Source organism: Oryctolagus cuniculus, chromosome 10, assembly GCF_964237555.1.
Source record: "Oryctolagus cuniculus chromosome 10, mOryCun1.1, whole genome shotgun sequence".
NCBI lineage: Eukaryota > Metazoa > Chordata > Mammalia > Lagomorpha > Leporidae > Oryctolagus > Oryctolagus cuniculus.
In genome coordinates, this window is record NC_091441.1 from 8,063,899 (window position 1) to 8,208,077 (window position 144,179).

The following is a 144,179-nucleotide window of genomic DNA, read 5'->3' on the forward strand; positions in this document are numbered from 1 at the left end:
TTGGGAAAGCAGTGGAAGATGGCCCAAGTACTTGGGCCTCTGCACCCACATGGGAGACCCAGAAGACTCTCCTGGCTCATGGATTCGGATTGACTCAGCTCCAGCCACTGCAGCCATCTGGGGAGTAAATCAGCAGATGGAAGACCTTTCTCTCTGTCTCTCCCTCCATCTGTCTGTGACTCTGCCTCTCAAATAAATAAATGTATCTTTAAAAATAAAAACAACAACAACAAAAACCAGCCTGTTACACAGGAAAAGCTCTGGAATTCCTGGGCTTCTGGGCAAAGGAAGAGGAGACAGGTTCTGCTGAGACTCTAGGGAGTACATTTCCACCCCTAACATGCTGGCTTCCCAATTACTCACCAATGCATTCTGCACAAAACAAGCGAGTTGAATGATAAATCCATACATGTTGAGCTCCTTGTTAAATTCAAAGGACTCTGCTGAGAGGTTAAACAGAAGCATGAGCCGTTCTTCCAAGACTGGAGAAATGAAAGGCAAAGCTGGGGTAATGAAAGAGCTAAGTTTTGCATTAAGTTTTGGCTCAAAGCCAGGGTCTACCACATATTGCCCTGATCACTTTCCTTAATCTGTTTTTTTTTTTTTTACTTATTTGAAAGATAGGGAAGGAGAGAGAGGCAGAGACACAGATATCTCTCATGACTGCTTTACTACAAATGCCTGCAACAGCCAGTGCTGGGCCAGGCTGAAGAGTTGGCAGGAACTCAATCTGGGTCTCCCACGTGGGTGCCAGGGACTCAACTGCCTGAGCCATTACCTGCTGCCTCCACTGTGCATGTCAGTAGGAATCTGGAATTGGAAGCAGAGTGAGGACTCCAACACAGGCACTCCAATATGGAAGCAGGCATCCCAAGCAGCATCTTCAGCGCCAGGCAAAACACCTGCCCCAACTATGCTTACATAATTCCTTAACTGAATTGTAACTGTCATTATTTATAACACATCCAGAAAACAAATGAGTGAAACTTAATGAACATTGTTGGCTCACTAAATATTAATACCGCTCTACACTCTTTCTCTCTACATATATATATATACATATCATGTATACATACATGTGTACAAATGACATCAGTTATACTCCACTGAAGTAGAATTATTAACTCTATTTTGCCCAGGGGTGTTAGCTGATTTAGTAAAGTCACTATGACTTGTAAACAGCAGAACCCAGCTTAAGCCCTGGCTCTACTTACCCCAATGCCTATTTTCCACTACAGAGCATGATGGGCTACAATTTGGAGCAACACTGACCAACATGGGAGCCACTAGCTTATGAGGCCATTTAAATTTAAATTCTAATTAATTAAATTAAAAGTTAGTTCCTCAGTTGCTGTTGCCACACTCGAAGGGCTTAGAAGCTTCACATATTGGATGGTGGAGAGACAGAACATTTCCCTCAGCATAGAAAGTCCTACTGGGCAGCACCAACCTGGACAAAAGAATCAACAGAGTAAACCATTTGTACAGACCAGGAAAATAGATCTGTGAAGCTAAAACAATGAAGGAATGCCAGTGAGCGACCATGCGACTGCCGTAAGTCTGACATAATCAGCATGAGCACCGTGGAACAGTGCACCTGCAGCGTCACCTTTGGGTCGATACAATACAGGAGGCAAGAAGCAAGACACCACCTAGGAGATGTCTTTACCTGGCTAATTAGCATGCTTCTACCAAGCTCTGCATAGAGTTCTTTCAGTTGTGAGTCTGTGCCCATTTCTTTAGTAAACTACTGCCAGTAAAGTAAAATTTCATGGAACAAAGTCAAACCAAGGCACTGGGAACAAACCAGTGGAGGGCTGCCAATACTGCCTCTTTTGTAAGTCCATTTAGGCTGTTAACTTCTGTTTCTCTTTTCCCTTCTCTTTTATATTTTAAGGGGGGAAGAAAGTGTTTGCTTTAATGCTTGTTTGTGATGTTTCTATTTAAAGACAATAGCAAAAATGACCAAGAATTTGAATTAGCCTCCTCTTCAAGACATCAATTTAATCAATTTTATTTTTAATGTTACTTGTATAATGGAACCTTCATTCAGCTTTTAGTCATTTATTTAATTAAGAAATATTTATTGGGGCTGGCACTGTGGCATTGTGGGCTAAGCCTCCACCCGCAACACCAGCATCACATACAGGCACCTACTCGTGTCCCTGCTACTCTTCTTCCCAACCAGCTCTCTGCTATGGCCTGGGAAAGCAGTATAAGATGGCCCAAGTGCTTGGACCCCTGCACCCATGTGGGAGACCCAGAAGAAGTTCCTGGCTCCTGGCTTGGGATCTTCCCAGCTCCAGCTGTTGTCGCCCTTTGGGGAATGAACCAGAGGATGGAAGACCTTTCACTCTGTCTCTCCCTCTCTCTGTTTGTAACTCTACCTCTCAAATAAATAAAATAACAGTGTAACAAAAACATTTTTAATCTGCCCAGTATAGTCATCTGCCTAGATCAGCTTCTTTCCTCTCCTGTCTTTGCCAGCTCTCTATCTGTGCTGCCTCAATGACATTTACTCTGTCTTCTATCCTTTTAGAATATGTACTTTTTAAAAGATTTATTTATTTATTTATTTGAAATGCAGAATTACAGAAAGAGGGAGAGAGAGAGAGACAGTGAGCTCTTCTATTTGCTGGTTTACTCCCCAGATGACCACAATAGCCAGGGCTGGGTCAAACAGAAGACAAGAGCCAAATGCTTCATCCAGGTATCCCATGTGGGTGGCAGGGAATCCAATCACTTGGGCCATCTTCCCTTGCTTTTCCCAGTCCACTAGCCAGGAGCTAGATCAGAAGTGAACAGCCAGGACTTGAACTAGCACCCACATGGGATGTCGGCATTGATGAAAACAGCTTTACCCGCTATGTCACAACCCCTGGAATATTTACATTTTACCAAAAATATTAAATTAATATTAAAATCAATATAGAAATTAATATTAATTAAATTAATATTTAATATTCTGACTGGAAAAACTCAGAAAATAATAACATATCCCAAGTACAACAAATTAGTTACTGCTGGAATATAAATTTCACACTTAATACTTTTTCCACTGCCTTATTACTCCTTTATCTTTTACTAAAAGCCCTATAAATATTACATTTATTCTCAGGGAAACTTTGGATATAAGTCATTACATTTTTCAAAGAGAAGAAAAGAGTACAATAGAGCTGACTGCTTCTCCCAGCTTACCCACTAAGTGGAGATCCTAGAAACGGGAGGGCCTGTCAGAAAAACCAGAGTGAGGTAGCAGTCAGAGGTGAGAGTAGGTTTTGTTCAGAAGGTGCTGCCATAGGGGAAAGAGACTTCAGTGTAGACCTGGGCTCAGTTCCAAATACAGCCTGGGATAACGCAGATTTATAGCCATGGAGCAGGATGGAAAATGTTTAAGAGGAAACATCAGGGTGGGAGATTCTGGCTAACCCGCCTTGACAGGACTCTTGCTGAAGGCTTGTGATCAGATCCCAAAGGCACGGATGGTGAGGAATTGGATCCAAAAGTCACACTGAGATCTTTAAAGCGCTGCTTTCTTGTCACTTAATTAATGAAATTAGAATGCAGCATGCAGAAGCTTGCCTGAAAAATCTAGGAAAACACTCACAATGATAATTATCTCCTTTTACTCAATTTGTTAACATTAATCCTTGAACAGTGACCCCCAAAAGCCAGTGTGGTGGAGCAGTGTTTCGTGGTTTGGGGTGGGATTTTACACATTTCCCACTGTCTTCTCTGTGGCCATGAGCACTGGCCATTTTTGACTGAGTTCCAATTTACCACACTGTTTCCAAATGTAATACAATGGAAAATTCCACTGGGGCGGGGGGCGGAATACAAGTCAACCCAAAACAAGAAAATAATATTTAAAGGATAGAATAGGGACAAGGTGAGTAATCTCATTTTTATGTAACACTTATCCCTACAGAATGAAAAAGCAAATTGTCATAGCATTGTCTGAACAACTTGGAAGAATAAAAGAGACCCATGTTAAGCAAAAGCTACCCCAGTGAGGACATTCAGAACAGGAGCTACTAATCCTAATAAGCATCTGTTCTTTTTAAGGGCTGCGTTATTTTGACTTCTGCAAGGCGAGATAGGAAAATAAAAAAGAGGCTAGCCACGCAAATATGAAATAAATAATGCAGCCCTCTTGTATTTCTTTTCTTCCTCGACCCCCACCATCACCTCAATTACAGCCATTACAAAAGAACATTTTGGTGAAGGAAGAAGATTCATTGTAAAGGAAAATCAGTATGTGGTTTGCATACAGTAGGTGCTAAGTTCATTTTCCTATGGGAGAGTTGCCTATTTCACATAGATGGCAAGGAGGCAGAAGACCCATCCAGTGTCTTTAAAAAAAATTTATTTATTTTTATTTGAAAGTCAGAGTTACACAGAGAGAGAAGGAGAGACAGAGAGAGAGAGAGAGAGAGAGAGAGAGAGAGAGGTCTTCCATCTGCTGGTTCACTCCCCAACTGGCTACAATGGCTGGAGCTGCACTGACCTGAAGCCAGGAGCCAGGAGCTTCTTCCACGTCTCCCACTCCAGTGCAAGGGCCCAAGGACTTGGGCCATCTTCTGCTGCTTTCCCAGGCCATAGCAGAGAGCTGGATCGGAAGTGGAGCAGCCAGGACACGAACCAATGCCCATATGAGATGCCAGCACTGCAGGCAGCAGCTTTACCCACCATGCCACAGTGCCAGCCCAAGTGTCTCTTTTTCTTTTTTAGTTTTTTTAATTAATTTATTTGATAGGTAGAGTTGCAGACAGTGAGAGAGAGAGAGACAGAGAGAAAGATCGTCCTTCTGATGGTTCACTCCCCAAGGTGCTGCGTCGATCCAAAGCCAGGAGCCAGGTGCTTCTTCCTGGTCTTCCACGTGGGTACAGAGACCCAAGCACTTGGGCCATCCTCCACTGCCCTCCCTGGCCACAGCAGAGAGCTGGCCTAGAAAAGGAGCAACCGGAACTAGAACCTGGCGCCCATATGGGATGCGAGTGCCGCAGGCAGAGGATTAACCAGTAAGCCATGGCGCCGGCCCCCCAAGTGTCTCTTAAAGAGTCTAATTTCACCCTCAATTTTTCTCTTGTTAATTATGAACTTAAATTCCTTCTGCTTCCTCTGAAAACTCTTGGTCATACATCAGTGGCTTCCAGTCAACACTTTGTCTCCTTAATTTCAAATTCACCAAACTTTAAACTGGTTTTTAAAACTTTTTTTTCCCATCAAATAAATGTTTTTTAACTCTTCCTCTGGCCAATTAGCATTTTTTGCTCCTAAATAGTTCTTACTAGAGTACCCTCTCTTACTTTGTGACCATCCTATTGTTATAAATTCCCAGTATTATTTTCTAGTGTGCTGTCCTTGCCACAAAGAACTCATAATGTGTTTTTAAAGTCATGCTATAGTCAATAACAATGCAAAACAGAACACATCATCAACGACTTTCTAAAGATATTGCTTACTGCATAGCTTAGCTAATCAAGGACGTTTCCTTTGGAAGAGGTGGCATTTCATTGGGTTCTTAATTAAAGAGAAGACTGGAGAAGAAAGACATTCTACACAAAATAATGGAGAAATGATAACTATGAAGGCCAGAAGCAGAAATGACATGTATGTGCTACGTTTTAGAAGACAATGAGCGGGGCCGGCACTGTGGCTCAACAGGTTAACGCCTTGGTCTGAAGCACCAGCATCCCATATGGGCACTGGTTCAGGTCCCAGCTGCTCCTCTTCCGATCCAGCTCTCTGCTACGGCCTGGGAAGGCAGTGGAGGATGGCCCAACTCCTTGGGCCCCTGCACCCGTGTGGGAGACCCAGAGGAAGCTCCTGGCTCCTGACTTTGGATCAGTGCAGCTCTGACCGTTGAGGACAATTGGGAAGTGAAACATCGGATGGAAGACCTCTCTCTCTGTCTGCATAACTCTGACTTTCAAATAAATAAATAAATCTTAAAAAAAAAAAAAGAAGAAGAAGAAGACAATGAGCAAGCCAATTTGACTATAAACAAAGGTTTTTCTAAACTTAATTACAGATTTACTATTTCTCTTTTTAGAATGTCCAGGACTAGAAATCACTTGCCTCCAGCAGTTTAAGTAGGCTCTCTTACAGGAATATGTAAGACCTAAAGAAAATGCTCATTGTTTCTAGTCAATATTTCTATATTTCAGAATCTTTACAAGCCAGGTAAGATGTACACCTCACCCACTACAATTCTGCCCCATCCTTTGATCCCAATGATTAGAGAAACCAGTCAAGATAGAGAAAGACCACTACTCTCTCTATTATAAGCAGTGTTGCAGAATAATTCACAAAAAGAACTACTATATAGAGTGTCCTATAGTATATACAAATATAGATGACATACTTAGATCTAGGTGAGGCACAAATTAATATCTCTACTTTACTAATGGAAAAAGCCGGAATTAAGTGAGTTTCCCTTGGCCACCCTGCTGTACATAACAGAGGCAAAGTCCTTAAACCTTCAAATAACTCAAGTGCTCTGGCACCAAGTTCATCACCAGTAAAACCTGATCAGCACATCAGTGAAGTTGCGATTATTCTTTTCTTCAGATTCTTAACCCTGCAGAGCTCAGATAACCCTCCAAATCTACTGCACAGCCCAAAAGGGAAGATACTTGCATGCCATCCTTGACTGCTATGCCTTCCATACTTCCACGGCACATTCACAACATTAGTAATAAGAGGCTAGACTGCCATCATTTCTCACCACTGCAGGGTAAGGTGAGTTTCCTGACTTAGCACGAAAGGTTGTTGCTGTTGTTTATAAACACCTGAAGATGTAATACCTCTACCCAGTCACCCGTTTGATTATAATGTTGTACACATACAGAAGGCTTTATTTTCTTCTGTATTTCCTCCATTAAGTGTTCAATATGCTAGACTAGTTTACAGACGTCCTGGATAGGGAACCACTCAAGTAGCTGCCATTTAGCAAAATGACCAGCCACAGGTTTCTGAAAGTTACCCAGCATACACTGTATCTCCTCTTCTATGAGTTCTCACTTGTGGTCCCCACAGCAAGGCCAACTCTGAGCAGAAAATTAGGTGTAGGACGCACACCTGAGTCAGCTCTGCAGCCACCCACTGGGCCACATCTACAGAGCAGTGCTGAACTCAACAGTGGGGGAAAGTCAAGTGTTTTCTTCCTTGACAAATTGAAATAATGAAGTTAAAAAAAATGGGCAAATGTCTGAAGAGATTTCTCAAAAGAAGCAATACAAAAAACTGACAAATAAATGAAAAAATGCCCAACATATGTAACTAACAGGAATATGCAAATCAAAACCACAATGAGGTATCATCTCACTCCAGTTATAATGGCTATTATCAAAAAGACCAAATGAAAAAAATAATAGCAAATAGAAGCATGGAATGGGGAGAAAGGGAAACCTTACACACTGTTAGCATGTAATTTGTACAACCATTATAGAGAACACTATGATGGCTCCTCATAAAATTAAAAATAAATCTACCATCTGACCCAGCTACCCCATTCTGGGTATGTTTCCAAAGGAAATAAAATCAGCATGTAAGAGATATCTGCACTCCTATATTTATCTCAACACTGTTTACAATTGCCAAGATAAAGAATCAACCTAGGTGTTCATCAACAGCTGAGTGGATAAAGAAAATGTGTTCTATATACTCAATAGAATATCATTGTTATTTAAAAAAATAATGAAATTCTGACATTTGCAGCTAAATGGGTGGAACTGGAGATCCTTATGTTCAGTGAAATAAGTCAAACTGAGAAAGACAAATACTTCCTCATAAATAAATGAAAGTTAAGGAATAGTTGGTCTGAATGCAGAATAGTGGTTACTAGAGGCTGGGGACAGAGGATGGGCAACAATGGAGAAGTAGCATGTTCTCATGCTATGCAGCACAGCAGGGCGACAATGGCTCACCATCATGTGTTTTACACTGAATAAAGACCTGGGGGAGGGGAGCTGGCAGGCTCCAAACACAAAGAAAAAGGGGATGGAGCGGTTGCTTGCCTGGTTTGATCAGCTTATGCTGTGTTTATCTGTTGAAATATTCCTCTGTAACACACAGAAATTTACAAGTCTTACATGCTAACCAAAAATTTAAGTAATAAAATTTAAAAATTATAACAATTTAAGAGTGAGAAAGAGAAGGAATGAGAACTCCTAATTAAAGTTGATAAGGTTTCTTTACTTTCTTAAAGAACAATAGCATAGCAGAGCCTGATTTTCAAATGGGATCATTAATTTTCCTTAATTTTAAACTAAATCTCAAGGTGTAGTTTATTCATATTCAGAAAAGGATAAATGGAGGATCAAAAAGCGATAATGTAGACCTCACCAATGCCCAGCCCCCGAAGACCCCATTGCATTGCAGTTTTTATGTTAGCAGACCTTTTCCTTTTAGTATTCATGAAAACTTAGCAAATCATCACATTGAATTGATTCCCGGGACATATATCCTTTGCTTCCTGCCTGAATCGTGAAGCTCAAGCATGGTTACCTGGCACAGGAATGCCCTCTCACTCCGTCTTGAGTAAAAGCAACTGTACTGAACAAGTAAATGAGCGACCCAATGAGATCTCCCCTCCTGAAGTCCACGCTTGCCTTGCCATTCATCTTCCTCCCTCTCCAGGGCTCTTATTCTCCTTCAAAGCAGGCTCTGGGGCTATGGAGAAAAAAATCCAGGTGTGATGAACAGAAACCAAGAGGATATTTAAGATGCTGAAAAATGGAAAGTTAATAGAATCTACTATTCAGTCTCAGCACATCACCTTTAAGGTCAACATCTTAGGAGTTCCATCAGATACCATGCCCTGTGTTTACGCCATGTTTATTCTTGTATCATTTATGAATCCATGAAGGCTTGCTCACGGAGAAAAACAACACATTACAATGCAAGATTGAACCACAGCTATTTATTTTCACTTTATAGAGCAGACAGCTAAGAGATATCTTGTTCAAAGGAAAGCAGAAGACAATCAAATGTCATGGGTTCAAGATAAGCCAGCTGGCACCATCAGCCATACCAGGCAGACTACCAATTCATAACTCAAATGTTGGAGCATTTATCATTAGAATGTGAAACTTCCTTGAGCAAACATTTCACAGTTGCCAGTAATAGGAGCCAAAATGCTATTATAATCCACCTCGGGGGTCACAAAAAAAATTATAAGCAAAGTTCTTAGACAAACTACCATTTGTCCACAAAGGGCTTTCCAACTGGGTAGGGAGCCTCTTGCAAATGCTTGTGATATGCTGTGGTTTAAGGTACAGTAGAAGATTTAGCCTATGCCATGGCTCTGAGGCCTGGAGTTTCTTTGACTGCAATCATCCTTTTAACTTTAGGTGTAATTCCGCACAATTCCTTCTCTAAATTGGGCATACCTATGTGACTTTATATGATTCATGTTGAACCATATTAAAAGATACTGACTGGCTGTCATTTTCCAAAGCAGGAATCAGGTAAATGTTTCTAGGAGACAGTGTGTAAACCAGCAGAACTGTTACTATGGAATCCTGTGAAACAAAAGTAAATCTGGAGAAACCATAACTCTCAGAGCAAGGACACCGTAAGTAGTAAATTTTTGTAAGATTAGAAAGGCTCTCATTCTTGGCCTACTTTTGAATTTTGTCCAGTCCTATAACAATCATAAAATTAAAATTGACACTGAACTGATTAACTGCAAGATTAAGAGAGAACTGTCTTATACAGTGAAAAGTCAAACCCCAGGTGGGAAATAAGTAGACCAAAAGAAAACAGCATGTTAGATAGTTTGGAAATAAAATTCAGGAAATTCAATATTCACTGTTAATTTTCACATTAATCCATTATATTGTTTTCTTTTTTGTCTCTATCCAACTGTGCTTTTTAATAGGACAATTATTTGCTATTGAGACATATTCCAATTCTTTCTTAAAAAAAACTTCTATAGGATTATCAAGTTTGTCCATTTGAGGAAATTTTCTCCTCACTTTTCATTGCCTCAAATGCCACCCTCATTGTGCTTCTGATGATGTAGAATTGTACCATTTGCCGTTATTAATAAAAAGCATCTTAACACATACAGATGTGGATTTTTTATAGCTTTAATTCAAGTATAGACAATGAGAACTAACTATACCTGACATGAATTAAAAATTGAAAATGGCCAAGGCCATAGGATAAGCCATTTTCAGAAATACAGACGTGGGATGAACAAGCCACATATTGAATGCTCAGGTCAGTTACAAAGGAAGTACAGCACAGTCCACATCCACTGAAAAAAAAAAAGTTTAATCGCTTCCAGTGAGGCCTTCAGCTGCTCATTAGCCATGAATTCTCTTGAGAGGGACATAAGAATCTGCTTCTTTTATTATTACTCGAAAGAAGCAAAAATACAGTTTTTCATATAATGTATACTGCAGCTATTGAAAAGATTCAAAAGATTTTTTGAGTTCTATTTTAAAGACTTTCTAATGTAAGCTACTTGTGCTTTTGGTAGTCAGCAGCACATTTTTGTGTGTATGGTTGGGCTTCTTCCATCTTCGGGCACAGTCACTGGGTGAAGACACTTGGTGACTTTTCTCTGTGTCCCAAATTTATTGCCACCATATCTGTTCCTCAATCTTTTTGGATGAGATTATTTACATGCATGTAAAGGGACTTTTTGGGTCAAATCATTTTTACTTCTTCAGCTGAGAAAAGTACCAAATCCCTAATGCAAATAGCACAATGATACTAGATTGGTGAGAACGTATCCACTTCATTATTCATTGCATTCTCTAGATGAATCATATGGTTTCTATTTTGAAAAGTGTCCTGGAAAAGTCAGGTTGAATCAAAAATGCCCCTTAGTGCTTACCTGGAGAAAAGCAGAGCACAACCTCACCAGCACGACGTCCTGGAAACTAAGGGGATGACCTCAGCAAAGCCAGTGGTGTCGATAATCTCCTGCACAATTTTCAGCACACCGAGCTGTTCACCACCTCCCCCTGCTGAAGAGCTTCCTCTGGCCTACTGTGAGTATGCTGAGAATCTGACTCTAAAACACAGCCCTTCCTCCACACTCGCACACCAACCTCTCCTGTTTCCAGTCCCCACCTGGGCACATCTCCCAGATCCCTTCTTCCATCTAACTCTTCCATCCCTAAGGGAAAAAAAAAATCCACCCTTGATTTAATCTCAGTTACCACCTCTGTGTGTTTGAAAATCAAATCTTTCTTGACAACTCATCCTTCACTCAATTCCGGGACTGTATCTTTAACATTATATAACATAGATTTTCTAGGAAAAAGAATGAGGCTGTCATTGTTAACTGAACTACACACTCAAAGGATTATTCTCCCATATGTGTTATTTCCTCATGGCCCTCCAGGAAAACACTCATCACTGGAAAATTAGTCAACATGGAATCAGTGAAATATTGGTTTCCCAGGTGATCAGAACGCATCTTCTTAGCTTTCACTGCATCTATTTCTTAATCAAAATCATTAGTTTCATAGGTAGCAAGGATATTTCAGTTCTTATGAATGTTTTCCACATGGGCCTTGAGCCTGGGCATTCTGTGTCTCTCTCTGACCTCAAAATCCAGAATTCAGTCTCAAAATATGGGCTTTCTAAGGAACAGTGAGCACAGAGGTTTCCTTAAAGGGAAAGCATTCTCATTCTGACATAGTTCAAAGACAGTTCTGCAGCAAATACAGGGTATTCCACCCCCTTCCTGAAAAGGACCAAATGGCCCTCTCCTTATCACTTGGCTTTCTATCCTCAGGAGCTAGAAGCTCATCAAATAACCTACACAAGAAAGGAAAACATAGTGTATTGATGTACTAACAGAGATTCTAGGTGGATCTAAATAGATGGTTTTTTCCTCACATAGTTCTTCTACCTCTCCAATCTTAAATTAGGAGAGTTTCTCAATAGGTAAAGATGTTATAAATATTTCCCTCTAATTTACATTGAATTCAAAGTAGCCAACATCTACTGAGTAGGTGCTAGGTACCCAAAAGTAAATATACCAGAAGCTCTGCAGGTGGAGACTCCAAAGGCGGATTCCAGTTTCAGCTCCACAATTGCGTAGCTATGCCACCCCAGTCAGTAAGTCCCCTCTGTATGCCTCTTGGTAATGGGGAGAACAGCATGCCATGAGCAGGTCTTTTCTGAAGATGAAATAACCATAGGATGCAAGCAATAATATAATCTACTTCTTGAGGTCCTTGAGAGAATTAAGCAAATGGCCACTCGTGTGGGGCAGAGGGTCAGCACAGGTCAGTCCTCACCATCATTGCTGCTTCTTGGCATCATAATTAGCAGAGGTTGCAACAAGATCCAGTTCCAAGAACACTGAGAAAGCTACCCTGAGATGCGCTGTGATGCTGAGAGACAAGACAGAGGAAACTGTCTCTAAAGGTTGGTGATGAAATGAGGCCCATGCACCAGGCAGGCGGGAAAGAGAGGACAGAGGGTATCCCAGGCTGCACTGGAGCAGGAAGAGCCCCCAGCACTGCTGGAGGACAAGGGAAGCAGAAGCCCAGGCAAGGACAGATGATGTACCCCATTACCAGTCACATCAGGGAGCAGGGGCCTTTTTTTTTCCTGGAGGTAACAGGATAGAAATGAACAACATGTTCAGGTCCATTTTCACCAATGTGGGGGTCCGGAGAGCTTACAGCTGCAGGTGGAGGTATCAGTTAGGAAGCTATGTGGTAGCCACAGCAGCCATGAAGACAGCCTGGGGTCGAGGTCACGGCTAAGAAAAGGAGGACGCAGGGTCCAGAGATGCCTGTAGAAGGGAGACGCTGCATTGCGGACCTGAGTTGGAAGGCCAAGTGTCAGTGCCCAATCTTCTCTCTCTGTGATGTGGGACAAGAACGCAAGCCATTCATAGTTCCTGTGCTGTTGGAAGGAGGGCCCATGCATATGCCATGAGACTGTTAAAATGCATAAAACACAGGATGTGCACTGCAATGGTTTTACTCTGCGAGGGTCTACGTAGATTACAACGTCTGTGTCTCCAAAGCAGGTGCTCCCCTGGGATGATGTGATTTTACCGTCTCAGGAACTAGGGCTCCACACTGTTGCTTTGCTAGAGGGCTTCTTGACTTTGACAGCCATTAATTATTTTTCTGAGGGGGACTCCTTTCTTGAAAGGACTGCCTCATATCTTATTTTTTTTTCCAAAAGACAAAGAGATGTATCTTCGGTCTGCAGGACTGCCCACTCTGGCTGCTGAGGTGCCCTCTGTCTCCAGAATCACTGGACAGCCTGCAGGTGCACTGCTCCTTTACAGGAACGTATAGAACCTCTAATCAAGCCAGCCAGCAGAGGAGGGGCAGCAGGTACAGAGCAGGCTCAGGATGCTGGATGAGATCTGGGAACTCTGCCCACTTCCTACATAGCTGACAGATTACTGTCACAGAGAATAAACGTGACACAGGAAGACACCTACCCCTCAGTGCTTGTAGCCAGGGCAATGGCTGCTCAAACAGTACAAAATGTGATCACCGGGGAAATGGTCCTTCATAGCTTGTTGCAGTAACATATCTTTTTTTTTTTTTTTTTTTTTTTTTTGACAGGCAGAGTAGACAGTGAGAGAGAGAGAGAGACAGAAAGGTCTTCCTTTGCCGTTGGTTCACCCTCCAATGGCCGCCGCAGCTGGCGCGCTACGGCCGGCCCACTGCGCTGATCCGAAGGCAGGAGCCAGGTGCTTCTCCTGGTCTCCCATGCGGGTGCAGGGCCCAAGACATGCCCAGCAACAAAGGGGAAGAGAGATGCTCATACTTTTTTTTTTTTTTTTTTGACAGGCAGAGTGGACAGTGAGAGAGAGAGACAGAGAGAAAAGGTCTTCCTTTGCCATTGGTTCACCCTCCAATGGCCCCCGCAACCGGCGCATCACACTGATCTGAAGCCAGGAGCCAGGTTGGGGTGCAGGGCCCAAGCACTTGGGCCATCCTCCACTGCACTCCTGGGCCACAGCAGAGAGCTGGACTTGAAGAGGAGCAACTGGCACAGTACCAGTGCCCCAACCTGGACTAGAACCTGGTGTGCCGGCGCCACAAGGCAGAGGATTAGCCTATTGAGCCACGGCGCCGGCCACATTTTATTTTAAATGTGTTTGCTTAACAATGTAATTCTCTGTTAGTTGCTTGTCTCTGATTAGAAATGCATCTCTCTGTCTCTGCTCAACCAGGCTGGAGCCAGGCATGCACAGTGTTTCCTCTGTCACCTGGCTTCTTGCTGGCTCTCATCAGTAGGAGGCAGCAGCCAGGAAACAGAAGGTGACAGATGGGTAAACTCTGTCTCTGTCTCTCTCTCCCTCTCTGCCCCTGGCAGGGCCTCTGGAAGTTGTTGTGTCGTCCTCACTGTCCAGAGGTCCCAGAACAGCCATCAAAGTCTCGGCACTGGTGCTAGTGCTGGCTAAAGGGCTCCTGTGCCACGCTTTCACCCACCTGCGTCAATGCCCGTCTGCAGTTCCAGCTGTGTCCAGGAAACAGCTAGCACAAGGTTCTGCATGTGTGGCAACCCCCTTGCAGCATCCAGCACATGTGAGCTGGACCCTGTCACTCCATCTCCTCCCTGTTCTCTGAGCTCCGTGGGCGTAGCAGCTTCCTCACGTTACCAAATTCAGGGATACCCTGCACCTCCTTTTGTTCCTTCAACTCTTCCAATGTTTTAAGCTGATCACCTTACTGAGCCTTGTTTTGTTGCACATCTAGGTTTTTATATTTTTTAAAGGGCCCCGACTTCTCTAGCACTCAGGACCAGCAGGGGTCCCAGGAAACACTCACTCTTAGCTGGGATTCTGGTATTGATCTGCCACCCTGTCTTAGCTTGGATGGAGGTATCTTATTAGTAGAGAAAATGGAGAACTAGCAAACTGCAACTCCAAGTGGTATTATAATAGCTTAATAACCCCTGGTAGCTTGAGATAAAAATTCTACCAAAGGCAAGACTTTGGGAAACCAACCGGCTACTTCATTTAACTATGACTTTTAATAATGATGATTTGAATGATCACAGGGGTGGGATAGTTACTTCTGAATGCAGTGGAGATACACAGAGGAAAAAATGATAAGCTCAGGGTTTAAAGTCAAGGTACAGTCAAGAAACCAAAGATCTGCTACATGAGGATAGCTCTAATAAAAAAGAAGAAGAAAGAAAGAAAAAAAAAAAAAAAACAAGCAAAAAACCTCACATCATACAGCCACAGTGAATACAGGGCTTAAAGTTACGCTGAGTCAAACAGCAATCTGCATTACCAGTTTGTAAAGTGTGCACAGTGGGACGCAGGACAGAAGGGCAGTCAGAAGGTGGCAACCAGCAGGGTCTTTACTAATGGTCAGTTGTCATGGAAGGAAGGAGGGAAACGAACACTCTATAAAAGCATTTCCTGATAAGTTTAACTGGATAATCTCAAGTCTGGAGAGCAAACACTGATGAGCTCCCAAAACAAAGAGCCACAGTATCACACTTTCTATCAGAACAAACCCATTTCTCAGATGCAGAATCCCTGTGAGGAGAGCAGGCTGGCTCCTCCTGACACTGGAACCCATCACACCACCCCTCATGTGTGTAATGGATCCTTCTTCCAGTCCTTCCTCAGGTGGTCTGGACCCTTCTGAGTGGCTCTCTGCTGGGGAGACAGAAACAGTGCACCAGACATTTACTCTGCCTGACACTAATCTCTCAGGAAAATCATCACAAACTACTGTTAGAAGGGGACTTGTAGGGTGTAAGTAAGAATAGAATTTCTGTACACAGATCCACATTGTGGGAATGTCTCTAGTTCCTGAAGGTGTAATTGGTTAAAGGAGGGTTTTCAGCAAGTTCATGGAAAATGCATGTTATGAAAAGACTATGCTTGGATTTCAAAGAGTTTTGCAGCAAAATAAACATATGTTTAGTACCATTTCTCTGTAAACTTGAAGTACCCTTGTCCATACTCAGCAACTGGCAGAACTCACAGGGGTTACCTAACCTAAGGGAAGAAGGGTCAGGTGGATGACCCTGGGATGCCACCACATTATCTGCTATCACACAGCAAAGCAAAAGTAATATTATACCACTGAGGAAACTTATGAATTTAATCATGCTGTTAAAATGCTATAAAAGACTTTAAAGATGCAGTGTGGGTAATATCGCAGCCCTAGTTAATTCACCTCTTAGGGCAGACACAGGTGGGTCATTTGTATAAAGGTCATTTGTACCTTCTTAGGAGGCTGATTTTTTTCCATTGGCGTAGCATGGAAGTTGGCTAAGGATAGACAGCTGTGTATACATCCCTGGTTCCAAAAAGGCAGCTTGCTTCAGTGACTACCTGCCGGCTTTCAACCCCACGTGCACTCACACAGAACTGTTTCTGATACTAGTATTAGAAGTCTGAAGACTAGTTCTCCCAGACTCCCCTGCCCACTGGCTTGCTCTGAATTTTGCCATGTGTGGGAATATGAGAAGACAGAATGGAGGGAGAAGCCACTGTTCCCTCCCATCCTCCCAAGCCCTCCTCTGCCATGTCCCTGAACCGCTGCCTCTCCCTGTGCTTCATGCAGGAGCAGGAGCCACAGTCACCACGTGCCACACAGCCATCTGCTATGATTCCAGCGTGGGTCCAGGACCCCTACTCACTACAAGTTTGCTTTCCTTTTCAGTTCCCAGCAGTGGATGGCCAGCCTTGATCCCCCACCCTGCACTGGCAATACAGCAGTAAGTGCTTCCGAATCCCAAGAGAACCACTTTTTCCCTTTGCCCCTTCAATGGACATCATCCATTTTTGGCTATATGACCTGCCCTGGTTTGATCTTTGGACCACCCAAGAGCTCTGGAAGTTCCCTATCTCAGTTCTCCCTACCTGAAGTACAAATGTGATGTCCTTTTTCTGACTGGACTCTGGCAGAAAAGCCCTCCACCTAAACAATGTCTTCATGCAAATTACATGCACATCCCTTCCCAACCCATCTCTGCTCCCACTGTACCTTCTGCTATCCACCCTAGTCTGAGCAATAACCTCTTACAGAGGCTTTCCCTCTAACAACACATTTGTTATGCATTTCAACTGGGAGTTATTACGTGAAAATATTCTGCTCAGAGGCAGGGGTTTGGTGCATCAGCTAAACTGCTGCCTGGAACACGTGTATCCCATACTAGAGTGCCTGGGTTGAAGTTCCAGCTACGCTTTCCATTCTAGGTTCCTGCTAATGCACACCTTTGGAGGCAGCAGTGATGGCTCAAGTAGTTGGGTCCCTTTCACCCCAATCTGAGATTCAGATTGGGTTCCCAGCCACCAGCTTAAGCCTGGTCCAGCCCTGGTTGTTACAGGCATTTGGAGAGTAAACCAGCAGATAGGCGATCCATATTTTTTTTCTCCCTCCCTTCCTCCCTCCTTCCCTTCCTCCTTTTTTTTTTTTTTTTTTTTTTTTTGGACAGGCAAAGTGGACAGTGAGAGAGAGAGACAGAGAGAAAGGTCTTCCTTTGCCGTTGGTTCACCTTCCAATGGCCGCCGCAGCCGGCGTGCTGCGGCCGGGGCACTGCGCTGATCCGAAGGCAGGAGCCAGGTACTTATCCTGGTCTCCCATGGGGTGCAGGGCCCAAGTACTTGGGCCATCCTTCACTGCACTCCCTGGCCACAGCAGAGAGCTGGTCTGGAAGAGGGACAACCGGGACAGAATCCGGTGCCCCTACCAGGACTAGAACCTGGTGTGCCAGCGCGCAAGGCGGAGGATTAGCCTAGTGAGCCACGGCACCGGCTCCTCTCTCTCACACTCTCTCTTACTCCCTCTCTCTCCCTCTCTCTCTTCCCCCTCTTCCTCTCTTCCCCTCTTTCTCCCCAAACCTCTTTTTCGGCCTCTCTCTCCTTTTTAAATAAAATAAATTTTCAAAAGAAAGAAAATGCTTTGGTCAGAGGAACGTGCCAGGCGTGGGCCACAGGGTCCCATGCCACAGGCCCTCCTCAACATGCATCAGCTTTCACTGTCGTGGAGCTGTCTCCTTCATCCTGGCTGTGACTAGCACCTGCCCAAGGACGGTGGCTGTCCATCTGCACAAGCTCACCACATTTTTCACGGCTCGGTTAACAGAACTAAGACAATGGGTGAAATAAAGCTTCTGTGTACAAAAGCAATGTGGCTGCATCAAAGGAAGGGAAAGCGCATGGGAAACAACTTCAGGGTCTTAGCTGTTAACAGAACCCAAGGTCAGGGCTAGGCTATGAAGAGAGCTCAGAGGCGGACAGCACTGAGATAGCTGCTCCCCCAAAGACACGGCGTGTCCGCTGTGAGCCTGACGTCCCACAACTTGAGCATGCAGCTTTCTGCTCTGTGCACCCTGCAAATAATCTGATACATGTATTGAATGTGTGTTAAGTTCCTGTGCTTTACAGCAAAGACAAGGTTGACATCCGCAGAAAGCACAAAAAGACAGGATCATTTTAGTGGTGTCTAAAAGACCTTATGAAACTCCCTTCTAAAGCACAACTGGTATTTCACTTTAAGAATCTAATAAATATTTTAGAATGGCATTTCATTTGTTTTACAATGACATTTGATATTAAAATGAAAGAGCTGGTAAGGAAATAAAAAAAAAAAAAGGTTCCCTCCACTACTCACTGGGTTCCTTAAATTTAGAGAACAACCTGATTTATAATGGTCATACGAATCCCTGTAAATCATAATCCACTGCAGTGAGACCTGAGCCAGTGGTACAGAAAGGAAGTTCACTGAAGCCTAAATAAACAAATCCCAGGTGGACTCTAAATAGTTTCAAATGTATTTACTTAGCACGTTCTATTGAACATATCTCAAACTATGTTACTCATTCTCCCTCACAGGATGCTATCAGTCCATATATGAATAAGAATAATGATGTGAAAATTATATTATTTTCCATGAAATTATATTTTAAGAATATTTATTTATTTGAAAAGCAGAGACAGAAAAACAGAGTTTTTATCTTCTGGTTCACTCCTCTAATGCTTACAGTGGCGGAGGGTTGGGCTAGCACCAGAGCTAGAATCTGGAAACAAAATCCTGGTCTCCCAAAGTGGGAGGCAGGGACCCAGTTGCTAAATCATAACTGGGGTCTCTTAGGGTCTGCACTGGTAGGAAGTTGGAGTCATTAGCTAAAGCCAGGAATCAAACCCAGGCACTCCAATTCGGATGTGGGCATCTTAATTGCCAGGCTAAATGCCTACTCATAAAATTATATTTTTAGGCTGGCGCCGCGGCTCAATAGGCTAATCCTCCGCCTAGCGGCGCCGGCACACCAGCTTCTAGTCCTGGTCGGGGTGCCGGATTCTGTCCTGGTTGCACCTCTTCCAGGCCAGCTCTCTGCTGTGGCCTGGGAGTGCAGTGGAGGATAGCCCAGGTGCTTGGGCCCTACACCCCATGGGAGACCAGGAGAAGCAGCTGGCTCCTGCCTTCGGATCAGCACAGTGCGCCGGCCGCGGCGGCCATTGGAGGGTGAACCAACGGCAAAGGAAGACCTTTCTCTCTGTCTCTCTCTCTCTCACTGTCCACTCTGCCTGTCAAAAAAAAATTATATTTTTGAAGAGACTTTTGTCCTAAGTCCTTAAATGTTCAGGATATTCAATCTACGGTCATTCTCAGGACAACACAATCCTCACAAAGCAGAAGCAGGTGGAAAGTGGACAGCATGAGGATTCCACAGAAAAAAACTACACCGAATCCTGAAGCCAGTGATCCTCAGTGCTGGCTGTGCATTTGAATAAGCTGGGTGGATGTCCTGTCCCCATCACTGAGGTCATTAGTGTTTAACAGGAGTAAAATCGGAGTATAGAATAGACAGTGTGAGTGCAGAGCTAAGGAATGCAAGTAGAAACTAGTCATTTTACTCTTTCCTGCTCACCCACCAAATCCTCAGGGCTAGTGAACTACACTCTTATGGCTAACTGGCTCTGTTTCTCCATTGGGAACCCTCCACTCTGCTCTCAAAGCTCAGTGGAGCTGACATAAACAGGAGTTTGGCCACAAATGAAAATAATACATTTGAGGAACACAATCATTACCCCCCCCCAAAAAAAAACTGATAATAAGATTCCCACAGGCAACTGCATTCCAAGAGATAAATTGATAACTTTAAATTAGTACAATATGTAAATTAAGGATAAAAATTGCAAAGAAACAAGAAGAAATATTATTCATGAAAAATATAATAGCTACAATAAACAACACAATGGATGGATAACTTTAGTCACTGCCTGGTACCTATCTTGGCTGGTGTGATGTTTTTAGATGTGACACAGGCTTAAAATATATTTGGGTGATGGAACTTATGCTCTTTCTCTTCTGCTAACAACATGAAAAGGATATGTTCTGGGGAGGACCCTGATCCCAAGAGGTAAATAAGGGCACACAGAGCAGAGTCACCAGCTGATGCATAAACTCACACTGCTTAGGCCACTGAAAGTCAATAAATTATGATATAAGTAGCAAAATGGATACATATGAGGAATGAGTTAATAAACTGAAAACTCAAATTGAGGAAATATTCCCAGAAAGAAGAAGTAAAGCGTAAATAAATAAATAGCAAATACAAAAGAACCAAAAAGTCATGACCAATTAGAATAAAAGTGCTAATATCTAGATAATAGGCATCCAACTTTCATCCAAGAAAGAGACAAAAGTATACATGGAAGTGAGAAAACACTTAGGAAATAATGAGGATACAATCATTTGTTAGGAAAAAAGGGAAACCTCAGACTGAAAGGCACAATTTTTTTTTAAAGTACATACAATGCTAAAGAGGGAAGATGTCTTTTAAAGTTGCAACTATACACATCATAAAACAGTAACAAAACCTAAACCCTACAGAAAAAAAAATCCTCACATACAAAAGAAAAATAATGAGGTTCATTTCAGATTTTTCTATGGCAATACTAGATATAATAGATACCAGGAAAGCATTTGATATTAATAATCACTCATTCATGATTTTGAAAACTCTGAATTCATTGAATATATAAACTGTATTCATTAACCTGACAAAAATTATCTGTAAAAAGAATCTAGCCTAAGATTAAATATGTTAAAAGCATTTATTTTAAAATCAGGCACACGTCAAAGAAGCCCACTGTGTCCAATTCTCTTCAACTTTTTATTGGTGGCCGTGTCCACAGCAAAGAGAAAAGAATAAAAAGAGATAAGAGAATGGAAAGGAAAAAATAAAACTGCTATTATTTGTTGATGAAATGATCTTTACAGATAAAACTCAAATTAATCAGAAGAGAAATTATTAAAAAGAATTTTATTATAAGAAGCAATGTAAGAATTGAGCAGCGTGGTTTGGTAGAAGCTAAATGTGCATACATAGTTGTATTTCCTTATACCAGCAAAAACAACTGAGAGAATGTACTTATAGAAAATATTCCGGCCGGCGCTGCGGCTCAATAGGCTAATCCTCCACCTAGTGGCGCCGGCACACCGGGTTCTAGTCCTGGTTGCCCCTCTTCCAGGCCAGCTCTCTGCTGTGGCCCGAGAAGGCAGTGGAGGATGGCCCAAGTGCTTGGGCCCTGCACCCCATGGGAGACCAGGAGCAGCACCTGGCTCCTGCCTTCGGATCAGCACGGTGCGCCGCCCACAGCGCGCCAGCCACAGCGGCCATTGGAGGGTGAACCAACGGCAAAAGGAAGACCTTTCTCTCTGTCTCTCTCTCTCTCACTGTCCACTTTGCCTGTCAAAAAAAAAATATTCCACATATAAAAGTATGAGATAATGCATGAATGAATCTAACAAAGAGTACACAAGTAGCCTAAAAAACAAGAAACACAGCTTTATGAATGAAAAAACAATGTAGGCCTTAAACATATAACCGTGCCTCAGTAAAACTACATCATAAAGATGTAATTTCCCATAAATTAGGCATATTCAAAGTAATTCTAACCAAAATTCTAGATCTATATACATATAAGATGTATATGCATGTGGAACAGTAATGGATCAATATAAGAAAGGAAATTTTTGAAAAACAAATGCAGGGAAGTGGTATGTGTCCTACCAATTATCAGGATTTCTTTTGAAACTATAATAAAGTATGATGCTACTGCAGGGATGTACAAATTTCAATGAAATAGAAAAAAATCTTATAAATAGTCCCATAGGAGCAGAGGATTTGGGCATATGGAAAAAGTGACATGTCTGAGTGCCCAACAAATAGAGCTGGCATAAAATATTATTCAAAGAGGGAGTATTAAATGAAATCTGTACCTCAAAGCATATTAAAAAACATACACTATTTTAGAATTTTATGTAGGAAAAGGTTTCTTTCATGAGACACAAATTATTGATGAATAGAGAAAATATTCATAAATTTGACCTATTATTACTGGAAATCTAATTGAATCAAGATTTTGACTTCTGTAAAGGTAAAAAGATGGTAAAATGGAATACTTATATTCACAAAATGAGAAACTGATTATTACACATGAATCATTCATATCATAACTCTTAAAAATAAGTCAGAAGATTCCAAACAATTCAAAAGAAAAAAATAACAAACTCAAGACCTGAGATGACATTACACAGAGGAGGAGACACCTATGGCCACTAATACTATTTCTTCACCATATGAAATCCAGAAAAAAAAAAAACAATATCACAATAAAACACTGTACATCTGGGGAAAAGTCACAGAAAAACTGACAGTATCAAATATTTGAGGAAATATAAACTCAGAGGATTTCTTATATGTTACTAATGGCAACACATTGGTAGCCACATTATTAAAACTGAACATTCACATAATCAATGATCCAGCAATCCCACTCCTATCTTTATTCTTGAAATGTTTACAATGTAGACAACAGACACATTGGTCATTGCAAGATGGTTCCCAACAGCAAAACTCAAAACTATCCAAATGCTCATCAACTGGGAATAAACTGAGGGGTATGTAAAAATGATTAACCCAAAACAAAATGAAAAAATATACACATTAATGTCATAGTTAATGTAAATTAAAACTTAGCAGTACACTATCAAGTAAAAAAAAAAACTTAAGATTATATACAACACAGAAACACTTGTTATTAAGCTAAAAATCACCAAAACAGGTAAACATAACTTTTAGGAAACATCTAGTTGCAATAACAATGTTAAAAAGAAAACTAACATGGACAGGATTCAGGATGATGGTTTCCTTGGGCAGACAAAGCCATGAAGGAAGGATGCTAGATCATATTGTCACGTGTAAGATCTACAGTTCAGAGGGACAAAATGCAATCTGTTCTTTATATTTTTATGAATATCAAAGTATATGAACTGAAAAAATCACACATGGGCCATTGCTGGCAGGGTGTTGTAAACCATGGGTTAAGATGAATTCATTTCTTTGTTCCTTATGTTAAATTATACCAATTATTTAAAAATTATTGCTCAAGGCAGTCAGAAAGCATGAAGGAAAACAGAAGAGTGAGGTTGATATGGACTGCAGATTTAAAATGGATTTCCTAGAGGAAATGGAATTCAGTGACCATCAGGAGGAAAGACAGCAATTTCAGAATGAGTATGAGGTTTGGGAGAGACACTGGGAGCAGATGGTAATGAAAGTAAAGATGTTACATTAGTGGATCTAAGAACATGGACAGATTTACAGGACAACCTGAAATCTAAGCAGTTTAAGTCTATTTCATGGAAGTCTCTGTAGGACGTTGGGGAAGGGAATATTCATGACAAAAACACCATTTGGGTGTTTAGCATGGGAGCAAGATGGGTGGAAGAAATGACATGTACTCTGACAAGAAGGGCTGGAAATTTAAAAACCACAGTTCTCATCTAGGTAGGAGATAATACAGACCACACTTGGCTATAATAAAAGAAAAGAAAAAAAATAAAAGATAAAAGACAACATTGGAATACATTTTTAAGGATGATTTTCTGGGCTTGCTATTAAATGTAAGGTATAAACACCATGATCATAGAAGAAAAGCCATGGCATTAACAATAGTAAGCAAATTAAGGACAGGAATCCCAGTGTGGGGAATAAGTGAAGATATCTGTTCACTTGTAGAGAAATTGTTTTTGAAGAAACTAGAATACTTTATTCCAAATACAGAGAACTATCAGGTTGGATAAGTTTTGTATCTTAATAGTTGCCACTTAAATTGGATTTCCACATACAGAATCATGAAGCAAGACCCCTACCTTTCACCTTACACAAAAATTCACTCAACATGGATTAAAGACTTAAATCTATGACCCAACACCATCAAATTATTAGAGAGCATTGGAAAAACCCTGCAAGATATAGGCAAAGGCAAAGACTTCTTGGAAAAGACCCCAGAAGCCCAGGCAGTCAAAGACAAAATTAACATTTGGGATTGTATCAAATTGAGAAATTTCTGTACTGCAAAAGATACAGTCAGGAAAGTGAAGAGACAACCGACAGAATGGGAAAAAATATTTGCAAACTATGCAACAGATAAAGGGTTGATCACCAGAATCTACAAAGAAATCAAGAAACTCCACAACATCAAAACAAACAACCCACTTAAGGGATGGGCCAAGGACCTCAATAGACATTTTTCAAAAGAGGAAATCCAAATGGCCAACCGACACATGAAAAAATGTTCAAGATCACTAGCAATCAGGGAAATGCAAATCAAAACCACAATGAGGTTTCACCTCATCCCAGTTAGAATGGCTCACATTCAGAAATCTACCAACAATAGATGCTGGTGAGGATGTGCGGAAAAAGGGACACTACCCCACTGTTGGTGGGAATGCAAATTGGTTAAGCCACTACGGAAGTCAGTCTGGAGATTCCTCAGAAACCTGAATATAACCCTACCATACAACCCAGCCATCCCACTCCTTGGAATTTACCCAAAGGAATTTAAATTGCACATTAATGTTTATTGCAGCTCAATTCACAACAGCTAAGACCTGGAACCAACCCAAATGCCCATCAACAGTAGACTGGATAAAGAAATTATGGGACATGTACTCTATAGAATACTATACAGCAGTCAAAAACAATGAAATCCAGTCATTTGCAACAAGATGGAGGAATCTAGAAAATATTATGCTGAATGAATTAAGCCAGTCCCAAAGGGACAAATATCATATGTTCTCCCTGATCGGTGACAACTAACTGAGCACCAAAGAGGAAACCTGTTGAAGTGAAATGGACACTATGAGAAACAGTGACTTGATCAGCTCTTTTCCTGACTATTGATGTACAATGTAATACTTTATCCATTTTAGTATTTTTTTGTCCTAGTACTATTGATTGAACTCTGTAATTAACACACAATTATTCTTAGGTGTTTAAATTTTAACTGAAAAGTGATCCCTGTTAAATATAAGCGTGGGAATAAGAGAGGGAAGAGTTGTACAATTTGGGACATGCTCAATCGGACTTGCCCCAAATGGTGGAGTTAGAAACATGCCAGGGGATTCCAATTCAATCCCATCAAGGTGGCATGTACCAGTGCCATCTCACTAGTCCAAATGATCAATTTCAGTTCACAATTGATCACACTGATAGGTCTAAGAGTCAAAGGGATCACACAAACAAGACTAGTGTCTGCTAATACTAGCTGATAGAATCAAAAAGTGAGAGAACGATCCAACATGGGAAGCAGGATACACAGCAGACTCATGGAATGACAGATGTCCTAAACAGCACTCTGGCCTCAGAATCACCCCTTAAGGCATTCAGATATGGCTGAAGAGCCCATGAGAGTATTTTAGGCATGGAAAGCCAAGACACTCTGGGAAAAAAAAAAAAAAAAGAAGACCTAAATGAAAGATCTCTGCATGTGAGATCCCAGTGGAGAGAACGGGGCCATCAAAGACGGAGGTACCTTTCTCTGAAGGGAGGAGAGAACTTCCACTTTGACTATGACCCTGTCTGAATAAGATCAAAGTCAGCGAACCCAAAAGGCTTCCATAGCCTTGGCAACTCATGACAAGAGCCTAGGGAGATTACTGACGCCATAAATAAGAGTGTCACATTGTTTAGTCAACAACAGGAGTCACTGTGTACTTACTCCTCATGTGGGATCTGTCCTGAATGTGTTGTCCAATGTGAAGTAACGCTATAACTAGTACTGAAACAGTATTTTACACTTTGTGTTTCTGTGTGTGTGCGAACTGATGAAATCTTTACTTAATATATACTGAATTGATCTTCTGTATATAAAGATAATTGAAAATGAATCTTGATGTGAATGGAATGGGAGAGGGAGCGGGAGATGGGAGGCGTGCGAGTGGGAGGTAAGATATGGTGAGGGGGGCCATTGTAATCCATAAGCTGTACTTTGGAAATTTATATTTACTAAATAAAAGTTAAAAAAATAGTTGCCACTTGTCTCTGATGGTGCCTGAAACCAATCAAATAAATCTACTGCAATATAGCAAGGATAGCCCACATTAATTCAGTCCACTATGTGGTCAAATGTAGGGCACTTTTAACTCAAGCTCACACTTGACTGGTACTTTTTGGATCAGTTAAAAACACCAAATCAGGTGAATCAGGTAGATGTATACACACACACCAAAATGTACACTACATAATACAAAATTGGATCTTGTTTATACAGCAACTGCTAATAATGCTCTATTCACATTAGACATTTTCCAACAATGTCCTTCTCCTAGAAAGTTTTTTTTAAATTCTCATGTGACTAAAAATAAGTCTCCAAAAGTTTTGAATAAATATCCAAACACCCTATACTTTTTATGTTGTTCTCATTTCAATGGTTAGGAATTCTTCAGTGATATCTTTAAAATGTTCCTATCTCTCCACCTGGTAATATAGTTATAATAAACACCATTTCCTTTTTACCTAAACAGATTGAAATTTTCTCAAGGATATTAATAGAAAAATGCTGAAATATATACAGTAATGTTTCATAGTATGCTGAAAACACGTTTGTAAAAATTAAATAAACACAAAACTGTGATCCAACACACCCTCTGATTCTCACTTCAAGATGATTCTGAAATTATATCTATAGAATAACCTTTAAATTGTCAGATGGATCCATGAACTCATTTGAAAAACATGGCTGCTCTTTGTGTTTGAGGAAATATTCCAGTAGGATTCTGCAAGTCCTTAATTAACACTCAGGTGACTTCAGATAAATGTCAATCAAAGCTCTTTCCTTTTCCATCAAATATTGTCACATAGGCCTAAGCAAGAAAAGGGAGGTCGAGATTTTCTGTGACCTTCTCGGCAGCTGGGCTAGCTTTCATCAGATAGCTCATTAGTGCAAACTGGCTGATTGACAAGGTTGCCCCAAACTGAGAAGCAGAAGCCAAACAGATCATTTGCATATTATATTAATGGCATCCAGAGTACCATTTGGTATTCCTAGGGGAATAGAAGAACAAACTGTAATTTGCACAATCATTAATTGTTTAAAGGAAACTGCAGAGTCATACATACAACACTTAGGGTGGTTAAGGAATTCCAATTTAATGTACAAGAGGAGGAAAGCCACATAACTGCGGAATAGGAGGTCTGCTGTTGAATGACTTTGCTTAACTCTTCACAGTGCCAAGTATCTTCTCCTGGAGAAATGATGCTGTTTTTGAAAATACACTGTTCAGCCTCTTGTCTTAATGGGGGTAGACATTGACAGCAGGGGCGGATGCATGCCAATAGTGCTGACAAATATTGATGCATCCTACACCTCAGTGCATCAATGTGAGTATAAGAAAAAGCGTTCAAATACAATCTGCCAGATTCCTTGCCCCCAACTTCCTGTTACTCCTATAATGGAGTCTACTTTAACATTGGCCTTCAGCCTTGTTCCTTTGTAGATTCCAGGACTATATTTCCCTAGAGTGGAAATACATGGGTCACCATGAGGTCTTGTCACTTTATTAATCAGTGGTATTATTAATCCTGCTTCTACTTCCCCCAAAATCCATGAACTAGGTTTTATCAGTCTCCTAAGGCCAATGTAACAAAAATAACACAAACTGGGGGGCTTAAAACAATAGAAATTTATGCTCTTAGAGCTCTGAGGCTGGAAGTCTGAAATCAGAGGTATTGGCAGGACCATGTTCCCTCTGATGGCTCTGGGGAAGAATCATTGCCTGACTTTTCTTAGCTTCTGGGGTGGACAACGGCACTTGGCATTCCTTGCCTTGTAGCTGCATCACGCCAACCTCTGCCTGTGTCTCCACATGACTGCCTTCCCTCCGTTTCTCTGTGTCTTCACATGGGCCCTTCTATAAGGACTGTGGCATCACCTTAACTTGTTATATCTGCCAAAACCCTATCTCCAAGTCAGATCACATTCTGAGATCTGAGAGGATATGAATGTTGAGGCCTCACCGTCCACCCAGCACACAGTTCTCTGCATTTCGGCTGAACAACCCAGATCTTCTCAGTCACCAGCTCTACCAATGGATTCCCTACTTCATTTCTTTGCATTTTATTTTTGAGTCTGGTTTCCTTAGACAAATTTGGCTTTGCTTTTTTACATAGTTCAGAAACTGCGAGTAGTATCTGAACCTCAATACCTGGGACCCAGGCACAGGTCCTGATGAGTATCTCTGATTAGATCACCCTTGTGATATCCAAAAGAGGAATCTCCAGGCACACTGTCTCATTGCCTTAAGACCCTTGGGGACAGTTGGCACTCATTGGCATCAGCCAGCCCACCAGACTGCTTTATGTTGCTTTCTGCTGAGCTCAGCTCTGCCATGAATGGAAAGCTGCCTAGTAAAGGCAAATTCCTAGAAGACCTTAACATTTTCCTCTCTACCTATTCTTCCATATGAAGTTTCTTTTAATACTTATTTAATTATGAAAATTTCAAACTGAAAGATATAGAGCCATAATAAGCAAGCCCCAAATCTCAAAGACTTTCTTTTTTTTTTTTTTTTTTTTTTTTTTGACAGGCAGAGTTAGACAGTGAGAGAGAGAGAGAAAGGGAGAAAGATCTTCCTTTTTTCCATTGGTTCACCCCCCAAGTGGCCACTACGGCCAGCGCGTTGCAGCCACTACACTGCGCCAGTCCGAAGCCAGGTGCTTCCTCCTGGTCTCCCATGAGGGTGCAGGGCCCAACGACCTGGGCCATCCTCCACTGCACTCCCGGGCCACAGCAGAGAGCTGGACTGGAAGAGGAGCAACCAGGACAGAATCCAGCACCCCAACCGGGACTAGAACCTGGGGTTCCGGCGCCACAGGCGGAGGATTAGCCTAGTGAGCCGCAGCACCAGCTCAAAGACTTTATTTCTAACAAAAATTCCATGTCACTTCTCTGGGTAGCTGTGTGTCCTGCACAGCATTGCCTTTACCCTGGGGCTCAGGTAGAGAACACAGCCACTATCAGGAGCATCGCTGGCCCTGGACAGTCAGTCACTGGAGTTAAATGGTCACCTTGCTCATAGCCATCACACCAAACTCATCCACAGTCCCAATCAATGAGCACCAGAACTGCAATTCTACTTGGTGTCTAGATGCTGGAAGGTCTTGGAATATTTAATGATGTGAATGATAACCACACGCTGAATGAGACGAGGAAGACCAGAATTAAGAATATTAATGAACCAGTGAGAAAAAGCTGGACCACTCAAGTAATGAGATCATCAGAAAAATAGACACCAAATCCAAGGTGTTGGAAGGACTGGCTTCATTTCTGGAGGCCCTAGGGAAAGAAAGCACTGCCACACTCACACAAGCTGTAGGCAGATTCAGCAACACGCAGCTGTAGGACTGTGAGGCAGGGGGTGCTCTCTGTCTACAGCATGCCCATATTTCTTCTCATGCCTTCCATCTGGTCCCCTTTGCAAAGGCATGGCCAGTCCTCCTCAAGCTCCAAATCTGTGTGTCTTCTCTGACTATCCTATCTCTCTGACCCCAGTAAGAGAAAATGTTCAACTTCTGAGGGCTCATGTGATCTATCATTGGATCCAAGTGGATCCAATTATATCCATAGGACAATCTCCCTATTTTAAGATTTGTAACATCAACCACAACTGCAAAGTGCCTATTTCTAAAAAGTGACATATCCACAGTTTCTATGACATGGATATCTTCATCTTTAGGGGCCACATTGCCTACCACACTCATCCATAGTCCATCTTCACTGCTTTCTAATTCCTGATCTTAATTTTCTTATTTCTTCCTTCATCTTTCGAGATTTTAAGTGTTGTCTATTTCTGAAAACAATCTGTATACTTAAAAACTCAAATCAGTGGTGGGGAACATCCAGCCCACAGTTTGTTTAAGGCTCACAAAATCATTTGGCCTGGCCCTGCCATGTCAACCACAGGCAGGTATCAAAATTCAATAAATCTACAGCAGGCTGATTTTTAAGTTGATAATTTTATACAGTCCTTGGCAGATAAAAGGTTTCTCACCCCTGCTAAATGATGCTGCCCCGCAATTTTTACATTGTAGTATACAAAGAAAGATAAAACATTTATTTGATACACAGAGGTGGACTAAAAATGTGCAGTGCTATCTAAAAGGAGCTGACTGAAAAACATGAATTGTATTTTAATATTATACAGGTATGATGCAAAAAAAGAAGTTCTAGAAAAGATGTTAAATATTCACTATGTATGAAATTTTGAAATTTTTCTCAGATATTTAAATGAGAATTTTAAGATTACTTTTCACTTATATTTACTTCACTTTAATATCAGATTTGACACTTGAAATATCTGTGAGTGAGCCCTGAATAATATCTTCTAATAATGACCTCTTCAGATTTTCAGTAATCAACTTTGACAAGAAACTTTGTTCACACAAGTGGATGGTAAAAAAAAATCCAAGCTATAATTCTAAAATTTCAAAAACATACAATAGTTAAAATTACTTTTAAAGAACATAACAGCAGTTTCACTTCTTTCACTAACAAATGTCATATGAAAATTTCCTGAAATATGAAAGGATTTTAAATCTAATTTAATATCAGTGTTCATGTCAAGTATTTCAGAATGAGAAAGCTCTCATTTTCAAGAGCCATGTGCACTACAGAGCAGTTACTCTGTGGCTCACTTAGAAACCAGCAATGAGGGTACTTTTGTCTCAAGGAGGAAAAGATTCTAATACATTAAAAGAGATCCAGTCAGTTTAAGTTAATAACTGATCATAAAGATAGGATTAAGTGTCAAAGTGATCACTATAAATAAGCCCAAGTGTCTGCTAATAATAATAGATAGAATTAAAAAAGGAGAGAACGGTCCACACAGCAGACTCATAGAATGACACATGCCCTAAACAGCACTCTGGCCTCAGAATCAGCCCTTAAGGTATTCGGATCTGACTAAAAAGCCCATGAGAGTATTTCAGGCATGAAAAGCCAAGACACTCTGGCAAAAAAGATGACCTAAATAAAAAATCTCTGTGAGTGAGATCCCAGTGGAAAGAACGGGCCATCAAAGAGGGAGGTACCTTTCTCTGAAGGGAGAAGAGAACTTCCACTTTGACTATGACCTTGTCTAAATAAGATTGGAGATGGTGAACTCAAGAGGCTTCCATAGCCTTGGCAGCTTATGACAAATGCCTCGAGTGATTACTGATGTCATAAATAAGAGTGTCAATTGTTAAATCAACAACGGGAGTCACTGTGCACTTATTCCCCATGTAGGATCTCTGTCCTTAATGTGTTGTACTATATTAATTAACGGTAAAACTACTACTCAAACAGTACTCTAAACTTTGTGTGTCTGTGTGGGTGCAGTCTGTTGAAATCTTTGCTTAGTATATACTAAATTAATCTTCTGTATATAAAGATAATTAAAAATGAATCTTAATGAAGAATGAGATGGGAGAGGATAGAAGGTGGGATGGTTTGTGGGTGGGATGGTGATTGTGGGGAAAGAACCATTATAATACAGAAGTTGTACTTATAAAATTTGTATTTATTGAATAAAACTTTCTATTAAAAAAAAGAGATCCAGAAACTGAAGCCATCAGAATTCCCCTCCCATTCCATCCCATTCCTGCTTACCTCATCTGACAATGTAACTGCCTGCACCTTAGGCTGTGTGCCCACCACCATGGTCCACTCTCTGGAGCAGCTTCAAGGTCACCATGTCAACAACAGACAGCAGAGTGTTCCAGTCGGGTCCATGTGGTTGGGTTCTTCCAGCATGTATGCAGCCTAACAATGCTGCAGGGCTCTCTACCTGCAGAGACTGAAGTGCTCCGTCAGACCCTAAGTGAGCCAACTTTCTCTTGTACCAGATGCTGTGCTGCCTTTATGGGATGCTCAGTGTTCTTCACTGAGTGTACCTGGTTAGTAATCATTCTGAAATTGTCTGGACCAGTCCCTACCTGCTCAGTTTGAATCATAGTTACTCTGCAAATAAACTACAGGCTGAATGCTACTTCCTCTGCTGGCATTTTCCTTTAGAAAGAATCTCTCTTCCCTAGTTTTCTTTGAAAGATTTTTCTCTTTAATATTCTGCATGGATTAGTTTTTCATATATTCTGTTCTGGGCTGTGAATATAATTTGTTATCTTTATTGGAGCATATTTGCCTAGAGTGAAACACACAGATCCTGGGGATACTTTGATCCACTACTGTGTGGTCATTCATATCAGGGTAGTGTTGTTGTGCTACAATCTGTTCTAAACAGAACCATACAACTCAGTAAACTTTTATGACTGGTTTTTCACAAAAATAATTTTGGGTAGATTGATCCATATTTCATGTTTATTAGTAGCCCCTTGTTTTTTGTTACTGAATGAGTATCATCATCCATAAACAAATATGTCATAATTTGCTTGCTCATGTATATGAAATTTGTGTCCCATTCATGTTTTGGTTATTATGAACACAGCTATCATGAAGATCCCTAGTCAATTATTTGTGAACTTATGTTTTGATTTCCCTTATATAAAGCCTACATGTAGAATTTCGGGTTTTTTAGAGCAAAGTTTAATTTTATAAGAAATTCTCAAATAATATTTCAAAAACAAGTGTACCATTTTACACTATCAACTGCAGAACATGAGAATTACAATTATTTCACAGTCTTGCCAAAATTTTGTCTTATCAGTCTTTTTTAAAAAAAATCTTATTTAACCATTTTCAGGCACGGAGGAAGTGGGGAAAAGAGGGAGAGAGAGAGAAGCACGTGCATGTCAGCTTTCATCCAATGATTAAATTCCCAAATGATTGCAACTGCCCAGACTAGGGCCAGGAGCTGAAGCAAGAGCCTGGAATACAACCCAGGTTTCCCACGCAAGAGTCAGGCCAGAGTTTTGTTTTTTTTTTTTTTTAAAGTGGAAAGAATATAGTCTCAGGTAAGAGTTAGGCAGAAAACAGCATAGGAAACTCTACCCAAATTGGAGCAATACAGTGGACCTATGTGGAGGGTGAGGGTGCACACAACTTTAGAACCCAGCAGCTGAGAGCCTCCACACTGGCATTGGAGAGTGAGGTGAGACCAGATTGCAGCAGCCCAAGCCACAATGAAAAAGCTGCAGGAAAAGCCTAGTGGGAATACAGCTTGGAGCTCTGTGGGGCATAGTGTACCTGCCAAACTGGAGGAGAAAAAGCAGGGCTGTGAAAACACTGAGGCTTTGTGAGAGGACTCAGGGTGTGGCTGGGACTTTGGGCAGTAACTGTGGGAGGCTCCACACAATCAGGACTGCTTGGTTACGGGGTGAGGGACATTGCTGGGAAATCTGAGCTTACACTGAGAACTGGACAGATCCTTCCCGTTGTCCTTGAGGCAGAGCGGACAAATAATATACTCAGTGGGGCTAATACCCAGGCACTGGTCTCCTTCTAAGAGAGTAGCTCAGCTGAGAAAACAGACAAGAAGAAATATCACCTCTAATTCAAAATAAAAAAAGGAGATTTACCACACCACACCTGGGTGTGCAGCCTCAGCCATGCCCTTTACATTGGAGCACTGAACAGAGCTCCCCGGCCACCCCACACATATCTCTAGGTATTCGCCTGAAAGCAGACACTCCACTAATTCACTCAGACATGATCCAAAGATAAAAGCCACCACAGCATGGTAAGAAGAAGGAAGAAGAAAGAAGAAAGAAGGAAGAAGAAGAAAGAAGGAGGAGGAGAAGGAGGAGGAGGAGGATAAGGAGGAGGAGGAGGAGAAGGAGAAGGAGAAGAAGAAGACGAAACAACCAACAATGAGTATCTCCACATATGATGAATAACACCTATTCAAAAAACAAGAATAAGGTAGAAAACATGACACCTTTAAAAGAACACAATACGTCAATACTAGATTGTGAAGATGATGAGATTGAAGAAATCCCAGAAATGGAATTCAAAAACTTGGTCATAGGATTACTTAGAATTAATCAGAAGCAAATGCATGAACTAATAAAATCCACACATGACATGAAAGAAAATTTCACCCAAGAAATTGAGATCTTAAAGAGAAATCAAAACGATATCTTAGAAATGAAGAACTCAATAGAACAAATAAAAAATACAGGGGAAAGCCTTAACAACAGAATCAGTGAAGCAGAAGAAGATTTGACTTAGAAGACAAAGCACAGGAAAATATACAGGCAGAACAAACACAAGAAGAAGAAATTAGAAAACTAAAAACATTGTTGGTAATCTACAGGATACTATCAAATGACCCAACATGTGGGTTCTAGAAGTTCCTGAAGGTGTGGAAAGAGAGAAAGGATTAGAAGGTCTTTTTAGTGAAACACTATTTGGAGAAAGAAAAGGATATTCAACTACAGGAAGCACATAGAACTCCTAATAAACATGACCAAAAAGGATCTTCACCATGACGCATTGTAATCAAACTCTCCACAGTAAAACATAAAGAAAAGATTTTAAAATGTGCATGTGAAAAACACTAGATCAATTACAGAGAATCTCCAATTAGACTCACAGCAAATTTCTCATAAGAAACCCTACAGGCTAGGAGAAAATGGTGAGATATAGTCCAAGTCATAAGAGAAAAACACTGTCAATACAGAATAGTATATCCAGTAAAGCTCTCATATAAGAACAAAGGTGAAATAAAGACCTTCCATGACAAACAGACACTAAAAGAATTTGTCACCACCCATCCAACCCTGGAGAAGATGCTTAAGGATGTGCTGCACACATAAACACAGAAACATGGTCATCATTACAGAAGAAGGCAAAGGAAGAAAATCTCCAAAAGGACAAAGGAATTCCAAGTAAAAAATAGGAATATTTTTGGAAAATTGTAAGGGCAAAATCATTATTTATCAATAGTTACCTTGAATATAAATGGCTTCAACTCTCCAGTCAAAAGACACAGACTGGATGAATGGATTAAAAAACAAAACCCATCTATTTGCTGCCTCCTAAAAACAAATCTCACCAACAAAGATGCATGCAGACTGAAAATGAAAGTATGGAAAAAGATATTCCATGCTACCAGAAACCAAAAAAGAGCCGTTGTAGCCATCCTATTATCAGACAAAATAGACTTTAACACAAAAACTATTAAAAGACAAAGAAGGAAATTATGTAATGATTAGGGATAAATTAAACAGGAAGATATAACTATTATAAAAGTATATGCAACTAATTACAGGGCACTTGATTATTTAAAAGAAATGTTAAAGGATCTAAAAGGCAGACATAGACTCAAATACAATAGTATTAGTAGATTTCAATACCCCACTTTCAGCAATGGACAGATCAACCGACAGAAAATCAGCAAGGAGACAGCAGAATTAATCGACACTATAGACAAAATGAACCTAAGAGATGTCTACAGAACTTTTCATCCTACAGTTGCAGAATACACAGTCATCTCACCAGTGCATGGAACCTTCTGTAGGATTGACCACTTGCTAGGACATAAAACAAGTCTCAACAAATTCAAAAAAAATTGAAATTATACCATGTATCTTCTCAGACCAAAAAACAATGAAGCTGGAAATCAGCCACTCAGGAATCTTAAGAATATATTCAAACACATGGAGACTGAACAACATGCTCCTGAATGAACAATGGGTCACAGAAGAAATCAAAAAAGATATCATATTTTTTAAAAAAAATTAAGATAACCTGATAACATATCAAAACTTATAGGATACAGCAAAAGCAGTGTTAAGAGGAAAGATTATAACAATTGGTGCATTCATCAAGAAATTGGAAATGTACCAATAAATGAGCTATCAATGCATCTGAAGGATTTAGAAAAACAGTAGCAAACCAAACCCAAAACTGGTCAGAGAAAATAAGTTATTAAAAATAGAGAAGAACAACAAAATTGAAACAAAAAAAAACAATACAAAAGATCAGCAAAACAAAGATCTGGATTTTTGAGCAAAATAAATTGACACACCATTGGCCCAATTAACAAAAAAAAAAGGAGAGAGAAGACCCAAGTCAATAAAATTAGAGATGAACAAGGAAATTTAACAGCAGACACCACAGAAATAAAAAGAATCATCAGAACTTAATACAAGGAGCTGTATGCCATCAAACTGGGAAACCTAGAAGAAATGGATAGATTCCTGGACACTTACATACAACCTATCTAAATTGAACCATGAAGACATAGAAAACCTAGACAGACCCATTACCAAGATGGAAAATGAATCAGTGATAAACACCTTCCCAACAAAGAAAAGCTCAGGACTGGATGGCTTACTGCTGAATTCTACCGACATTTAAAGAAGAACTAACTCCACTTCTTCTCAAGTTACTCAAAACAATGGAAAGGGAGGGGATACTCCCAAACTCCTTCTATGAAGCCAGCACCACCTTAATTCCTAAACTTGGAAAAAATACAACAGAGAATGAGAACTACAGACCAATTACCCTGATGAACATAGATGCAAAAATCCTCAACAAAATTCTGGCCAATAGAATGCAACAATACATCAGAAAGATCAGCCACCCAAATCAAGTGGGATTTATCCCTGGTATGCAAGGATGATTCAACATTCACAAATAAATCAATGTGGTACATCACATTAACAACCTGAAGAACAAAAACCATATGATGATCTCAATAGATGCAGAAAAAGCATTTGATAAAATGCAGCACCGTTTCATGATAAAAAACTCTAAGCAAATTGGGTATAGAAGGAACATTCCTCAACACAGTCAAGCCAATTTATGACAAACCCATGGCCAGTGCCCTATTAAATGGAGAAAAGTTGGAAGCATTCCCACTGATATCCAGAACCAGAAAAGAATGCCCACTCTCACCATTGCTATTCAATGTAGTCGTGGAAGTTTTAGCAACAGCCATTAGACAAGAAAAAGAAATCAAAGGGATTCAAATTAGGAATGAGGAAGTAAAACTATCCCTATTTGCAGATGACATGATTGTAAATATAGGGCATCCAAAGGACTACACCAAGTGTCGCTCCCCCATTCGCGGAGGAACGACACTAAACCCTGAGCTGTTCTTTTGTCTGCTCAGCCCTTCCTGGGTTTGCTGCTGGTCCCTCACTCGCGGAGGAACGACGCTGTCCCGGGTTAGCTGCTGGCCCCTCCACCTCCGTGGAGGGGCAGCACCCCCCCACCGCTTTCCCCGCTTCCGCGGAGGAACGGCACACCGCCAGCCGGCTCTCTCGGGGGCTGCTCAGATGTTATCCGGATGTTCCTTCAGATGTTCCTGCTGCATGTTGTCTCTTTCCTCCTTTATAGTCCTCTTCCATCAATCCCAACTCTGCTACCCACACGCCGAGCACGCTGCTCTCCTCCAATCAGGAGCAGGATCAGCTCCTGCAGCTTATCAAACTGATGAGGCAGCTGCATAGAGGTTGTTTGGTCTCTCTCTCTCAGCGCCATATTGTGGGAGAGCAGATGCATAGAATAAGTCTTAATTCCAGTAACTTAGTCTAGTCTCAGTTACTCCCCATAACCAAGAGACTAGAGGAACTCATAGAAGAGTTTGGTAAAGTAGCAGGGTATAAAATCAATACACAAAAAGTAAAAAGCCTTTGTATACAGAAGTCATGGCTGAGAAAGAACTACTAAGAACTACTAATAGCTACAAAAAATCAAATACTTGGAATAAATTTTACCAAGGATGTCAAAGATATCTATGATGAGAATTACAAAACATTAAAGAAAGAATTAAAAGATACAAAATATAGAAAAAGTTCATGGATTAGAAGAATCAATATTATCAAAATGTCCATACTTCCAAAAGCAATTTATGGAATCAATGCAATACCAACTAAGATACCAAAAGACATTCTTCTCAGAACTGGGAAAAATGATGCTGAAATTCATTTGGAGGCACAGGAGACCCTGAATAGCTAAAGCTATCTTATACAATAAAAACAAACCCAGAGCTTCCACAATAACAGAATTCAAGACACACTACAAGGTATTTATAAGCAAAACAGCCTGCTGCTGGTACAAAAACAGATGTATAGAGCAATGAAACAGTATAGAAATGCCAGAAATCAATCCAAGAATCTACAACCAACTTATATTTGACAAAGGAACTAAAACCAATCCCTTGAGCAAGGACAGTCTCTTCAATAAATGGTGCTGGGAAAACTGGATTTCCACACACAAAAGTATGAAGCAGGACCCCTACCTTAAACCTTACACAAGAATCCATTCAAAAAGGATTAAAGAATGAAATCTATGACCTGATACTATCAAATTATTAGGGAACATTGGGGAGACTCTGCAAGACATTTGGCATAGGCAAAGAGTTCTTGGAAAAGACACCAGAGGCACAGGCAGTCAAAGCCAAAATCAGTAAATGGGATTGCATCAAACTGAGAAGCTCTGTACTGCAAAAGAAACACCAGGAATGTGAAAAGGCAACTGACAGAATGAGAGAAATTATTTGCAAACTATTCAACTGATAAAAGATTAATTAACAGAATATATAGAGATCAAGAAACTCCACAACAACAAAACAAACATCCCAGTTAAAAATGGGCAAGTGACTTAAACAGACATTTTTCAAAAGAGGAAATCCAAATGGCCAACAGAAACAAGAAAAAATGTTCAGGATCATTAGCCATCAGGGAAATGCAAATCAAAACCACAATGAGGTTTCACCTCATCCCAGTTAGCATGGATCTCATACAGAAATCAACACACAACAAATCCTAGTGATGATGTGGGGAAAGATGTACCCTGATATACTTTTGGTGGGAATGTAAACTGGTAAGACCACTATGGAAGTCAGTTTGGAGATACCTCAGAAATCTGAATATAGACCTACCATATGACCCAGCCATCCCACTCCTGGGAATTTACCCAAGGGAAATGAAATCAGCAAGTAAAAAAGTTATCTACAATCCCATTTTTATTGGAGCTCAATTCACAATGGCTAAGACAGGGAATCAACCTAAATGCTCATCAACTAAAGACTGGGTAAAGAAATTATGGGATGTGTACTCTAGGGAATACTACACAATGGTAAAAATCAAAAAAGAATGAAATCCAGTCATTTGGAACAAAATAGATAATCCCAAAAGGACAAGTATCACATGCCTTCCCTGATCTGTGATAATAGAGCACTTAACAAGGAAATCTATAGACATGAAATCGACACTTTGAGAAGCAATGACTTGAATAGCCCTGGTCTTGACTGTCAAGGAACACTTTTTTTGTTTTTTGTTTTTTCGTAATGGAGAATGGGACTGGGAATGGGAGAGGGGGAAGAAGTGGTGGTGTGGGAGTGGGGATGGTAGGGTGAGTATGGTGGAAAGAATCATTACATTCCTAAAGTAGTACTTACGAAATTTGTACTTATTAAATAAATGGTTTCTTTGGGAATACATAAACAAACAAATCAACTCCAAGGGGGCACAAAAAGAGGCCAATTCCTTGAGCCATCGTTGCTGCCTCCGGGGTCTGTGTTAGCAGGAAGCTGGAGTCAGGCACCAGAGCCAGGAGTCCAACCCAGGTACTGTGTTGTGAAACAAAAGCCACTGAACTAGCACCCCAACCACTAGGCCATATGCCTACCCCAGGCTTTTTAATTTTAGCCATTTCTGGTTGGACAGTAAAACTCTCTCATGGCTTATATTCACATTTCAATGATGATGAGTGATGCTGATAATCTTTTAAATGTGTTCATTGGCTGTTTGCATAGCTGCTTTTGTAAACTGAGTTTTTTGATGATTTTTAATTAGTTCCTATTTTTTTTGTCTACAAAGGTTCTTTGTACATTCTCGACATGATTTCTTGATCAGATATATACCTTACAAATATTTTCTCCTAATTTTTAGCAGGTATATCCATTTTCTTAATCCTGACTTTTAAAGCTAAAAATTTTAAATTTTGATGAAATGCAAATTACCAGTTCTTTTTCTCCATGGTTCTCTATTATTTCTTTTTTCATACAAGTGTTTCTATTTTATTGCATTCCAAAGATTTAACATTCTATATATTCCCCCCTTAGAACACTTGACTTTTACATTTTAAACTTGGTATAAAATCAGTCTGAAATAATTTTATATAAGAGGAATCTTTTAAATACAATTTTCTAGCTATTTCAGCTCTAGTTATACAAAATATTCTTATTACCAGATCTCTTATGAACTTTTTTGGTGACTTTGTCATAATAATTGGTCATCAGTAGGAGTCAGTTTCTAGATGCTCTATTTTGTTGCTCTATTCTGTTGATGTAGCTGTCCATCCTCAAAGTCTTCACATTGTCTTTATTATTAAAATTTGATAGAATTAAGTACTATAATTAAATACCTTAATTTTTCCAACCCTTTTCTTTTTCAAGATCAATTTGTCCCTTCTAGATCTTTTTAACTTTCACATATACTCTTAAAATTAGCTTGCCAATTTCTGCCCCCAAACAAAAAGTCTGAGATGAGATTGAAACCTAGGTATTCCATTATGGAACGTGGGGGTCTCAAGCAGCATCCTACCACTTCTTCCTTTCTGAGCAAAATGCCTTTCATTTCTTAAGTTTCTGCATCTCACTGGCTAAGCTCTCCAGTATAATACTGAATAAAAGAAATAAAAGTAGACATCCTTGCTTTGTAGCCAATTTAGCTGAAAGTGATCAATATGAATATGCATATGAGCTCTTATGTTAGCTGTAGTTTGTAATAGCCACCTTTTATCCTATAAAATAAACTTGCTATTAGTCTCACTTAATGACTATTTTATATCATGAAATAGTGTTAGATTGTGCCAAATGCTTTTTAATTTATTGAAAAATCACATGATTTTTTATCCTTCATCCTATTAATGAGGTATGGGCTGGTACTTCACTCTCAATGACTTTTCTGGAATTCAGGATTTATTTTAGAAGATTTTATTGTTTTTTTGGTCTTTAGCATGGCTATTTTTTGTCATTATGTAGTATTTATATGCCATGCAATAGGAAAGAATTATCATCTAGCTCCAGTATGCTAACAAAGTTTCATTTGTCTTTAGAAGAACACGTTTTGGGGGTTGGTGCAGTGGTGCACTAGGTTAATCCTCCGCCTACAGCACTGGCATCCCACATGGGCACCAGGTTCTAGTCCCGGTTGCTTCTTTTTTCAGTCTAGCTCTCTGCTGTGGCCTGGGAGGGCAGTGGAGGATGGCCCAAGTGCTTGGGCCCCTGCACCTGCATGGGAGACCAGGAAGAAGCACCTGGCTCCCGGCTTTGGATCAGTGCAGTACCAGCCGTTGCAGCCATTTGGGGGGTGAACCAACGGAAGGAAGACTTTTCTCTCTGTCTGTCTCTCCCACTGACTGTAACTCTACCTGTCAAAAAAATAAATAAAAATCTTAAAAAAAAAAAAGAAGTGGCCGGTGCCGCGGCTCACTAGGCTAATCCTCCGCCTAGCGGCGCCGGCACACCGGGTTCTAGTCCCGGTCGGGGAGCCGGATTCTGTCCCGGTTGCCCCTCTTCCAGGCCAGCCCTCTGCTGTGGCCAGGGAGTGCAGTGGAGGATGGCCCAGGTGCTTGGGCCCTGCACCCCATGGGAGATCAGGAGAAGCACCTGGCTCCTGGCTCCTGCCATCGGATCAGCGCGGTGCGCCGGCCGCAGCGCGCCAGCCACGGCGGCCATTGGAGGGTGAACCAAAGGCAAAGGAAGACCTTTCTCTCTGTCTCTCTCTCTCACTGTCCACTCTGCCTGTCAAAAAAAAAAAAAAAAAAAAAAAAAGAAGTACACATTTTAGATAGCAAACATTTCCTGGGTACAAGAAACCTCTTTGTGAATTGTGTTGATTGTTTTAAACAGTTTGTTTGATAATAAAGCATATCCATTAAAAAAGGATTCACATGTGCCACAATTTTAGTTCAGAGAAACTAAAAGCTCAGTAAGGAGTGAAACTTTCTAGGCTTACTGAGTTTAATGTGTGTTAACTACATTAGGATTTCAATAGTCAAGAAGAAGACAAACAATCTCTAATTTGTCCTTTCTCCAGAGGTCAAAACCATTTAAACACCACATCCCACTAATGTGGAGGCTATTTTTCCATTTCAGGTTAATTAAATTCCATTATTCCTGGAGTCAGTCAAACAGTAACATTTACTAAGGACAAAGTGCAAAAGGAAGCTGGGGTCCTTGACGGCTGTAACTCACGTCCCTCAGGACCTTACATCCCAAGTAAGAAGATAGGGTTGATGCACAAAAAATACAAATGACATGAACTAGCACCAAAAGAACAGGCGAATCTGATTCCAAATAATAAGAAGCTCAGAATATACTCTTCTCTCAGGACAGAGGATAGAGTATTTGGAAAGTGTACCTGCTTTATATCGAAAATAAGCAAAGAAGGAAGTTAAACACTTAATAAGATGCCATATAATTTTAATACTGTGATTATGAAAGAATCAAAAAAATTCATGATTAAATGTTTGGAAAGTGGGACAAAGCAGGAGACTGGCAGAAGGAATGTATGAGATCTTCAAAACGCACATTATTAAAGACTTGCCCCAAAACTAACTTATCTTTTAAGTGTATTTTCCCACAAACACTTAAGAGCCTTGTATGCCTCCAAGGTTAAGCATCGGGCTCCTGTGATTCTGGTCACTAAGTCTACCATTCCTTCTTTCCTCTATCTTTTACCTCTCCTCCGGGTTTCCACATGAGAAAAATTTTAGGAGTCTCTTTCATTGATTTCCTGCAAACTCACTGCTTAGTGGAAAAAGCAGTGTAACAATATCACAATAAAATAAACAGAACTTATAACTTTCAGGTTGGGCCCTATTTTCCTCAGGCTTGTAGAACTATTGGATATTAACAAATTCACTTACTCCTAGAGTTAACCAGGCTTTGCAGGACATACGGAAATAAAGTCAATGCAAAAGTATCCCAAGTCTTCTCGATTCTCTCACTATTCTGTCTTCCTAGACTCAGAGTTAAACTATTTTAGAGCACAGGTAGAAACAAAATGTTTGAGATAAAAAGGTTTATTTCAGTCTGTGGATGGCAAGAATTATAGACATTAAAGTTTGTGTCAGGGCCAGCGCTGTGGCACAGCAGGTTAAAGCCCCAGTATGCAGTGCCAGCATCCCATATGGGTGCCGGTTCAAGTCCCAGCTGCTCCATTTCCAATCTAGCTGTCTTCTATGGCCTAGGAAAGCAGCAGAAGATGGCCCAAGTCCTTGGGCCCCTGCACCCATGTGGGAGACCCGGAAGTAGCTCCTATTTCCCGGCTTCGGATCGGCCAGCTCCAACCATTGTGGCCATCTGGGAAGTGAACCAGTGGATGGAAGATCGATCTATCTATCTTTCTTTCTCTCTCTCTCTCTCTCTCTCTCTCTCTCTCTTTCTCCCTGCCTCTGCCTCTGCCTCTGTCTCTGTGTAACTCTGCCTTTCAAATAAATAAATAAATCTTTAAATCCAATGAATACTTTTTAGGAATAGGAAAAAATCTATCTTCCGATTAATATGGAATCTAAAAGGATCTTGAATAGTCAGACAGATTGATAAGAAAAAATAGGCCCATGTTTAATTTTATAACTTACTATAAAACTACAGTAATCAAGAGTGTGTCATAAAGGCAGACATATAATACAATGAAATCAAATAAAGAGCACAGAACTAAATTACCATACATATAGTCAAATAATTGCTGACAAGGGTGCCAAGGCCATTCTATGAAGAGAAGAGAGTCTTTAACACAAGGTGTTGGGAAAACCATATATCCACATGCAAAAGAGTCAGAGTTCAACTCATAATAGCACATATAAAACCTAAACAAAAGAGTAAAAATTATAGAACTCAGAAAGAAAAAAGGGTAACAACTTCAGGATACTACATTTGGCAACAATTTCTTAGACATGACACCAAAAGCACCAAAAACAAAAGAAAAAATAAACTAAACTTCATCAACATCAAAAACTCTGTGTGGCAAAATGTAGTACCAACAGAGTAATACGGCAACCCAGGAATAAGAAAAAATATCTGAAACTCATATATAAGAGATTAATACCTAGAATTTATGAAGAATTTCTATAAATCAACACTAATAATAGCAAAAAAAAAAAAAACAGGCAAAGAATGTGAACAGACATTTCTTCAATGATAAAGAAATAGCCATGGGGCTGGCATTGTGGCATACTGGGTAAAACCGCCATCTGCACCCATTCATGTCCTGGCTGTTCCACTTCTGATCCAGTTCCCTGCTAATGGCCTCAGAAAAGCAGCGGAAGATGGCCCCAAGTACCAGGGCCCTGCCACCCACGTGGGAGAACTGAAAGTGGTTCCTGCTCCTGGCTTCAGCCTGGTGCAGCCCCAACTGTTGTAGCCATCCAGAGTAAACCAGTGGCTGGAAGCTCGCTCGCTCTCTCTCTCTCTCTCTCTCTCTCTCTAACTCTGACTTTCATATAAATAAATAAATCTTTAACAAAATAAAGACAATTTATGCATTTGAAGAGATGCTCAACATCACTAATCATTAGAGAAATTCAAATCAAAATCACAAAAGAACAAGCCTTAGTGAGGCTGTGGATAAACTGGACCATTTATGCATTGTTGGTGGAAACGTAAAATGGCACAACCTCCATGGAAAACACGATGGAAATTCCTCAAAAAATTAACACAGAATTACCACATGCTCCAGAAATTCTACTTCTGGGTAAATACTCAAAGGAACTGAAAGCAATGACTCAAAAAGACATCTGCACACTCCTGTTCATACCAGTATTATATGTGTTAGCCACAGAAGGCAGTAACTTACATATTCATTGATGAGTGATTAATAAATAAAATGTGATTATATATATTATTCAGACTTAAAATGGAAAGTAATTATAACATGCTACAACACGGATGACCCTAGAAAACATTAGGTGAAATAAGCCAGACCCAAAAGGACAAATATGATTCCTCTTAAGATGAGTAGAATAGAAATGCCAAATGTGCTGTGGCATAGTAGGTTAAGCTGCCACCTGCAAGTGCCTGGGTTCAAGCTTCAGGTACTCCACTTCTGATCCAGCTCCCTGCTAATGCACCTGGCAAAGCAGTGGAGGATGACCCAAAGCTTGAGCCCCTGTACCTTTGTGGTAAACCCAGAGGAAGCTTCCGGCTCCTAGCTTCAGCCTGGCCCAGTCCTGCTGTTGTAGCCATTTGGGAAGTGAACCAGCAGATGGAAGATCTCTCTCTGCGTCTCTTCCTCTTGCTCCGTAACTCTTTCAAATGAGCAAATACAAATCTTTAAAAAAAGAAAAAAAAAAAAAAACAAAGATAAGTAGAATAATACCAGGAACACAGGATAGCAGAAAATGGGAAGTTATTGCTTAAGGGGTACAACATTTCTGTCTGGGAAGATAAAAAGTACTGGAGCTGGATACTCCCAAAGGTTGCCCAGGTCTCAGTGCTTGTCTCTCCCTCTCCCTCTACCCCCACCCCTCCCCATACCTCTCCAACAGAATATAGTTTATGCCACTGAACCATGCATTTAAAAATTATTAAAATGGGGCTAGTGTTGTTGCACGATAGGTTACCCTATCATGTGCCGTGCTGGCATCTGATTTCACAGCATTGTCCCAGTCCCAGCTCTTCCACTTCTGATCCAGCTCCTTGCTAATGCACTTGGAAAGGCCATGGAAGATGGCCCAGCGACATGGGTCCCTGCCACCCACGTAGGAGACCCAGATGGATTTCTGGGCTTATAGCCTGTTAGGGATTGAACCAGTACGTGGAAGATCTCTCTGTCTCTCCTTCTCTGTCACTCTGCCTTTCAAATAAATGACTCGTAAAAATTAAAATGATAAGTTATGCCTATGTTAGTATAGTGGTAATATATTTAAATCTTAAAAATATTTTAATGAGATATACTAACTTATTGAAGGTAAAATAAAAAATATTATTATTTAAGAGATTTGTGAAATTTGGGAATTCAAACATTCAGACATCATCAATTGAGATTTTTAGACTGAAGCTGGACAGGACAGATACCTCGCATTTCAAACCAACACTCACATTTGTAGTTCCCCGTACCTCATTAAACCCTTTCTTTGGAGACAGAATTTTTCCTTATCGATCTCTAAACCGCTTTCCATTAATTTTGTTCCCCATATGGTTGACCATCATTTTCGAGATTAAAACGATACAAATGAGAAGAACATTTTTGAAAAGTTATAATCAAGTTAGTTTCGTCTCCTCTGTCCCAAGTTAATAGCGTTATTGTCGATATTGCAATATAAATAAGCATTTCAAAAAGAGCTGACAAAACTACTCATCATTTTGTCACTGAATCTACAGGAAAGGCAGATTCTGGCCTATTGCAGCCAAAAACACTTGCTAAGCAGAAAATCTTACACGACTTCGTGACAAAAGAAGTGAGTGCATAAAAAGTTAGGAGAGTTTCTCAGTTGTAGGATCGTCAGTTGCAGATGTATTTTTGAAGTGTCAGTAATAATAAAAACTTAGATTTGTCAAGTAGTTACTAGTTTTCAAAGGACAGTCCAACTTATAAAATATCAAAATTTCTATTAAGCTAGCATTTCTGAAAAATGTTGAAATTCCAATTTTTATGCCCAAATCTTTTAAAAGAATATGCCAAAATTCTATTTGCCAAACTGTTGTTAAGTTCACTGGCTGGATGTTCATACACTGTTTGTACTTCTTTTGTTGTTTCTCCTTTGGTAATTCTAAATTTTTTAGCAAAAATTGGTGATGCTAATTTTTTCGGCAATATAACCAAGTAACATAACTCAGATACCATTTGGATATAAATTATTGAAAAAACAATAGCATAATCTTTTGGTATTTATTAGAAGTGCTTTTTATAAATTCATAAAATTAAAGGTAAATTAATATAATTGAACAACATGGCTGTACAGAAAGTGAAATTAAAATACTGCAGAATCTTATAGTCAACTTCAGCATTAACTCCATTAAAACTCTTTTAGCAGGAAAGCTAACGTAATAGCTTTATGGTTTGTGTTCTTCAATTCTTACTGAACATGCTCCAGTAAATACACTGAAGAACTAAAAAAAATCACCAAAAGATCAGAAGCCAAGAGCTGAAGATGGAAAACAAAACAAAACAGTTTCACTGATGTGTGTTAAGTTAGGATGAAGAATATCTCTAAACCTGCTCATTGAATCACTTTTATAAGCCATGAGTCACACTGCAGCATATTTTTATTAATAATGTAGAAACTTTAGAAGGGCAAATGTTTCAGACAGAGCAATACGCTAACTTGAAAGCACAAGTTCTCCTTTATAAACAAAAACGTTTCTTTCACACTGCTCTGGAAACACGCGGTTTGGTTCATGATTGCTGAAAGACATCATTAGCTCCTCAGCCCTCTATCCCTTTTGCTCACCAGTCCAGCTCTTCCTACAAAGGACTTCCACAGCCCTGCTCACCTTTGAAGCTCACAGCCTCCTTTGAATTCGAAGCCCTAACAAGGAGGCCATTAGTGTGCTTGTCAAGCCAGGTTGGAATACGAGCCTAGAGAAAAGACTAGAGAGTACCTCTGAATTGCAATTTTTCACTTATTGTGAAATTAAGCATCCTAAACGTTTACAAATCTTACAGAGTTAAATGCAAGTCAAGTAACTTTTTATTTGCTTGAAAATACCAGACTTCACTCATAAATGAGTTTAGTGCATATGCATTGTTCTATAATATTCTCTTTGTCTGTCTGCCTCATATTTGAATATGTTAATATATTGCCAGTTCCTATAGGAAAGGTGAAGCATTTATAGCTACTTGACAAGGGAAAACAGGTTTAATGTAATAAAATGTGCACCCGAGGAGAAAAAGAATCAATTTTCTTCTCTTTCAAATATTAACTCTTTGCCCTAATGGATCTGACCCCGTCATATTAAATGGAATGATCTTATAAGAATAATAGAAAAATATCTTTCTAGGTATTTTAGCATAACTTTCTGCTTTTATGAGTTATTTGTTTCTTCATATGAATTAACAAAGCTTACCTGTTGCTGCCTAAAAAGTTATCCTTGTAATTGACTGGCTTAAACCAGCCCATTCATTGTGCTATGACCCACCTATGGGTGAGGAATTGGTGCAGGGATCACTTTTGATGACTGAGGTCATTAGGAGGCACTCAGCTGACAGAGACGCTAGTTGTGAGGATCCAAGACACCATCACTCACATGTAGGGACCCTGCAGGGAGACAGTAAGACAAACCAATCCACATGTGACTGTCAACTAAAGAGTCTACATGTGGTCTCCAGCAGTGTTAGAATACTTGTGCCTCTTATCTGATGCTTACAGGTTCCAGTAAAGACTATTCCAAGAAACAGTAGACGGAGCTGTCGTTTCCTTGATAAGTGGGTGTGATACCTGGCATACCATAACTTCTCCCTCACTGCATTGGTTAAAGAAATCCCAGAGCCTAGCTCAGATCAAGGAAAATGGACATGGACCTCACATGTCAGAAAAGTAGCTCCCTTTAACCTTCCCTGTCAACTAACTTCCCTCAGTGCCTCCTGCAGGCTCATGAAGATACAGATTGAAGTACTTTACCTTTAGGTCTCCTCTCTAACTTATTTAACCTTCACTGTATCACTTGGCTATGACTTTGAAAGAATTCTCTCTGGGGCGGTGCTGTGGCTTAGTAGGTTAACCTCTGCCTGTGATGTTAGCATGCCATATGAGTGCTGCTGGAGTCCTGGCTGCTCCACTTCTAATCCAGCTCTCTGCTGATGGCCTGGGAAAACAGTGGAAGCTGGCCCAAGTGCCTGGGCCCCTGCACCCACATGGGAGATGCAGAAGAAGCTCCTGGCTCCTGGCTTTGAATCAGCGCACTTCCGGCCATTGTGGCCATTTGAGAAGTGAACCAGCAGATGAAAGATCTTTGTCTCTCCTTTTTTTCTGTCTTTAACGCCATCTCTCAAATAAATGAATTAAAAAAATTGACTCAGTCTTCAGTGAATTTCTTCTAATTAAAGAAGCAGCAAAAGAATTTAAAAAATGGATTTTTGGTATGCATTTGCAAATTTACATAATGTGTATTTTTATAATAAAATGGAGATACTTGTTACATACCTTGATACTCTGATGATAATCTATTCCCAACATCAACACAGAAATCCTTTTATTGATAAAATAATAAATATATTTTCAAAATCAGTGAAGAATGTGGTGGTATTATTCCAGACCCTGGAGCTGAAATCTCGGGCCTACATAATCAAGTACTCTGCTCCAAGTCACCATTCTGGTGGACATCAAAGCTGGGATGGTTGCTCCCTGGTGACTGAGTACAACCATGGAATCTCTGCAGCTGAATTACATCAATATTTCAATGTAAATTTCTACAGTGATACTCTGGGCCATTTATTCTCATTCTCTCTGAAACTTTGATATTCAATATTCAGTTCTTATGATCATATATGCGCAGAGCCTCTTAAAAGTCTCAAAGATTTATATTTGAAAGCTCCCACCTGAGTCCTAAGGACATCATAGTTTGTATTCATGTCAAACACAACCTGGATAATTACAAAGCAGTTGGCCTGTTTTTACTTAGTATCATACTAATGTTTAATAACTGCACTTTGGACAACCCATCAACATCTAATCAGCAAAAAACATCTTAGTAAGTGCAAACCTAAGGCCTATTTGATGGGCCTGTGGTCAGCTATTTAAGAAGAGGGAAAGGGCCACTGTCGTGGGATAATGGCTAAAGCCATCATCTTGGATGCCAGCATCCCATGTGGTTGCTGGATCATGAGCGGGCTGCTCCACTTTTGATCCAGCTCCCTGTTAATGTGCCCAGGGAAAGCAGAAGATGGTCCCAAGTACTTTGGCCCCTGCAACTCATGTGGGAGACCCAGAGAAGGTTTTGGCCTGGCCCAACCCCTGGCCATTATGGCCATCTGGGGAATGAACCAGCAGATGGAAGATTCTTTCTCTCTCTCTCTCTCCCTCTTTCTCTCTCTCTTTCTCCCTTCCCACCCCCATTCAATCCTCTTTCTCTGTAACTCTGACTTTCAAATAAGTAAATCTTAAAAGAAAAAGAGAAAGAATTATTAACCCATTCTTGGGTCATTGGTCTTAACACATCAGTTAGACACAATGATCTAATGTTTTAAATCCACAAATGAATTTTATCACTTAGTGAGAATCCCATATAAATTAAATATCAAAAAAGATCCTCATGAAGCTGACTTGCAATATCATTGTGTGTCCATGATTTTTTTTAAAACTTTTGATAAATGATATTACTATTAGACTTGATGGACTGAAAGCATAAATTACATATACCCCTAAGCTATACTTAATAAATAAAATTATATATAAATATGAATTCATAAAGTTCATAAGTTTTCATTTCTTTATGCTTTTAAATAAATAGAAAAAATTATCTTATAGGACTAAACTTGTGATTAGAATGAATCAATGAATTTTTTAACTTCATCCTCGAATTAGTCAATGAAGAGACATGATAAGTTTGTCCAACAGATTTTGAGTAAAAGATTCCAAAAATCACAAAAGCTATTTTGAAAATAATTTCAAAGTTAAAAGAGTAAGCAGTTTTGTATAGATAAAATTTGAGTTAAAGTTTTTTACATTTTTCAACTCTTCACTCTAGAATTTTTCTTAACTTTAACACAGATAATGGTATAATGAATCCCTTTACTGATGACCCAGCTTCCATATTTAATCATCCAGATTCAATATGATTCATGGATAAAGTTGTTGCTTCTCCATTCTCACCAACTCCCCAATCTCACTTGTTTGTCAGAAACCCCAGATGTTATGTTTAACTAGTAAAGTGGATAAACATTTAAAACTCCATATGGTGGGCTTTAAGGCCCTGCCAGTTATGAGGCCCAGACTTATCTATCTCTTCACATGGGGTACATGACAAGGGAGGTTTGAACCTCCTTAGGGAAGGCACCCTGTTGACATCCATTAACTAGCTTGCCTGGGAGGAGAGCTGGCCCAGTGAAGGCAGGTGGTATTTGCAGCAAGAAATTTGCAGTTCTGCCTGCTATGTTATTGACCCTGCTTGGCCGCCCCCTCAGCAGCAGTGGTTACCTTGGAAGCTGGGAGTCCCACTCCAGAGCAGTTCATTTCCAGTGACCCAACACTTGGCTAGCAGAGCGGCCAGGGCTCTCCATGAGCTGACTTCTGCCGAAGCCCTGGCTTTCCACAGTGGACTTGGAGTTGGGTCTCCTTGATGGCAGATCACTGTGTAAAGCAGCCGTTAATTGGCCTGCAGTCTATCTTTCTATTACTTCTGCTGCCCAGCTTCCTCTTCCTCCTGAATTTAACCATAATAAGATACAAGTGTCTAAGGCAGACAAAATATCATTAGCGACTCAATGTTTTCAATATAGTTTAAACTACTGGGCTTTTTTTTTTTTATTCTTTACACCACACTTAATTTCAAAATACTGAAACACTTTTATTCATGTAATTAATTTCCTTAGTGTATACACCAATTCAAACTGGGCCCTATCTGGTAGCCAAAACTAGCAATGTTTTATAATATCACAATCTAAATCTTTAGCTGGCAAAATATGAAAATATATAAAAAATCATATTTTCCATTAAGTGAAATTATTCCCAAAACTTTTTATCAGGCACTTATTCCATGTCAGGCTATACAACATATTAAAGATAAAATAGCAAGCAATAACTCCTGTCCCAATAGAGCTAATATTCAAGCAGGAAAATGTCAACTAAGAACTAGAATTAGAAATGTATTATATAGGCTGGCGCCACAGCTCACTAGGTTAATCCTCCACCTGCGGTGCCGGCACCCCAGGTTCTAGTCCCAGTTGGGGCACTGGTTCTGTGCCAGTTGCTCCTCTTCCAGTCCGGCTCTCTGCTGTGGTCCGGGAAGGCAGTGGAGGATGGCCCAAGTGCTTGGGCCCTGCACCCACATGGGAAACCAGGAGGAAGCACTTGGATCCTGGCTTCGGATTGGCGCAGCGCGCCAGCCGTAGCAACCATTTGGGGGATGAACCAACGGAAAAAAGGAAGACCTTTCTCTCTGTCTCTCTCTCTCACTAACTCTGCCTGTCAAAAAAAAAAAAAAAAAAAAGAAAAGAAAAGAAATGTATTATTTAATGCCATGTAGCAATACATGCTATAATAAAAAATAAATCCAAATAAGCTGGCAGTCAGTGGTTTGAGGGACAGAGAACTTTATTCCTCAAAGAAACCCATGCACAGTATATTAAATTAAGTAGGGGAATAAGTCATCCAATAGAGCAGTTAAAACAGCAAAGTCAAGCTTTGATGCGGGAATAGCTCTGACATTTTTTTGTAAATTTTTTAATTTACATCAGATGAAAGAATTTCATGAGTTTCATATATACAGATTTAGAAGCATAGATACTTCCCACCTCCCTCCTCATTCCTTCCTTATTATTTCTTCTAATTTTTACAAGGACATACTTTGTTCCTTTTATAATCATAAGCTTAATCCTCCACTAAATAAAGAATTCAAATAGTAAGCAGAAACACTGTTCCTCAACAGTAGAGACAGAGCTCTAAAAATAATCAAATCTCAAAATGTCAGTTCCACTCCAGTATACTACATTTTAGATATTCTATTAGTTATCACAGATCAAGAAAAACATACAATTATTTTTCTTTTGGGGGATATCTTATTTCACTAAGTAAAAAGGTCTCCAGTTGCATCCATTTTGTTGTGAGAGACAAGATTTTTTTCTTTTATGCAGCTGAGTAGTGTTCAATAGCATATATAAGCAACATTTTCTTCATCCAGTCATCAGTTAATGGACATTTGAGTTGATTCCATATCTTAGCTATTGTGGATTCAGTTGCAATAAAATGGAGGGTACAGATAACTCTTTTATGTGTTGATTTTATTTCACTTAGGGAAATTCCAAGGAATCAAAAGATTGGGTCATATGGTATATCTATTGTCAGATTTTTGAGGTATCTCCATACTGTCTTCCACAATGATTGTACTAGTTTACATTCCCACCAACAACAGATTCGGGTACCTTTTCCCCACATCCTCACCAACATTTATTATTTTTTGATTTGTGGATGATAGTGATTCTAATAGGAGTAAGGTGAAACCTCATTGTGGTTTTCATTTGCATTTCCCTGATGGCTAGTGATCCTGAGCATTTTTCCATATGTCTGTTGGCTATTTGAACTTCATCTATTGAAAAATAACCATTCAAATTCTTTGTCCATTTCTTAACTGGATTGTTTGTTTTGCTGTTGAGTTTCTTGAGCTCTTTATAGATTATGGATATTAATCCTTTATCAGTTCCATAGTTTTAAATGTTTTCTCCCATTCTATGGGTCACCTCTTCTCTTTGCTGAATGTTTTCTTTGCAGAAACTTCTTAGCTTGATGTAATCCCATTTGTCTATTTTTTTCTTCAATTGCCTGTGCTGCTGTGGTCTTTTCAAAGAAGTCTTTGTCTATACCAATATCTTGCAGAGTTTCCCCAAGTTTCTCCTCTAGTAATTTGATGGTATCAGGTCATAGATTAAGATCTTTCATCCATCCTGAGTTGATTTTAATAAGGGTAAGGTAAGAGTCTTGTTTCATATTCTGCACAAGAGATCCAATTTTCCCAGCACCATTTGTTGAAAAGACTGTCCTTTCTCCAGGGATTGATTTCAGCTCTTTGGGCAAGGATTAGTTGGTAGTAGATGTGTGAATTGATTTCTAGAATTTATATTCTGTTCCATTGGTCTACATGTCTATTTTTGGGCCAATATTAGTCTGCAGTATGTCTCAAAATCTGGTATTGTGACACTTCTTGCTTTGTTTTGCTTCTTTCAGATTGCTTTAGCTATTCTGGGTCTCGTATTTCTGTATGAATTTTAGAACCTTTTTTTTTTTAATCTGAGAAGAATATCCTTGATATTTTGACTGGGATCATGTTGAGTCTGTAAATTGCTTTCAGAAGTACGGATATTTTAATGATATTAATACTTCCAGTCCATAAACATGGAAGATTATTCTATTCGTGTGTGTGTATGTGTGTCTTCTGTTTCTTTCCTTAATGTTTTATAATTTTCATTTTAGGGATCTTTCACCTCCTTGGTTAAATTTATTCTAAGGTATTTAAAATTTTTTGTAGCTATTTTTAATGGGATTGATCTCAGAAGTTCTTTCTCAGCCATGACATTGTCTGTATATACAAAGGCTATTGATTTTTTTTATGTCGATTTTATATACTGCAACTTTACCAAACTCTCTTATGAGTTCAGTAGTATCTTGGTGGAGTCTTTTGGTTCCCCTGTATGTAGGATCATGTCATCTGCAAACAGGGGTAATTTGACTTCCTCCTTTCTAATTTGTATCCCATTGATTTCTTTTTCTTGCCTAATGGCCCTGGCTAAAACTTCCAGTACTATATTGAATAGCAGTGGTGAGAGCGGGCATCGCTGTCTGGTACCAGATCTCTAGAAATGCTTCCAACTTTTCCACGTTCAATATGATGTTGGCTGTGGGTTTGTCATATATTGCCTTGATTGTGTTGAGGAATGTTCCTTCTACACCCAATTTGCTTAAGGTTTTTATCATGAAAGGTTGCTGTATTTTATCAAATACTTTCCTTCTGCATCTATTGAGATAATCATATGATTTTTCTTCAATTTGTTCATGTGATATAACACATTTATTGATTTGTGTATGTTGAGCCAACCCTGTTTACCAGAGATAAATATAAATTCCTTTTGGTCCAGGTGAATGATCTTTCTGATGTGTTGCTGAATTTGTTAGGCTAGTATTTTACTAAGTATTTCTGCATCTATGTTCATCAGTGATACTGGTGTATAGTTCTCTTTCTTGCTTTAATTTTTTTGGGGGTTTTGGAATTAAAGTGATGTTTGACTCATAGAAGGAGTTTGAGAGGATTCCCTTATTTTCAATTATTTTGAATAGTTCCAGAAGGACTGGAACTAGTCTTCTTTAAAAGTCTTATAGAATTCAGCATTGAGTAGAACAAACAAACAAAAAAAATACTAAGAGGCATAACATTGAAACCATCCAGTCCAGGACTTTTCTTTGCTGGGAGGGTCTTTATTACTGATTCAATCTCTGCCTTGGTCATTTGCTCTGTTTAGGTTTTATGTCTTCATGAGTCAGTTTTGGTAGACTGTGTGTCAAGCACTCTATTCATTTCTTCTAGATTTTCCAGTTTGTTGGCATATAACTGTTTGTAGAAATTCTTGATGATTCTTTTTATTTCTGTGGTACCCATTATTAGATCTCCTTTCTCATTTCTGATTTTATTGACTTGGGTCTTTTCCTTTTTTTTTTTTTTTTTTTTTTTTGGTTAGTTGGGCCAATGATGTTAAAAATTTCATTTGTTATTTCAAAAAAAAAGCTCTTTATTCCATTGATCTTTTGTAATTTTTTTGTTCCAAATTTGTTTATTTCTTCTTTAATTTTAATTATTTATTTCCTCAGTTTGGGGTTTGGTTTCTTGTTGTTTTTCTGTCATTGAGATTCACTGAAAGCTCACTTATTTGATGCCTTTCCAATTTCTTGATGTAGGCACTAATTGCTATAAAATTTCCTCCTCTCACTGTTTTTGCTGTAACTCATAAGTCATGATATGTTGTATTATTGTCTTCATTAATTCTCAGAAATTTTTCTATTTCCCTTTTGATTTCATCTATGACCCACTATTCATTCAGGAGCATGTTGTTCAGTCTCCACGTGTTTGCCTATTTTCTATACATTCTTAATTTGTTAATTTCCAGCTTCATTCCATTGTGATCAGAAAAGATGATTGGTATTATTTCAGGTTTTTTTTTAATTTTCTGAGACTTGCTTTACAGCCTAGCGTATGGTCTATCCTAGAGAAACTTCCGTGCACTGAGGCAAAGAATATGCATTCTTTGTGGGATAAAATGTTCTGTAGATATCAGTTACAACCATTTGTTCCTTAAAGTAGACTAGGTCTGTTATGTATTTGTTGACTTTCTGTCTAGTTGATCTGTCCATTGATGAAAGTGGGGTGTTGAAGTCCTCAATTACTATTTTTAAGATTTATTTTTTTATTTGAATGACAGAGTTACAGAGAGGCAGAGACAGAGGCAGAGAGAGAAGTCTTCTTTCTGCTGGTTCACTCCCCAGATGGTCACAATTGCCAGAGCTGAGCCAATCCAAAACCAGGAGCCAGGAGCTTCTTCTATGCCTCTCAGGTTAGAGCAGGGGCCCAAGGACTTGGGCCATCCTCCACTGCTTTCCCAGACCATAGCAGAGAGCTGGATCAGAAGTGAAGCAGCCAGTACTCAAACTAGTGCCCATTTGGGATGCCAACACTGCAGGGTGGCTTTACCCTTATGCAACAGCACCACCCCATCCCCGTTACTATTGTACTGGAGTCTATTTATCCCTTTAGATTCATTAACATTTGTTTTGAATAGTCAGGTACTCTGGCATTGCGTATATATACATTTACTATAGTCACATCTTGTAGTTGAATTGATCTGTTAATTATTACACAGTGTTCTTCTTTGTGTCTTTTAACAGCTTTTGTGTTAAAGTCTATTTTGTCTGATTTTAGGATGGCTACACCTGCTTGTTTTTGCTTTCTCTTACCATGAAATATATTTTTTCAGTCCTTTCATTTTTAGTCTGTGTTTATCTGTGCTGGTGAGGTGTTTCCTGCAGGCAGCAAGTAGATGTGTTTTGTTTTTTAATCCATTCAGCCAGTCTGTATCTTTTAATTGGAGAACTTAGGCCATTTGCATTCTAGGCTATTATTGATAAGTAATGATTTGTTCCTACCATTTTTCCATAAATATTCCTATTGTTTGCTTTGAATTTCTATTGTACTTTTACTACAAGATTTTCTGCCTTCACATTCTTTCCTAATGATGACTACCATTCTCTGTGTCTGTGTGCAGCATATCCTTAAGTATCATTTATAAGGCTGGAATAAGAGATGACAAGCTCTTTCAATTTCTGTTTGTTTTGGGAGGTCTTTATTTTACCTTCATTTTTAAATGAAAGCTTTTCTGGGTACAGTATTCCAGGTTGACAGTTTCTTTTAAGACTTAGATTATACTACACAGCAGTAAAAAAAAGGATGAAATTGGTCTTGTGCAACAAAATGGAGCAAGCTGGAAAACCTCATACTTAGTGAAATAACCTAGTCCCAAAGAGACAAACATCATATGTTCTCCCTGATTTGGGAGAACTAATAGTGCAGCTAAAATGAAAGCTATAGAAGTAAAATTGTCACTTTTAGAATCAATGTCTTCATGAATCCTTGACCTGATTGTCAAGGGAGTTTACCATTGTTACTTTTTACTGTGTATATCCTTTTTGTTTTGTTTTGTTGTTTTTTTTCTCTGTTTTCTTTCCTTCTCTCTCATTTCTCTGCTTCACACTATATGCTGAACTCTCTATGTAACACAGTTAATTATATGTATTTTAAGGCTATTGGAAAAAGATCCCAGTTAAAAATAAGAGAAGTAATAAGAGATGGATGAGGTAGTCTAAAACTATAAAACAGTCTAATTCTGCATACAGGCATATAGACTTTTCTCTAAGGGTACAGTCTAAGAACTAGTCATGGTGCTCCAAATCCATAAGAATTGGTGGTATAAACACCATCTTCACTGTTAAAATGATCATATTAAATGTTAAAGGCAACAGATAGATCGGTATAAGTTTAAAAGGGATGATATAAATAACATCAAGTACTCGGTAAAAATAATTAAAAAGGAAGGAAGGACCAACATAGGAAGTAGTCGACACAGCAGACTCCTAGAATGACTTTCACAGTAAATAACACTCTGACCTCAGAATCAACCCTTAAGGCTTCCTGGTTGGACTGAAATGACTGAGAGCATTTCAGGCATGGAAAGACAAGACTCTGTGACAAAAAAAAAAATCCTACATGGAGAATCTCTGTGAGACCTCAGAGAGGAAGGAAAGAAGGAGACACTCTTCTCTGAGGGGAAGACGAACATCCACTTTGCTTATGGCCATGTCCAAATACCCATGGAGTCCATGGTCACAAAAGGCTTCCATAGTCTTGGCAGCCTATGGCAAGAGCCTCAAATGATCACTGATGTCATAAAAAAAAAAGAGTGTTAATTGTTAAAGGAACAACAGTAGTCACTGTGCACTTGCTTCCCTCCCCATGTAGGACCTCTGTCCCTAGTGAATTGTAATATGAGAATCGACTGCAAATTCTCTCCCCAAACTATACTCTATATGTTGTGTGTGGCCATGGGTGCAAATTGTTGAAGTCTATGCTTAGCATGGAGTTGGTCCTCTGTATATAAAATCAAATTAAAAATGAACCATAATGAAGAAGGTGATGGGAGAGGGAATGGGAGGTGGGATGGGAGCTGGGGAAAGGGTTATGGGGGAAAGAACCACTATATTTCTAAAGTTGTATCTATGTAAAAATGTATTCATTAAATAAAATTTTAAAAAAAGACAGATAATGTCTCTCCATTCTCTCCTAGCCTGTAGGGTTAATGAAAAATCAGCTCTATGTCTAATTGAGGATCATCTGAAAGTAATCTGGCACTTCTTTCATGCCCATTTTAGAATCATTTTTTATGGTTTATTGTTGAAACTTTGACTACAATGTGTCATTGTGAGCTTTTTTTCTGGTCTTATCTATTAAGAGTTCTATGTGTTTCCTGTACTTGGATGTTACTTTCTTTTTTTTTAATTTGACAGATAAAGTTAGACAGTGAGGGAGAGAGACAGAGAGAAAGGTCTTCCTTCCGTTGGTTCACCCCCCAAATGGCCGCTACGGCCAGTGTGCTGTGCCAATCCAAAGCCAGGAGCCAAGTGCTTCCTCCTGGTCTCCCACGTGGGTGCACGAGCGCAAGCACTTGGGCCATCCTCCACTGCCCTCCCAGGCCGCAGCAGAGAGCTGGACTGGAAAAGGAGCAGCCGGGGCTAGAACCTGGTGCCCATATGGGATGCCAGTGCCGCAGGCGGAGGATTAACCAAGTGAGTCATAGCACCGGCCCCAAATGTTACTTTCTTTGTTCAAATTACATAAGTTTTCTGTTACTATTTTTATGAATAGGTCTTCTAATCCATTCTCTCTTTCCACACCTTCAAGAACACCTAAGACACATATATTTGGTCATTTGATAGTATCCCATAAATCTCAAACACTATTTTCAGTTTTTCTGACTTTTTCTTCTTTTTCTGTCTAAGATATTTCCAAGGATTTTGTCTTCCAGTTCAGATATTCTTTATTCTGCCTCAACAAGTCTGCTGTTGAGGCTTTCCACTGTATTTTCTATTTGACATGTTGAATCCTTCATTCTAATATTTCAGTTTGATTTCTCTTCAATCTCAATCTCCCAGCAAAATTTTTCATCCATATCATGTACAGGTTTCTTCATCTCATCAATTTGTTCCTCTGTACTTCTGACTCATTTTATTATCATACTTTTGAACTCATTTTTAGGCATTTCATTAATGTTAGTCTTCATATTCTAATATTGAAGTATTGTCATGCTCCTTTTGGGGAGTTATGTTGTCTTCCTTGTTCTTATTTCTTGTATTGATGCATTTTTTTTTTTGACAGGCAGAGTGGACAGTGAGAGAGAGAGACAGAGAGAAAGGTCTTCCTTTGCCGTTGGTTCACCCTCCAATGGCTGCCTTTGTTGGTTTTCTCCTCTGATGGCTTTTTTTTATTTTATTTTTTTATTTTTTGACAGGCAGAGTGGACAGTGAGAGAGAGAGAGACAGAGAAAAAGGTCTTCCTTTGCCGTTGGTTCACCCTCCAATGGCTGCCGCGGCCAGCGCGCTGCAGCCAGCACACCGCGCAGATCCGATGGCAGGAGCCAGGTACTTCTCCTGGTCTCCCATGGGGTGCAGAGCCCAAGTACTTAGGCCATCCTCCACTGCACTCCTGGGCCACAGCAGAGAGCTGGCCTAGAAGAGGGGCAACCGGGACATAATCCAGCGCCCTGACCAGAACTAAAACCCGGTGTGCCGGCACCGCAAGGCGGAGGATTAGCCTATTGAGCCGCAGCGCTGGCCTCCTCTGACAGCTTTTATCTTTGAATTATTCCTCTGTGGCTTAGTGGAGTTACTTCTCCTTTGGTGAATATCCAGAGGCATATACTGCATGAGGCTAGAGAGCTCTATTCAGTGCAATAGTGCTCAATTGTAGAGCAAGTATCCAGGGTGACACCCAAGTTGTGCATGGTAGATCTCTATTGGCAGCAAGTGGGAGGGTACAATCACGCCTATTGGTGTGATAACAACCTCATCTCTTTCAAGGTGATCAATGCCTAGGTTTAGCCCACAGTGGGTACAACAACCACCCACACAGGAGTATCTGCAACATAAAGGATCTATGCAGTCCTCAGTGTTAGCACAGAATCCACTGCAATGACCCACCTCAGGCAGTCAGTAAGCTCTGAGCTTCTTAAACCTGACATACTGATTGTCCAGAGATGCACCTATACCCCATGCCTTATATTGCAGTCACAGAATACAGAATTCCCAGTCACAGTGTATAAGGATCCCACAGTTACAGGGTGCAGAGGATCCACTCAGACCCATGGAGAGGACAGAAATGTTCCCAAAGACACTGCCTGTGGGTGCTCCACCATGGCAGTTTGAGCCTTGGTGCCTGTAACAGGTTGAAGGGATGGGAGTACCTCACAGTCTTAAGTGCATACTAATCCCTCTGCCAATCCTCCCAGCCAGAATCAAAGTCAGAGGGGGGCATATATTTTTCCCTCTAATAAAATTTCCTGGTCATGCACACAAAAGCCTCAGCAGCCTCTACTGATGTCAAGATGGTTCTTTCTCCCCTCTGGTAGCCAGATTCCCTTATGGAGGCATCTGAACAAAGAAATGTACTACTCTTTCACTGGATTAGGTGGGTACCCTGCCTCCCATGGGGGCTCCAGGCTGGACTCAAAAGTCAGTGCGGTCCACAAGTTCTGCCTCACGTAATGTCACCAGTGGCTCAGGCTGCTGCAGGCTGCTCTGCTCTCTCCTCACTCTCAAAAGCTCATATCTCCTCCAACCCCCAGCTGTGGGAGTCGTGGGTGATATTCTCATTCTCTGCCACATGCCCACACTTTCCACACTGCTCCACAGCACCCCTCTTCTTTCTATAGAATTTCCACAAATTCCCTCCAACTTCCCTCCAACTTCCCCCCACCACCGGTAATGCACTTCCCTCACTTTTCTTCTGTGCTCTTCCCTCCCCTGGTCAAAATCAGCATATTTTCCCCCTATCAGCCATCTTGAAATACTCCCAGGATTGACATCTTACACTGACAAAGGCCACTAGAGCATCCACAATAGAGAAAGTTATCAGACTGTAAGAGTCAAGCTCTTGGGTGGTAAAAATAGCATTTTAAGTGTTCAAGTGAGCATATGGATATGATTAAATGCTAAAGTAATGACAGATCAGATTAAGTGTTAAAGTGATATATAAATAGGATTCAGTGTTTGGTAATAATAAAAGATAGAATTAAAAAGGAGTGAATGTCCAGTATGGGAAGCAGTCCATACAGCAGACCCATAGAATGACAATCACTTTAAGTAGCATGCTGACCTCAGAATCAGTCTTAAGGCATTCTAGTCTAGCTGAAAAATCCATGAGAGCATTTCAGGCATGGAAAGCCAAGACACTGTAGCAAAAAGTGTCCTACATGAAGGATCTCTGTGAATGAGACCCCCATGGAAGGAAGGGATCATCAAAGGATGTACTTTTCTCTAAAGGGAGGAGAGAATTTCCACTTTGCTTTTGGCCTTGTCTAAATACAGAAGGAGTTTGTGGATTCAAAAGGCTTCCATAGCCTAGGAAGCTCATTTCAAGAGCCTCAGGTAATCACTGACATTAAACATAAGAATGCTATTTATCAGCTGGTGCCACGACTCACTGGGCTGATCCTCTGCCTGCGGCACCGGTACTCCGGGTTCTAGTCCCGGTTTGGGTGCCGGTTCTGTCCCAGTTGCTCCTCTTCCGGTCCAGCTCTCTGCTGTGGCCCAAGTGCTTGGGCCCTGCACCTTCAAAAACAGACCAACACTTCCTCTGAGATGAACAAAACTTAAGGTTAATCACTACTCAACTGCCATACAACAAAAGCTAATAACAGTTTATTAATTTAGGGGCCGGCATTGTGGCGTAGCGGGTAAAGCGACCGCCTGCAGCACCAGCATCCCATATGGGCGCCAGTTCGAGTCCCAGCTGGTCCACTTCCAATCCCACTCTCTGGTATGGCCTGGGAAAGCAGTAGAAGATGGCCCAAGTGCTTGGCCCCTGCACCCGTGTGGGAGACTTGGAAGAAGTTCCTGGCTCCTGGCTCCTGGTTCCTGGCTCCAGATCAGCACAGCTCCAGCCATTGTAGCCACCTGGGGAGTGAACCTGTGGATAGAAGATCTCTCTCTCTCTCTCTCTCTCTCTCTCTCCCCCTCTCTCATTCTCTCTCTCCTTCTCCCTCTCCCTCCCCTCTCCTTCATTCTCTCTCTCTCTCTCTCTCTCTCTAGCTGCCTCTCCTTCTCTCTGTGTGTAACTCTTTCAAATAAATAAATAAATCTTTAAAAAAAAAACAAACAGGGGGCCAGTGCTATGGTGCAGCAGGTTAAAGCCCTGTCCTGAAGCGCTGGCATCCCATATGGGCACTGGTTCTAGTCCTGGCTGCTCCTCTTCTGATCCAGCTCTCTGCTATGGCCTGGGAAAGCAGTACAAAATGGCCCAAGTGCTTGGGCCCCTGCACCCACATGGGAGACCCCAAAGAAGCTCCTGGCTCCTGGCTCCTGGCTCAGCTCCAGCTGTTGTGGCCATCTGGGGGAGTGAACCAGTGGATGGAAGACCTCTCTCTCTCTGTCTCTACCTCTCTCTGCAATTCTGTCTTTCAAATAAAATAAAATAAAATAAAATAAAATAAATCTAAAAAAACCAGAGTTTATTAATTTGAAATAAAAGAAACTCAAAGAGTAACAGGAGAGCAAAAGAAGGTAGGAAACTTGTTGGAAATGTAAACATCCAGACAAAACCAAAAATACTGTCCTACTATCTAGTGGGGAGTAACTCAAGTATTAAGACAAAATATTGGGGCCAGCATTGTGGTGCAGCGGGTTAATGCCCTGGCCTGAAGCGCTGGCATCCCATATGGACACCAGTTCAAGACTCAGCTGCTCCATTTCCTATCCAGCTCTCTGCCATGGCCTGGGAAAGCAGCAGAAGATGGCCCAAGTCCTTGGGCCCCTGCACTTATGTGGGAGACCCAGAAGAAACTCCTGGCTCCTGGCTTCAGATTGGCACAGTCCCGGACACTGCGGCCACCTGGGGAGTGAAACAGGGATAGAAGACCTCTTTCTCTCTCTCTGCCTCTCTTCTCTCTGTGTAACTCCTTCAGATGAATAAATAAACAAATCTTTTTTAAAAAAAAGACAAAATATTAAAAATAACTGATTAAATTTTGTTAATGGGTACACGGAGGAAAACTTTGACATTGATATATACAATATTGGAGAAGGAAGGATAAAAGTGTACATTTTTAGTGAAGTAGTTATCAGCTTAAAAAATGCTACTATAATTATAAGATAGTTTAGTAAAACCCATGATAACCACAAAGAAAATACCTATAGAAGTTACAAAAGAGACAGAGAAAGAAAACAAAGCCTATTAAACAAATACATGTATACACAGGAAGACAGCAAGAGAGATAAAGGAAAACAAAACAAGACAAACAGAAAAGAGTTAACAAAATGACAATGGCAAATCCTTCCCTGTCTATAATTGCTTTACACATAAATGGATTAAACTCTCAACGAAAAAAATGCAAAGTAGCTGAATGGATTTATAAACCTAGATTCAACTACAGACTGTCTATAAGAAACTCATTTTACATTCAAGGATATATATAGGCTGAAAGTGAAGAAATAGAAAAGAATACTTGATGTAAATGGCATTCAATGGAATGTAAAAATAGCTAATTTTTTATCATTTAAAGTAGAACTTAAGTCAAAAGCCATCTCTAGAGACAAAGAAGGTCAATACATAATGATAAAGGAGTCAATATACCAGGAAAATCAAACAATTATTAATACATACACACCACACAACAGAGCACCTATGTATGTGAAACAAATAACACAGTTCTGAATGAAGAAAATGACAACAACACTAGAGTAGGAGACCTCAAACCCCCACTTTCAATAATGAATAAAACAGCCAGATAGAAAAACAAAGAAAAGGTGAACTTAAACAATACAGACCAAATGCACCTAACAAACACACTCAGAGCCTTCTGCTCCAGGCAAAAGACAGACATTCATCTCATGCACACACAGAACATTGTCCGTGACAGATCACATGTTATGTCACAAAACAAGTCTTAGCAAATTAGGAAGACTGAAATCACACCAATTATCTTTTCTAACTATAATGGGATGGTATTAGAAATCAGTAAGAAAATGGGAAAATTTACATTACAGGTAAGCGGAAACCAAAAAGAAAAAAAATCTGAACAAACATTAAATCAAAGAGAAAAATCAAAGACTCAAAGACAATTTTTAAAAAATATATAAGGACAAGAAAAACTGAGAACATAGCATATTCAAACTTATACAACTTAAATAGTCCGAGTCCCAGCTGCTCCACTTCTGATCCAGCTCTCTGCTCTGGCCTGGGAAAGCATGAGAAGATGGTCCAAGGCCTTGGGCCCCTGCACCCACGTGGGAGATATGGAAGAAGCTCCTGGCTCCTGGCTGCAGATCAGCTCAGCTCTAGCCATTGCAGCCATTTGGGGAGTGGACCAGCAGATAGAAGACCTCTAGCTCTCTCTCTGCTTCTCCCTCTCTGTAACTCTGCCCTTTAAATAAATAAATAAATCTTTAAAAAAAATTGTCTCTATTTGCAGATGATATTTTATATATATGCATATATAGAGAGAGAGAATTAAAGACTCAACATAAAAACAATTAAAAATAATGAGCAAATTCAGTAAAAATTGGAGGATACAAAATCAATATGCAAAAATCAGTTGCATTTCTATATACTAATAATGAAGTAGCCAAAAGACAAAATAAGAAAATAATCCAATTTCAAACAGTGTGAAAAAGAATAAAATAGTTGGGAATAAATTTAACCAAGGAGGTAAAAGATTTATACACTGAAACTATAAAAATATTGATGAAAGACAAAAATAAAAGGAAACATAGTCTATATTCATGGATTGTAAGAGTAAATATCATTAAAATGTTCATACTACCAATAGCAATCTACAGACTCCAAGCAATCCCTATGCAATTTCTATTGGCAATTTTCAAAGGAGTTGGAAAAAATTCCTAAAATTCCTGTGGAAACACAAAAGATCATAAATACCCAGCAAAACTGAGCAAGAACAGAGCTGTAGACATCACACTTCCTCATTTTACACAGTATTAAAATGCAACAATGAGCAAATAGCATGGTACTGACACAAAAAAATAAATAACACAAAACACAAAAACCGATAGAACAAAATAAACAGTGCTTGAACTAAAAAATACATTATGGGGAAAGGATAATTTCTTTAATCAATGTTAGTGGGAAAACTGGATTATATATACACACAAAAATTTTAAAAATAAGAAAGAAATTAGATCCTTAAATTATACCATATGCAAAAATAAGCTCAAAGTGAATTAAAGGTTTTAATGTAAAACCTGAAATCATAAACTCTTTGAAGAAAGCATATTGGAAAAATCATCATAACATTGGTCTTAGAAATAAGGTTTTGGAAAGAACATCCAAAGCGCAGGCAACAAAAACAAAAATAAACAAGAGAAATCAATCCCATATGATCGTGATACAACATCTTTTTAATGAGATCTTCAGTTTGCTAGTACTCTTATTGAAGATTTTTCCTTACACAGCAATGAGAATTATTGGTCTGTCATTTTCTCATAGCATCTATCCTTGTCTGGCTTTGGTTTCAGGAATGCTGGCCTCATAAACTGAGTTTGGAAGTATTCTCTCCACTTTAGTTTCTCAGAAGAGTTTGAGAATAATGGGTATTATCTCATCTCTAAGTGTGTCGTTGACTTCACCAGTGAATCCATTAGGCCTGGGTGGATGATTTTTTTGGGTGGATGATTTTATTCTTATAAATTTAATTTCCTGGTCTGCCCATATTTTCCATCTTGTCATCATTCCATTTTGATAGATTATATTTTTCTAGGAATTTATCCATTTTTCTAAGTTAGACAATTTAAGGCCATATAATTATCCATAGTTTCTTATGATTCTTTGTATTTCTGTTGCAGCAGTTGTAATGTCTCCTTAATTTCTAATTTATTTGAAATTTTTTCTTTCATTTTCTCTGTATAGCTGAATATTTACCAATAATGTTTATCTTTTCAAAAAACTTCTTTTTTTAGATCTTTTATATTGTTTTCTAGTCTGTATTTCATTTATTTCTTCTTTGATCTGTCTTATTTCCTTTCTTATATTAACTTCCCTTATATAAACTTTCTATTCTTTTTCTATTCCTTGGAGAGTAATATTACACTGTATATTTGAGATTTTTCTCATTTTTTAATCTAAGCATTTGTTGCTACAAACTTCCCTCTAAGAAATATTTCACTCCATAAGTTTTGGTATGATTTCCTTTCATTTCATTTGTTTCAATTTTTTAATTTCATTTTTTCTACCTTCTTGGGCTCTTTGGTTGTCCAGAAACATATTGTTTAATTTCCACATATTCCTGAGTGTTCCAGTTTTCTTTCTTTTATTGATTTCTCTGCTCATACTATTGTGAACATAAACAGATGCTTGATATAATTTTGACCTTTCTAAAGTTTTCAAGGCTTGTTTTGAAGCCTCACATATGACTTCCATGAAGTAGAGGAGAATGTGTGTTGTGTTGCTGTTTGATGGCTGCTCTGTATACGTGTTAGGTACCTTTGATCTAAAGCATAGTATAAGTTCAGTGTTTCCTTATTGATTTTCTGTCTGAATGAACAATCCATTATTGAAGGGGAAGTATTTAAATCTCTTATTATTATTATCGCATTGCTGTTTATTTCTTCCTTCGCTTTTGTTGCTACGTAATTTTGATATTAGGTATTTATAATTGCTATATCCTCTTAATAAACTGATCCTTTCACCATAAATAATGACCTTCCTCTTCTAAAGACCATTTTTTACTTACAATCTATTTTATCTGATGTAAGGACAGTGTCCCCTGGCATCTTCCGGGTTCCACTTGCATGTAACATCTCTTCCATTTCTTCCAAGGCAGCACACTTGTGCCCTTGGAGCTAATGCGAGTATTTTGTAATCAGCTTGTAGTTGAGATTTTTTTTTAGAAAATCCATTCAGCCACTTCATGTCCTCTGACTATCTGAATAGGGTTACTGTAAAGAGGAAGAAAGAGATCATGTAGAAAATATAAGAATTTCAGAGAAAATTCCTTAAGCAAGGGAAAATAAATGGTCTCCAGTAGCTTTAAATATGACAATAGTCCATCCTTGGATATATGAGGGTGAATACAGATGGAGCTGCTCTCAAAAATTGCACATAAGGAAATAGACTGTGTTATATTATAGTAAATATGGTAAAAAAATAATTCTCTTTTCCAGGGTAGTCACTATTCCTCCTGGTTTTGGCAGCATGCCAAGGACTTCAGGCACATGTCATTCCCCATGGCTCTGAAAAGTAGGATCTCCAGAACAAATACAGCGCACCCATGGGTTTTTTTATAACAATTTCTCACACTTTGAAAGAAAAGGGTGTGGTGGAGAGAGAGAAGGAGAGAATATATTATATTCTTGGAATTGTATCTATGAACTATATTGAATCTGTTAAATACCAATTAAAAAATTTTTATGTGCATTATTTTTTTTAAATAAGGGGCTGGTGATGTGGTATATCAGGTAAAAGCCGCAGCCTACAACACTGGCATCCCAGACAGGCTCTGGTTCGAGTCCCGGCTGCTCCACTTCCAATCCAGCTCTCTGCTATGGCCTGGAAAAGCAGTGAAAGATGGCCCAACTCCTTGGGTTCCTGCGCTGGCATGGGAGACCCAAAAGAGCCTCCTGGCCATCTGGGGAGTGAACTAGCGAATGGAAGGCCTCTCTTTCTCTCTGCCTCTACCTCTCTGTAATTCTGCCTTTCAAATAAATAGATAAATCTTTTAAAAATTAATAAAATAAAAAAAAAAGTTTCTCAGGCTCTGTCCCAGATAAACTGAATCAGAAATTCCAGAGATTGGACCTAGTACTCTGCATATAATCCAAGCCCCCAGGTATTCTGATCATGATGAAGTTTTAAATTCATGGTTCTAGAGCTTGAAAGAAAAGTTATGCGAGAGGCTTCTAAAACTACCCCCAGGCCCATGGGTTCCAAGTACCCACTCTCCTCAAACTTCCAGACTTCCAATTGCAGCTGTTGCTGTGCAAGAACTTGTCATCACCAATCTACTTTTCTGGGACAGTCTTCAAGGACAACATAAGAGAGCTAATAAATATGACCCTCCAATAAGCACTCTTCCCAGTGGCCATATCCAAGCTGGAGAACACTGTTTTTATATCTGTTTCTCATCTTTAGGAAAACCCAGTTATACTTGAGCTATTTGAAATAGTTTATTTTAAAGTTGGTCAGAAAGCCAATTCTATTATTAATATACTTCATGTGTCAGGAAAATAAAATATATATGTTTATGAATTTGAATATCACCATTATTTACATATAAAATGTCAGTATAAGGCAAGTTGATTTTGTTTTCCTGCACTGCTATTGGAAAAGAAAACATCAACATTAACTCTTTGGGGAAGACATGAGAATCACTCTGCAGGACTTGGAGCAAGAAGTTCACTTCTTGTTCTCCTAGACCTTCAGGAAATAAATTATCCTTGAGACTACAAAGTCTGTATAAATAGATAAGTATAGTACATATCTGAACTATGATAAGCCTATCCAATAAAGATAATATTTAATTTTTATTCTGGCTATCATCTGGATTGATCAAATTTTCAATATAAAGAATGCCCTTTTTCTCATTTTAAATGTTAAAGCTCATCTCAGTGGGAAGTATTAAAGACTCCATTTAATGTGTTTCCTCACAACGTAAGCATCACCTTTGTTATATTAAAATCCATTTCTTTTTAGTGTGATAAAATTAGAAAGAACTCCAGCCGAATATAATTAAAGCCTTGGACTATCTATCTTCCAAGGAACCAAGTGACTCCTGCACCACGGGGAGTCCTGTATGCTCCCCTACTGTGGCTAAGTTCATAAGTGCAAGTTGAAAGGATCCGTGCTGATTATAACTACATTCTAAATTAGCCAATATTAGCGCTGTGCCAAATAATTCACATAGCATGGTTTCCATGTTAGACAATCAATTACAGTTCAGAGGAATCCACAGAAAAATCCATAATTTTTACTTAGGATCATAGTTTTTGTAATTTAGCATATTATTATAGCAGGGCCTTCAAAAGGTCAGACAGAACAATAAAGAGCGATTTCGAGTTAGTAAACGTTCCTTTATCCTCACAGGAGGGTAAGGAAGCTGATTATAGCTACACGCTTGATGGCATCAGAATTTTAATTTATTTTGACATTCACCATCAAGTATACTTTAAAATTGAAAACAATTTTATCTAAAACCTATTAGAAATCCATTCAAGTGTTCCATGATGATGGGTATTTCTTATTAGAATTCTGCATGTTGATCAGCTGGGGAGGTAGCACCAGGTAACTGAGCACCTGCCTAGTGGCCTAGTAGGTAACACATTTTTATTGTTTTCAGATTTGAGTAGTAGCATTGTACATATACTTTAGCAAAGAATATTTTAAAATGTTTTATTTTAAAGTTTGTTATTGTGGGGAGCAACTCGGACTAGACTAAGTTACTGGAATTAAGACTTATTCTATGCATCTGCTCTCCCACAATATGGCGCTGGGAGAGGAGTAAACAGCTTCTACGCAGCTGCCTCCAGTTCAACCAATAAACTGTAGGACCTACTCCTGATTGGAGGAGAGCAGCGTACTCGGCGTGTGGGTAGCAGAGTTGGGATTGGTGGAAGAGGACTATAAAGGAGGAGAGAGACAACATGTACCAGGAACATCTATCTGAAGGAACACCTGAGCAGCCCCCGAGAGAGCCGGCCGGCGGTGTGCCGCTCCCCCGCGGAAGTGGGGAAAGTGGCAGGGGGAGCCGCCCTTCCACGGAGGTGGAAGGGTCGGTAGCCAACCCGGGAAGAACCAGCAGCAAACCCGGGAAGGGCTGAGCAGACAAAAGAACAGCGCAGGGTCCTGTGTCGTTCCTCCGTGAAGAGGGGGAGCGACAGTTATTAATGTACTTCATGTGTCAGAAAAATAAAATACGTGTGTATCTGAACTTGAATATTACAATTATCTATGTATAAAATACCATCAAAAGGACAGGTGATTTCTTTCCTGCCACTGCTATAAGAAAAGAAAACATCCACATTGACTCTTTGGAAAGTCAATGACTGTACCCAGGAGTTCTACCTATTGCAATGGCACAATGGACTAATTCCAGAAAATTCTGTGACTCATCTTCTCCATACCAATATATTAGACCTGAATAAACATTCACTCTTTTTCTTCTAATATACAGAGTACACTTACAAATGACAAGCCAATAGGTTAAATTTAGTCCCTAACCTCCACAATACAGTAAAAAGAAAAGCAATCCTCTTTTTCCAAACATAAAAAGTCTTGTTATTGAGGCTGGCACTGTGGCACAGCAGGTTAAGCTGTGGCCTGCAACAAGGACATTCCATATGAGCCTCAGTTTGAGTCCCAGCTGCTCCACTTCCTATCCAGCTCCCTGCTAATGTGTCCGAGAAAACAGTGAGGGTGGCAAGAGTACTTGGATGCCTGCCACCCACAAGGAAGAGCTGAATGGAGTTCTAGGCTCCCAGCTTCAGTCTGGCCCAGGCCCAGTCATTGCAGGCATTTGGGGAGTGAACAAAGCAGATGGAAGCGAGCTCTCTTTCTCTCTCTCCCTCTCTTTCTCTCTCCTTCTCTCCCTCCCTCCTCCTTTCCCCCTGCCTCTCCCTCTATAACTTTGCCTTTCAAAAAAATAAAATCTTTAAAAAGAAAACAAACCATATTATTTATTGTCACGTAAGAGTAACCCTGAGAAGTCTGCTCTGAAATTTTACGTCATTAGAATCTTTATATCATTGGTTAACTCAAAAAGATAGTCCACCAAAACCATCGGCTTGTCCATAACAAAGACGACATAAGACATTGGGGATAAGAAAATTAAATGACTGTGCAAGTTGATCCTTCACGTTAGGCCAGGTTGGCTCTAATCAGAAAAATTACATACCTGTCCAATGCTCACACACAAAGTTTTTATCATCAGAGCCCCTACTTGGAATTAAGGCAGTATCTACAAAATCTTGTCAAAACAATTTATGTGGGAGAAACACAATGTTATTCTCTCCTATCGTAACCGAGATCCAGGAAGAAAAAGATAGTGGTAGATGCCAGCATCCTACATTGGAATACCTGGGTTTGATTCTCAGCTCTGGCTCCTGACCTTCATGCCACTGCAGACCCCAGGGAGGCAACCAGTGACAGCTCAAATAATTGGGTTCCTGCCACTCAAGTTGGAGCTCTGGCCCTGGCCATGTGGGCATTTGGGAAGTGGACAAGCAGATGGGAACTTACTCTAGTTGCCTGCCTTTCTCTCTCTCTCTCTTTCTCTCTCTCTCTCTCTCTCCCTCTCAAGAGAAGGGAGGGAGGGGGGAAATAAATAAGAAATGAAGACATGGGGGAAGAGACAGGGAATCATCGAGAGTAAGTCCAAATTGAAGAGGGATAAACGCTCCATCAGAAGACATGAGGAGTGCAGAGACAGAGGGAGCTACCTTCCCATCAAAGGCGGCTTACTGCAGAGAACCCGAGCTGTGTGCTGCAGCCAGACTGCCCCAGTTCAAATCCCAACTCTGCCGCTTCTTAATGCAGAGAAGAGAGCAAATCTCTTAACCCCTCTGTGCCCGTTTGCATGCCCTATAAAATAGGAATAACAACAGCTACACACACACTGAGATGTTGTGGTGCTCAGACTAGCACAGCCTGAGATCAATACCTAGCCTGTGTGAATAACCACAGACGTATCTGCTTTAGGATTATTACCTGCAATAGCTCCCGTCTTAAAATTAAAGGTATATTTCCTGAATGTAGTGTGCAGGGGAGCAAGAATGAACGCATTACTCTGTTTGGTTTCATTGCTGCTGCTTTTTTGTCTGTTTGTGTGACACCATCTTGGTTATATTAACTCCAGCACACTGATATTACCTTTGGGAATGAGCCCGATGGAATGGTGGTTCGGGTTTAGTGTACCTGGGCAGTTTACCTAAATGCTTCCACTCACTGCTTTTCCTGGGATCATTCCTGCTATGAGGCATAAAAACCTAGCAAGGCGGCTCCACGGAGCGTGTGCCTTCCTCAGCTCCCCAGCTGCTCGCAGGGGCGGTCGGGGCACCGAGAAGCAGGAGGCTCACTAATTGCTCAGAATCACGAGGTAGGCTCCTTACCTCTCGCTTGCCTCTTTCATTAGTGTGCTGTTTCTACTGTCGTTGCTTCTCCAAGAATTTCTACTTCTCAGAAAAGGAAAAAAGTGTCAAAATGCTTAAAAAATATTTCACTAAATTGTAGACTTCTGCAGTACAGCATTATAGCAACAGATAACAATACTGCTTGTGCACTTAAAAATCTATTAAGAGGGTAAATCTCATGTTAAGCATTCTCACCTCAATAAAATAAAAAATTATAAAAGAAGCACTTCAAGAAAATGCAGCATTTTAGATTATAAATATATGCCAAACAATAAATACATAAAGCAAATAATATACAATAAATATAATGATACTTTCCCCTTATTCTACTTAAAGTGTTTATAATTCGGTTTTTAAAGGACAAATGAAAAAATGATTTATTGATAGCTATGAAACACAAACAGAAAACATGTAGCATACACTAAATACACATTTGGGGATGGCAGATTACTTTTCTATAATGGTTAAATCATTGAATTGTGTTTATTTTTATTTCCTAAACATTTATTGCTGTATTGAGATGTTGGTGAGACAACTACAACTAGAACATGTACCGCTCCTACCATCAGTAGCTTATAAAAGCATTCTTCAAAAATTTCACAGCAACATAGAATTAAAAGGTCAATTTATTTTGGTGCAAAAAAAATTTTTTTGAAACCCTTGTATTGTAGAGGTCTTCAAGAAGTTCTTGGAGGGGCCAGATCTGTGGCTCGGTGGGTTAAGCCACTGTCTGCAGTGCCAGCATCCCATATGGGTGCCTGATCAACTCCTGGCTGCTCTACTTCTCCCCCAACTCCCTGCTAATGTGTCTGGGAAAGCAGTGGCACCCATGTGGGAGACCAAGAACAAGGTCCTGGCTCCCGGCTCCTGTCTTCAGCCATTTAGGGAGTAAACCAGTGGATGGAAAATTCTCTCTCCCTCTAACTCTGCCTTTCAAATAAATAAATAGGATCTTTATTTAAAAAAAATCTTGGAAAATGCCTATCTGAAAAACTCTATGGATTTCAATTTTTGGCACAGGAGTAAGTTTATTTTTTAATTCCATTTTCCACAAGTTTTTCATAGGGTATGCAACTGCATGGATGTTGGGGATGGAGGGGTGGAGAATGGAATATGAAAAACAAAATTAGTAAAATACACAAAGCATGATATTGGTGATAATGGTGATACTGGCCATGGAGTGAAATGACAAAGGGAGAACTGAGAGCTTTGTGAAGTGGTGAGAGGTTGCAGTTTTCTTTTATTTAAGATTTATTTTATTTATTTGAAAGACAGAGTTACAGAGAGAGGTAGAGACAGAGAGAGAGGTCTTCTATCCACTGGTTCACTCCCCAGATGGCCGCAAGGGCCGGAGTTGCGCCAATCCGAAGCCATGAGCCAGGAGCTTATTCCAGGGTCTCCCATGAAGGTGCAGGGGCCCAAGCACTTGGGCAATCCTCTACTGCTTTCCCAGACCATAGCAGAGAGCGGGATTGGAAGTGGAGCAGCTGGGACTAGAACCGGCGCCCATATGGGATGCCAGTGCTTCAGGCCAGGAATTTAACCTGCTGTGCCACAGCGCCAGCCCCAAGAGGCTGCAGTTTTCAACAGGAGGGTGTGAAATGGTCATCATGGGCAGATGACAGCTGAGGAAAGACTGACAACCAAGGGGCAAGAAGCCACACAGACATCCACACATGACCATTCATGGTGGAGGGCACTCAGGTGCACATATCTTGATAGAGGCAAAGGTTTGGGGCCAGGGAAGTAGCATCCCTAGAGCATGAAGGAGGGGTTGAGCTCACAGAATCTGGGGTAGACAGACTTGCTATAGGACCTAAAATGCTAATAGAATGGTATGGCCTTTACTGTGAAGGAGAGAAGCTAAGGAAGAGATGGGGGTAAGAAGGGTGTCAATGGACTGATTTTCTTGGGAGAAGAAGCAGGATCCGTGTGTAATATCAGAGTTAGAAGCAGAGAGAGACCCCGGGCACAGTCAAAGGAGGAAAAGCAGAGAATAGGGTCCCATTCTGGTGAATGAATAAATATGATGGTGAGAACCTGTGGAAATTCTGATTGTTTTTATGTTCTCAGTGAAATAGTAAGCATGGCAACCAATAAAAATCCACATCTATACAAAAGAATGCCCAATCATTTACACATTTATTAAGATATTCCAAGAATACATGTATATTTTGGAGAACATATAAAAGTTAAAGGTCAACATTGGAAATACAATCCAATGAAGTTAACCTGATCAACACATCATCAGTGACTACAGAACAAGTTAATCGTAAGGCAGCATTCTTGGTCCAGAACCACAGACCCTGTGGCCCTGAGCTAAAAAGCCTTTGGCTCTGCCCAGCCTCTGCCCAGCTTCCAACTCTAACCACTATTATTTAGGGGATAGTCTAGGTTCAGTGAAACCTAAGTTGCCTATTCATACTAGCCTCCTATTCAGCACTCCTTCTAGTCCAGCTGTGTAATGGAGCTCAACAGGGTACCCCCCCTTAAGGAGATCCCATTTCTCTTGTAATTCTCTTCCAGCACCCCATGATAGGTCTGGGCCTCACACATACCTGGCCAGGCCTTCAAGCCTATCTACCTTAAAAGCCTTCCTGCCAGTACCTAAAACCAGGGCTTAGAGTAACAGCTAACTTAAAAAGTCCTGCATCTATTTGGACAGGTGCTCACTGAGGACTTAAGGGGCCTATCTCTTGAGGAGTGTAGGAAAATAATCTAAAATGTAGATGGTTAAGTGTAAATGGTTTATTAGTCTGTTTCCTTTCCCAGTCCGAGACTCTTGTCTTGTACATTAGCTTAACTTCCTAGCAAAATGTAACTACTAGGCATCCAAAGAAAAAAAAAAGCATAGCCAATCCACTAGAGAGTTAATTATTTAACCCTTAACTCATCCCTGGGGAGAGAAAACCAGACCCAGAGAGGATATGGGGCATGCAGCAAATTCCTACTTCTGCAAACTTCAGCATTTCCCTAACAGGTTATGGATTCCTAGCTACATGGAAATAGCACAGTTCCTAAATCAGGCTCTCAACAGGGAGTCAAAACAGAGCCCCCTCCTTTGGGAAAAACAAACAAAGCACAGCTTTCATCCATTGAAAAGCTGCCAAGACTAGGGATCCCATAAGAGATTGCTAATTCAGTCCTTCAAAACAGGCAGGCCCTAGACCTGTTACCTGCTGTCCAAGAAAATGCCCTGAACTAGGGTTAAACTAGATGGCTACAAAATCATGTTCATACTTTCTTGGACAAGGCCAGACAACTCCAGGACCAGGTCAGACTAGGCTAAAATATCTGGTCTAACATCACATCTGGTCATTGCCTCTCCTCAGTGACATAGCATTCTTTCTGCTTCTCTGTGGGCTACTGTGCTTTGATGTCCTTGTTTGTTCTGTCTCTAACAGAAGACAAGCCATCCAGCTCCAGGTGCTTCTGAGACAGGGCTCACAGCCTACCTCATCAGACAAGATGACCAGTCCTCTAGAACAAGCAAGACAAAGCTTCCACAGACCACTCTCAAACACCACAGGACAGATAGCAAGAGAAAAATACCCTACATCTTGACACCCATTTGTCAGCTTCTGAAATAGCTACAGAAAATGGACCTTCAACCATTTATCCCCATAAGATTATAGGTATTTTTCTCTTGGAGGGGGCGGAATATTAGGTAGGAAGTTAAAAACTAGCCTTTTTTAATTAATTTATTTATTTGGGAATTAGCCTGTTTGTGTGAGAAGGGCCTGAAGAAACCAGCACCTGCTTTGGAAGCCCCAGAAGCCCAGCATTTTGCACGTCAAAGTCCTGCTCAGACCCTGATAACCTCCCAGGTGGTCCCAGCCCTTCCCCAAGGAAAGCTCCCGGGAGAACCTTTACAGATGCCCTAGGGGAAGCCCCTCTGATTTGCCTGGCTCCAGCAAACCTGGGGAGAAATTTGCTAATTTACTCTCCAAAAAAAACTCTTTATCCTAAAGGAGAAGGGGGAGGGGGTAAAGAAACCCTTAAAAAACTGGGAGTCTAGCCTGCACTGTGGCACAGCAGGTTAAAGCCCTGGCCTGAAGTGCCAGCATCCCATGTGGGTACCAGTTCTAGTCCCAGCTACTCCTCTTCCAATCCAGCTCTCTGCTATGGCCCAGGATAGCAGTAGAACTCTCTGTAATTCTGTATTTCAAATAAATAAAATAAATCTTTAAAAAAAAAAAGTTTAAACTTTTCATAGAATGGCAAATGCCCTAAACAACACTCTGACCTCAGTATCAGCCTTAAGGCATTCAGATCTGGCTAAAAAGCCCAAGAGAGTTTCACAGGCATGGAAAGCCAAGACACTGTAGCAAAAAAAAAAAAATGACCTAAATGAAAGACCTCTGTGAGTGAGATCCCAGTGGAAAGAACAGGCCATCAAAGAGGGCAGTACCTTTCTCTGAAGGGAAGAGAGAACTTCTACTTTGACTGTGGCCTTGTCTAAATAAGATCAGAATTGGTGAACTCAAACGGCTTCCATAGCCTTGGCAGCTCATGACAAGAGCCTCGGGTGATTACTGACATCATAAATAAGAGTGTCAATTGTTAAATCAACAATGGGTGTCACTGTGCTCCTAGTCCCCATGTAGGACCTCTGTCCTTAATGTGTTGTACTATGCGAATTAAGGGTGAAGCTATTACTCAAACAGTACTCAATAATTTGTGCATCTGTGTGGGTGCAGTCTGTTGAAATCTTTACTTAGTATATACTAAGTTGATCTTCTATATATAAAGATATATACAAAATGAATCTTGATGAAGAATGTGATGGGAGAGGGAGTGGGAGATGGGATGGTAGCAGGTGGGAGGGAGGTTATGGGGGGAAAAGCTGCTATAATTCAAAAGTTGTACTTTGCTAATTTATATTTATTAAATAAAAGTTGAAAAAAACTTAAAAAAAAAAAAACAGAGTCTAAACAAAGACTGGGTGCTCACCTCTGCTCTCTGCTGAGCCACCCACCTGGCCTGCCCAGGTGTATTCTCTCCATTCAACCAGGTAAGCTTGCTTTCCCCTAGTCTGAGGGACTGGGCACTCTCTCTCTATCCCTTCCTTTCTGAAGTATGCCCTGTCCCCCGTAAAACCTTATTACTCTGCAAAAAAAAAAAAAAAAAAAAAAAAAAACTAGTAAGGCAGCATTCGAATGAAGGTAGGACAGGTGGTCAGACATTCTGGGGGAATTTGTACAGTGACAAATCTATGTGGGAAGGTGGCACACACTTAGGCCTCATCTAACACAATTCTAAAGTGTATCCTTTTATCTCCTTACCATTTCTGAGGTCTCTATGAAGCAGAACATGACATTGGTTTTAACTATAAATGATATAAGAATATGAAACTACACATACACAATAATGCTTGTCAAAAACAGTTTTATGCCACACAACGACTGATTCCCATTCCAATGTTATTATCTTGGAGAAAATACTACTAAAGTTATTTAGAATGTGAGAACTCTGTCCCAGTCTCTTGCTTAATGGTCTCCACCCATGCACACCTGTATTCATACACATACCCACACTACACTGCATGGATGTGTAATCCCATGTACCTGGAAAAACCAATTCATCCACTTCCTTTTTTGCTATGTACACGGATTTTGGCTCAATTCGTTATGAAGAGGCATCTCCAATTCTCACATCAGTTGGAACAGTACGAGTACAGTTGTGTTTCCTCCTTCATTTGTTTTCCTCCTTTCTTGCAGACATGATGCAAAGGGGGAGCCTGGTATTTCTATCACAGGCCCTGTGCATATATGTTAGGAATACGCATTTGCAGAAATCAACCCACAGAGTCATTTTCTGTGAGCTAAGGCTTGCCCATCTTCCTCCGAATCTCTAGCTCCCGTATGGTCCAATAGCTCAGGTAGTACTCCACAGAAACTACCTGAACAATTCCTTATTTTAGCATCTTTATGTGGAAGAGTGCTCTCACGTGTCACCAAGGGTCTCCAAATATAACTACATTCTGAGACTGATATTGTGAACTATACAAGGTTTCGCTGTAGGATCTAGCACAATTTTTGAATGTTTGCCTTAAAAAATTTACCAGACCATTGCAAGAAAAAATACAAGAATGGCAATTAATATATGAAAATGAGTACTTGTAATCCACTTACCACAAAATTATATATTTTTACATCACACTAGCCAATATTTTTAAATAGCTTTATATTTTGGCTGTAAGTTATTAAGTCTCTCATCTCTATCACAATCGTGTATATTTAAGTCAAAACTGAAAATGCCTAGGTGTCCTTACTTCACTTAGGAACCACCAAGCTTCTCTTCAAAAGATACAATTATTAAAGACCTTTTTTTCTGCTGAGGCTACAGGAAAACAGAATTCAGTAAAGGATAATTAAATAACCAAATAAATCACGGTGAGGATTCTGATTTTTCTTCAGCCATTAATGAGGCTAGAAATAATTGCCTGCCTGGCTTTGTTCACATGATTAGAAACATTTGCAGGCTAACAGCAAACTTCTCAAGCAACACTGGGTCTAGTAAGGACACAGCTTTGGCATTTTTAAAGTCAGAATCAGTGAAAACATGAAGACAAAATAGAGTCAAAAGCTTGTTTCAGTGGCTTCGGTCTGCTGGACTTTTGGAGATGACACATTTTAGAGCACCAAACACACATTTGTGCCAGCAGAGATTTTTAATTAGCCTCCCAGCTTCACAGCAATAATAGAGGGAGCAGAACTTGGGTCACCACTTAGTGTGTTTTGGATCCTTTGAAAACGGACTTTTGTTCCCTTTTGAGCCATGGCATTGACTCCCCTGCATCCCTCCATAGGAGTTTTGCCCAGTGACAAATCAGCTGTGGTCCAAACGGTTTCTAATTAACAGTAACAGGATATTGACTGGGGAAACCATTGCTTGACAGAGGCCAAAGGAAAGCTTTAGGGCCGTGAACTTTCCATTAAATTCAGAAGTGATTATTCTCCCAAGATCATAGCTTCATCATTATTGCCCTACCACAAATATTGGAAAATACCCTTTTTAAAAAAATTTTTTACTGTTGTAGCACAGTCGGGAAAATAGATGAAAGATCACTGATCAATGATCATTCTTGCCATGAATCAGCTCTTCTATTTCTAGTTACATCTTACAAAACTCATTAATTACTGAAATAACTAGCAACTGGGCAGCTTTTGAACCCAGGGTTTTTTCCCCACCAAAGGGTAGTATTCTGAATTCATTGCCCAGATTTTTTTCCTAGGCTTTCTGACTCTACCCTTTCAATAGTACCGTGATGCTATTAAAAATAGTAGTTGACAGTTCTCCTGGTCCCCCAAATAGCTCGATTGCTCTGTGTCCCCAAGAGCCAGCTCCTCTAAAATGGAGTGTGTAAGCCAATTTGCAAACCCCAGGGGAGCTCTCCTTTAACTTCTCAAGCCCTCTCTGCAGAATATTACACTTCTGTACTAGAAGTATTTGAGTCTTGTTTTTGAAGATCATTTTTTGTATCAGGAACGTGAATAAGTGATGCTTAAGGCTTCATTTTTAAATTTGAGAAGAAATGTCAGTGTATCCTGGCTTGCAATAGAAGTGACCTTTACTCTGGAGATAGAACCTAGACTAGCAGATCTCAACTGTGCTTCATCAAGGACTGGGATTTCTCTGCATTGACTGAGTAACTTCCTCAAGGACGAAGCATGCAAGAGCAAGTCAGGGAGATGGAATTCAGGGACCATCCTGCCTCACTTTACCCAAAGAACTCAGAGGGTGATGGCTAAAGCATTCAGCGCTAGGTTCCTATCCAGACGCCCCACTCAGAGTGGACACCACCTCGGTGTACTGGACACTATACCTCAGAGTGGACACCACCTCGGTGTAGTGGTACAGGCAGGTGAGTGCTGATCAGCCTGTCATCAAAACACAGTCAACCCATTTGCACTGACTCTGTGTCTTGGAGATGAGGTTCCAAGTCAGTTAGTAAAAAAGTGCTCATTGCTTAAAGAAAAAGTTTAATAACAACTTCTATATAAGAAGAAATCTCTCCATTTTAACTCATCACAATTGAACTATTCAGCACCAATGGAAACTCAATAATGCCACATAGTATTGAATGAATGTCCTTGACTCATTAGTGAGGTTACAGTCTCAGAGGGAGAAGGTCCTTTCAATATCAACTAGGTCAGCCACTTTTATGACCCTCAACTCCCTCCAGATCATCCCAGCTAAGTAACAGCAAAGCCTTGCGACAACTTCAGAGATGGAGGCGTTCTAGAATACGGAACAGCAAAAGTAAAGATCCTACTGGGGAACATACCTGACATTTTGGAAAAACAGGAAGAAGGCTTGATATCAGAGCGGAGTGAGCAATAGAACTAAAGGGGATAGGGTTAAAGGGCAATTGCTGGGGCCAGTGCTGCAGTATACCGGGTAAAGCCACTGCCTGTAGTGCCAGCATCCCATGTGCGCACTGGTTCGAGTCCCAGCTGTTCCACTTCCTATCCTGCTCTCTGCTATGGCCTGGGAAAGCAGTAGAAGATGGCCCAAGTCCTTGGGCCCCTGCACTCACGTGGGAGACCCAGAAGAAGCTCCAGGCTCCTGACTTCAGATTGGCAAAGCTCTGCCCATTGCTGCCATTTGGGGAGTGAACCAGCAGATGGAAGGCCTCTCTCCATCTCTGCCTCTGCCTCTGCCTCTGTAAATCTGCCTTCCAAATAAATAAATAAAACTTTAAAAAAAAAAAAAAAAGGAAATTGCTATGGTTTGAACAGACTTCGGCTCCCCAAGCTCATGCAGATGTTTAAACCCCAAAGTCTTATGTTGATGGTTAAAGGATTGATGTTAATAATTGATGGATTAAGGGTAGAGGGTCATGTAATTTCATTGCCTGGAGGCAGGACCTTTGAGTTGAGATTAGATTGAATCAGGTTCCTAAAGTGGGTCGCATGATCAAACAATCATGGCCATGGCATTACAGAGAGAGGCCACATGAAGAATGTGTTCCCGGCATCTCTCTCTGCTTCCTGGCTCACCACACATTCATCCATCCCTCCTCCAGCCTCACCAGATGCCTAAACCAGCTGGGCCACACAATCTTGAATTGTGAACCTCCAAAACTGTAAAAAGAAATAAACTTCCTTCCTTCCCAAATTAAAAAAAAAAAAAACTGCTCTCGGGAATTTATAGTTACAGTAATGAAAAGCTGACAAATGCAATAACCAGCAGGAGGTGGAGACCAGGCAGATATGGAAGGGGTTTTTAAGTAAAAACAAGGAACAGAACACTTATTCCAAATGAAATGGAAGGAGGGTGATGGGTAGGCTTTGAGGCGAATAAATGATTCAAACTGGCTTGTCTTGTAACAGGATGATCATTTTGGCTGCTGTGTTGAGCACAGACTGAAGAGGGATCAAGGTCAGAAGCAAGAAAAGCAGTTTGGAGGCTATTTTATTAATTTAGGCATGGTTAGGAAGGATTGAGCCAGGGCATTAGCAGGGAAGAGAGTGGAAAGTGGCCAGGCAGACATTTTTAAGGTGGAGTCAAAAGAATTTTGTTGATGGATACAATGTAATCCCTGAAAGAAAGAAAAAGGATAAATCCAAAGGCTTTTTCCCAAACATCTGGAAAGACAATGCTTCCATTTTCTCAGCTAAAGGAGGTTAAGGAAGGAACAGGTTTGCTGGGGTTATAAAAATAAAAAAGTTCTGTCTTCAATAATTTAAACTTCAGGTGCTTATCCACGTGGAAATGTTAAAATAGAAAGGGAGCATGTAACCATTCATTCATTCAGAGATGTCAGGCAGGAATTTTTTTCTTAAGATTTAGTTGTTTATTTGAAAGGCGGAGTTGGAGAGAGAAAAAGAGAGAGAGAGAGAGAAAGGGAGAGAGAGGTTTCTTCCATTTACTGATTCATTCCCCAAATAGACACAACCACCAGAGAGCTTGTCCAATACAAAGCCACGAATGGCTAGAAATTTAAATATAAGAATGGGAGCTCAGGAAAGTGCAGGCTGAGACCATTCTTCCATCCAGGAATTGGGGAGAGAAACTGGCAAAGGAGACAAGCAGAGCAGCCCAAAGTCAATGTGTGAACCTGTGTTAGAAGCCGGATGAATACCAAGCAGTAGAGAATGATGTAACACACAGCTCTTGGACTGGACACCCAGCACAGGATGTAACAGTGCAGAGATCAAAGGGACCTTCGCAGGGACATCAGTGGCATTAACACTGACAAACAAGAACAGGCAGGACAAGATGGGAGACAGTGAACATAGATGACTCTTTCAAGATCTGCTGTGCAGGAATTGATTTCATTCCATAATGATGGGTTGCAAGTACCATACCCACTTGACTGTCAAGGAAACAGATGGTCTAGAGAATTATGTTTACATTCCACTAAGGTTGTGGAGCCAATCCTCAGAAGTGACCAAGCCAAGGCTTCCATCATAGCGGGTCTAGTTCCAGCTTCTCCAGATGCATGAAATAAAATATGCGGCTATTCTGGGATAGCTGTTACCCCAATCATGTCAGCTTCAGTCTCATTCATCTCTTCTAACAACTCATCTATCCCTTATCCTGAATGTTTGCTGTTGTCTAGAAATTTACTTTTGTCCTAATCAGCTTGCGTTCTGTTGGGACCATTGCATTATCCCTGCTTATAGAATAAATTTTTAGAATTCTGATTCAGCCATTACACATATTTGCTATTTTCCATGCTCTATATAATCCAAATACATGAAATTGATGTAATTGCTTTGATTTTTGTTTTTCACATGGACTTAAGAACTTATGTTTCACCTCTGTTTTTCTTAACTAATACGACAGTGTCTGGGAGCTTTTCTGTCTGTCTAACCTAAAATGCTGACCAGTCAATATTTAAGAATCCTGGGTTTTTCCATATATCATGAAATACTATTATTTTACAATGATAAATTTTAAGAACAGATTTAACCATCCATCATCCTTCCTAATTCAAAAAGAGAGAGAAAAGAAAATCTGATTTTCGTCACATTTCACAAAATGCATGATTTTTGAGTTGTACTGCCGCCTAGTGGTCACTTAAGCTATAAAACCAGCCTCCAGAAAATGCAATCAATTGACCCATTTGGTGTTAGCAGGAAAGTGTATGCCAAGAGCCAAGAGTTAGTATTGAGTAATAGTAAGCTGTTTATTCTGCCGATAATTAGAATGGAAATCTTTGCTTTTTGAAGCTGTTCCAAATAAATGACATTAAAATCTCCCTTAGGGATGGCTGCATGTTCCACCCTTCCTCCTATGTCCATCTATAACAGAAATACACACTTGGAGTTTATCTTTAAAAATACCTGTACATGGATTTTTTGACATGCTCATGAATCTTTCAATTACCCAGAAAATGACTCAATTATTCAAATCTTGAGGAGAAAACATGAAACTGAAGTTACAGTATACAAAACTTGATTCCCTCGCTATTTGAGAAGGCATCACTTTGGAGGCATGACTTTATGTACACAGCACTGACGAAGTTTCAGATCTTCACCAGGGAGATTGACACAGTGAGCTGAGCCCTGGCAGTAGGATCCACAGTTGATGCTAATTGAATCTGAAGAATCCAGAGTCTGTGAAGCGTCTCTGCACACTTTAACTGAAGGCTCACAGCCCGTCATCCTTTTGAGAAACAGAACATCTCCTAACTTCTTAACCTCTTAGGGACACAAGCACAACCAAACACGGTCTAGGGAACTGACATTTTCCCATCTCTACTCAGTGCTGGTAGGGGCACGTGTATGTGGGCAGGTGCACCATGAAAAATGATGTGCACTAAATAGAAGTAACAGCTTGAGAAAATGAGACTACTATGGACAACCAGGAGCAAGTGAGTAGTTTTGAGCTAGTTAATAGATTCATTTCCTCATTCCAGAGAGAAAGAAAGAAAACTACTAATCAACATTTCATTATGTATAAGAAGATACTACATCAAGATATCAAACCAAACTGCCATGAAAAAGAAGCAATTTGAGAACTTACCAGAAAAAAAAAAAAAAACTTGGAAAAGACAAAATAGGATTTCAGAAATAAAAGTCCAATAAACTCAGTAAAAAATAGAATGGACTGAAAACTCTAACTAGAACATGAATTTGAAGGTTAGTGTACAACACAAGAATAGAAAACAGAAATTGTGATTAAAATGAGAAATATTAAGATTTGACACAGACAGAATATCCAACCAATGAGAGTTACATAGGAAATTAATATAGAAAGCTACTAATAAAAGAGAGAAACAATTATCAAAGAAATAAAACGACTCAACTCAGCAAAATAAAGACATGATATATCCAATTAAAAAGTTTTATCAAAATTCAAAAAAGGGATGCAGAATGGGAGAAAGGGGGGTAAAAATGCCTAGACCAATGAGTGTAATATGTTGCAATAGCAGAGAGTAAGACGGGTTCAGACAAGTGGTGGTAAGAACAGAACATTAACTAAGGAAAGACTGTCCTCAGAGATCTCATATGAAACCATGAAACAGTGGTGCAGACTTTCTGATCCTACCTGAATCTTACACCCAACCAGAGCATCAGTCACCCGGAAAGGCCGAAGATAACAGTTTTTCACTTCTAATGATTCATAAAGTATAGCACTTACTCAGTATTTCTTTAAGAAATAAAAGCTCAAATAAATAGATAACTTCATCTCCCTTTTCTTACTGTCCAAACCAGAGCTAGAGAGAGAGATGGAGAAACAGAGGGCGGTCTGCCATACACTGGTTCACTCCCAGATGGCTACAATGGCCAGGGCTGGGCCAGGAGCTTCATCCGGGTCTCCCACGCGGGTCGCTGGAGCCCAAACACTTGGGCCATCCTCTGCTGCTTTCCCAGGCCATTAGCAGGGAGCTGGATCAGAGCAGAGCAGCGGGGACACAAACCCATAAGGGATGACAGCCATTGCAGGCAGCAGCTCCACCCCCTATGCCACAACACTGGCCCACGACCCTAATTTATTGCTAAATTCAGTTTCAGCCAAAATATCAATAGGATTAGGAGCAAGGAGACAACACTTTTTAACACTTGATAATAACCACCTGAAAGAATAAATATGTACAAAAATAGAAAAATTAAGGAAAAGAATAAATTGGTATTAGCCTCATAAATAACAAAACAGATGATGTAGTTAGTTCATTTGAGATAATACGCATAGACTTAAACAGCTGAGTGGATGAGAATAGAATTAGAAATAGATTGAAGCATGGTAGAAACTTAGTGTATAATAAATTATTCCATTCAAAATAGTAGAAAAATTACTGATTGTACCATAAATGCAGTGGTATCAACTGGGGATCCATTCTGATGGAAGTACCCAAGATCTCTACCTCCTTCTACACACAAAAACTAACATAAAAATAAACGAAAATATTTATAAATATAAAATTAAATATTTTAATCTATAAAATCAATAAGTGAATGTATTGATGGCATTAACAAAAAAATAACATAGTAATCAATTAAAGTTTCCTCCTGGTCAGGCTCAACTCACTGGAAATAAGCAAAAGTGGAAATAATCATCAAAAGTAAACAATAGCACAGATTTACTCAAAGTCCCACGAGCACTTTTTTTAGTACTTTTAGGATGATTGCTGGAGATGAAGTACGCAAAGCTAACCAAACACAGAGGAACAGGAGAGAAGTAGGGCAGGAACATGATTTAATGTATGAAAATATGCCACAAAGATAGAAGAATGTTTTAAGTCTGAAGTAAGGGCAGAAATCAGCGAACAGCAATTACCTGTTAAAAAATCAGCAATCAATGAATTGCATTGGAACTCTAGGAAAAGAGCAGGAGAAATGTGGCATTTGAAAAAAGTAGCATTTTACTTCAACAAGTTAGTAATGCCATAAATGATACTGGCATTATGATACAATTCATTATCCATTGGAAAAAAAAAAAGATAAAGCTTGATTACTACCTTATGTCAAATACAGCATTAATTTAAAAAAATTAGACGTAGACCCTAAAAACTGTAGAAGAAAATATAAATAACAAGATCACAATCTTGTAACATAAAAATCATTTTTAACTAGAACACAAAATACAAAGCACAAAGGGAAAAATATATTACCTTCATACATTTAAAAAACCATTAAAGAGACACCATAAGCAAAGTTAAATAACAAGCCAATGAGCAGGAGAAAATATTTATATGAAAAAGACAAAAAAAATGTAGAACACCTAAACAAAGACTACAAATTACCAATGGGAAAAACAGTGAAGCAATTAGAAAGAGCATTCATAAGTAAGCCAAAAATGAGAAAATACAAATAATTATTAAAATTCTGTAATTTGTTCAGCCACACTGGAAATCACAGGAAATCCCAACAAAACAATAGAATGAGACTTGCATAAAACGTTTGAGATTCATTACAGCAAGTGTCACCCGTAGCGTGGAGCAATGCAAGTGCTTGCAGCCTGTCTACGGGATACGAAATGAAGCACCATTTGGGGGCAGACAGCTTCACAGTAGCTATCTAATTTTGAATGTGTGAATCTTTATGATTTAAAATTTTCACATCTAAGAATCTAGCCTAACAGAACTACTCACTTCCTATAAAGAAGCCACAAAATGTCTTTTTAAAAATATGTGAACAAAAAAAAGAAAAAATATGTGAACAGATAACTTATATCTAAGCAGCTATCAGGAGGGAAGAAAACAGTTAACTAAATAAATTGAGGACATCTATGCAGAAGAATGAAATTTTAAAAATTAAGTTAGATCTCTGTGCTCCAATTTACACAGATGTCCTCTACTAGATGGGTTAAAGTGCAGGTTGTAATATAAAATACATAGCACAATCCAGGTTTGTAGTTAAATAAGGAAAGGAAACAACCCATATGCATCAAAATATATGCAAATATTTATTTGTGCAAATGTATATTCTGTACGTGAACACTGAGGTCTTTAATATAGATTTTAGAAATATCAAATAATTGAGGTCAAATTGTGAATGATAATTTTATATGGGGAACATCATTGTGGGAACAAAAACATGATATGAACTGTCAAGTTTGCAGACACACCATGTAAGCATTTAGTTGATATTTTAAAGTGAACTACTAATTCTTAACTATTTATCAAAGGGCCTTGTTGTGAAGATAAAAATCAATGTAATATTTCTCTGTAATATTGTCTCAAGTGCTACAAAATTCAGAATACTATAACTATCCCTTAGCAAAAAAGAATGTCATATTTATGAAATCTCTAAAAAAAAACAAGACTATAAAAAAGGTTGCATAGGTGGAAGGCAGTGTCATCAGCTCTGAGGGGCATTGCTGTCCACCCTGATGGCTGGAACAATGGCAGCACTTGGGACTCTGTGGGTAGCTACGCCCTGCATCTCTACACACCTGCCAGGCTTTCACCCACGTACCACTTTCAGTCCACGGAACAATGACGGATTGTTGAATGCCATACTGCTGATAAATTGTCAATTCCCTCTGACGGCTTATTAAACTCTTTTGGTAAGGCGCTCATTCCATGCTACCATACACTTCTAAATTTATCATTCAAAGAAAGGCCAATTTCATTGTAGGTTGTATCTCAGACTTCTCTAAAATTCATGCAGGTTTTATGAAAACTAACATTTAATAAATATACACAGGTTCTCACACAGCTGAGATACGCCTTAGTAATGTGTCCTTACAGGTTGGTTTTATCAAAAGAAAAAAGAAAAAAGTAAAATCTGAGAAATCAATACTGAAACAAATAATTCTGGCATGGTGCACATTATCACAGGCATAAATGAATTTAGAAGGGGACCAGTAGTCTTGTGAGTACACTTACTATGACTTAGACCTTACACTAGAATCAGTTAGCTCATTTTTACATTTTTATATTTTAATTTGGTAAGATAGACTATCAGAGGGAAATCTAAATATTATAGCAACCATATTATAATTTAAAATCGTCAAAAGAATAGAAGTGTACAATCTTATTCTTAAGGCAATTATAAAAATGAAGCAATTCTTGTAATGCAATTTTCCGTTTGCATAATAATGATGACCAAGAGAACAGAGCCACAAATTGGAACTTCTCTGATATTTATCAAAACAAGTTTGTGAGTTCTAATTTTATCAATTGATAACAATTGATAATTTTTCCCACCAATTTTCGGATTGAAAAATCAGAAAAATACATTTAAGTTTCTTTATTTATATCCATAAATTTAATTGGAAAAGTCATCAGTGAAATATTTTTAAATAATATTTTATCCTTTTTCCTCAGTTATTTCCTGTACTTTGATATCTTAGAGAACTGATCTTTAAGTTTTCATAAGCTTATTATCAACAAGATCCCAGAAAAGAAATAATCCAACTTCATCTTCCTGAAGCCTTTTTAAAGTATGAGAGATACTCATTTGTTTGTGTGGTTGTACAGTAAGACAGCATAAAGTAACATATGACCAGCTGAGGGCTTTTTTTCCTCTACATCTATGTGACAGCCAAGAAACAACTAAAATAAGAAGTCCTCCCCAGGAATAGAAATGTACAACTGGCATTTGCATCCAAAATTGCCCTTGGGGAACCAGTGCTCTACTTGCTCAAATACCAGAAATGAAGCATTTTTAACCCGCTGCCAATTCTAGCACTCGGGTATCTTATTTCATTTCCTTATAATGAATAGTGTTTAAAGGATCATCCAAATGTGCCCAGCTATCCAAGAAGTCAGGAATAATTTAAATACTGAGCTAGATTATGGCCACCCTCCAGGGAATCCTATCAAGACTCGAAGCAACAGATACTGATCCAAAGTCCAGGGTTCTAAATACTTAATAGAGGAATATCCAACTACTGCAGCTCCTGATAATTTCCCCAGTCATCAGAGATGAAGTAAGGGGTGTTGGACATCAGTCTAAAATTTTGACTATGTGAAATCAAATTTGGGGTATATTTATCAAGAAAACCAGCATTCAAATTTGATTCAGAGTCCATGTGTAAATATTTACCCCACCACCAAATTTAGATTTTGTTTATTTTCACATCCTGCCATTTTTGGTAGAGTTTGCCCAAAATCGAATGTTTAGAACATAAAACATAGCTTTTGAACATATTTTTTCACAAATGAAATCATGCTCAAATTCAATGAATAGCACTGTACTTGTTCTGTTCATAAATGCCCACAGTCAGCCCCTACATGACAATCATCCTATCAGACTGAACAACCCAAAGAAATGCTGGGTGCCCTGATGGGAGAAGAGCAAAAAGTCTACAAGAGGTAATAGGAGGAATGGCTTTGAGAGGAAGGGGAGAAGAAGTCACAGTTCCCTCTGCCCAGCACACAGAGCCTCAAAGGGTCAGCTGTGCTACAAATACATATTTACTGCTGCCGTCTAAAACACCTCTCAAAAACGTAACTTTTATTTCAGAAAAGAGAAAGAAGCAACATTGCGGAAAACAACAGCAATAAATGAAACACAAATGCTTTAGAGAATAAAATAAAAGGAATATAAATGAAAACTTTTGAAAGTTAAAAATAAAACATGAAGAAATATGAATGAGTCAAGTAACTTTCAAAATAAAAGGTCAAAGATGGTTTAAAAGTTAATGAAAACAAGCCAAATGCACCTAAACTAAAGAAAAAGTTGGAAAGTTTGAAATAGAAAAAAATTAAGTATTTATAGAAGAAATTATAAGAAATGACAAATATTAAAGGATCACATTTCTGCAATACATGAATAGCAAAATGTAATAAAATATAGAAAAAATGAAAGCAGTGATAGAAAAACATTTAAGCAATGTCAGATTAAATAAGGGAACTTCAAGAAGTTCATGGAAAATTAAATAAAAAAGTTTATTTTGTTGCAAAAAAATTTGAAATCCATGTGTACAGTCATTAAAAAGTTCATGAAAGTTGTATATTATGTTAAAATTGTGCATGTATTTCAATTGTTGTACCAAAATAAACTTATTTAATTCCATTTTCCATGAATATTTTGACTATATATACATACTTGTATTTATATGCATCAGCATAAATAAAATCTCATCTCAAACGTTTTTTAAGTTGCATATTAACTGAAGTAATCTTTAGTAAAATTAAAAGGGATTCTGGGTAAAGAATGTAAAAGGAGCATCCCTGAAAGAATTCTCTGGGCTCCACCAGCTGCCCTCTGAGGTGTGGCACCCTTGCAGATGGCTGCTGGCGTAGGTACCTTGGAGAGTCCCTGCCTTGCCTCATTGCCTGGGCATGTGTTGCAGCCACCAGAAATAGTGTAACTTGGAGCTGTGTAAGGAGGACTTCACGCCAAGCAGTAAGTGGCACACCAGTCAGCTCTACATGGAACAGGGACTACAAAGCAGAGGATTCATGGGAACACGCACTGCTAACCAATCAGCACCGAACCCTACCTAGGACTGGAGACCCAGTGATTACTAAAAGGACCAAGGATTGCCACACACATTCTCTATAGTTCATACCAAGCTGCAGCATACGATGATAAGTTATTGAAGAATATAAAACTGTTTTACTTTAATAACACTTTGAGGAGAATCCCAGATGACATTACTTCTATTAAATCATTACTCCATTGCATCCCAATTCAGGGAATTTTTAAGGCATTTGTATAAACAGACACACACACATACACATACACACAAACATTCTACGAAGAAGAATGAATGTCAGCTACGGAGAAGATGAAAACAAGCCAAAAACTCAAGGAGCACATTGCACAAATAATAAGACAGATAGTGTTTCTTTTAGTCCTTTCAGTGCATAACATAAATATTTCCACTGTGCCATGAATAAAATACATAACACTCAAAATTAAAACATAATGTGTGACATATTACTCAATTATCTATATATATTGAATTTAGGATTTAATAATGCCCTTTATTCATTGTGACATATTGGCATAATCTCTAAAAAATCATTCTTCTTCAATGACTATAATATATCCTTTGTAAATATCCTATGTAGGAACCAAACTTATATTTGACAAAGGAGCTAAAACCAATCCCTGAAGCAGGGACAGCCTCTTCAACAAATGGGGCTGGGAAAACTGGATGTCCACATGTGGAAGTATGAAGCAAGACCCCTACCTTACACCCTACACAAAAATCCACTCAACATGGATTAAAGATCTAAATCTATGCCACGACACTATCAAATTAATCGACAACATTGGGGAAACCCTGCAAGACATTGGCACAGGCAAAGAATTTCTGGAAAAGACCCCAGATGCACAGGTAGTCAAAGCCAGAATGAATAAATGGGATTATCTCAAATTGAGAAGTTTCTGTACACCAAAACAGGAAAGTAAAGAGGCAACCGACAAATGGGAGAAATTATTTGCAAACTGCACAACCAATAAAGGATTAATAACCAGAATCTACAAAGAGATCAAGGAACTCCACAGTTACAAAACAAACAAGCCAGTTAAGACATGGGCCAAGGACTTATACAGGCATTTTTCAAAAGAGGAAATCCAAATGGCCAACAGACACATGAAAAAATGTTCAGGATCTCTAGATCTCTAGCCATGAGGGCAATGCAAATCAAAACCACAATGAGGGGCCAGCACCGCGGCTCACTTGGCTAATCCTCTGCCTGCGGCGCCGGCACACCGGGTTCTAGTCCCGGTTGGGGCGCCGGATTCTGTTCCAGTTGCTCCTCTTCCAGTCCAGCCCTCTGCTGTGGCCCAGGAGTGTAGTCCCCTGTTCCATGTAGAACAGCCATTGGGGAGGTGAACCAATGGAAAAAAGGAAGACCTTTCTCTCTCTCTCTCTCTCTCTCTCTCTCTCTCTCACTGTCCACTCTGCCTGTCAAAAAAAAAAAAAAAAAAACCCACAATGAGGTTTCACCTCACCCCAGTTAGAGTAGCCCTCATACAGAAATCAACAAACAACAAATGCTGGAGAGGATGAGGGGAAAATATGACCCAGCCATCCCACTCCTGGGAATTTACCCAAAGGAAATGAAATCAGCCTATGAAAGGGTTATCTGCACCCCTGTATTTACTGCAGCCCAATTCACTATGGCTAAGACCTGGAATCAACCTAAATGCCCGTCAACCAAAGCCTGGATAAAGAAATTGTGGGATATGTACACTATGGAATACTACACAGCAGTAAGAAAAAGGCTGAAATCCGGTCATTTGCAACAAAATGGAGCAAGCTGGAAAACCTCATACTTAGTGAAATAACCCAGTCCCAAAGAGATAAATACCATATGTTCTCCCTGATTTGGGAGAATTAATAGAGCTCCTAAAATGAAAACTATAGAAGCGAAATTGGCACTTTTAGAATCAATGACTTGAATAATCCTTGACCTGACTGTTGAGGGACAGTTTATTATTGTTACTTTTTATTTGTATATTCTTCCTTATTTTCTTTTTTTCTTTTCTCTTCTTCATACTATATGTTGAACTCTTTATATAAAATAGAGTTAATCATGTGTATATTAAGTCAATTGGAAAAAGATCCCAGTAAAAAATAAGAGGGGGAATAAGAGAGGGAAGAGGTAGTCTATAACTATAAAGCTGTATAGTTCTGCATACAGTCCTACGGACTTACTTCTAAGGGTACAGCCTAAAAACTTGTCGTGGGACTCCAAACCCATTAAAATTGGTGGTATAAATGCCATCTTAACTGTTAAAATGATCATATTAAATGTTAAAGTCAACATATAGATAGGTTTAAGTGTAAAAGTGATCATATAAATAACATCAAGTACCTGGTAATAATAATAGAATTAAAAAAGAAGTAAAGGCCAATATGGGAAGCCATCCACACAGCAGACTCCTAGAACGTTTGCTGTAAATAGCACCCTGACCTCAGAGTCAACCCTTAAGGCTTCCTGGTCTGGCTGAAAGACCTGTGAGAGCATTTCAGGCATGGAAAGCCAAGATGCTGTAGCAAAAATATCCTCTGTGAGACCTCCATGGAAAGAACGGGTCATCAAAGAAGGATGTACTCTTCTCTGAAGGGAAGAGAGAACATCCACTTTGCTTATGGCCGTGTCCAAATACTGATGGAGTCTATGATCACAAAAGGCCTCCATAGCCTTGGCAGCCCATGGCAAGAGCCTCGGTTGATCACTGACATGATGATAAATAAGAGTGTTAATTGTTAAAGGAACAACAGAAGTCACTGAGCACTTACTTCCCATGTAGGACCTCTATCCTTAATGAGTTGTACTATGAAAATTGACTACAAATTTTGTTCTCAAACTGTACTCTATATGTTGTGTGTGTGAGTGGGTGCAAACTGTTGAAATCTGTGCTTAACATGGAGTTAGTCCTCTGTATATAAAATCAAACTAAAAATGAACCATAATGAAGAAGGAGATGGAAGAGGGAGAGGGAGGTGGGATGGGAGGTGGGATGGGAGTCGGGGTGGGAGGGTGGGTATGGGGGAAAGAACCACTGTATATATGAAAAAATGCATTCATTAAATAAAAGCTTTTAAAAAATAGCCTATGTAGGAAACTTGGCAAACAGCTAACGTGATTACCTAGTCTCCCTGTTGAGAAAATACATGGAAGGGAAAAACACAGAGAACTATAATACATACAAGAACCTTACTATAATCTCAACTAGATGGCTGCTTTAATTTTCTGGTACTTTGGCAATTGTGCTTAATTTTCTCCTGCTCATGGACTTACTCATTTTTTTCCCAAAGAAAAGTTCTCATTGGTTTAAAATCCCTTTTTTTTTTCATTTTGCAGTTATCATTTTCCTTGTATAGATCCATAGGAAAGGCAGCAAAGCAAAGTGTAATACATATGTGACTGTAGCTGATTCTCACACCTGAAGATGACTCTGCAGTTACTGTACAACTTTATCTGGGTCCTCTGACCCCCGGGCGGCTGGTCCTGCATTTACACAGACAAGTAAGATTACAAATTTCACAGCACTATATTGAAAAGACTTAATGTACATGAAGCCCATGTGTTTTTGTACTTGAACATTGCTTTGGGGAACTCCATATCAATGTTTCATTTAATGAATTGGATACAAGATGGTGGCCTGACCTTCTCATGTATGATTCGACAAAGGGAGAAAATACACAACTACAACTAGAGAGAGATGATGACCGCTGTTTTGAAGAGGATGGAGAGCAGGTGATTGGGTTTTAGTTGTTGGATGGTCAGCCAGGTGGCTTGGTAGGAGGATAAGTCCATAGAGGAGAAAAAGGTGGGATGTGGCAGTTTTATTATTTTAAATCAGTTGCTTTCCTCATTCGTCCTTGATGTGATATCCTTTCTTACTTAAAAATAAAATTGTTGAAATGAAATCAATGCTGTTATAACAAGCTGATAATTCTCTGCCTTCGTCTTTTTCAAAGCTTCATTCCAGCGACTTTCAAAAAACACCCTTGATTTTCCATTAAAATTCAATTTGTTGATTTATGTATTTCAAGATGGGACTTCAGAGATCATTTTAAGAAATCAAAAGCTCTATTTTTTGAGACATGGCTCTTTGAAAAGTCTGATCCATTGAGTTCACTCTGGTTTTCAAATTTGGTTGCTGTTTCCTTTAAAAACTATAAATTCCCTAAGATAAAAAAGTATTCCTGCATGGGTTCACTTTGAAGACAGATCTTTTCAATATTATATACTTAAAATGGCAAATTCATCTTTTAGCTGATCTAAAGAATTCAAAGGAAGTTAACATATGCCTTTTTCAAGATCATAAATGTTTCTTTTTTCACACAAGGATCAGAAGAATATCTTGATTGCCAAAAATACTTTTAAAATTCTACTATATATGTGTAGGTTGTGGGAAAAGAAAAGGTCAAAGTCATAAAATTTTTGACAAGATAAAATAGATGAAAGAAAACACGTTAGATTCATGATCGTTGTGGTCACCACATAAACATTCAATGCCCAAATTAAATGTCACTAGATTCTTAGGTCATCCTTTAGAGAGCCGCATTCTTTTGTAAGATCTGTTATTAAAGCAAACACCTCAGAATGTGCCTTGGTACTAACGATTGTTCAGAAGAAAACACTTAGGAGGAGGCTTACCTTTCAAGAAAGATAACCAAATCTATAAAGATGAGGCAAAACCACATTAGCACAAGTGGCACTCTAAGTTCCAACAGGTACATGAGTATCCTTTTCTAACAAGAGGCACTACTATAAAAAATGGATTTGAATTTGTTTGGTCCTGGCTGAAACAAACTCTTAAAAAAATTAAAAAAAAAAAAAAAAACACCTAAGGGGCAAAGAGGAAATTTAAACACTGATGCTTGATGACATTAAGGAATTGTTATTGACATCCAAGAATCACTGCTCATTCTTAAGGATGGTAACAGTACAATAGTTCCATTTTTTAAGAACTACTCTTTTAGAGATACACACTGAAGTATTTATGAAAGAAATGTTACTAGGTCTGGGATTTCCCTCAAAATACCTCCCAGGTGGGGAAAACAGGAGGAAAGTGTTTGGGATTTAGGTGAGATGACAGGGGTCACTGTTGATTGTTGCCACTGAGTGACTGGATGTAGGGCTTTCCCATGATGTGACATAATTTCATAGATGTTTAGAAGCTTTACTAACAAAAATCATTTTTAAAAAATAGTATCTTGGGGCCGGCACTGTGGCGTAGTGGGTAAAGCCACTGCCTGCAGTGCCAGCATCTCATATGGGTGCCAGTTCAAGTCCCGGCTACTCCACTTCTTATCCAGCTCTCTGTTATTGCTTGGGAAAGTAGCAGAAGATGGCCCAAGTCCTTGAGCCCCTGCGACCTCATGGGAGACCCAGAGGAGGCTCCTGGCTCCTGGCTTTGGATCAGCACAACTCCAGCCATTGCAACCAACTGGGGAGTGAACCAGCGAATGGAAGACCTCCCTCTCCTCCCCTTACTGCTTTTCCTTCTCTCTCTGTGTAACTCTGACTTTCAAATAAATAAATAAATCTTTAAAAAATAGTATCTCTTTCTAATGTTTTCCCTGTGACAAATACTACATTTCAAATTTGAAATTTTAAGTATATTTGATCACTTCAATCCTTAAATTCCAGACAGTTACAATTACTGAATACATGCTCCTTCATATGGAATCTTACCACTTCCAGTAGATACAAGACAAGAAAGTGTTCTCATTGCTTCACCTTTAAAATTAGCACAATATTTTCCATCATCTACAATATGACCAAATGACAAATATATAGTTTATATATTATGGTACAAGAGTACTTCACAAACTTCATGGATGAAAAGTAAGTTTTTTGGTGCAAAAAAAAAACTTTTGAAATCCATGCATAATTTTTATAACTGCCTTTTCCACACATTTTTAAATACCCTCCTATGCTTCACATATTACATCATAACTAATTTGGTTAAAAATATTGGTATATTTGTATGTGAATATAGATATATTCTATGGTCTCTAAATCTCTAAAACAGCATCAATAAGGATGACTTTTTAAAAGTTTTATTTCTTTTTTTAATTTTATTTATTTGAGAAGTAGAGCTATTGACAGAGAGAGGGAGAGACAAAGAGGTTGGTCTTCCATCCGTTGGCTCACTATTCAAGTGGTGGCAACAGCCAGAGCTGTGCTGATCCGAAGCCAGGAGCCAGGAGCTTCTTCCAGGTCTCCCATGTGGGTGCAGGGGCCCAAACACTTGGGCCATCCTCCACTGCTTTCCCAGGCCATAGCAGAGAGCTGGATCAGAAGTGGAGCAGCCAGGACACGAACTGGTGCCCATATGGGATGCCAGCACCACAAGCAGAAGCTTAGCCTACTACGCCACAGCACCAACCCTTACAGTTTTATTTCTTTGTGTATGTATTTATTTGAAACGTTGAGTGACAGAGAGAAACAGAAACAATATCCTTTGGTTCTCTCCCTAATACCCACAACAGCCGGGACTGGGCCACAATAAAATAAGAAGCCAGGACAGAACTCCATCTGGGTCTCCCACATGGATGGCAAAATCCCAGGTAATTCATTCATCATCTGCTTGCCTCCCCCGTCCATTAGCAGGAAGCTGGATCAGAAGTGGGGGCAGGACCTGATCCCAGGGAGTCCAGAGAGGACGTGGACTTCTCACACAGTGCTTTAACACACTGCACCACTACACCCATCCCATAGGATAATATATTTGCATAAAGAATCGCAAGGAGAAAAATGCTCTGGACTACGATCCCACCCAGAGCCTATTAGCCATCAGCTCTCACCCCTGAGCTCCACTTCACCTTCTCATTTGATCATCCATTAGGGCGAAGCTTTTAAAAGAGACGGCTTCACCAAGAACTTTCCACTAGAGTCCTACTTGCTGGTTCAGTTCTGATGCTCCCTTTGACACTTGACTATTTGCCCTCATGAACACTTGAGAGAATCACAGAAACAGGACTGGGGAAGCTGCTCCTTTAATCCTGTGAGGATGTGAAAATGTCAAGCAGGACTGGTCAGTGGGGATTTGATGAAAATCTGAGCATGGCAGAGTGGACTAGAAGAATGTGGACGGGAAACCCATCCCAACCATGTTTAGCCACCTTAATTCTCCTCCCTTGAAGTCAAATTTTGATTTGTTTTTTTTATTTATTTATTTTTAAAATGTTTACAATTTAATTCATTTATATACTTGAAAGGCAGAGAGTTTTCCATCCATTGGTTCCCTCCTCAAATGCCTACACCAGCAGGACTGAACCAGGTTTAAGCCAGGAGTCCAGAACTCAATCTGGGTCTCCCATATGGGTTCCCTAAACTAGTACTTGAGTATCTGTCGCACCTCAGGGTGCACATTAGCAGGAATCTTGGTGGGAAGGGAAGGAGTTGGGATGCCTTAACCACTGCACCAAACATCTGCCATAAGCAACTTTTTTTTTAACTCAAAAGGCTTCCATAGCCTTGACAGCTCATGACAAGAGCCTAGGGGGATTACTGATGCCATAAACAACAATGTCAATTTGTAAAGTCAACAACAGGAGTCACTGTGCACTTACTCCTCATGTAGGATCTCTGTCCTTAGTGTGCTGTACATTGAGATTTAATGCTATAGCTAGTACTCAAACAGTATTTTTCACTTTATGTTTCTGTGTGGGAGCAAACTATTGAAATCTTTACTTAATATATGCTAAACTGATCTTCTGTATATAAAGAGAATTGAAAATGAATCTTGATGTGAATGGAAGGGGAGAGGGAGCGGGAAAGGGGAGGGTTGCAAGTGGGAGGGAAGTTATGGGGAGGAAGCCATCGTAATCCATAAGCTGTACTTTGGAAATTTATATTCATTAAATAAAAGCTTAAAAAATTTGATTTGTATACATCCATCCTACTGCTGATCCTGTGTCTCTACCTCCCTTCTCAACATTTGCTTCTTATGGAAATTAACTATATTCAAAATTAAGGCTTGATGTCAAGATATGAAGGAAATCAAAAGAATGAGGTCAATCAGAAGAATAGCTAAAATTTATTATCTCCTACATGATAACCATTTACACATGAATTTGTAAATCCCTTAAAAATATGTAATCTTAATTTCTGATTAACATGTAATACTTGTATAACTTTATAGGACATAGTGCAATATTTTAACACAGGTATACATCATAAACTAATACAATCAGGTAATGTGCAATTATTTTTCATGGGTTTCTCTACTTTCTTTAGGGATCTTCTTTTTTTTTTTTTTTTTTTTTTTTTTTTTTAATAGGCAGAGTGGACAGTGAGAGAGAGAGACAGAGAGAAAGGTCTTCCTTTGCCGTTGGTTCACCCTCCAGTGGCCACTGCAGCTGGCATGCTGCAGCTGGCGCACCGCGCGGACCCGAAGGCAGGAGCCAGGTGCTTCTCCTGGTCTCCCATGGGGTGCAGGGCTCAAGCACTTGGGCCATCCTCCACTGCACTCCCGGGCCACAGCAGAAAGCTGGACTGGAAGAGGGGCAACCGGGACAGAATCCGGCGCCCCGACTAGGACTAGAATCCAGTGTGCCGGCGCCACTAGGCGGAGGATTAGCCTATTGAGCCGCGGCACCGGCTAAGGATCTTCTTTATATAATTGAATGCTGCCACTGGATAAAATTGCAGTGGGTACCAGTGCACATCAATGTTTTATGAAAACCAAATAAAGAGGTCAGCCTTAAAGTTGAACTGAAAAATCCCAGTATTTCATTGCTGCTCTGTGCTATAGTCTAATTTCAGTCAGATTAATTCATTATGCAGCTTTCACATTTCTGAATGGGAGAAGAAAATTCATCATTCATTGAGCTCATCCCCTGCTCCATTTTACATGCAATGTAGCCTATAAAACTGTACATGTTATTTTCATTTCTCCCCATGTTGCAAATGACTGCAGGAAACAAACTGTTGGGTTTCATCATGTAATCAATATCTTGTACATTAAAACCTTAGCATCTCTCTATGCAGCCACAAAGCGTTTAATCACTGTCACCAGCCGTGTGTAATTCTGGAGTATAAGTGTATTCCCTGATAAATATTTTATGTCTCTCTTTAGAGGTGTATTTCTATTACCTCTAAAATACCTGGGAAGTAGTCTTTTTATAGATCTTTCCTTTTGCAAACCTGCCAGGAGTTATTAGTATAGTGTTTATCTCCTTCTTTAGAATGAATTTAATTTTGTGATTCTTGGTTTAACATATAAATACAGGGAAATTTTTACTTTTGCTACTATATCTGCTTCCAAACTGCCCCAGAGAGGTTTTGTCTTGTGAACGCTGCTTGAATAGTATTTGAATTATTAAGAGCTCCTTAGAGGAGTTCCTGTAATGGTTCTGTTGTTTAAGGGTGTCTTGTCACATTCATTTTTAAAGGGATAGTAATGAATATGGAGAGGAGGAATCTGGTCCTTTCACAGATGTTTTCCTAAATGCCTATCAGACTCCAGCACACAAATAACCTGAAATCACACAAGGTAAAAGTCAGATTAAGTCTAACTTGCCCTCTGATTTCTAATAATGAAATAGTATCAGAAACAAAGAACCTTTTTTCTCCCCACTAAAAATTGTCTTTCTCAATTCATGGCTCTCTGAGCACATTTAGAATGTGACAAACAATTTCCACTGTAATGCAAAGCAACTCCTAGTGATTGGTGAGTCATTTTGAATATTTCTTTATATTGAGAAAACAATCTAAAATATTTAGACCTTTTTTTCATGATTTGAAAAATCAGCATAATTCTTCCACTTGACAATAACTCAGGAGTGAATAAACAAGAAGGGCAGGTGCCCCCGAGTGCCGTTCTCCTCTGTGTATGAGCCCGTTTGCCCTACACTAAATAGCTGGAAAAAGCACAACACACCTGATTCATTACACTGGAAAACATGTTGTCCGTACAGCAGGCTGGGCTGGTGATCCACCATCCATGGCCTGGGAAGACTCACTTTGTGACACAGGTTTGCAGCTTTTCACCTGGAAACTTCATAGCCAAGGCAATTCTGCTTTACTGTGTGATTTCCTTCACATTTGAAAGAAAGCAATATCTACTTTGTCGCAAAACAGAACAGGGGAATATTTTATATTGCCATAGTCAATTATGTGAGACTGTGTAACCTTTTCCAGCTATCATGGTCTTTGAATCTTTCTGTGCTAATGTTGCCGACAATACAGAAGCATCTTCAAAGCATCTTTGCAGCGTTAGGAAGAGAAGACAGCTGGTGCTGCTTAGAGACTAAGCTGCGATGGCCAGATTTCTAATTTATAAAACTGGGACAGCTCATGTCGGGGGAGCATCATCAGGGGTTTGTGAAGGTGTATCTCCAGCTATTTCCTTTTGTCAGGTAAAGACTTGTTTACTGAAAAAATTTTTTAAAAAATCTAAAAGCTTTTGCTGAGGGAAGCAGGCAACAACAATTACAAAACAAAAGTTTCCCATTAAAAACTATGCCAAAAAATTAAATATTCAAATTCAAAACAATGATGCGTCCAGCAAGGTTGGTAGAGAGATAACAAATTCACCAATCTCACCTTCAAAACCCACTGGACCTCTGCTGTAACAAAGCACAGGCTACAGGAAGGAGGGGACCGCAAATGTAAAATTCGTGGACTTCAGCTGCTAGTCACTACTGATAATTTTTGCTTTTTTTCAACAATTAAATTCTCTCTGATACTTCCTGTAAACTCTCACATAGCTCTGTATAGCACCAGATCATGCACCACTGGAGGGAGAAGATGAGAGACCCTCGACTGTATTCAAATCACCGACATCAGCCTGGGTGTGGGGTGTGAGTCAACCGTGAGGATTGAAACAATGTATTTAGCTCATTATATAAAACAATCCACACTGTATTCTAGATTGGCTTATTAATTTTTCACTAGCTTTGTCAATCACTATCTTGAAACATGGCCCCATTGAATGTCTTTCGTCTTTCATTTTCACAATTCACCCATGTCAAAGAGAAATGTAGCTTCAGAGAAACTGCGAGACAACCGAGGTCGCGCTGCTGAAAAAGTATCAGAACTGAGCCCAAAATTCTCATCTAATCCTTAGGTCAATGGTCTTTCTTCTAACTTCCTGCAAGTGAATTTGGGGAAGAGCAAATGCTGAAGCTACCAATTTATGATTCGGAAGGGCCTCATAGTTCACATTTCCTCGGGGGAAAGCAGAGGGAAATTCTGCTAAGCTTCCAGAGAGGGATTTTGAGCTGTTTAAGCCACATTGCTTTGTTCTTACAGACACATCGCTTACAACTTATATAACAATTCCCTAGCTCTTTAGAAAAAAAGGGAAATGTAAAATACCCATCATGAATCATACTAAAAGCTCGATATTAAATGGAAATGCCTGATGTGGTTTAAGCTCTGCAATATATTAATGTTCAACAGCCTAATTGAGGAAATAACTCTGGAGCATAAGAGAGATTCACAATGGGAGACCAAACAGATAGGCTTTCATTTAGCCCTCGATATTACGGTTTTCACAAAATATAATGAAATAGCCAGAAGAAATCACCGCCTGAGAGCCAGAGACTCAGTCATGCGACGATGGAGAGGCACTCCCCAAGAAGCTCCTTAATGTTTTCATTATTGCTTTTGCATGTCATTCTAAGCAGCGCCGCCTATGGGTTGTGTTTTTTGTTTGTTTGTTTGTTTTTGACAGGCAGAGTGGACAGTGAGAGAGAGAGACAGAGAGAAAGGTCTTCCTTTTGCCGTTGGTTCACCCTCCAATGGCCGCCGCAGCAAGCGCACTGCGGCCAGCACACCGCGCTGATCCGATGGCAGGAGTCAGGTGCTTCTTGCGGTCTCCCATGGGGTGCAGGGCCCAAGCACTTGGGCCATCCTCCACTGCACTCCCGGGCCACAGCAGAGAGCTGGCCTGGAAGAGGGGCAACCGGGACAGAATCCGGTGCCGCGACCGGGACTAGAACCTGGTGTGCCAGCGCCTCAAGGCGGAGGATTAGCCTAATGAGCCACGGCGCCAGCCAGGGTTGTGTTTTTGACAGCGCTATGGTTTCTCTGGGACTGTGAAGTCATGAAAATACGAACGTAACATGGAAACTGGTTGTGGTTCCATCTGCAATTGCCAGCATTGTGTGGAAGCATGGAGAGCGCTTAACTTGGTAACAAGTGAATCTTTTAAAGAATTGGCGTTTTTCTTCTGTCCTACATTTTTGTGACCTTCAATGGAATGGTTTATCCTTTAAGTAAATGCTGATCTCAGCTCAATGATATGCAGCATCAGAGAATGATCCATTCTCAGTGGAGTCACACACCACACAAGGCATGTCAATCAACAACAGCCTGCATACCCACAGCGGCCCCATCTGACGGCATGGCTTGGTGAGGCCATAGCAGTGCTACTCTGTGAGGTGCACTCTGTGATGTTCTCAGAACGTATCCCGGTGTTAGATGACACAAAACTATCTATTAAAATATGGAAACACATTGCAAGTTGACACCAAAGAACACACAATACCAGTTTTACTACACACTTAACCGAGCCCCAGTTTAAATAATGAAGATCATCACATTTTTCTAATCTAACCTATCAAAATAAACGATCTGGCTATAGGGTCTGGTCATCCTATAGGCTGGCTATAGGCTATAGGCTGGCTGTGCTCACCAGCCCATCTTCCTGCTCTGTGCTGCCTTCCTACTTCACTAATCCCTTTATACCCTCTCTGGGTCTCAGTCCTGGCCTCTGGACATTTTGCTCAGCATGCATGGCACTCATGAGTTTGAATCAGGATCTGCCAACATAAAGCTATGAGGCCGGATGTGGCTTCCTGCAGTGCAACACTGTTGTAACAGGTATGCTACTGTCCGTCCATGAACACTCCCACTTACTTTCCAGGTGGCCTTAGGTTCTGTCTGGGATTCTTCTGGGGATAACTGGATACGGGAATTAGCTAGAATGACATGATCAGAGAGAATTCTCAGATTTTTTATTCCCTGCCCTTGTAATACCTGCCTTTTCTGATGCTCACACTTTTCATCGAATCCCAGTAGATTTCTAGTATCCACAGTTCCGTGGCTCTCCATTTCTACATCCAGGCACCCCACAGCTTTCTAAGCAGAAACTACAATGACTTCAGCATCCATATCAGTCACATTTTTACCCTCCTGTATTTGGTCATGGGAGACAAAGGGATCCTTCCCCATCCCTCTTTGTCTAAGTATAAAATGATTCCATTTCCATTCCTTTGCTGAAGCACAATACTGAAATAACATAAGGGAAAAAATTCTTTTTTTTTTTTTTTGACAGGCAGAGTGGACAGTGAGAGAGACAGACAGAGAGAAAGGTCTTCCTTTTCCATTGGTTCACCCCGCAATGGCCACTGCGGCTGGCGCACTGTACTGATCCGAAGCCAGGAGCCAGGTGCTTCTCCTGGTCTCCCATGCGGGTGCAGGGCCCAAGCACTTGGGCCATCCTTACTGCACTCCTGGGCCACAGCAGAGAGTTGGACTGGAAGAGGAGCAACCGGGATAGAATCCAGCACCCCAACCAGGACTAGAACCTGGGGTGCCGGCGCCGCAGGCAGAGGATTAGCCTATTGAGCCGCAGTGCTGGCCAAGGGAAAAAAATTCTTATTCTACACTTGGATTCCAGCCACCATCTGGCATAGTTCCAAGGGGGAGCCCCAGGTCTCACAAGCAGGTTCTAAGTTGGGAGGCCCAGCCAGAGGCATTTAAAGTGCTCTAACTGTCCTGCACTCTCCTGCAACTCTCTATTTTCCTCCCAGCTTGTGGACTTCAATCTCCTCATGTGCAGAAAGCTAGGAGCACAGAAAATCCCTGTGTGGATATTTGTCCAATAACATGCATCCTGTATATACAGATCGCCCCTGATAAACCAAGTCCACAGCCAAACACCGAAAGGAAAGACCAACTTCATGTATGAGCATTCCAGTGCAATTTGAGCATTCTGGTGCCCATGTCTTAGGATTTAAGGACTTTGTAGGAGTATCCTTTATTATTCCTTTTGTTTCTTTTATGCATAATATTCAGGGGTTTGCAACTTCAGTCTCCAAAACCTATGTGGCTTTTGGGTCCCAAAAAGCATTTCTCTCAAGGCTATTACTACTGTTCTGGACTACAAAAGTCTATTTTGAAACCTGAAAAGTGAGAATTCCTTTCTGTGGTCCTGCTATTCAGTGAGCAGTAAATACAGAAAAAATTCATGGCTGCCTGCCTGAAGGGAAGAAGATAAAGGATAGCAAGAAATATTGATTTAAAAATTGGTGAAGAGTCGATAAGACTGTGACTTCACATCATCACATATCCTGACCTAAGACGTCGTTTGCTGTACAATCACACTCAATAAAACTTGAAGGTCCTGTGTCACTAAGGAAGTTCAGCAAATGTCACCTTCACCTATTTTTTCCCAGACAAGCAAGTCACGTTGTCCCCACTGCCTAAGAAGTCTTATTCTCATGAAGTCCTCATCCTTATCACCCCCCACACACAACATACAAATTTCCTGAAAAACCACAGGTCTTAGTCTGATAGGGTCTCAGTCTCATGAGTGGATGCCAGCAGAGACTCGTTCTAATACATTCAGAGCTGCTACTGTCCTCTTGGCCACCCTGTGTGGCTCTTGCAAGTGAGCCCACGCCATCGGATGATACTGCTAGTCCCCTGGCACCGGGACACCCTTGCTGGTGCAGATCCCAAAGCCCGCAGGGAGGGCCCACATTGGATGCTGCTGAAACAACACACTCTTGCACTCCGTGGTCCTTACAGTACAAGTACCGTGCCAAGGAGGCTAAGCGTGAGGAGCTTCCCAGCATCCATTGTACTAGACACACTGCAATCCTCAAACTCTGAAGTTCATGCCTTGGGACTGAGTCAGCAGCCTAGGCTCACACTTCCCTCAAAGAAATTCTCTCAAGGAAATTTTACTTCAAGAGAAGTCATTCTTTTCCCTGCCCTGGACTTTGGCTACTGCTGTAATCCACACGGATACATCTGCCAATTTTTCTGGGCAAGAGTTTTGGTAATTCACGATCTGAAAGACTGTGGGTTCCTACTGTAAACTGATTCGTTTCTCCTTCGTGGTCAGCTTCATCTATCAGAGAGCACAGCAAATGACCCTCCAATAAAGTTGCAGGAAATGCAGCTTGCACCAAACCCTATAAAAATAGCTGCTAAACTGCCAACTCTAACACAATCCAGAGAAGCACAAGGAACACTTCCAAGGATAGGCTACCTTTTTTTCCTAGTATATAACGACAGAGCAGAGAAAGTTAAAGTTTGCACTTGATTACGTTCAAACAAAAACACAGGGTGGGAAAGCTACATATGTGCTTATATTAGTTATATAGGATGGGACTTCAAAAAGTTCACGTGTACTTCACATTCTTTCAATTTCATTTTTTCATGATCATTTTGAGTATCCTTATAAATAGCCATTCGTACACTTACCCAGAGAGAATAATAATTTATGCTTATTAAACTAAAAATTTTGATTTCACTTATTTTTCTAGCTGGAAGCTCTCTGTTTCTTTTTTTATTTTAACTTCTATTTAAATATTTTTCATTTATTTGAGACACAGAGAAATAGACACAGAGTGTGTCCATCTTCTGGTTCACTCCCCAGTGTCATTAGCAGCCAGACTGAGCAAAGAGGAAGCCAGGAGCCAGGGAAACCCTGTTTCTGAGATCAGTTCTAGGCCTACACCCCAGAGCCCCAGAACAACTGACTGTTTTGTTCTCCCATGGGTACTGTGATTTCTTTTAGCTTAGAAGTAACAATATGGGATTTCCAAGACAGTTGAATACAGTGCAGCCACACTAATTCCACCGGAACTCAGAAAGGACCATATTTCCAGAAGTCTGACAGATGGAAATTTCCAGGGAAAAGTGAAAAAATAAGGAAAACTCCATGAGACAAGAGGAGAGAAGATGGAGACACTGCTGCCGCCAGCACACAGCACAGACAGTTGCCAGTACCAGACACCATCTCACCAGGTCAAGGTAGGAAGAAAGTGCAGCACGCCCTGCTGCTCAGAGGTCTGAGGAAATGCCATCTCCCGATGACTCTTACTTCAACCTGGGGAACTGACTGGGTCTGAGCAGCGGCTAGGCTTGGAGCAGGGAAGCCGCCTCTTTCCCCTCCCCCACTTCCACAGAGAGCCACACTGCCGTAGAAAGTCCGGCTCTCAGGAGACACAGTTTCATAGACAGAAGTGAAAGGAATCTGCTATCTGCTGATATCACCTCAAAGAGAGCCTTGCAGACCACACGACTTTGAGCCCAGGAGCAGGTGTGGGGAGCAACTGGGAGTAACTCGGACTAGACTAAGTTACTGGAATTAAGACTTATTCTATGCATCTGCTCTCCCACAATATGGCGCTGGGAGAGGAGGAAACAGCTTCTACACAGCTGCCTCCAGTTCAACCAATAAACTGTAGGACCTGCTCCTGATTGGAGGAGAGCAGCGTGCTCGGCGTGTGGGTAGCAGAGTTGGGATTGGTGGAAGAGGACTATAAAGGAGGAGAGAGACAACATGCACCAGGAACATCTGAGGGGAACATCTATCTGAAGGAACACCTGTGCAGCCCCCGAGAGAGCCAGCCGGCAGTGTGCCGCTCCCCTGAGGAAGTGGGGAAAGTGGCAGGGGGCCCGCCCTTCCACAGAGGTGGAGGGACGGTAGCCAACCCGGGAAGAACCAGCAGCAAACCCGGGGAGGGCCGAGCAGACAAAAGAACAACGCAGGGTCTTGTGTCGTTCCTCCACGAAGACGGGGAGCGACAGCAGGGGGCAGGGTTCCCACCTAACCTCATGAATAGAGAACACACTGCCTGCTTCACATTCCTGCACAAAAGGGCTCCCAGAAACAACCATGGAGGAGTTCTCATCTTGATATGGCACAGCTCATGCATGTGCAAATAGGGGATTTTGTCTGAAGGATAAGTCTGCAGTCCTTACTGACTTTGAGTCTGGCCCAGGGGGTTGGCAGGGGGCAGCCATTTAAGCCTGTGAAGCACTCTCCCCCACTGCCAAGGTGCAGCACCAACAAGCAGCAGGTTCTGGTGATGCCATAGCTCTCACCATGGACAAAGCAGGCTCATGCGGTTGAGAGTAGATGCTCTTCTCCCTGGGACTGTGGGTATTCTGTCTGCATGATGGGGCGCGAGATACAGCTGGGTCTCTGGGCAATCACTGTGTCTGGCTTCAGAAGCTCAGAGTTACCTGAGTGCCTGGGGTAGGTCACCACAGAGGTTTCTGTGCTCACACTGAGGACCACACAGTGTGTTGGATGTGTAGACTCTGTGGGCTTGCCCCAAGCATTGATCACCTTGGCAGAGAGGAGGTGAGGCAGTGATCATACCAGCTGATGGGATCATACCATCCCTTCTGCTGACGTTATAGGAGATCTAGCACACCCAACTTGGGTGTCACCCTGTACTCTTGCACCACTCCAGAGCACTGACTAGAGCTCCCTGGCCATACCCAGCACACACCTCTGAATATCCACTGAAGGAGCAGACACTCCACTAAACCACAGAGGCCTGTTTCAAAGATAAAAGTAATCAGAGAAGAAAAACCAACAAGTGGTCCCACACGTGCCTAACAAAAAAAGTAGAAATGTGAGAAACATGAACAAGGAAGACACTATGACGCCCCCAAAGAAATGCAACAATACTTCAATAGAATGTGAAGACAAAGAGATTGAAATGCCTGAAAAGGAATTCAAAAGAATGATCATAAGATTACTCAAAAACAATAAAGAGCATATTATGAGTTTAAAAAATCCATACAGGACATGGATGAAAAATGTTATCAAGAGATACACATATCAAAGAAAAATCTATCAAATACTGGAAATGAAGAATTCAATATGTCAAACAAAAAACACAGTGAAAAGGCTGAACAACAGACATGGTAAAGCAGAACAAAGAATATGCAACCTAGATGAAAAATCTTTAAAAATATCTCAATCACGAGCCGGCGCCGTGGCTCAATAGGCTAATCCTCCACCTTGCGGCTCCGGCACCCCGGGTTCTAGTCCCGGTCGGGGCGCCAGATTCTGTCCCGGTTGCCCCTCTTCCAGGCCAGCTCTCTGCTATGGCCAGGGAGTGCAGTGGAGGATGGCCCAGGTGCTTGGGCCCTGCACCCCATGGGAGACCAGGAAAAGCACCTGGATCCTGGCTCCTGCCATCGGGTCAGCGCGGTGCGCCGGCTGCAGCGGCGGCCATTGGAGGGTGAACCAACGGCAAAGGAAGACCTTTCTCTCTCTGTCTCTCTCTCACTGTCCACTCTGCCTGTTAAAAAAAAAAATATGTATCTCAATCACACCAAAAAAGAAATAAAGAAGAAGGAGGAGGAGGAGGCAGAGGAAGAGAAGGAGGAGGAATTAAAAAACTACAAACAGCATTCACAATTTATGTGATACTCTCAAACAACCCAACATACGAGTCTTAAGAGTTCCTGAAGGTGTGGAATGAGAGAATGGATTAGGAGGGCTATTTGGTGAAATAATAACAGAAACTTTTCTAATTTGGAGAAAGAAAGGGACCTCAAAGTACAGGAAGCACAAAGACCAGAAAAGATCTTCAGGACAACACATTGTAGTCAAGCTTTCAAAAGTAAAACATGAAGAAAAGATTCTAAAATGTGCACAAGAGAAATGCCAGATTAACCGATCACACTGACAGCTGATTTCCCATCAGAAACCCTACAGGCTAGGAGAGAATGGAGAGATATAGTCCAAGTACTAAATAAAAAAAAATAAATAAATAAAAATTAAAAAAAACTCTCAACTCAGAACACTGTATTCTGCAAAGCTCTCATTTATAAATGAGGGTGAAACAAAGAACTTCCAAAACAAACAGAAATTGAAAGAATTTGTCACTTGTCTGGACTTACAAATGGTACTAAAGGATGTGCTACACATAGAAACAGAGAATGATAGTCATCATTATGAAAGAATATAAAGGCATAAAATCTCCTAGTAAAAATACAAAGGAAATCCAAAGCAAACAATAGGAATAATTATGGAAAAATGGAATGACCAAGTCACTATTTAACAATAAAAACCTTAAATGTAAATGGCCTAGATTCTCCAATTAAAAGATATAGACTAGTTGAATGGATTAAAAACAAGACCCATCTACTTGCTGCCTGCAAGAAACACATCTCACCAACAAAGATACACACAGACTTAAAATGAAAAAATGGAAAAATATATTCCAGTCTAACAGAAAGCAAATACAATCAGATATAGCCATCCTAATATCAGAGAAAATAGACCTTAACACAAAAATTGGTAAAACAGACAAAGAAAGGTGTTATGTACTTATTAAGGGATCAATTCAACAGGAAAATGTGACTATAATAAATGTATATATACTCAATGCCAGGGTGCCTGGCTATTTAAAATAAATACTATGGATCTAAAGGAAGAGGTAGACAAAACACAATAATAATGGAAGACCTGAACATCTCAATTTCAGCAATGGTAGATCAACTAGATAAAAAATCAACAAAAAAACAACAGAGCTAATCTACACTATGAACCCAATTGACTTAATTGATATTTATAGAACATTTAGAACATTTCATCACACAAGTGAAAAACACACATTCTTTTCATCAGTGTATGGAACTTTCAATAGGATAGAAGAATATATGCTGGGCATAAAGCATGTCAACAAATTCAAAAAAATTGAAATCTTACCATGTATCATTTCTGACCACAATGGAAGGAAGCTGGAAATTAACAACTTAAGAAACTCTAGAAAATATGCAAATAGAGGGTGACTGATTAACACATTTCTGAATGAACAGTGAATCACAAAAGAAATCAAAAGAAAAAATTTTTTAAATCCTGGCAATTAATGAATATGACAATACAATATTTCAAAACTTAAGAGTTACAGCAAAAGCAGTGTTAAGAAGGAAGTTTATAGCAATTAGTGCCTACATAATGAAATTGGAAAGTCATCAAATAATCCAACAATGATTCTCAAAGACCTAGAAAAGAACAAACCAAACTCAAAATTAGTAGAAAGAAAAAATAATTAAAATTAGAGATTAAATAAGCAAATTTGAAATGAAAAAGAGATACAAAATATCAGTGAAATGAAGAGCTGGTTTTTGAAAAAATAAACAAAACTGATACATCATTTTCCCAAATTAAAAAAAAAAAGGAAAAGACTCAAATTAACAAAATCAGACATGAAAAAGCAATCTTAAGCAACAAAAACAAAACCAGAGATATCACAATACCAGATTTCAAGACTTACTACTGGGAAGTTGTAATCACAATTGCCTGGTACTGGCACAAAAATAGACATGAAGGGGGCCAGCGCTGTGGCGTAGCAGGTAAAGCTGACACCTGCAGTGCCGGCCTCCCATGTGGGTACCAGTTCAAGCCCCAGCTCTCCACTTCCTATCTAGCTCTCTGCTATGGCCTGGGAAAGCAGTAGAAGATGGCACAACTCCTTGGGCCCCTGGAACCACGTGGGAAGACTCAGAAGAAGCTCCTGGCTTCAGATTGGCACAATTCTAGCCACTATAGCCATCTTGGGAGTGAACCAATGGATGAAAGACCCCTCTCTCTCTCTCTCTTTCCCTCTGCCTCTTCTTCTCTAACTCTGACTTTCAAATAAATAAGTAAATATTTTTTTAAAAAATAGACATGTAGACCAATGGATAAAATTTAAAACCTCAGAAATCAGCCCATGCCCCTACAACCAACTAATCTTTGACAAACAAGCTAAAATCAATGCCTGGAGACAGGACTGTCTCTTCAACAAAGGTGCTGGGAAAACTGGATCTTACTATGCAGAGATATGAAACAAGACCCCTACTTTATACCTTATACAGAAATCAATTCCAAATGAATTGATAATCAAAATCTATGACCACAAACCATCAAATTACTATAGGAAAACACTGGGGAAACTCTGCAAGACATTGGCATAGGCAAAGACTTCTTGGAAAAGACACCAGAAGTACAGGCAATCAAACTAAAAATAAACAAATGGGATTATATCAAGCTAAAAAAAAAATGCACTGGCCAGCGCCGCGGCTCACTAGGCTAATCTTGCGCCTGCGGCGCCGGCACCCGGGGTTCTAGTCCTGGTCGGGGCGCTGGATTCTGTCCCAGTTGCTCCTCTTCCAGGCCAGCTCTCTGCTGTGGCCCGGGAGTGCAGTGGAGGATGGCCCAAGTGCTTGGGCCCTGCACCCAAGGGAGACGAGGATAAGCACCTGGCTCCTGGCTTTGGATCAGCGCGGTGCGCCGGCCACAGCATGCTGGCCGCAGCAGCCATAGGGGGGTGAACCAAAGAAAAAGGAAGACCTTTCTCTCTGTCTCTCTCTCTCACACTGTCTACTCTGCCTGTAAAAAAAAAAAAAAAAAAAAAAAAACTGCACTGCAAAAGAACACTCAACATATGAAGAGGCAAGTGACAGAATGAGAGAAAATATTTGTAAATTATGCAACTGAAAAAGGATTAAATTCAGAATCTATAAAGAGCTCAAGAAACTTAACAGCAAAACAATCCAGTCAAGAAAATGGCAAACAACATGAACAGCCATTTTTCAAAAGCTGAAATTCAAATGGTCAACAGACACATGAAAAAAATGCTCAGGATCACTGGCCATCAGGGAAATGCAACTCAGAACCACAACGAGGTTTCAGCTTACCCCAGTTAGAATGTCTATCATCTAAAAATCAGAAAATAATATGCTGCTGAAAATGTAGGGGGAAAGTACCATAATCTGCTTTTTTGACGAGAATGTAAACTAGTGCAACCACTATGGAAGTCAGTATGGAGATATCTCAGAACCTTAAAATACATATACCATATGACCCAGCCATCCTGCTCCTGGGAATTTATCCAAGGAAAGTGAAATCAGCATATGAGTTATCTGTACCCCCATGTTTATTGCTGCTGAAAACATAATAACTAAAATGTGGAATCAACCCAGATGTCCATCAACTGATGTCTGGATAAAGAAAATGTGGTACATATACACTACAGAATAGTACTCAGCCATAAAAAAGAATGAAATCCTGTCTTTCACAACAAAATGATACAACTAAAGACTATTATATTTAGTGAAATAAGTCAGTCCCAGAAAGACAATATTTTTCCCTGATATGTGGTAATTAATCTTCAGAGTACAAAAAGTATAATGCATATGAGTGAAACTGACATTTTTGAGATTTGATTATTGTTACAGCCCTTGTCTATACTCTTGATAAATAGTGGGTTTTGCCACTTACTACTCGCTGTATTCTTTATTTGGTGGAGGGTTCCATTTTTTAAAAAAGATTTTATTTATTTACTTGAAAGTCAGAGTTGGAAAGGCAGAGGCAGAGAGAGAGAGACAGAAGTCATCCATCCACTGGTTCACTCGCCAGGTGGCAGCAATGGCCAGAGCTGTGCCAATCAAAATCCAGGAGCCAGGAGCTTCTTCTGGGTCTCAAACGTGGGTACAGGGGCCCAAGGACTTGGACCATCTTCCACTGCTTTCCCAGGCCATAATAGAGAGCTGGATCAGAAGTGGAGCAGCTGAGACTTGAACTGGTGCCCATAAGGGATGCTGGCACTGCAGGCAACAGCTTTACCCACGGAAGCACAGTGCCAGCCCCAAGGAAGCCATTTTTATAGGAAGGACTTTCCCAACTCAAGGGACAAGGAGCACACTAAACACTTACGTCGTGTGGCAATGAAATATCTCAGGCTTAGTTGAAAACAGGAAGGAGGTTTCTCTACACCTGGGCCCTTTCTGCTACACTTTCCCCTCCCCAGTCTTATACTAAAACCAAAACAGAACCAATTCAGCACAGCTCCAAATAACTATTTTATAGCAGGAGTGCGAGAAAGCTTGACTTTTCATCCTAAAGGAAAAATTCAAGACAGGGGAACTTTGTAGGGTTACAGGAAGGAAAAAAAATACCTGGAGCCTGTATTTCTAGGAAGACAATAAGGGGTTTGAAGAAATTGTGTACAGCATTGCTTCCATGTTGGCCACTGTCTTAGTCCATTCTGGCTGCTACAACAAAATGCCATAGCCTGGGTGGGCTGTAAATGACAGGAATTGACTTGCACAGGTTTTTTTTGTATTTTTTTTTGTTTTTTTTGGGGGGGGTTTTTTTTGTTTTGTTTTGTTTTGTTTTGTTTTGATTTGTTTTGACAGGCAGAGTGGACAGTGAGAGAGACAGACAGAGAGAAAGGTCTTCCTTTTCCTTTGGTTCACCCTCCAATGGCCACCGCAGTTGGGGCGCTGCGGCCAGCGCACCGCGCTGATCCAAAGGCAGGAGCCAGGTGCTTATCCTCGTCTCCCTTGGGTGCAGGGCCCAAGCACTTGGGCCATCCTCCACTGCCTTCCCGGGCCACAGCAGAGAGCTGGCCTGGAAGAGGGGCAACCGGGACAGAATCCGGCGCCCCGACCAGGACTACCAGGACTGGAACCCAGTGTGCCGGCGCCGCAGGCAGAGGATTAGCCTATTGAGCCATGGTGCCGGCCTTGCACAGTTCTAATTTCTGGAAAGTCTAAAACCAAGGTGTTGATCCACTGTCTGGCAAGGACCTGTTTCTAGGTTCACAGACGGCCACTTCTCACTATGTCCTCACATGGTGGGAGGGAGCACGGCAGCTGCTTGGAGTCTCCAACAAAGTCATTTATCCCATTTATGGGTGCTCTGCGCTTGTGACCCAATCCCCTACCCATACCATTGCATTGGTGATTAGGCGCCCTTGCATGGATCGCAAACATTCAGACCACAGAAACCACCCGCAGCACTGATGTTTCCCCTCCTCTCTACAAAAGCACTCAGGTGACTTTCCTGGATTTCAACCATTATTCATTTTGTATGTCAGGGACATATCAGTTGTAAAGAAATGACTTGTGTCCAGTCACCTCTTGACCTTTCTTATGCAAGACACCATTTAGCTAAAGATATAACTTCTGTTAAAAAAAAAAAAAAAAAACCTCCAGTTCTATACAGAGCATATAACTGGAAGAGGGAAAAAAGCAGACAGAAATAGCTGCCAAAGATCATAGCCATGAAGAAAAATATTGTTTGGGCATCTGGGTATTTCCATGACATTCATCTCACACGAACTACTCATCTGCTGGGAACTTTCTCTTCTGCAACACCACACAAACCCTCCTTCCCCGGCCCATGTTTCATGGGAAGCTAGCCTCTGGTTATCTTACCACAAGCTGGGAAAAGGAAGAAGCCCCATCTGTATTCCTGTCACTATTTCAATAAGTGCAATTTTTATGTTTAAATGTTAAATATGCTAAATGCTCTCTCCCCCCCCCCAAAAAAAGATAGGATATTGCATCATACTTTCATTTCTTTAAAAAAAAAAAAAGCAGGCAAAGCCACTTAATTGTCCATACGTTTCACCAGCAGATGTGGAACAGTGAGAGAGCCCTTCATTTATCATGCGCCTCAGAAGGGGCTTCTTGACATGTTCACACAGGAAACCTTCTGGTTCCTTTATTATCTCGTGGAGCTCAGTGTTGTTTCAGATCACCCCATGCCTGCTTTTACAGCAGTCACATAAATAAACCACACTCAGCCTCTCCAGAAAGTGATGGAAGCTTCGTCAGCAGAAAAGTCTCTCTTCTTGAGAGAAGAAATCATAATTAAAAAGTAGAAGCCGAGTTTGTGAAGAAACCTCTCAGTCAGGAGCCTGTATGTTACAGAGATGCACCTGCTGCAGCCTTGTGAGTAGATCCACACGCCCTCTATCACCAAGCTTCCACTTGTCTCCCTTTCTCCCTATTATTTTACCCACACAAAGTTGAAATTCTTCATCCACATAATCTCATGTTGGAAGAAAGTTTTACTGGAAGAAACAATGAGGTCCGACACAGGAGCATTTTAAGAAGGAATAGACTATGCAGTCTACTGAAGAAGTTATTATGACATGGAGAATAAATGAATTTTGTAGCAAGTTACCCAAACTCTTTAGGGGTGTACTAAAATCCATATGACAGCACTGACCAAATAGCTGGCTTACTTCATATCTTGGAACTTGCCTATAATCCTACTTTGTGCTGACTGGGGAAGTTCAATTGTTAATCTTCATAATAGAACTTGATCTTATGTATATTATTCAGCCATCACTCTTATTTTCTGAAAGGAGCAACCAGGATGTTCTAACATTCATTTTCCCTGTTCCAGTCAGCAATGTGGGGAAAAAAAAAAGAGTTCTGGCCGCAGTACCAGAAGGACCGAGAGCGTTTAGGGCACCAGTGCTCCATATAGTCTTCCTTATTTCCCTCACACTTCTGGGTCGGTAGCCAGAGTTACTCTGAGGGTCTGCGTGGTTGAGTGGGATTCTCCGATTATGCTGTTGAAGGTAGCTGAGTTTGGTGAAGAAAGCACTGAAAACAAAGCCTGAAATATTTTCAGTGTCTGTCCTTCTCTACCGCTCAAATTAAACACTTAAGGTAAATTGGCTGACGCAGAGAGTAAAATCAGATGCACTTTCCTCATAATTGGTAGTGATTACATGGTTGAGAAGTCAGTATGCAGCCCAAGCCCAATACCTGGAAAGGCTAAATGATAAACAAGCTAACAAATGAGCACACAGAAGCTAACTAACTAAACAGCTACTTAGAGAAAGGTATTGACCTCAGCAAAGTTGACTGTTGAGGAAGCGTTGGTCTTAAAAAGAAAGAATTGTTACTATCAAATACCTATCTAAGGCACTGGAATGGAGACTCTTCTGATGAGTGAAAGAATTCTTCTGTTTAGAACAGGACGATGCACAATGTCAGCTATTGTAGTGATTAATTTTCATTATTCCATGTGCTTTCCTCTCCCAATTAAAAAGCCATTTTCTATATTGTAATTACTTCAAAAATAAACATCACACTACTCCTCTTGGGTTAAGCAATCTGCAAAATTAAATTTCAGAATGTGAATTAGATAACTGGAATCACATTCTCTGTGTGTGTGTCTCTCCATATGTTTGGGTGTTGCATAATTATTATGCCCTTTTACCCATTTTTTGAACATATTAGTTTCTTTTTAAGTCATCTCAAAAGCTTTCCCTATCAGTACAAAGAAAGAAACATAGGATAACCCAGTTTTGACATCAGTGCCATGCACGAAGTCATTTCTAGGACCCCATCATGCAGTTTATATTATGAGGCTATTTGAGTCCTTTCACTCTATGCTGCTGGCACCAATGAAGGAGGGACCTGGAGCACCATTTAACAGGCAGACTTTGGGGACCTGATTGTGTCCATGTTGAAGTCCTAATTCCTATAGTGACTACATTTGGAGTTAGAGCCTTCAGGCAGGTCATTAAGGTTAAGGAAGGTCATAAAGGTGGGGTGGGGTCCTAATCTGACAGGACTGGCTTCCTCACAAGAGGGAGCAGCAACAAGTGTCTGCCCCCCCTCCCCACGAGCCCAGGAAGCCATGCAGGGACACAGCAAGAAGGAAGGGAGCCCCTCCCAGAAACCAACCCTGCCAGCATCTTGATCTTGGACTTCTAGTCTCCAGAACTGTGAGAAGATGAATTCCTGTTTGAGTCTCCCTGTTGTAGCTGCTGCTACAGGAGGCCTTGGAACTGGGTAAGAAGGAAACTGTTTGTGTTGCACATTCCTGTAAGGATAGTGAGGATGCACCTTGTCAGGCAAGGAATGAGATCATTTCCATGAACAGAAAAAATGAATTAAAAATAGCACAGATAGGAGCAAGATATTCCCTCTAATTCTACACTTGATGATTTTGTTGATGTAGGAGCAAAACAGAACAAAAGCAGGCCAAGTTCTCTAGTTTGTTTTTACTTTAATACTTCTTGATAAAATGAAAATTCTCAAAACAAAGGTGAAAATGCACAAGTTTAGAAATCCAAGGGTAGAATATGAATTATTTTATACCAAAAATTATTTATGGGAAGAGACAAGACTATTGAAGGAACTCAGAATATCTCATCTAATCTTAATGATTTGCTAGTCAATTATATTCTATTTGCTTATTCTGAGATAAATGAGAAAATTGTTCATGAGTTTAAAAAGATATGTTTGATATTTTTGTTGTTTTTAGTGTCAAAATTGTAGGAGATGCAATTCAACACATCACAAATTAAGGCACTGATAATTACACTGATGCTAAGAAAAACTCTTCATCCCAAAGGAAGTGATGAAGCTCCTTCTTTCTCTCATGCTGACCCCAGGTTCAGACACCCAATGACAGCAAATCATATTCATCAGCTATCAAAGAGGGTACACACAGTGGTTTTTCTGATTACATTTTTATTTTGTTCTTCTTTAATGTTTTAATACTAGAGTGCTTTCATAAAGTCTGTTTCTTCTTCTTGGTGAAAAATTAAATGATCTGGAAATTAAGATGGGCACCAATCAGCTATTGTCCCCTCATTTGTTCAAGACCCCCAGTTCTTCACAGACCCAAACAAGATAACTTCCATGACCTCCTGTCTCTTCCAGACATAACTTAGTTAATATTGGAGGTATTTCCTCAGAAAAATCAGCATGCAGTTCCTTCCCCATCAGTAATTCTTCTAAAATGCCTCTAACTGTAGACTACAGTGTCTGGATGACAGCTAGAATAAGGAGATGGAGCTAAAAACCATAAACCCAATACTAAAAAGCACAGCCTACACAAGAATATTAAAGCTGAGAGAGTTGAAAAGAGAAAGATATGCAAAAATATCTATTTTTTATTTGAAAATATTATATGCCTGGTATCTATTGTAGGTACTCAGTATATATGTTCAATGTCAGAGAATAGGAAATGGATTAGAAAAATAGAAGGATTCCAATACAGTGTGTGGGGAGCAATTCGGACTAGACTGAGTTACTGGAATTAAGACTTATTCTATGCATCTGCTCTCCCACAATATGGCGCTGGGAGAGAAGAAAACAGCTTCTACACAGCTGCCTCCAGTTCAGCTAATAAACTGTAGGACTTGCTCCTGATTGGAGGAGAGCAGCGTGCTCGGCGTGTGGGCAGCCGAGTTAGGATTGGCGGAGGAGGACTATAAAGGAGGAGAGAGACGGCATGCACCAGGAACATCTAAGAGGAACATCTAAGGGGAACACCTGTGCAGCCCCCGAGAGAGCCGGCCGGCGGTGTGCCGCTCCCCTGCGGAAGTGGGGAATGTGGCCAGGGGGAGCTGCCCTTCCACGGAGGTGGAAGGGATAGTAGCCAACCCGGGAAGAACCAGCAGCAAACCCGGGGAGGGCCGAGCAGACGAAAGAACAGCGCAGGGTCCTGTGTTGTTCCTCCACGAAGAGGGGGAGCGACAACAGTGGAATATGGTGGGAGCTTACTGCTCTAGTCTAGGGGAAGATAGTTTGAAAAAACATGGAAAGAGTGTAATCTCAGGGAGGAGTTAGGGAGAAAAACTGCAAAGGAAACTCCAAGCAAATTAGAGGGACACTGTGGATTTATGGGGAAAGTGTGGACACACACAACTCAGGACCCCAGCAACCAAGAGCCTCAGCACCAGCTTTGGAGAGAGGTGAGACCAGACGGCAGCAGCTCAATCCACTGGTGATAAAGCTGTGGGAAGAACCTGGTGTGGGTCCAGCTTGGAGCCCAGTGGGGGCCAGCATACCTGGAAACCTAGAGGGAAAGGGGGGTACATTTATCTCTCCCCAATCACCAGGCCTTGGCGTTCTGTAACTAGCTGAGAGAGGGCGGTTGACATTTTGGACATATGCAACAGCTATACCAGCTCATGTCCGCACACCCAGTAACCAGCTGAGAAGATATGCCTGAGCCTGGCTAGGGGAATTGGCAGGGAGCTGACTGCTTGTGACTGTGAGAGCCTTGTATGCTGGGACTATGAAAACATTGGGTTGTGTGTGAGGGGACAGGGTGCGGCAGAGACTTTTATGGGCAGCTCCACATGCTCAGGGCTCTCTGATTCCCTGGTGAGGGTCCTCACTGCGGGATCTTGTGCTCACACTTGGACTACACAGATCCTTTCTGTGGTTCTTACAGCAATGTGGATGAATACTGTACCCACTGGAGCTAGCATCCAGGCATAGGTCTCCTTGTGGAAGAGCAGGAGACTATACCAACAGAGCTGATCAAACCCGACCCTATGATAAAAAAAAAAAAAAATGTTTACCACGCTCAACTTGGGTGTCACCTTGGACACTCCCCTCACACTAGAGCACTGAACAGAGCTCCCAAGCCACACCCAGCATATGCCTCTAGGTATTTGCTGAAAGAGCAGACACTCCACTAAGCCACAGAGCTATAGTTCAATGATAAAAAACATAAAAGCCATCACAAGGGAAAAAATCTCCACAAATGCTTAAAAATAAATGCAGAACCAAAAGAAACAATAATAAGGAAGACAACAGGATGGCCCCAAAGGAACACAACAACACTTCAATGCTAGAATGTGAAAATGAAGAGATTTCATGAAATCCCAGAAACAGAATTCAAAAAATTGATCATAGGATTAGTTAGAAGTAACCAGACTCAAACCCACAAATTAAAGAAATTCATACATGACATGAATGAAAATTTTTCCCATGAAATTGAGATTTTAAAGATAAGTCAAAATGAAATACTCCAAATGCAGAATTTGGTAGAACAAATAAAAATGCAGTGGAAAGCCTTAAGAACAGACTTGGTGAGGCAAAAGAAAGAATACCTAAGGTAGAAGACAAATCTCTGGACACTTCAGTCAGACGAGAAAAAGAAGAAATTAGAAAACTAAAAAACAGTGTTGGAGATTTATGGCATACTAACAAATGACCCAACACATAGCCAGCATCCTATTGAATGGAGAAAAGTTAGAAGAATTCCCACTGAAATCTGGTACCAGACAAGAATGCACACTCTCACCACTGCTATTCAATATAGTCCTAGATCTTTTAGCCAGAGCCATTAGGCAAGAAAAAGAAATTAAAGGGATATAAATTGGGAAAAAAGGAAGTCAAACTATCCCTATTTGCAGATGACATGGTTCTATATATAGTGGATCCAAAAGACTCCACTAAGAGGCTAATGGAACTCAAAAGAGTTTGGTAAAGTAGCAGGACATAAAATCACACTCAAAAATCAATAGCCATTGTATACACAGACAATGCCATTGCTACAAAAGAACTTCTAAGATCAGTTTCAATCGTATTAACTGCAAAAATGAGTGTATATATATATATATATATAGAGAGAGAGAGAGAGAGCACGTGAGCAAGCTTGGAATAAATTTAATACAGGACATCAAAGATCTCTGCAATGAGAATTACAAATCATTAACGAAAGATATAGAAAAAGAAACAAAAAAATGGAAAAATCTTCCATGTTCATGGATCGGAAGAATCAATATCATCAAAATATCCATACTACCAAAAGCAAATTACAGATTCAGCGCAATACCAATCAAAATAATGACATTCTTCTCAGATCTAGAAAAAATGATGCTGAAATTCATATGGAAACACAGGAGACCCTGAATAGCTAGAATAATGTGATACAACAAAAACAAAGCAAGAAGCTTCACAATGCCAGATTTCAGGACATATTACAGGGCAGTTATAATCTAAACAGCCTGGTTTTGGCACAAAAACAGAAGGAAAGACCAATGAAACAGAATAGAAACACCAGAAATCAACCCACACAACTACAACTAACTTACGTTTGACAAAGAAGCTAAAATCAATCCCTGGAGCAAGGACAGTCTCTTCAACAAATGGAGCTGGGGAAACTGGATCTCCCATTGCAGAAGGATGAAGCAAGACCCCTACCTTACACTTTATATAAAAATCCACTCAGAATGTATCAAAGACTTAAATCTATGACATGATGCTATCAAATTATTAGAAAACATTGGGGAAATCCTGTAAGACATTGGCATAGGCAAAGAGTTCCATGAAAAGACCTCAGAACACAGGCAATCAAAGCCAAAATTGACAAATGGGATTACATCAAATTGAGAAGCTACTGCACTACAGAAGAAATACTCAGTAAAGTGAAGAGGCAACTGACAGAATAGGAGAAAATATTTGCAAACTATGCAATGGAAAAAAAGATAGAATATATATAGAGAGAGAATATATAAAGAGATTATAGAATATAAATATAGAATATATTTATAGAGAATATATAAAGAATATATAAAGAGATTAAATATATAGAATATATAAAGAGATTAAAAATCAACAACAACAAAACAAACAACCCACTTAAGAAATGGGCAAAGGACTTGAATAGGCATTTTTCAAAAGAGGAAATTCAAATGGCCAACAGATATTTGAAAAACTGCTCAGGATCCCCAGCCATCAGAGAAATGTAAATGAAAACCACAATGTCTTACCTCATCTCAGTTAGAATGGCTTTCATACAGAAATCAACAAACACCAAATGCTGGCGAGGATGTAAGAAAAAAGGTACCCTAATCCACTGCTCGTGAGAATGTAAACTGGTACAGCCTCTGTGGAAACAGTATAGCGATACCTCAGAAATCTGAATATAGACCTACTATATGACTCAGCCATCCCATTCCTGGGAATTTTCCCAAAGGAAATGAGATCAGCATATGAAAGAGTTATCTGCACATCCATGTTTATTGCAGCTCAATTCCCAATAGCTAAGATATGGGATCAACCCAGATGCCTGTCAATTGAAGACTGGATAAAAAAACTATGGGATATGTACACCATGGAAAACTACACAGTGGTAAAAAAAAATGAAATCCTGTCATTTGCAACAAAATGAATGCAACTGTAAAACAGTATATTCAGTGAAACAAGCCAGTCTCAAGAGGATAAAAAAGGACATATTACAGGGCAGTTCTCCCTGATCTGTAGTAACTGATAAAGCACCTAAAAGGTAATCTATAGAAGTGAAATTGACACTCTGATATTGATGACTTTAAACAGCCCTTGTCTCTACTTTGAGGAACAGGGTTTTTTTAATACTATCTGTTGAACTCTTTACTTAGAATAGAGTTAATCTTATGTGTATAAAGTTAATTGAAAATAGATCTTAGCAAAAAATAAGAATGGGAATAGGAAAGGGAGGAGGAAGCATGGTGGGAGTGCAGATGGAAGTGCGAGTTGCATGGGAAGAATCACTATGTTCCTAAAGCTGTATTTATGAAATGCATGAAGTTTGTATACCTTAAATAAAAGGTCTCAGGATAAAAAAATAAAAGAAAAATATACTGTCTCATTCATCAACATTATGCTCGATACAAACCTACTAGCTCCTGGGATTTGAGCTGGGGAATCCTATTCCTCAATCTAACATCCAGCTTTCGATTTAAGGAGGAGATTTAATAGCACCCAATCTGACTCTAAATGAGGCCAAAGCCCCAAATGCCAAGACTGTGTGGATCATCAATCCGTCTCAATGTGAGAATAAGTAAACGAAAAGGTGAGACTGGGGTGTGTATAACACTAGTAGAGTTCATGAGTAAATTGCTGAAATGTGAAAAAAGAACGTTAGACCAAAGATTCTTGACACAAAGCTAAAAACAACTTAGCACAAAAGGATAGGAAACAGCTATAAATGGTAATATTCCAAAAAGCCTCACAATTAGGTGTTGCTGTGCAACAATCACCACTATCCTCTTCACAGCTCTCATCTACCCCAACGACATTCTGTGTTCTGGCAACAGTAACTGCCATAACCATACCCCCACAGCTACCTTTCTCCTTTCTGTCCTGGTGAATCTGAACCCTCCAGGAACCTTGTACAAGAACCATACAGAATTCGTCATTTTCTGGTGGGCTTATTTCACTTAGTAATTTTAAATGGATAAAATGGTAATATTATTTTTATTTTACCACAGTAAAAAGCAAGAGAAAAAAAGACTCAAGAACTCTCTTTAAGAAACAGAAAGAGAATTAAACAATAGGTTACACTGAAAAAAATAGCTGGACAGAAAGTGGGTAGAGTAAGGGAGAACCACAAACAATGGAAATGAATATTAACATTAGCATTGAGAAATGGAATTGTCTTGGACATAAAACAAAATGCCCAGCAATAAACGAAAAAATTGGACAAATTGGACTACATTTAAGAATTGTTTACTTGTACAGCAAATTCACTATCAGTATAGTTGAAAGGCAACCCAACTGAATTCTTGCAAGTCATCTACCTGATAAGGAAATAAAGTCCTGAATACACAGAGGATTTCTATAACTGAACAAAAAATGATTCATAAAAATAGGAAGAAAACCTGAGAAGAAATTTCTCCTAATATGATACATAAATGGCCAGTAAATACATGAAAAGAGGGACTAAGCATCACTAATCATTAGAGAAATACAAATAAAAGCTCAATGAGATATAATCTTGCATCCATTAGAATGGTTACTATCAAAAAATTAAGAAATTTTGGTGAGGATATAAAATAACATGCCCTGTTGGTGTGAATACCAAATGGTACAGCTTCTGTGGTTACTCAAAAGAATGAAAACAGAATTATCATATGATCTAGCAATTCTACCCCTGGCTATATATCCAAAATAATTCAAATAAATAAATAAAAATTTTTAAAAAGGCTGGCGCTGTGGCTCAATGGCTAATCCTCCGCCTTGCAGTGCTGGCACACCAGGTACTAGTTCCGGTCGGGGCGCTGGATTCTGTCCCAGTTGCCCCTCTTCCAGTCCAGCTCTCTGCTGTGGCCCAGGAAGGCAGTGGAGGATGGCCCAAGTGCTTGGGCCCCGCACCCGCATGGGAGACCAGGAGAAGCACCTGGCTCCTAGCTTCAGATCAGCGCAGTGCGCCGGCCACAGCGTGCCAGCCACAGCGGCCATTGGAGGGTGAACCAACGGTAAAGGAAGACCTTTCTCTCTGTCTCTCTCTCTCTCTCACTGTCCACTCTGCCTGTCAAAAAAAAAAAAAATTCAAAGCAGGGTCTCAGGGCCGACATTGTGGTTCAATGGGTTAAGTCTCCACCTGCAACGTCAGCTTCCCATATGAGCACCAGTTGAAGTCCCACTTTCTCTACTTCCAATCCAACTCCCTGCTAACATGCCTGGGAAGGCAGTAGAAGATGACCCAAGTGCTTGGGATCCTAACACCCAAGTGGAAGACCCAGATGGAGATGGAGTTCCAGGCTCTTGCCATCTGGGGAGTGTACCACCAGATCTAAAGTCTCTCTCTCTCTCTCTCTCTCTCTCTCTCTCTTCCTCTATTTCTCTCTCTCCCCCCCCCAATCCTTCCCTCCATCCCTCCCTCTAACTCTGCCTTTCAAATAAATATTTTTAAAAAGTGGGGTAAGAGATATCTGTATACTGATGTTCATCACAACACTACTCAGAATAGCCAAAATATGGAAGTCATCTAAATGTCTGATCAACAGATGCTTAAACAAAATAGGGTGTGTACATACAATTGAAAACCATTCAGTTTCAAAAAGAAAAGAAATTCTGATATATGCTGCAATATGAATGCACTTTGAGGACATTATCCTGAGTGAAATAAGACAGACACACACAAGACAAATGTTCTATGACTCCATTAATTAACTACTATGGACAAAATCATAGACACAGAAGGTGGAATGGTGGTTCTCAGAGTCTCGAGGGAGGGAGGAATGAAGAGTTATTGTTTGTGTTTAACTATGAAACTCAAAAACAACACTACTAGTCGAACAATACCCTATACCTGGTTCGGTTGTGTGAGTGCAGCCTGCTGAAATCCCTGCTTAGTATATACTAAGTTGATCTTCAGTATATGAAGGTAATTGAAAATGAAACGTGATGAAGGGCGGGATGGGAGAGGAAGTGGGAGAGGGGAGGGCCACAGGAGGGAGGGAGGTTGGGGGGGGAGCCACAATAATACAAAAGTTGCATTTTATATTCTACTTAAAACTATTGGTTGAACTCTGTAATTAATACACAATTACTCTTAGGTGTTTAACTAATGCTATAACTAGTACTCAAATAGTATTTTACACTTTGTGTTTCTGTGTGGGAGCAAAATGTGGACATCTTTACTTAATATACGCTAAATTGATCTTCAGTATATAAAGATAATTGAAAATTAATCTTGATGTGAAGGGAAGGGGAGAGGGAGTGGGAGAGGGGAGCGTTGTGGGTGGGAGGGAAGTTACGGGGTGGGGGGGAAGCTATTGTAATCCATAAGCTGTACTTTGGAAATTTATACTTATTAAATAAAAATAAATAAATAAATAAATAAAGTTATTGTTGAGCAGATCCAGAGAGTATCCATTTTACAAGATTATGAGAATTTAGATGGATGGTGGTTGTGATTACACATTATGAATATATTTAATAACACTGAACTGGACTTTCAAAAATGGTTAAGATGGGGACCAGTGCTGTGGCACAGCAGGTACAGCTGCTGCCTGTAGCATTGGCATCCCATATGGGAACCGGTTCAAGTCCTGGCTGTTCCACTTCTGATCCAGCTCTCTGCTATGACCTGGGAAAGCAGTGGAAGATGGCCCAAGTCCTTGGGCCCCTGCATCCACATGAGAGACCCAGAGGAAGCTCCTGGCTGGATCAGTGCAGCTCCAGCTGCTGCAGCCACCTAGGGAATGAGCAGATAGAAGACTTCTCCTTCCTCTCTCTCTCTCTCTCTCTCTCTGCCTCTCTGTAACTCTGCCTTTCAAATAAATAAATAAATCTTTTTAAAATGGTTAAAATGGTAAATTTTATTTTGTGTATGTTTTAACACAGTTAAAATGTTGAAAAATTGACACTGGGATAGTATATCCCAGTTAAATTGATGCTACAGAAAATGAACCCTGGAATGAATATATAGGGTCACCACACTCCAGGATAAGGCAAGATGGAATGCAATGATAATACTGGCAAGGGTTTTTTTTTAATCCATAGCATAGACAAAATATACAAATGAAGTGGTTACTTAAAGAGGGAAAAAAGGTTTTTGGTATATTTCTCCTTTATACTAAATATTACAAGACAATAAAAGCAGCATTTACTATATTTAAAGAATGCTAAGACATATAATCTATAGATCATTTATTATGCAAAATATTAGTTTTTAAAAATCCTAACCAATAACAAAAGAATAAAACTCAAGAATCAAGAATAATCAAAGTTACAAATTAAAAACAAGGCTATGTGGGATAAGGATTTCTGGTTAAAAAAGAAAACCTCTGGTAGTTAATTTTGTGTTAGTTTGGGCTAGTGGGTACCCAGACAGCTGGTACAACATGATTTCTGGGAGTATCTCTGAGAGTGTTTCTGTAAGAGATTAGTGTTGGAATCCACGGACTGAGCAAACATCACAAGCCGTGGGCACCATCCAAGCCATTGAGGGCCTGAATAGAATGAAAAGGCAAGAGGAAGAGTAGATGCTCTCTCTGTCCGTGAGCTGAGATGTCCATCTTCTCCTGCCTGCTGACACTGGAGCTCTTGGCTCCCAGACTGAACTGGTTTTCTGGACACTCCAGCTTGTGAACAGCAGGTCCTGGGACTTCACCATCTCCATAATCACATGAGCCAGTCCCCATAATAAATCTGCCTCTATGTATCTGTCTAAAAATGGATGGATCCGTGCATGAATTTATCTATCTACATATTCATCTATCAAAGAAGGTACGCTACCATGTCCACACTTACCTATACTTTTATGCTTCTATCTATGGGTTCATGTATCTATCTACCTGCAAATATCTGTGTGTATGTCTCTCTCCATTTATCTACCTCTATCCCTCTCTCCCTCCATATGTCTGCCCATCCTGTCTATCAATATCTCCTATCATTTCTGTTTCTCTGGAAAACCCCAACACCCTATTACAAAAGTGCTGCTGAGTATCATAACCTAAAACAACCTGAGATTATGTAACTGACTGCATTAAGTAACTTAAAAAAGTGAAGATGTTGTGTTCTCCTCCATGATAGCTCCTTAATCAATATTTAAAACAAAATAATCCTTTGTGAATTTTGTTTCTTAATATGGGGGCAGTCTTATTATTGAATGTCAAACCTCCCTCCAAAAATATATGTTCCCTTCAGAAGTTCACCATGTACTCTAACTCCCATCAGAAAGCAGGCCCACTTGAGCTGCCCTTGTCTTGACTGTCAAGGAACAGTTTCATTTTCTTTGTTTTTGTGTCTTTTTTTTCTTCATACCATTGTTGAACTCTTTACTTAACATAGAGTTAATCATATGTGTATAAAGTCAATTGAAAATAGATCTCAGTAAAAAATAATAGTGGGAATAAGAGAGGGAAGAGGAAGTTTGTAACTACAAAGCTGTATATTTCTGCATACATTCCTATGGACTTATTCTAAAGGTACAGTTTAAAAACTTGTCATGGGACTCCAAATCCCATTAAGATGGGCAGTAAAAATGCCATCTTAATTGTTAAAGTGATCGTATTAAGTGTTAAAGTGAACATACGGATAGGATTAAGTGTTAAAGAGATCATTTAAATAGAATTGAGTGCCTGGCAATAATAACAGGTGGAATTAAAAAGGAGAGAATGTCCAACATGGGAAGCAGTCCACACAGCAGACTCATAGAATGACAATCGCTTTACATAACACTCTGATCTCGGAATCAGCCCTTAAGGCTTCCTGGTCTGGCTGAAAAGCCCATGAGAATATTTTAGGCATGGAAAGCTAAGATATTGTGGCAAAAATTATTCCACATGAAGAATCTCTGTGAGACCCCAGCAGAACGAAGTGGCCATCAAAGAAGGATATACTTTTCTCTAAAGGGAAGAGAGAACTTCCACTTTGCTTATTGCCTTGTCCAAACACTGATGGAGTTTGGCAGCTCATGTCAAGAGCTTCAGGTGGTCACTGACATCATACATAGGAGTGCTAATTGTTAAATTAACAAGAGTCACTGTGCACTACCTCCCCATGCAAGACCTATGTCCTCAATGAGTTTATTGAGAGTTAACTGTAAAACTAGTTCTCAATCAGTTTTCTGAGGTGTGTGTGTGTACAAATTGTTGAAATCATTACTTAGTATAGAGTTACAAAGTTACAAATAACTTCATGTACAAAGTTAACTGAAAATGAATCTCAATGGAGAATGGGACTGGCCAGGAAAAAGGGAGAAGGAGCAGGGGTGGGAGAGTGGGTGGTAGGGCTGTTATGGTGGGAAGAGTAACCATATTCCTAAAGTTCTACTTATGAAATGTGTATTCCTTAAAAAATAAATTAAAAAAGAAAAGAAAGCAGGACCCCTGGTCCATGTGGGGATCACACACAGAGCTTACTTGGGTTAGTCATCTGTGTGCATGTTTGAAATTTTGCATAGCAAAACAATTTTGAAGATAAAAGGGATACATGTGGGGGCCAAAGAATGAAAGCAAAACTCTAAAAGTAAATATAAAAATTTTATACATAATTTTGAACAAGTTACTTTTCCAAAATTAAGAGAAGTAAAAGGGCAAGTTAAGAAATGTTAAGTATCGAAATGTCTCCAGGAAGTTTCCAAGATATTTTGCTAACTACATCAGATTGACCTCAAAAGAACTCTTCTCATAAAATAACCAAAGAAAATACTTGGCAAGGCACAGATAGCCAATTTGTCCTAACAAAGAAGAAATGCTTAAGATGAATTGTGTGATTTTGTCCCCCTAAGTTAATGCTACAATTACTTATTAAAAAATTAAATAAATAAAATATAAAACAAATTTTTAAGAAGCAATGCTTAAAAGGACAAATCGTACTCAAGGAAAAAACACCGGAAATTTTTTAAACAAAATTTTTAAGTAAGATTTTATTCAGATGATGGAATTCATAGTTCTTTGCACCTGCATTTTCCAAATATTCTTAATAAAAATTGCAACATACATAATGCATAAATTTTTCAGTATTTAGGTTCTCTTTTTTGTTCTTTTCTTGAATATATTAGAAAGAATAGATGTTTCAGTAAAAATTATATTTTATTGTTTACTCAACTCTTATTAAAAATGAATGTATTCTATTTGAAAGTAATTCAGTATGGAAATAAAATAAACTAGATACTAAAATACATTATCATCAACTTAATTTCCATAAATCCAGAAATTTGACAAAAGCAACTAGGAGTCTGATAATGACACAGGCACACACTGATAAGGTTGAATTTTCATGGATCAAAAGCCAAAAAACCATAGGCCACAGGAGGTTTATTTCCGATAACCCCTTTTAGTTTTGGTGCTGTTTTGATTACTATGGAACTTGCAGTCATTCTGTTCTTTAGAAGCTCTCACCAGAAAAATAGTCATTTCAAAATGAAAAGCATTCAATCTTTAGTCAAACTACCTGAATCAATACCCTTATCTTCCACAAAGGGTGCCATCATTTCAGCTGCATCCTTGACACAGGTACCTGTTTTATGATTTGCCTCAGACATCAACCTGTTTTTTATACACACCTTTTAATCTCTTCACTGCCTCTGCTCGTTATTGTTTACTGTGCTATGGAAATCTTCCATTGGTCTATTGAATCCCATTCTATGTGGGGGCTGATAGTACACCTGGCCTTTAAGGCACCCATTCATTTTGCAGGAACCCTGCTTTCTTTCCCAGGACGTTTTACCTTTGCCTTTTGCAACTCTCCACATTTCACTCCAAGAAGATTTATCATCCCTGTTGTCCTCACCAACCACTTCTGTTCTAATTGAAGAGCCCAATAAATTAGATTTCTTCACTGTCACTTTAGAGAGCTCTGAGTTGGACACTTCTAACTATGGCCTGGATAGTCCCTAAGAATTAGGGTCAGACCCCTACATTTCAAGAGTGTCACAAAGTAGTATAGACACAAAGAAAAACTTTCATGTATAAATAAACTTTTGGCTACATGTGGTTTAAATATTGACTGGACACAAAAAAAGGAAAGAGAGCTTAACTTGATGTGAACACTGAAGTATCCACTTTATCTTTTATTGATCATTACAATAGATACAACTTAAATTTCTAAATGTTTGCTGTATCGTTTCAGTTATCATGGAAAAATGTAATTAAAACAGAAGTTTACTTTTGTACAAAAAGAAATTTAAAGACCCATGCAGTATTTTTTGTCACAACACAAAATTCCCATAGACTTTTTGAAGACCCCTGTATACATGGAATCACAAAGTTTTTGCTTGAAAATAAACTTATCTTTTAATTCCCTTTTCCACAAACTATTTGAGGTCCCCTAATTGTAGCTTTATTTAACATAACTATTTCCTGTGCATCAGAGAGCGCATGAATTCACAAGTTCCTATCCATTGATCCCTTGCTTCCCGCTAGGCTTTCGGGAATACACAGACCATAAAGAAGTGACATGGACGGATGCCCACAGTCTAGGGAAGGGAGCACACTCCCTGATTTTTATAATCTATCATGTATTTCAGGGAGTACCCAGGCCTTATCCAACTGCCTTTACATATCAAACTGAGTACAAGGCAGCAGGGATTTCATATCCAATAGGAAAAGAACGGATTCCTCCTCAGAACCACAACGAGTCTGCTTCCCAGAAACAGAAGGGGATGAAGCCGGAAAGCAGCAGCCCACCAGGTGCTTCTGGGAGCACGGAGCTGGCCGGGAGCTTCGTGCTCATCCTAACCCTGCGTAGGGCTCTCCTTGAGGCTGCTAACAACGTCTCTGGCAGCAGAGTGTAGCTCAAAGTTCCATGCTGGCTTAAAGGGCAACAGGAAAGCCACTTGGTACCTGTAACTTTTCCTGTCTAAGGGAAGGGCAAAGCTGGCCTCCTCTGCCGAGCCCCTTCCTCCCTACCAGCCTGTCCTTGGCCCCTCTTCAGCAAACCAGAAACCCCACAGGGCAGCACCGACGAGAGGACTTGAGCCACGGTGTTTATGCCGGTACTTGAAGACTCTCCAATTTTCACTTTCCAGCTTAGAACCCGGAAGATCTGCTCCCCTTAACCCACTTTTGCTTTCCCACTGCGTGCTTTGGAGAAAGGAGTCTTCCCCATATCAAGCTATATCTCCACCTATCCATCTCTCCCCATGTGTATGTACACATAGTGGAGATGTGTGGTACCGTGGCCTCCAGGCAGGCGTCTCACAGGACAAGCTGCATGGAGCATAGAATAAGCAGCATTACAATCAGGGTGAACCAAAAAAAAAAAAAATCACAACTAAAAGGGGATTTATACCGCAAGGTGTCACACGGTATATTACCATGGTTCTGCCAGTTCTGATGGAAGAGAATCACTCATTAGCCTGTGTGCCCGCTTAACTCACATGTGTTTTCCATGTCAGCTGACCAGAATGCCCAATTTCCTGTTTCAGGTGGCAGCTGAAGAAAACTGTTGGGCCTTCTCACCCGGCATCAGGCAGGATTCATTCGAATCTACACTGCCAGGGGCGGGTGCTTCAGATTAACAAGGAATTCTCGGAAATTTCAGCTCCCAGGCCCAGCATGAACATTCAAGGATATGCTCATTTGAGGCCCACACTTCTGTGTGCTTACCAAGCAGGGGCATCAAAACTCACAGCAGCATGAGATTCTAAAATGAAAATATCACAAAAGACATTTCCACTGCTCCCACACTCCTCTAGCTGCTTTGGGGTACTTCGAAAGAGCACGTAGAGAGATTCCCATGCTAAGAGTTCCCTAATCATTACCGTGAGGCTGGAAGCTGCATACATTCAGGAGACATCTAATCACTTTTCTCTTTGCAGACTGAGTGAGAAGCCAGGAAGAACATGCCAGGTGCCCTCAGCAGCTCCTACTCCAAAGCTTAACATGCAGGCATTTTTTTAAATTTCGGGAAAAGCAAAATTAAGAGATGTCATTTTGATGCAAAAATGTTTGAAACCCATGTGTGGTTTTTTTTCACAATACACATTTTCACAAACTTTTTGAAGTACTTTGGTATACACACCTCCCAGTGGTTTTGCTGTTTAGTTCATGGTTGCATTAAGAAAAACACTTTGGAACCATAAAAATGAGGGCATGGATTGTGATACGCTTACACATACACATGAATCCTAATTTGAAGGATTTCATTATCTCTCCTTAAACAGGTAAAGCGAATCAGAATGCAATGTGCATGATGCCTGCACAATAAGGAAATCTCATCTGAAAGCCACTTACAGTCTCCATGAAGAGTGATTTCTGACCTCACCAGTGTAATGACTTACAGCTGATTCAAACTTCCCTCTCACAAATCCTGCACCAAAGCATTTTTTATTCTTCCAGACTCTTTATGGGCATGCACTTGGTAATTAATCCACAAAGTGTAATATGAAACTAGACTACTACAAATACACAGACTCCTTGAAGCAGTCGGCTGTGCAGGTGACACAGGTAAACAGATCACACCCAGAACCTGATTGGAAAAAGGGGGGAGAGACAGGGGTGGGCAGGAATGAGAAAAAGAGGCTGCAAAATCAACCAAGCAACCCTTCCATTTCCAGAAAAAGAGGAATTCATGCTAGATTAAAAATGGCCAAGGAATTTTATTGCCAGTTTATTTTCAGAATGTAGGCATTATTAAATGAAAAGAAACAAGAAAGCAATTCTGCGCTGGCCAGCATGTAAATAACCATAACGGGCAATGCACAGCAGAGCTGACCTCCCGGGTCTCAGACGCATAAACCTCCCCTGCTTATAATGACAAATGTCCCTGGGTACAGAATACCTGGGACCAATGAAACTGCACACAATTGAGCAGCTGCCAGTCCTTGGCTCTTGTTTACTCTGTGTTGATGAGAATGTGTGACAAGAAGATTGCCTACACAGGATTTTGCTCTTATTTCAAAATTTTCCCAGAGAAGCAACTGTCTAGATTGTAGAGTGACTACATTGTTGTTATCATCAATTGACTCAGCAAAAAAAGAAACAAAAAGAAAGCAGATTATTTTAAAAGCATATGTTATTTATAAATCTCTTGAGAATTTTAATAGCCAATTAATACAATTAGCATGCTAAAATGTGGGGAGCAACTGAGACTAGACTAAGTTACTGGAATTAAGACTTATTCTATGCATCTGCTCTCCCACAATATGGCGCTGAGAAGGGAGTAAACAACTTCTACGCAGCTGCCTCTCGCCAACTTGAGTGATGACCTGCAGGAGCTGATCCTGCTCCTGATTGGAGGAGAGCAGTGTGCTCGGCGTGTGGGTAGCAGAGTTGGGATTGGTGGAAGAGGACTATAAAGGAGGAGAGAGACAACATGCACCAGGAACATCTAAGGGGGACATCCGGATAACATCTGAGCAGCCCCCGAGAGAGCTGGCCGGCGGTGTGCCACTCCCCCGCGGAAGTGGGGAAAGTGGCAGGGGGAGCCGCCCTTCCACGGAGGTGGAAGGGTCGGCAGCCAACCCGGGAAGGACCAGCAGCAAACCCAGGAAGGGCCGAGCAGACAAAAGAACAGCACAGGGTCTAGTGTCGTTCCTCCACGAAGACGGGGAGCGACACTAAAATAGTTCCAGTCTATGGATATAAGAAGGATTACAAGACCAAATGTTTACAGAAAATTACAATCTCATAACTAAATCATTGGTGTAAAAAGAAAAATTTCTGAACTTGGTCATGGTCTTCATGTACTTTATAATCTGGGAAATAAACGAGACATTTCTGAAACAATAAAGACAGCACAAACACCTTACTTGTGCAAACAGAAGACAAGCCTGTTTTTAAGGAAAAGGGAGATGGTTAAGGAAGGGAGTTTTGGGCTGGCACTGTGGCCTAATGAGCTAAGCCTCCACCTGTATCCCATTTGGGCACTGGTTTGTGTCCCAGCTGCTCCATTTCCGACCCAGCTCTCTGCTTGTAGCCTGGGAATGCAAGGGGAAATGATCCAAATGCTTGGATCCCTGACCCTGCACTGCCAAACCAGAGGCGGCTCCTGGCTCCTGGCTTCCAATTGGCCCATCTCCGGCCATTGCAGCCATTTGGGGAGTAAATCAGTGGGTGGAAGACCTTTCTCTCTGTCTCTTCCTCTCTCTGTCTGTAACTCTACCTCTCAAATAAATAAATAAAATCTTTAAAAAAATTTTTACGGAGGTGGCTAGGATTCCAGCCAACCCTTGAAGAATGAGTAAGCAATAGAGAAGCAGCAGAGGATCCTCCAGCTGGGTAGAAACATGAGTAAAGTGCACCTCATAGATGGTTACATGCAAGATTACCAAAGAAAAACTTTCCTTCAGATTGCCTGTAGGTTTGGAACACCCAAATGAACAGGGTGCTAAAAATTCCACTGACAAGAGCCACACTTTCTTTTAAAAAAAATGCTACAAATGATTTAAGAATAAATCTCTCTACAAATGTGTAAAATCCAGATAAACACTCTGGAACTCTTCTGAAGGATAAGTGCAGTGAAGAGAGAGAAAACCATTCCTGTATAGGGTGACTCCATGCCAGTGTTGCTGATAATTTGCTTTAAGTTATACATCCAATGCAAGTTCAATAAGTATCCTAATTTCTACAAAACTAACTTTTACAGAACTTGACAAGCTGATCCTATAAGTCACGTAAGAGAAATGCAACATGAACACCAAGGAATTTTGAAAAAGACAGAACTTGACAAGCTGATCCTATAAGTCACGTGAGAGAAATGCAACATGAACACCAAGGAATTTTGAAAAAGTGGAAGAGGAACACTTGCTCTGGAGGAAGAACATATGGTGTGGGCAAAGGTGGCAGAACTGATAACCGGATTAACGGAACAAACAAAATATTCAAAAACAATCTAATTATTTGGAGCTAAAAATACTAAAATGTGGCATTCCAAAGCAATGGGAAAGGAGGTACTATTCAGTTTTCCAGTGCTATGTTGGAATGGTTATGTATAAATTTTTTGACATTAATAACACACACCAATTCCCAATGCACTGAAGGACTCAGTATGGCAAACAAAACTCTGGTCATGTGGGAAAACATAGGAGAATTGTTCACAACCTTGAGAGGTGAGAATCTTCCTTAAAACAAGATACAAAACAGGAGCAATAGAGAGGACAAGGGGAGAAAACTGACTACATAAAGATTGTCGTCTCCACAAGACTGAAAGGACATGTGTGTAAAGCATAACACAAACAGCTAATTTCTGAAAATGCTTAATGAATTTTTAAATGTATTTTAAGTCTTATATAAAAACTGTATATATTTATGGATCATGTGTGATGCTTCACTAAATAGGTACACTTGAACTCTAAAACCTCCAGAAGCTTCCCCCACCAATGTCCAGCATGAACACAGCCCATCAATCAGCAAACACCTTCCCTGCCCCTGGTGAGATGGTAGGCTAACCTAAGCCTGTGGTGCCAGTTCGTGTCCCAACCGTGCTGCTTCCAACCCAGCTCCTTGCTGATGGCCTGGGAAAGCAACAGAGGATGGCCCCAGAGCTTGGGCCCCTGCAACCATGTAGGAGACCCAGAAGATGCTCCTGGCTTCCAATCGGCCCAGCTCCAGCTGTTTCAGTCATTTGGGGAGTGAATCAGCAGAAGGAAGACCTCTCTCTCTCTCCCTCTCTCTGTCTGTAGTTCTGCCTCTCAAATAAATAAATAAATCTTTAAAAAAAAAAAAAAAAAAAAAGTGGCCAGGAGGGTAGTCGCTACAGGGGGCGGGCTCCTGGGATAGCACAGGCCAAGGCAGGAGGAGGCAGCACAGCTCACAAACACCAACACACACACACACACACACTTTGGACACAGGATACACACTCAGGGTGACAGCTGGAGCCCTGCTTGGCCAATGTGGTGAGTGTTATGCTTCCATTTCACTCTCGTCCTGAAAGTCAGTGAGACTGATACGCAGGAGGCAATCCAAAGGTGTCCAGGCTGGAACCTGCACAAGGGGAAGTTGCAAAGGCTCACCTGAGGCCACCCACATTACTGGTTCACTGCTGAATATAGGAACATACGTTCAGATCTCCAAGAAGAGGAGCTAGTCACGTGACACAACACGCCAGCGCACTGCGTAGTATGATGATACGCTTTCATTCACACCAAGTTATCACACACAACTCTATCACACAACCTAAGAAGTATTCTCACGTGGTCAGAGCGTTACAGAGAAGGAATTTTGGCCACAGAGCCTTGGGCACACAGTCTTAGTGAGGTTCACCAACCAGCCCAAGTTCCAGGTGGTCGGTATGGGGGACCCACTGCCACAACCACTGCAGGCAGTGGTGCTGCCCTCTGGGCTGACTTGCTCAGTGCTGGATGGCCCTGCTCTGGGAGCTCTGTCCTCTTGCCGGGGTGAGCTTCCAAGGCAGAAAAGTGAACGCTGACCTTTGGGCAAGGCTGGCTGGCCAGGCACAAGACTGCTCGTCTCACCCCCTGTAGCTCTGATACTGGAGCTCCTCACTGAGTAGCCTTTCAGACTATGGAAGGGTACCTTCCACCAAGTACTTCCATTGCGGAGATGGGGCTGGTTCGTCCCTTGAGACTCACATGGGGAGGCTCCGGGGTGGAACGCATATGCTCAAGGTGCTTGAATCTTCTTTTTCTATCATCAAAACAAGTTTCTGATGTTATTCCACATCACAGACAACTTGTTTTCTTGAACTTACTACAAATGCTTTTGTGGGGAGCAATCCGGACTAGACTAAGTTACTCGAATTAGGACTTATTCTATGCATCTGCTCTCCCACAATATGGCGCTGGGAGAGAAGTAAACAGCTTCCGCACAGCTGCCTCCAGTTCAACCAATTAACTGTAGGACTTGCTCCTGATTGGAGAGCAGCGTACTCAGCCGAGTTGGGATTGGCAGAGGAGGACTATAAAGGAGGAGAGAGACGGCATGCACCAGGGAACATCTATGGGGAACATCTAGCTGAAGGAACACCCGTGCAGCCCCCGAGAGACCCGGCCGGCGGTGTGCCGCTCCCCTGCGGAAGTGGGGAATGCGGCCAGGGGGAACTGCCCTTCCACGGAGGTGGAAGGGATAGTAGCCAACCCGGGAAGAACCAGCAGCAAACCCGGGGAGGGCCGAGCAGACGAAAGAACAGCGCAGGGTCCTGTGTCGTTCCTCCACGAAGAGGGGGAGTGACATAATGGTGCCGTGACTCGGATAGGAAACCTGACTCGGATTAGGAAACCTAGGACGGATAGCAAACTTAGGAGGGAAGAAACGGGAAGAAGCAGGAAAATACCAGAGAGAGAGACTAGCAAACAGCCTAGGGAAAAGCCGGACGAAAAAGGAGCCGGAAGAAGCTATTGAAAGCCTAGGCATAGACTCGGATACGGACTACGGGGGGAAGCTGGGAGAAATCTTTAAGGTCGAAAGCAAAAGTGAAAGCTAGAACAAACAGACTCGGACGCGGACTGTGGGGAGAGGCCAGGAGAAATGAGGGAGGAATATCGTTGGAGGAAAGCTTGGGGAAACATACCGGGTAGAGAAAAATGTTAGGGAAATTGAAGCCGCGGGGGGCAGGCCGAGGCGGAGACGAAAGCCACTTTGGGGTTCTCAAGTTAGCCCGGGAATAGGGGGCGAAAAGTTGAAACCAGAAGCTGAGACGCAAGCCAGATTGGGATCCGTCTGATTAGCCCGGGGAGCAAAGGACGGGAAGCCAGATCGTGGGGCGGAGACGTACGCTGGGTTGAATTCGCCAGGCTAGCCCGGGGAACTTAGATTGAATCCTAGTGGCGGAGACGCAAGCTACGCTGTGTTACTCGCGGAAGCCGCCGCGTGCAGAGAGAGCACGGGGCGTGAATAGATAGGGAACACTGGCGTAGGCCGTGGTTCAGACGCGAAAGGGTTAAGCGTGGAGACCGCGGACCGCGCAAAGCCGGGAAGCCGCGCAGAGAGGCGCGCGGGCTGAAGCGGCGCAGAGCCGGGAACCCGCCGGCGGGGCGAGGTGCCGGAAAGCCGCAGGGATAAGAGAAACAGAAGTTTGGAAGTGAAGTAAAAGAGAAATGGGAATGCTGGAAGATAGAAGTGAAATGGGAGAGGTAGGAATGCCCGGAGATAGAGAAATAGAGAAAAATAAGGCCTCCCCTCAACATGCCAATTAGAAGGCTTGGATTCGGTCTGCCTGATTTAAGGCGGTAAGCGCCAGCAAAGCTCGACCAGAGTATGAGCTGCAGGTCACCGAAGATAGGCACGAACCAACACTAATAAGTCTCCCCCACAATACGGCAATGAGAAGGCTTGGATTCGGTTTGCCTGATAGGTTTTGTAAGCCCCTGCGGGCAGAGCAGAGCATGCGCTGCAGGGCACCGAACACAGGCATGCATCAGCGCCTAAAAACCTCCTCACAATGGCGAAGAGAGGACCTGGATTCGGTTTTCCTGATTGATAGGACTTGTAAGAGCCTGTGGCAACTCTAGCAAGTACAGCAGAGTGTGTGCCGCGGGACACCGAAGACAGGCGCGTATCAACGCTAAAAAATAAAAAGAAAGGGGGATCTGTGGGGAGCAATCCGGACTAGACTAAGTTACTCGAATTAGGACTTATTCTATGCATCTGCTCTCCCACAATATGGCGCTGGGAGAGAAGTAAACAGCTTCCGCACAGCTGCCTCCAGTTCAACCAATTAACTGTAGGACTTGCTCCTGATTGGAGAGCAGCGTACTCAGCCGAGTTGGGATTGGCAGAGGAGGACTATAAAGGAGGAGAGAGACGGCATGCACCAGGGAACATCTATGGGGAACATCTAGCTGAAGGAACACCCGTGCAGCCCCCGAGAGACCCGGCCGGCGGTGTGCCGCTCCCCTGCGGAAGTGGGGAATGCGGCCAGGGGGAACTGCCCTTCCACGGAGGTGGAAGGGATAGTAGCCAACCCGGGAAGAACCAGCAGCAAACCCGGGGAGGGCCGAGCAGACGAAAGAACAGCGCAGGGTCCTGTGTCGTTCCTCCACGAAGAGGGGGAGCGACAGCTTTGCTGAAGTTGCATCATCTTCTTAAAATCGCTTCACTTAGGTCAACTTTATATCCTCAAACAGCTCAATACTTATGCATGTTTAACCATTTTATGTATGATCTATACAGCTTCCACTGTTGTGAGAAACAGATTGAGCTGAGCTTCTAAAATGAGCTCATTGGACACAGTTTAGTTTCAAGACCAGATGTGGGATGGACACTAAGTCTTATTTCCCCAATCTGGGGGAAAGAAAAGACACAAGTACAGAATTCTGCACAGAGACCCCTGCTGTCTCTTCTATGAGTTACCTGGGAAAAGGTTTTCTTGGGTTACAAATCAACTGACCTTAACTAACAGGGTTATCAGACATGATCAAATAGGCTCACAGTAATATGAGCCTTCAAAAGTGCAGCTTTGGGGGCCCGCGTTGTGGTGCAGCAGGTTAAACTGCCTCCTGCAACGTCGGATCCCACATGGGAGTACAGGTTTGAGTCCTAGCTGCTCTGTTCCTGATACAGCTCCTGGCTAACGTTCCTGGGAAGGCAGCAAAAGACAGCCCAAGTACTGGATCCCTGCCACCCATGTGGGAGACCAGGATGCTGTTCCCAGCTCTTAGTTTCAGCCTGGCCCAGCCCTGAAAGACACAGCCACTAGGACAGTGAACCAGCAGACTGAAGATCTCTGTCTCTCCCTCATGCTCTCCATAACTCTGCCTTTCAAATAAATAAATAAATCTTTATAAAAATAAATAAAAGTAGAGCTTTTATCACAGCTGAGGGCAGAAAAGATCAAAGAGATGCAGAAGATAAAGACTCCAGCCTTGCCAGCTTGATGAGGGAGCACCTGGGAATTCATCCTGTGAAGAACCACTGAGGCTGGAAGAAGCCCCGGGCCCCAGATGAGAACCTCAGCTCCAGCCAACACCTTGATGTCATCCTGTGAGACCCTGAGCAGGGAGACCAGCTGCGCCCAGCACTTCTGACCTCCTAGACTATGGCGATAAACAGGCACTCTTATTAAACTGCTACATTTGTGGCAATATCTTATAAAACAAATCACACTGGTTTGGGGCAGGTGTGTGGTTTTGAAGCCTTCATTCCAAATTGGAGTGCCTGAGTTCAGCTCTTATCCAGTTCCTGGCTCCAGCTTAGTGTTAGTTCTCACTGTAGGAGGCAGCAGAGATTGCTCAAGTAATTGGGTTCCTGCTACCTGCATAAGAGACATGGAGTTCCCAGTTCCTGGCTTCTGCCCATCCTGGCCTTTGTGGATACGAGGGGAAAGAACCAGTAGTTGAGAGCTCTCTGTTTCTCTCCATCTCTGCCTATCACATAAATATTTTGAATTACACATGGTTACCTCTGAAAAGAGGAATGAGATTTAGTGAGATCAAAGCACACTTAGATTTGTAGGTACTGTTGTAACTTCTAACATAAATATATTTTATATTACATATGCATGTTCATTTTAAAATTATAAATTATTAACTTCAGGGGCCAGTGCTATGGCACAGTGGGTTAACTCCCTGGCCTGAAGCACTGGCATCCCATATGGGCACCGGTTCAAGTCCCAGCTGCTCCACTTCTGATCCAGTTCTCTGCTATGGCCTGGGAAAGTAGTAGAAGATGGCCCAAGTCCTTGGGCCCCTGCACCCACATTGGAGACCTGGAAGAAGCTCATGGCTCCTGGCTTCAGATCAGCACAGCTCCGGCCATTGCGGCCAATTGGGGAATGAACCATCAGATGGAGGACCTCTCTCTCTCTCTCTCTCTCTCTCTCTCTCTCTGTCTCCCACTCTTCTCTCTGTGTAACTCTGACTTTCAAATAAATAAATAAATCTTAAAAACAATTATTAACCTTAGCTCAAGAACAGGGTTAAATCTGAATGTTGTGGGTGGGCAGAGCATGAGTGTAGGATAAGAGAAAGAAATAACTGCTTCTCAGATTTCAAATAATAAAACTATAGGAAGATTTCTTTAGTTGTTTAGGTTTAGTTTGTCCTAAATATATTGCTCAACATATGGATACTCTATAAATTTGAGAAATGGATTGATCTTTAAATGAACTAACAAAGTTTTTTCAGGATTTATATCTGGGTATACTTGGTAGTGTGGAAAATGTTTCATCCAAAGAAGTAAATTATCAGTAGCAATAAAGAGACTTGTCTTTTTCCCCCAAAGAGTCAATAAGAACTGTAAATAGTAATTTATTTGACCACTTTTTATAATAAAATGCTGCCAAAGTAGAAATAATTGCACTTGGCTAGCATATTTACTGCCACTTAAGTGATCACCCACACATGAATCTATCTTGGCAATCATAAGTAACACATTTTTAACATTTTCATATACTTGATATTTGGATGAGTGTCATGCACCTGAAATTATCATATCAGAAGCTATTTCAAGCACTCCAACAGTAGGAATATTTATAAACTTGATGTCTTCAAAGATTTTAGCCACTACCCTATGGCCCTGCCAATTTGGGAGTTTCAACGTGCTTTACAGATTTCCATAGCCTCATTTTATTTCATGTTTCCTTAATAACTAGCCAATTTGTCTTTTCAAAAGACCCATACAAACAGAATTCTAGAGTCACATTGCCCTCACTGGATTCTGACTTTTCTCATGCACATTTTCTCAAGGGCAGATTTCCAAGAGATTTCTGACAATGACCTCCCTAGGATTCATTCTCATCACAATTATTCATCTTTAAATAACTCAACCGAGTCCTTTTTTGGTCCTCACATAGTGATTTAAGAATGAGTCAATTTAGTACCTATTTATTTCTAGTGTGTCTATTTTTCTTACCCAGAAATGCTGACAAAGACAGTAGACCACAAACAGGATGACAGAGGAAGCACTTCCTCTCTCTATGTCCTTTTAAATTCCATTAAGCAATTAACCAGAGTAGTTGAGAAAAAATATAAAAAACATATTTTTCATCATCTGTTAGCAATGACCAAAAGTACAGGCAAATATGAAAACATAAGAATGGATAAAATATACAAAATAATAAACTAATAGAAGAGCCATCCTAAGTTTGATATTCTTGTTATTAAAAGTTGTTATTAAAGTTGTTGAGCAGCTTTCAGTTGCACTTTTCTATTAATTTCTCCACTTGCTTGCTGATTAATCACCTCACAGCCATTTGTTTGGAAGACACAATTGCATTTGCTTTGAATATATAAAATAAAAAAATAATTTTTATTTTAGATTTCCTTGGCATCCAAGTCTATATGTTTAATTCTTTCTTGATAAACTCAAGCATGGATAGTACTTGGTAGCCAGTAAACACTTAGTAAATCTGTTAAATATATCAATCTAATAGATATTCTGTGTTTCTGAAATCTGGATTCAGAAACCATATTTCATGACAACTAAGGATATTTGAACAGGAAATAAAATCACTGTTCCTGTTTTTTCTTCTGAATATGACCCCAGTAAATTCAGAGATTAGATGTTAGGTAACAATAATAATGCAAAACGCCAGGTTAAAAAAGATAGCAGTAGGTATGCTACACTGGTATCACACAACAGACACCAGAGAAACAGGAAGAAGCAGAGATTTGGCAGTACAGTATCTTGACATCTTGAGGTGGAATCATGCAGATTTGGGGAGCTGGCATCCCCTCTCTCTAGCCAGTCTCCTTCATAACACTTTCCATACTCATTTTGCAACAGCTGTCTTCAAGCAACTGAGGAAGGAGTGTGAGTGTGAGTGTGTGTGTGTGTGTGTGTGTTGGGGGGTGGGGACATCGGAAGTCTTGAGCTGCTGTTAGCACTGCACAAACCACACTTAAGAATTAAGAACTAATTTTAAGGTATTTACACTACTGAGCTAAACCTGAAGGATTTAAGCTACAATAAACATAAGGAGCCTTCAAAACGCTCTTGAAAAATGTGCATTATGAAAAAGCTGTGCATGGATTTCAATATTTTGCACCAAAATAAACTTATCTTGGAATTCATTTTCCATGAGTTTCTTGAAGTTCCCGTATTTTTTTAACTCTGACTCTATTAATATTGTTAGCTCTAATAGAGTTAGAAAGATTTTTTTCCAATCACTTGCAGCAACATATGGAAGATAGAAATCAAGAAGTCTGTCCTGGACAGGTCCTTCTTTACAGTGAAGTAGAGATGTCGGGGAGGCAGGTGGATACATGGATTTATACACAGGGAAGGAATCTGTGCTGCAGTAAAACTTGGGGGATATGGGCTTGCAGTGAATTCCTGACGCCTTGCTCTGAGCCATGTAACCCAGTGAGAGGAGAGAGTCAAGGCACAAAGTCCAAGATCAAGCCCTGGTGCACCCCAACACCTGGTGATCACAGAGGTGAAAGGAAAACCAGCAGAGAAGACTGCTGTGGAGCAGAGAGCATGGCCACTGGGAGAAAAT

The 144,179-nt window shown here is 40.5% G+C and overlaps 1 long non-coding RNA gene across 1 annotated transcript; it reads right to left on the reverse strand.

The window, feature by feature from the left end:
- Window positions 1–3,062: 3,062 nt before the first annotated feature.
- On the reverse strand, window positions 3,063–77,266 carry LOC127492270 (uncharacterized). Its single transcript, XR_007921412.2, has 7 exons — window positions 77,172–77,266; window positions 72,740–72,802; window positions 67,372–67,576; window positions 51,302–51,527; window positions 48,306–48,424; window positions 45,340–45,495; window positions 3,063–8,676 (listed from the first exon to the last, which is right to left on the reverse strand). It is a non-coding gene; the product is annotated as an uncharacterized lncRNA (long non-coding RNA).
- Between the last annotated feature and the right edge of the window lie 66,913 nt (window positions 77,267–144,179).